Here is a 113694-nt window from a genome sequence, read left to right on the forward strand (position 1 = left end):
AGCAATAATATTAAACTGAAAAATTAAAAGCAATAATGTTAAAGCTATAAGTCCATAGATATATATTTAAAATTAATCAATAAAAGTTTATTAATAATATATCGCAACAGAGGAATTTGTACGGTGTAATGCCGTAGTATACCTAGTAAATTTATTAATTGTGAGGCGCAGTATTACATTTAGTCTTAGTGTATAAAATTTTAACTTATTTTTATTTTTATTTTAATTGGACCGAGAAGTCGTTAAACTAATAATCACATGGATCAAGGTAATTGGTCCGTGATGACCTTAAACTATTAGTCACGAGATTTAAGGATAAATGAAGATCCGAAAGATACTAAATTGAATGAAATCAAGTGATCTGAGGTGTCAAGTGATTAATTTGTTGATCACTACGTTAATATTATAAATCATAATTCAGGAGTTCATGATGATCAAATGGATACAAAATTAAGATAATGGAAATACTTTAAAACAATGGAAATACTTTAATAATTTAAATCCATGAATCGAAATTATGAATTTAGTTACACAAAAACAAACATAAAAGGGCGTGAAGATCACCTTTTGGAAAGGACAGAGAGAGAGAGAGAGAAAATTGGACGAATTTTGTTATGAATTATTTATTTTATTATTTAATGTTATTAAACCAAGCATATTATTGTATTTATTTATATTATTAATAAAGAGTCATTTTGTTAATACCTGAGGTGGCAAACATAATTTTCTATGGGCTCAGGTGTTACAAGTGGTGCATGCTCCGAGAAAGGAAAAGTGATCATCCTCACATGATCACTACAGGTTATAAGTATAGGATCTCTGAGAAAAGAAAATGATCACCCCCACGTGATCATTAGAAGTTACAAATAAAGGATCGACGAAGTTAAGGAATTATAAAATTAAAAGTTCTAAGTCTTGGTTAAAAAAGAATTTAAGGTGTATTAACGTTAAATTTTAATAAAATAAAGTTAAATATTTTAAAGGATACGTGAAAATAATGGTTACCAAGGTAAAAGGTATTAATTTGGGTGAGTATGACCATAAATGTATAAAGAGATAATGTTAAAAATTAAATTTTTGATCTAACTTGACCACCGGCTGATAAGTCAATGAAAAATTATTATTATAATAATTTTCATACATATGAACCAAATATGTATGGTAGTAATTGATTATCAAGGGAAATGCGAGGCTAATCAAGTTAGAAGGGGTTTTAATAGAATATTGTAAATAAGTTCCATGAATTAAGGATTAAAAATAATTTTTATAAATAATTGAGGTTAAGTTAAGGATAAAAAGTGTACCCAAAAACCGACACTATAAATACGATGGTAGGGTAATTCTGTGTGAACTCAATTGAGGTTTTCTGTGTGATCAATTGAGAATAATTCTGTGTGAACTCAATTGAGGTTTTCTGTGTGATCAATTGAGAATAGTTCTGTGTGAGCTTTTTCTGTGTGAACTCAATTGAGGTATTCTGTGTGATCAATTGAGAATAGTTCTGTGTGAACTTCCAAAAACAATTCTGTGTGAGGGTACCCAAGAAAAATCATGATTAACGTTAACAAAAATTAAAATAATATTTGCTGGACAAATATATAAAAGTTAAGGATGAATTAAAAATAATAAAAATAGGAAGATTGACAAAAATCACATGACCAAGGAAAAATATAAATATAGGAGGGAGATTTGGATCTCCCACTTATTATTTCAAAATATAACAAAATAACGATAATAATAAAATAATAATAATTATAACAAGAAATTAAAATGATTGTACATAAAATCAATTTAACTGAAGAAGAATTGGGAAAATATGTGTATAAAAGGAGTTAAATTAAAGATACATAATGAAATTAATGAAATCAAATATGGAATCACATTCCAACTTTAGGTTGGGAATTTCAAGGAAAATGTAAATTTATTTGTACAAACCTGTAAACTACCATACTCAGTAATGAACAAGTGAGGTAAAGGCAAGCCCAGTATAGGTCAAATAAAATATAAAAGAAGGATAAAAAGTAAAAGACGTGAAAATTTTTAGAGAATTTTATTAAAAATGGAATGGTACCATGTTTGGAACGCTGAATATATAAACCATAAACAAGAACATGACCTAGGAGTGATAGAACCAGAGGAATGTTTAGCATGTGAAATATGTAACCCAATAGAAAGAGAAGTATCAGCGGCATTCAAGAAATTTTGGGATGCTTTGTTTAAATTCGAGGATACAATACTAATGTACAATAATGTAACACATAAAGAATTATTGAATTTATTAAGTATGGACAATAGAGAAAGGGAGGATACAATACATAAGGGAAAATGTAGGAATATAGTAGATAGAATAATTGAATCAATAAGGTACAGACAACAACCAAAAATGAAGGAAAAAGGATTGAGAATAATAATTGTAGTAATTGTAAGGGATTGTATTGAAGGAAACTTGGAAAATGAAATATTTGATCGATTAATAGGATGCCCAGAAATAATGAAACATGGATACATTTTAGAAGATTGGGATGTTGAAAATAGGTTTCAAAAATTTTGGGATTGGTATAACACGATATTGGAAAATGAAATGAAAGCAATACATGTTAAGAAGTTAGCAATGAAGTTATTCAGGGATCTATTATATGAAGAAACAGAAGATCTGTTGAGGAAAGAAGAGGTAATTGAATTATTACTCCAGATAGAATATCAAAATAGATGTGAGGTAGACACGCAAGAAGGAGGTGATGCATGGGTAAGATATGTATCAAAAGTAAGACAAAGATTTATTGATACCAAACAATTTACAAGGGAACCTGAGGACCCAGAAAGTGCTAGTCCTGAAAGTTATGAATTAGAGGACAGTGATGGTAGTATACATTATGAAATAAAAATAGAGGATGATGTCGAATGGACAGTAGAATCATTAAAAAGAAAAATTGAAGAAATGGGTGGAAGGTTCACCGACAAAGATATACAAAGGATGTGGGACCTAAGGATAAGGATAGAATTGATATTAACAGAGGACTTTTTAGGTACATTTTTCGAATTAATGAGACTAAGTGATGAAAAATTAAAAGATGAAATAAATGAATGGTTAACAAAAGAAACATTAATATGTGGAAATTGTAGGAATAGAAAGTTACCTGATATGATAGCAGACATTGGACAATGTAAAAATTGTGAACAAAAAGAATTATTAGAATTAAAGGATGACTTAGAAAAACTAGGATACGAATTAAATGTGTCAGAAATAGAGAGAATAAGAAAATTCAGGATAAGCAATAGTATAATATTAACAACGGAATTTATGGAAAAATATTTTCAGGAAATTGATACGAATGACAAAGAATTAAGGACAAAATTATATGAATGGATAAATGAAAATACCACATTTTGTGATGAATGTGGAATAAGATGGATGAACAATAAATTTGACGAAGGAAAAACCAAGTGTAGGGATTGTGAGAATGACGAAAATGAAATTGATATCAGGGTCAAAAGATTAAAACAAATATGTGATGATAATAAAATAGAAATAACTGATGGAGAGTTATTAAGGTTAATCAGTATGGGATATACTGATGGAGAAATATTGGATCAAGAATTTATTGAAATATTCCAAGGAAATAAAAATGATTTGGAGAAAAATTTAAGGCGGATATTAGATAAATTTCTAAAACAGCAAGCTGGAATTGGGGATAGTGAAAGCAGTGGAAATGAATCTGATAACGAAAAATCTGATGGATCTGAAAAAGAATCAGATGGATCTGAAAAAAATAGAGAAATTTTAAATCCAAATGATACCGATAGCAATGAAAATTTTGAAGAACCTTATGAAGAAAACATTATAAATAGACCCGGTTTTGACTCAAGTGAAAGTTCAGAATCAAATTCTGAGGATAAAAGTGAAATATCTGATTATAATATAGAAAATTTATTTGAAACACCTTTAACACCACCGATACCACCAATCCCACCAATAGTACCAATAATTATGGGAGCAACAAGAGCTGAAGTAAGGGAAGATGTTAGAGCGGCTTTACTAGCAACAACAGGACATGATATAGGAGGTAATTGGGCTGGATTAATCGCAGCCAACCCATTAGCAAATGCAATTGAGGATGCAGGAAACGCAGCTGGAGGAATAATTAGTTTGCCACACTTTTATGGAAAAGAAGAAGAAGATGTTAATGATTGGGTAAGACAATTTGAAACAGCATTCACTGCCATAGGAAAAGCAGCAGGAGTAAATGGAGCTAGACAAGCAGCAATGGCAGCTACCTGTTTGAAAGGTGCAGCAGCACAATGGTATAATGAAAAGAAGGAAGCAAATAATGGACATTTAGTAAATTGGGCAGACAATGATGATGATAATGATTTGAAACATAGAGTTAAACAAAGATTTACCAGAGAGGATGTTAGAAAAAGGAAAATGTTAGAATTAAGGAAAATAACACAAGGAGTAAATGAAAATGTTGAGGCATATACGATAAGGTTTAGACAAATATTAAGGATAGCTACCAGAGGCCATGCATTAGATGATGAATTACAAGTGGATAATTATATCGAAGGATTAACACCAACATTGGGATATCAAGTCAGAAGACAAAACCCAGCAAATCTAAATGATGCGGTGAATACAGCAAGAAGAGAGGAGGAAGCTACTAATGAATTAATAAGAAAGACACGTGGTATATCAGTTAGTACCCAAAGAAAAGGAATCGATATACAAGATGACAAGCCAAAGAATATATTTGAAAAACCATTGGAGAAAAATTATGAGGATGACCTTGCCGACATGTTTAAAAAATTAGAGGTAAAACTAGTAAATCAACTTGGAGGGCAAAAGAGACCACCAAACAATAACAATAGACAAGGACCACCACCTCGAGCATGTTATAATTGTAAACAACCAGGACATTATGCAAATGAATGTAGGGTAAATAATGGTCAAAGAAACTATGGAAGACCAAATAATCAAAATTATAATAGAAGATCAAATAACTATAATGGAAGACCAAATAACTATAACAGACCACCAAACCACCAAAACAATAATCGAGGATTCAATGTAGTGGAATATGATAATTATAATGATCAATATGACCAATATGATTATGATAGTCAGGATTATCAGGATAATTATGATCAAGGATATAGTTATGACGACCCGTATTATCAAGATAATGATGTAACATTTAACCATGTTGATCAAGACTTTTATATTGGTGAAAGACAAACGAGAAGTAACATAAAAAATAGGTCAAGTAATCGAGATATAGATATGGAAATTGACCAAGAACAAGCACGAAGAAGGAATAATAAATATGCAAGCCAAGAGGAAAGGGCAGCAGCATTACCAAAAAGAGGATTCACTGATGAAAGTCTGAGGAAAGCACAAGAAGCAAGGAGAAATAATAATACATGTGGAAATTGTGGACAAAGAGGTCACTATGCAAAACAATGTAAAAATGAACGTGTTGAAGGTATCCATAGGACAAGCGCATTTCAGAGGAACACACCAGAATATAACGTATTAGAGGATATGAAAAATACCAGAGCAAATGCAACCTTTTCACAAATTATAAACATAAGTCCAGAGCAAAGAAAAATATATCATGAAGGAATGAGAAGGTATCCACAAACAGATTGACTACAAGAATCAATGAACAACATTGAAGCAGAACACTTAACTGCATTAAGGGGTAAATTAATAATAAACCAAGAATTAAAGGACGTAATGTTTGATACAGGAGCAGCAGTAAGTGTAATAACTAGTCAGATAATGGATGAAATGGACCTAAAAATTGAGGAACCAAGTACAGTAAGATGTGTGATGATAAATGAGGATAAATTAGCATCTAGGGGTACCACGACAATATACATACAATTTGGGGATAAGGAGATACCCATTAAGGTTGAAGTAATTGATTCAGGAAAAAACGAAATTGTGTTAGGAAATGGAGTATTAGATATGTTTAAGGCGAATATAGATTACACGGATAAAACAATAATAATTAGAATGAATGATGAAACTATGGATATACCAGTGAAATACACACAAAGGACCATTAAAGGGTTTGAAGAAACATTTGATGAAGAGGAAATATTAGAAGAATTATACCAGGATGAATTGTATAACATATATGAAGATGACCATGAAGGTCAGGAAGATGAAAATTTTAAAGTATAAGTCTTGGTCAGAATGATACTGAAGAGACGATAAAGAAGCACAAAAGTGACCATGAAAAATTTACTGAAAAATTTAAAGTAGGGGACATAACCAATGAACAAAAAGGTAAATTAAAGGTATTAGTAGAAAAATATAAGGATATATTTGAGTATGATGGTGAAAAATATAATAGGACAAACCTAGTAAAACATGAAATCAGATTAAAAGGGGGTACTGAACCAATAGCCCAAAAGAGGTACAAAGAAAATGATGAAAAAGGTAAATTCATCAGAAAAGAGGTTGACGAGATGTTAAAATTGGGAAAAATTAGAGAATCCAGAAGTCCATGGTCTTCACCAGTGACTTTAGCAGGAAAAAAGTCTGGAAATTATAGGTTTTGCATCGACTATAGAAAATTAAATAAAGTTACAATAACAGATGCATATCCATTACCAAGGATTGATGAACAATTAGAAAGGATAAGTTCAGGAAGATGGTTTACTAGTCTAGATTTAGCATCAGGGTTTAATCAGATAGAAATGGCTGAGGAAGATATTGAGAAAACAGCATTTATATGCTCAGCAGGATTATATGAATATAATGTCATGCCATTTGGGTTAACAAATGCGCCTGCAAGTTTTCAAAGGTTAATGGATAAAGTATTAAAGGAGTACCTAAATGAATTTGTGATAGTATACATTGATGATATAATGATATATTCGGAAAATTTTGAAGACCACCTAAAACACATAAAGTTAGTGTTAGAAAAATTAAAGGAAGCCAGTTTAATACTAAAGTTAAAGAAATGTATATTTGGAAAAACAGAAATAGAATTTTTAGGACATGTAGTTGGTAAAAATGGATTAAAACCAAGTCCAGGAAAGGTTGAAAAGATACAAAAATTAACAGCACCTATAAATATAAAAGGTGTAAGGTCAATATTGGGGTTATGTACGTATTATAGAAAATTTATTAAAGATTTTTCAAAAATAGTAAAACCAATAACATCTTTATTGAGAAAAGATGAAAAGTTTGAATGGGGCATCAAACAACATGAAGCATTAGAAATATTAAAAAGGAAATTAACCGAAGAACCGGTGTTAAGACAACCAGATTGGTTAAGGAAATTTATATTAATTACAGATGCTTCAGGAATAGGATTAGGGGCAGTGTTAGCTCAAAAAGATGATAAAGGTCAAGAATACGTAATAGAATATGCCAGTAAAAGTTTAAACAGGACAGAACAAAGATGGCCAATAACCGAACAAGAATGTTATGCAATTGTATGGGGAATACAACATTTCCATAAATACTTGATCAATAGAAAATTTGAGGTAGTAACAGACCATGCAGCTTTAAAGGGATTAATGACTGCAAAAGTACCAAAAGGAAAGAGATCAAGATGGGTCATGGAATTGGAACAGTATGATTTTGAAATAACCCATAGACCAGGAAAAGAAAATAAAAACGCAGATGCCTTATCAAGAATAATATAAATAGATGGGTAAAAGAGTTACTTTTCAAAAATAAAAATGGAACAAGTGGTAAGAAATACAAATCATAAAATAAAGGATATAATCGAAAATTTAGAAGGTATAACAAAGGAATTAAACAGGATAAATTATAACTATAAATTCAAAGCCAAAAATTTTGAAGATAGTGAAGAAAGACCATTAATATTGGAAACTCAAGGGGAAATATTACAAATAGAGGTGATATTAAGTAAAGTAAACAAGCTAAAATTATCAGAATTATGTAAAAATGGGACCTAAAATAATAATCATATGTGGAGTTGATGGTACTGGAAAAACATTCATTGTAAATAAACTTATAAAAGAATTTGAAAAAGTAGGACAAAGTGTGAGGTTTAACACCTTTAAAAGGAAAAGAGAGGACAATGATAAGTATAAATTACCAAAGAAAGGTATAGAATGGGAATTCAGGAAGGAAGTTGTTGAACAAATCAACAGGAGAATGGAAGAACATGATAATGAGGATTGGTTAATATTAGATAAAAGTCCCTATAGTGAGTACTTTTATCAACAAACACCATCATTCGACAGAGGATACATAACAAGATATGAGAACCACCTATTAGAAAAGGAAGTATTTAGGAACAAAAGGATAATTGATGAATCAATAGTGATATTTTTAGAAAATGAAAAATGTTGGGAAAATTACAAAGGTAGAGAATATTCGAAAAAGGATCAAGGACATAAAACATCATATCCATTATTAGATGAAGAAAGATATATGGAGATGGTGAAATCATTTAAAGAATGTCAAGATATTTACAAAGGAGAAAAATATGCTAATATTAAAATATCAAATAATGACACAGATTGGGAAAGAGTATATAATAAAATAATAGAATTAGATGGAGATAAACCACCAATAGAGGTTAAAAATGTTGAGATTAAGGATAACATCAGGGTAACTGATGGTAAAAAGCATATTGAGAAAAATGGTAAAAACATCAGAATAATAGAAGATTTTGAAAAGATGGGAGCACTATATTTAGCTCACAGTCATGAATTATCGGCACATATGGGAATCAAAAGTACTTATGATAATTTAAAAGATAAATATTATTGGGAAAATATGCTGAATGACGTTGAAAGATATGTAAGGACATGTGATGAATGTCAAAGAAGAGGAAAACCACAAGGGAAAAATGAATTACACCCAATTAAAGTAGTAGAACCATGGTATCAAATCGGGATTGACTTTGTTGGACCATTGAACACAACAACAAATGGTAATAAATACATCATAGTTGCAATGGATTATTTTACAAAATGGCCAGAAGCCAAAGCAGTAAAAGAAGCAACTGCCAAAGAAGTATCAAAATTTATTTATGAAGACATCATTTGTAGACATGGATGTCCAATGAAAATATTGAGTGATAGAGGAAGTCATTTCAATAATGAAATGATTAAGGAATTAATGGAAAAATTTAAAATTAAATGGAATTTTTCTACAAGTTATCATCCAGAGACAAACGGACTTGTTGAAAGATTCAACCGAACATTAGGTCAAGCATTAGCAAAATTATCAACCAAAGATGATTGGGATCAAAGGATAGCACCCATATTATTTGCTTACCGAAATAAAAAGCATAGTTCAACGAGAATTCGACCATTTTATTTAACATACGGAAGAAATGTACGGACAATAATGGATGAAAATATCAAAGAAATTAACCTAAACGATAGAATAGTTGGATTATTAGAAGAACTACCAAAAATCCGACATGAAGCCAAAGAACAAATACTGAAATCTCAAACAAAACAAAAAGAGTATCATGACAGAAAAATAAGCAAAGAACACACCTTTGGAATTGGAGATAAAATACTACTCTATGATAAAGCCAAAGCACAACAACTATCGGGAAAATTAGAATCAAAATGGTTGGGACCATTTTACATTCATGAAATACTACCGAATGGAGCTTATAGAATTAAAAATATTAAAGGTGTCATCAAGAAGATACCTGTAAATGGAGAATTATTAAAGACTTACCATACACCGATGAGTAAATGATAACTATCATCAATGGACTTAGAAAAATAAAGATAATTTATAATCATGTGAAATAAAATCACATGACATAAAAAGAATTTTCGAAAATAGGAAAAACTAATGAAAATTTCCTAAGAAAGACCGAAGTGAAATCCGGTACAGGAAAACCGTAGACTTAACAAACACATGATAAACCGCAGATGTAGACGCAGCAAAAAGGAATATTTAAAACGCAACTGAGTCAAGTGACAATGCATGTTTGATTTAGTGGTATAATTCGCACCTACCACTTCGAGACACGAGTTCGATTCTTAGAATAAATTTAATGTGGGCATTAAATTTTTATGTGGGGGATAGTTGTAATGCCGTAGTATACCTAGTAAATTTATTAATTGTGAGGCGCAGTATTACATTTAGTCTTAGTGTATAAAATTTTAACTTATTTTTATTTTTATTTTAATTGGACCGAGAAGTCGTTAAACTAATAATCACATGGATCAAGGTAATTGGTCCGTGATGACCTTAAACTATTAGTCACGAGATTTAAGGATAAATGAAGATCCGAAAGATACTAAATTGAATGAAATCAAGTGATCTGAGGTGTCAAGTGATTAATTTGTTGATCACTACGTTAATATTATAAATCATAATTCAGGAGTTCATGATGATCAAATGGATACAAAATTAAGATAATGGAAATACTTTAAAACAATGGAAATACTTTAATAATTTAAATCCATGAATCGAAATTATGAATTTAGTTACACAAAAACAAACATAAAAGGGCGTGAAGATCACCTTTTGGAAAGGACAGAGAGAGAGAGAGAAAATTGGACGAATTTTGTTATGAATTATTTATTTTATTATTTAATGTTATTAAACCAAGCATATTATTGTATTTATTTATATTATTAATAAAGAGTCATTTTGTTAATACCTGAGGTGGCAAACATAATTTTCTATGGGCTCAGGTGTTACAATGGCAAATTGACGAAGAACTCAAACGAATCAATGATGTATTAGGAGTAAAAGTAGGAACCAAAAAGGAATTTGCATGTGCGGATCGATACTGGATTCCATGTTATTTCCATATTCAGAGTTTTACAATTTACAAATAAAATTTTTACAGGGTTAAAACATTATAATATCGGGCAATATCGGGCCGATAATGTTACTATATTTTTTGTTTTTTGTGATCTCACAACATACGTGTTTTTACTAAAATTGGAAATTCCGATGATTATTATATTTCGGACTATATTTTTTCCGATGCATTACGTTATTAAATTGTAAAGATTATAATCTCCAATTGAAAGAGATTAAGAATTTTTCGAAGACCTTTTTTCAAAATTAATTAATATACATACAATTAGTGCTCCGCACGAGCCAGTCCAGCTCGAGCCGGCTCGCGAGCTAGGTATATCGAGCTGAGCTGAGCCGCGGCTCGTAATAAATTTGGCTCGGCTCATTCAAGCCGAGCTTTGATACAGCTCATTCGAGCTGGCTCGCGAGTTATGAGCTGGCTCGCGAGCTCCAGAACTTTTTTCTTTATTATTGCCGGCGTCACGTGATTTTTAATTTTGGCCGGAATTAAGTGATCGACATAGAAATTTCCTTTTTTGGAATCCTGTGCAACGTATTTCCCCATTTTTGATAAGAAATAAAATTGCCTTTTTTGGATTGTGTAACGTTACTCAGGTGTTCAAAAAAGGAAATTTCCGTGTCGATTACTTAATTCCGGCCAAAATTAAAAAAATTACGAGAAATATGCAGAATTTGATAAAAGCTTGGCTCGGCTCGAGCCAAGCCACCTTAAAACTCGGCTCGGCTCGGCTCGAGGTTGGCTCGACATGAGCCAAGCTCGAAAATTCTAATCGAGCCGAGCCGGCTCGAATTTTGGCTCAGCTCGGCTCGAGCCGGCTCGTGCGGAGCTTTACATACAATAATTAGAATTATATGGTAGCGAATAGACCAGTATAAATTTATTATGTAATCCTGATGGTCATTTTATTAAAGTATTTCTCAATTTTACCTAGTAATCTTAGATATGTTAGAATTGGTTTGAAAGATCAATATCTTGACAATCTTGAATTACTTTTAATCAATTCTAAATTATTGGAAGGATTATTTACTGAATACATTAATTAGAGTTGCTCTGAAAGCTTTATATAAAAGATTGTCGTTGTATTTGTATTTTGGGATTATAAATGATAGTGTTTTAATTTAAATAATATAAATGAAATGAAAATTGGGATTAAAAAATATATAAATTAAGGTATAATTAAAAAAAAAATTCAAAATCGTAACTTTAATGAAGGTTATTAATTATTTTTAATTTATTGTAACTTTTAACACTTAAATAGATGTTAACCCTTCATTTATGAATTATTTTTTTAAGTATATGATAACCAGAAAATTTATAAAAAAATTTTTTTTTATTATTTATGTATTTTTGATTACAGTCAAACCTTTATATAACGATATGTCGGGACATATATGAAATTTTTAGAAAATATCGTTATATCAAAGTTATACCGATATTTATATGTCCTCACATATAGTGGGAAAATAAAATTTTATCGGTATATCAAGTTTTTAATAGTATATCGGTATATCGAATATCGGTATATCGAGGTTAGACTGTATAAAGGATTTTTTATGAATTTACAATAATTTTTACTGGAAATTACTATTGAACGTAATTATCATATTTTTAAGAAATAACCAAAAATTCAAAAGCAAAATATCCAATTACAGTATATCAGTTATACGCCTAAATATTCAATTTACACTCACAGAGAAAAAAATGCTTATAATATTAAAACTTTAAACTAGCCAGTACTTTATCACCAGTACCCACGCCACGTTATACTAGGAAGGTATGATGGTAGAGGAATTGGTATGAAAATTTAATATGAAAATATTAATTTGTGGATCGGCAATTTACGTTAGAGGTAGTGCATTGTTTGATCGTAGGTCTAATGCAGATTGTTAGGCAAACGTATACAATTGGTCAATTTATTGAAAAAAAAGTGGCTTCACAATTATCACAAGAAAATGATAATCAAAAGAGAAATCCATCACACTATTTTACCAATTTTTTTTAAAATCAGCCCAATGAAATCAATTTCCAGATGACATAAATTATTTCAGATAATGATATCTTATTACTTCCTTATAGAGATATATGAAAATTTTATTTCATGTAGCACCGGATGATATGCTTGATAGTTTGTGTTTATATGAAAAATAATGACATCATTGTAGATCTTGAAATTAGCGATAATCATTGTTAAGATAAAAAATTTCAAATAAATATTTTTTGTCAAAGTTTTATCATCCATAGTAAATAATATTTAATTTATAAGACCTTATACAATTCCTATTTTACAAGTTGAATTCTAGAAAATTTGACGAGAATAGACAAAAATTTGACAAAAGTTCTCGGTTGTACAGCATATTTCTCAAGAAAAATCATGAAAGATTTTTTTTTTTAAATAAAAAATATCATACGTATACTTTACATGATACTTGTCTTGTTCTAATGATTTTACAAATCATTTATTTCGTATATGAACAAGTAACTATGACCTCGAAATTATTCGATTGAATTATAACTGCCGTGCTTTAATAGAGAAAAGAATTTTATAATCCGAAACCATTAGCATGAATGATAAGAGGACATAAAAGAACGTAATAAATACACAGTATAAACAAGAAAATAATATGGCAAATACACTACCCAGGTAAACCAAATTTTTATTAATTATTCAAAAATGTACTGTACTTCCTGTATATAATAATCAGAGTCGAAATTTTGAGTTGTTAGTCAATAATTAATGATTCCAAAGATTAAGAGGAGCTCAATGATCATTTATTGGGCATAATTAATCCAGAATTTACTCCAGATTATTTGGTTATAAAATTGAAATTAAATGATATGAGATAAAATACCAATATAAAAAAAAGGCTTCTAATTAACTATCACAGATTTCATAAAATTTTTTAGACGTATGAGATCCACAAAATCACAATTTGAATTGTATTCATTTCCTGCCTCATCTGTAATTCCTAATCTATTGATCCATTTTGAGCATTGTTAAGATGTGATGATTTCGGTATTAAAATTAATTTTTTAGTAGTCATACGAGCATTTAATTTGAATCGTTGTTATCGAGATTCAAAAAATATTTTAATAGGTTTTTATAATACATTTGGTAAAGTTTTTACAAGATAACACTTTGAAAAATTTTCAAAATTAAATTATAAATTAAATTATAGAATTTAATAAATGGAATACAATGTTGTAAACTAGATCCTATCCGCCTAAAAATATTGGATACGTTATCGGATTTGGGATCGGAACACTTAATATTTCTTTTACGAAGTATAATGCCATTGGAAACGTAATCAATAAAATGGTCTAAAAATTATCGGTAACTTGCACATGATAAATTTCAGATTCGATTGAAATTATTACATTTATTATATTTAAAATCACGGGATAAGTTATTTTAGATTTCCTTAAATTGTTATTGTTTCTATTTCTGGATAATACCATGAACCTGGATATTATTCACAATCCATCGTCACACGCAGTAATGGCACTAATTATAATGGTTTTATTTCAAAAGTTTGTAATTCAATATAAAGAGAAGAATAATTACAAAATGCAGTAATTTTTATATCTGTACTAATTTATAAGCACTAAGGTAATGGATATCAATAAATGTCCTACAGTATATACTGATAAGATTCATAGGTCTAGTATAAGCTTAAAAAATTAATTTAATCATTACAACTTTTTTTCCATAAGAATTTTTTTTTTTAAGTCATTATAATTATACTTCGCCATAGTGTATTTGAAATTTTGTATTTATAAACTAATAACCTTCCTATCACTGATAATAAAAAGGGATCTTAAATTAAACAACGGTTCCAAAGATCGTCCGTGACTTTTTATTGATAATTTTTACAGATAATATTTACTTAAATGAGTAGATAAAAAGTCTATTAAAAGTTAGAATCATATACAATAGTTTCCGTTATACAAACTAGATTCCGTGTGATATTACTGATCTTAAGGTGCATTTAAAAAAATAAAAATAAAATAAAATACTTTAAAATAACCAAAATCGACAACTGCAAATATATTTATTCTATAATTTGAAATATTTCATATTCTTCCACAGAAAATAAACCAGAAAGTTTAGTAGATTCTCTAATTTTTTTTTCGTAAGCCACCTTACAGCATTTACCACCGTATCCATAAAGAACAAGATCGATACCAAATGATGGACCAAAGCCATAATTATTATACGTAGCATGTCCTTCATTTTCCACGCGACTTAAAATATAATTTTGCAAGTCGTCCCTATTCTTAAAAGAGAATATAAAACTATCTTTAGTAGTGGCATAAGAACCATCAGATTTCCATTCAATTGGATTATATCCACCAAAAATTTCTTCACTATGTTTCACTTTAATTATTGTCACAGTGCGAGATTGATTATCACAGATTTCATAAAATTTTTTAGTTGCAAATCCATCCCGAGTTCCACGAAGTAACAATTTGAAGTTGTACGTATTTTTTATCTCATCCGAATTTTCTAATCTATCGATCCATTTTGAGATTAATTCAGTATGTTGAATTGTAATGATATTAGAATCAATATTAATTTTCTAGTAGTAATACGAGGTTTTGATTTTTTACTTGATTGGATACTGGGCTTCAAAAAATATTTTAATAAATCTTTATATAACTCTTTTGGTAAAATTTTTTTATAGGGTAACACTTTGTCTGAAAATTCTTTAGAAGTTAAATTATAGAATCTAATATGTGGAACGCAATGTTGTAAACTATTTTTCAAAGCATTAAAATCTTCTTTTGAAAAGTTTGTAGGATCAGAAGGAAGTTCTGGATTTTGTGCAAGTCCCCATCCAAGTACATCTTCCCATATTTGAATTTCATTCATTTGAAGAATATCACTTTGAATAAGTGAAACTAAAAGTTTTTCCGAAATTGAAGAAAAATTTGGAGATTTAAATATCTTAACTGGTTCTTTCGACGTTAAATCAGTACAAAATTTTTGAAGTTCCAAGAAAGAATCGTTCTCAAAACTTGTTTTATATATCAAATCAAAATTTTGTTCCATCCAATTTGCCTTATTTTCAACCAAAAAGGATTGTAAATAAGTGATTAATTCTTGGAGACCAAGTTCACTTCCAGCAACTAAGATTTTAATTATATCCGAAGTATCATATTCCTCTGAAGAAATTTTTCCACCATAAATATATCTAAAATAAAAAGTGTAAATTTTTTAAATTTTTTTTTTAAAAAAATACTTTATTATATAAAATCATTTTTGTAATTAAAATTCAATTATTTTCTTAATTCTTACCTTAATATTATTTGAAAAATTTTAGGTAAAATATTTGGTAATTTTATATGTACCAAAGTTCCATCATGTTTCTTTTTATTGGTTGACAAAATTCTTCTTAAACAATTAGAACGATAATGTAAGATAACCATGTGAGCACGAAATATTTTTATATAAGGGTCTCCACCAACTTCAATAGTAACATCATAATATTCTTCATCATTTAAAATATCAAGTAAATTTTGTGACAATTTCGTTAAAAAATTATTATTATTCATGATTTAATAAAATTTAAAAAAGAAATTGAAAAGGATAAGGATTAGCAATTTTTTTGAATTGTTAGCCTTATATAATTGCTGCTGCAACTTGTTGATCTGAAACAAACGTACAGGATAGTTTGTGTTACTCAAGGAAATACCAAAAATATATGAGTATCTCAATATAATTTTATTCTTTCCATTAAGATAAAAAATTTCAAATAAATATCTTTTGCCAAAGTTTTATCATCCATAACAAATATTATTATTCAGTCGATTATGATTTTAATGGCCGATATTTTTATGAACATCCAATATTGAAATAGTTATTAGTAGAATTAATTTCTATTGGTCACCGCAGTATTCCTAATGACCGAACTATAACTCAGTTATTGGATAGAGGATATCAATCGTAGACCGATATCTCTTTTCCCTCATCAAGACCCCGAAATATATATACAGATGTAAGGTGGCGGCCAAAAAATTTACTATTAGAAGTACGCATTTTTTCAGGGCCGTAATTATGTTAATTTTGGTTAGAATCCAAAAAAGGTAATACCTTTCCACCAGGAATTACCTATATAAGGAAAGATTTTCATGATTTTTTGTTGCTAATTGTATGCAAACTTGGACCTAACCTTTTTATGTATATTTCGAGGTCCTCCAATAACTATTTAATATTTAATTGCCGATCCGCATGTGATCGATAGAATTTACAAAATGCGGCGTTATATTAATTAATAAAAAAAATGCTGTTTGAAATCTCTGTTTCCCCAAGAAACAACAACGTCAAATACATACATAACACCAAAAAAACTTGTTGTGACTAGTCAGAACTTCATTATTATGGTCATATTTATATGACTTGTTTATTATTTTTTAAGGAAAAAATTCAAGATAACTATCGAAAAAAATTTGTACAAAAAATTACATATATAATATTGTTAACTATATTACATAAATTTTGAGAAATTTAAGTATTTGTGCAATATTGAATACCCTGATATTTATCTATCACATGCTTGATGTTTTATCTGTCCGTAGCAATGGAAGGACCTCTTTTTGGATATATACAAATTGGGCTGACTAATATAGGCTTTTATCTGTTACTGGCCTCCTTTTATATTATTTTCTTATCACGTGATATAAGTATATAATGTTGTCTAAAAATATGTACCTAATATCTGTCATAAGTCATAACCTTTATTAGTTATTATATAAGAAATAGATGCACTAATAAATTGAATATTTCAAATAATGGATAATAATAAATTTAAATCTTGTAATGTTCATTAAAGACTGTATAATTTGGATATCAAAAAAATGTAATGTTTTTTTGAATAAAAATATCAGCTAGTTTTCTAATAATTCAGGTCAATGTAGCAGCTTATGATGATTATAATTACAACTAAAAAAGAATACTATGGCTTTATAATCACTTTGAAAATTACATCTATTTATATAGATTTATGAATTTCTTATAATAATTAATAAATAACAATTTATTTTCTAAAATCTCATATATAGGTAAATAACTATTTATATATACAAAAACTCAATAAATTAATTTTTGCAAATTCATTTGTTAAAACTATTTAGTATTACATTGTTGGCATTTACAGGTAATCATTACAATTATTATATAAATGCTTGCATCCACTATATAATTCAACTCCATTTTTAAAACCACTTTGTAAATTTATGCTGCTTATTGAAGCAAACAAAAGGGTTTAACTGAATTCTTATCTATTTCTTTCTTATCTATATATATATTAGCCAAAATATCCATTGCACGCTCATCACCATTTTCTGCTGCTTCTTGATACCAATAAAAGGCTACTTCAAAATCCCTTCTTGTTCCTTTTCCATCATAATAACAATTGGCTAAATTAAACATTGCATCTTTAAACCCATTTTCCGCTGCTTTTTGATACCAATAAAAGGCCTTTTCTAAATTTTTTTCTACTTCTTTTCCAATCCTATATTTATTAGCTAAATTAAACATTGTTTCTTTAACACCATTTTTTACTTCTATTTTATACAAAATGAAGGCATTTCTTAAATTCTTTTCTGTATCTTCTCTACTATAATACCAATTGGCTAAATTATTCATTGCTTCTTTAATACCATTTTCTGCTGCTTTTTTGTACAAATGAAAGACTTCTTCTAAATTCTTTTCTGTCTTTTCTTCATTTTCATAACATATGGTTTGTTGCATTTTGATACAAACAAAAGGTTTTTTCTAAATTTTTTTCTGTTCCTTCTTCATTATAAAACATACTCATTGCTTTAATATGATCTTTTTCTGCTGCTTTTTGATACCAATAGAAGGCTTTTTCTAAATTCTTTTCTATTCCTTTTCCATTTTTATAAAATATGGCTAAATTATTCATTGCTATAATATGATCTTTTTCTGCTGCTTTTTGATACCAAAAAAAGGCTTTTTTTAAATTCATTTCTGTTCCTTTTCCATTTTCATAACTATTGGCTAATTCATTCATTGCATATTCAAACCCATTTTCCGCTGCTTTTTGATACCAATAAAAGGCTTTTTCTAAATTCTTTTTTGTTCCTTCTCCAATTTCATAAAATATGGCTAATTTGTATATTGCAACTTCATGACCATTTTCCGCTGCTTTTTGATACCAATAAAAGGCTTTTTCTAAATTCTCTTTTGTTCCATGTCCAATTTCATAAAATATTGCTAAATTAAACATTGCATCAGTAAACCCATTTTCTGCTGCTTTTTGATACCAATAAAAGGCTTTTTCTAAATTCTCTTTTGTTCCATGTCCAATTTCATAAAATATTGCTAAATTAAACATTGCATCAGTAAACCCATTTTCTGCTGCTTTTTGATACCAATAAAAGGCTTTTTCTAAATTCTTTTCTATTCCTTTTCCATTTTTATAAAATATGGCTAAATTGTTCATTGCTTTAATATGATCTTTTTTTGCTGCTTTTTGATACCAAAAAAAGGCCTTTTCTAAATTCTTTTCTGTTTTTTCTCCATTTTCATAACATATGGCTAAATTATTCATTGCATCGGTGAAATCATTTTCTGCTGCTTTTTGATACCAATAAAAGGCTTTATCTAAATTTTTTTCTGTTCCTTCTCCATTATAATACATACTGGCTAGATTAAACATTGCTTTAATATGATCTTTTTCTGCCGCATTTTGATACCAATAAAAGGCTTTTTCTGAATTCTTTTCTGTTACTTTTCCATTTTCATAACTATTAGCTAAATTATACATTGCTTCTTTAACACCATTTTCTGCTGCTTTTTGATACCAATAAAGGGCTTTTTCTAAATTATTTTCTGTTCCTTCTCCATTATAATACATACTGGCTAGATTAAACATTGCTTTAATATAATCTTTTTCCGCTGTTTTTTGATGCCAATAAAAGGCTTTTTCTAAATTCTTTTCCATTTCTCCTCCATTTTCATAGCATATTGCTAAATTAAACATCGCTTTAATATGATCTTCTTCTGCTGCTTTTTGAAACCAGTAAAAGGCTTTTTCTAAATTCTTTTCTGTTTCTTTTCCATTTTTATAACTATTGGCTAAATTAAACATTGCTTTGATATGATCATTTTCTGCTGCTTTTTGATACCAATAAAAGGCTTTTTCTAAATTCTTTTCTGTTCCTTTTCCATTTTCATAACATATAGCTAAATTAAACATTGCATATTTATCACTGTTTTCTGCTGCTTTTTGATACCAATAAAAGCTTTTTCTAAATTATTTTCTGTTCCTTTTCCTTTTTCATAACAAATGGCTAAACTATTCATTGCCTCTTTGACACCATTTTCTGTTGCTTTTTGATACAATTGAAAGGCTTTTTTTGAATTCTTTTCTGTTTCTTTCAGATTTCTATAGCATATGGTTAAATTAAGCATTGCATCTTTATTGCCATTTTCTACTGCTTTTTGAAACCAATAGAGGGCTTTTTCTAAATTCTTTTCTGTTCCTTCTCCATTTATATAACATATGGCTAAACTATTCATTGACTCTTTATCACCACTTTCTGCTGCTTTTTGATACCAATAAAAGGCTTTTTCTAAATTAATTTCTGTTCCTTTTCCATTCCTATATTTATTGGCCAAATTAAACATTGCTTCTTTAACACCATTTTCTACTGCTTTTTGATACAAAATAAAGGCTTTTTTTAAATTCTTTTCTGTTCCTTCTCCATTATAATATCTATTGGCTAAATTATTCATTGCTTCTTTAATACCATTTTCTGCTGCTTTTTGATACAAATGAAAGGCTTTTTTTAAATTCTTTTCTGTTCCTTTTCCATTATAATACCAACTAGCTAAGTTGAACATTGCTTCTTTAACACCATTTTCTGCTGCTTTTTGATAACAATAAAAGGCTTGTTCTAAATCTTTTTTTGTTCCTTCTTCATTTTCATAACATATGGCTAAATTAAACATTGCTTCTTTAACACCATTTTCTGCTGCTTTTTGATACAAATGAAAGGCTTTTTCTAAATTAATTTCTGTTCCTTTTCCATTTTTATAACATATGGCTAAATTAAATATAGCTTCTTTAATACCATTTTCCGCTGCTTTTTGATACAAATGAAAGGCTTTTTCTAAATTCTTTTCTATTCCCTCTCCATTATAATACCTATTGGCTAAATTAAACATTGCTTCTTTAACACAATTTTCTGCTGCTTTTTGATACCAATAAAAGGCTTTCCTAAATCCTTTTCCATCCCTTTTCCATTTTCATAACATATAGCTAAATTAAACATTGCTTCCTTAACACCATTTTCTGCTTCTTTTTGATACCAATAAAAGGCTTTTTTCAAATTTTTTATTGTTCCTTCTCCATTTCTATAACATATGGCTAAATTAAACATTGCATCTTCATTACCGTTTTCTGCTGCTTTTTGATACCAATGAAAAACTTTTTCTAAATTCCTTTTTGTACCTTTTCCATTTTCATAACATATGGCTAAATTAAACATTGCTTTAATATGATTTTTTTCTGCTGCTTTTTGAAACCAATGAAAGGCTTTTTCTAAATTCTTTTCTGTTCCTTCTCCATTATAATAGCATATGGCCAATTTATTCATTGCTTTTTCATAACCATTTTCTGCTGCTTTTTGATACCAGTGAAAAGCTTTTTCTAAATTCTTTTCTGTTCCTTCTCCATTGTAATACCTTTTGGCTAGATTAAACATTGCTTCAATATGATTTTTTTCTGCTGCATTTTGATATAAATAAAATGCTTTTTCTAAATTCTTTTTTGCTCCTTCCTCATCTCTATATTTATTGGCTAAATTAAACATTGCTACTTTATCACCATTTTCGGTTAATTTTTCCAAAGAACTAATACATTCTTTACACCATAATTCTTCAATAAAAGGTTTATTACAATATAAACAATTTTCGTTGTTTATTGTATCAGTATCTTTGTTTGAGATATTTAAATTACTCAAATTAGTTTCCATTTAGTTATTTTAGAAATTTATTTTACCTAAAAAAATTTATTATTTTTTTTTTTGGATAAGTTTTTTTTTTATTCGGTACTGTCATTGAATGGGTTACTAAAAAGGAATATTTTAACCAAAAGTCGATGTTAGGATTTTTTTTTCGGGCCATATTTTTTCCGGTGCACTGATCTGCGTTGAGTTATGTACTAAAAAAAATTTAGTTTAATTTTTTTAAAAGTTTAAGATTATAAGTAACAATTTTATTAGCATTTTCTCAAATAAAATTTGGATAAATGAGTATTAATTTAATATTTTCACAAATAAAACTTTTAAAATATTTATAAGTGTACAGAAATCATTATTTTTAAATTAATTATTTCGCTTTGATTTCTGGTTATTATGTGATGATTCAATAGTAATTTTCTTCATTCTTGGAAATTTGACGTTACATAAAATAATAAATGATTATTATAAATTAAAATCATGTTATACACATATAGCATTAAAAAAAAAAAAATTTAAGGACATCATATACTTAAAATTTAATAATGGCTAAATATATAAAAACTTTTTAAAAATAAAGGTGTTGAAAATATATAAAAACTAATTAAAAATAAATGTAAAATATATAATAACTTTTTAAAAATAAAATGTTAAAAAATCAATAGGAAATTATTATAAACTTCAAGTTCAGAACAAACAAATTCTAATTTCTCATACCGGTCCATGCGCCATCACTGTAATTCTAATTTTGTATTATATATTATTTGATTTTCATTTATAAGTATGTTTCATTATTTCTTGTCTAACATTAATAAAGAAATGCGTTGCAATTTAAAAAAAGAAGAGTCGATTATTATTTTCGGGATATATTTTTTCCGATGCATTGATCTGCACTATTGATTAATCGATGAGATTTCTAATTTTAGTTAAAACATACTTTTCAGTAACTCATTATAGATTTGTTCCGGACATCACAATTCATGTTTGTTGATTTGAAGGGTGCAGATCTTACTAAAAAATTTTTATTTTTTTATCGGTAATAATTTTTATTTTATTTTAATGGTTTAGAAGCTTCTGACTTAAAAAAAAATTTTAAGATTGATCAAAAAAAAAAATCGATCACATGATTTTAAATCAAGTCAATAAAATACATAAAATATTTGCAATCGATGAATGGGGACTCAAAATTTTGGAACAATATATCAGACAATAGTTACGCTTTTTCTACTTAGTAAGAAACAAATATACTTTCACGTTGGAAAGAATAAAACATGAGCCAATTAATTTAAATATCAGCTTCGAATTAGCCTGTTTCGATAACGTAAAAATAAAGATCATTTAATAATAGTTAGTCACAATTCACAAATCACAATACAATACTTTCAATCATTATTGACTGAATTAAAATACACTGGTCATATGTAGAGTTAAATTAAATAATGATTTGACATCATCCTGATTTTCGTAATTATGATGCCTAAAACATAAGTTATTTACACTTCGATTTTATGGAAACTACTTAGACTAGTTATTTTAACTGAAAAGGCACAAAATATAATATTTAGTATAGTACTTTCGCATTTTCTAAAGAATCTAGAGATATTTTGATAAACAAGAGATCAATCTTTTTGCTGAAATTTATCAGACGCTTTCATTTAATTATAGAGACATTTAGATCTACAACTTTTAGACGAAATTCATATCTATGATGATTGATGAAAAATGAATTATTAAGATTATTTATTAATAATAATGCAGATTTTATTTCACTTTTTATTCTATTTGATTATAAATATCAAATAAACTTTATTTCATGAAATAATCAATGCTTTTAAATCTTAAATTCTTTTCTTGTCGTAATGATAATTGAGCAAATTGATTAAATTATTCAACTGGGTTATCGGAATAATTAGATTAATTGAAATTAAATAGTATCCGTATTGGTGAATATCATAAATATGGTATTAGTTAAAAAAAACTGCTACTATCCAAAACCTATATTTATTATCTTTTAATTGGACATTTTGTTTTACATTTTGTAAATACATGAACCTTTACAATAATTCGTCATTTCGTTAAAAATGTTTTATAATGATATTTTTAAAATTACTTATTTTCTTTATTTATTCGAATAAAAATTTTGTAATTTAATTATCATGTACCTTATCTTCCTTTTTATTGTTTATTAAAATTCATTCGCAAAGACAAAGATGATGTGAAAAATTTTTACATTCGATTGAAATTTGATAATTTTGGAAAAAACTAAACAAGTTTATTATGGTAATGATGAATTTGATAAGTTTTAGATTCGAGAGTTGAGTGAACTTTAAATAAGAAACACTTTGAAATTCTTTAAAATGATAATTTTAAAATTTTTGATTATAATATCATTATTATTGTAGAATTACACATTTATCAACTGTTCACTCTATTATCCGCACTTAACATATATGGTGCGGAAGAAAATAATCAAATTCATATCCCGCCCATGCATCATTATTGTGAAGCATGAACTATAATTGTTAATACGTTACATAAAATAGGCTGGTGGTCACGTTTGCGATAAATAAATAAGGGCGTCAGTTTTATCTTTTTTTTAAAAAAAAAAATGGAGTGGTTCATCAAAAATCCCTCTATCATCTCTTTTTGTCTTGGTGTGAAACGGGAGGTGGCGGACGGAGAAAAAAAGGAAATAAAATTTTTTTTGAAGAACCAATTATTTTGGAGAGCGGTTGCAACATCAGTTGATCAGCGGACAGTGGGCGTAACAATCAACAAACGGAATTTTATTTAGCCATCACGAAACGTCGAAACGTCAAGACGTGTGAAACGAGGGTTGCTCTCGTCGAATGAGCGTATCACCCACCTGCGGATGCTCTAGTCCATGGAGCCTGGATTTAGTCTTTGGGGAGGATTCCGTCCTTGGGTATAAATTAGTATAGATAATTAAATAATTGATGGCGTAGTCTGGTGCATAGAGTAAATTAGAGCGTGTTTATTTATAGTGGTTTAGATTAGGTTAGTTATAGAGTTATCGTTAATATAGTTAACCAATATCTCTATGTATATTAAAAAATTATGTACCTGTTCGTGTTTCATAATTAATAAAATGTGTTGCTAATTATAAAAAAAAAATGTTGGTATATTTGTGATGGATATTTTCATTAAAAGAACATGGTCGCCACTAATTAACTATTTCTTCAAGAATTTAAAAGATTATTTAATTTGTACAGATTTAATGGCTAAATCACCCGAAAATATATTTAAATCATTTGATTTTACTTCACTTCCTGAAAAATCTTTGGTTTCACTTATTAAAAGATATGATTTACAAATGAAAGAAATTAAAATTTGGGAACACGTATTAAAAATGGGGAATTATAAAAATCCTATACTTCTTCTGGATCCTACAACTTGGTCAGATGATGATTTTAAAATAATAGAATGCAACATTGTATTCTAATATTGAACCAAGTAATTATATTTTTCTTCCTAGATATAGAAATATGATGGAATAATTGATTCAAAATTGTTAATTTAAATATTGTTTCTCTAATTTCAAGAAATTAATGAATTATGATAAAAAAAAAAATCAAAACATATACTTTTAAATATCGTATCTCATTTATTAGGGATTCAATAGGATTCTGAGAGTTTTGTAAACATTTTAAAGTAAAAATTTTTACTTGGATATCTTACAAAGTTTCCAGAATTATAAATCATTCTTTTCCTAAATCGCCTTCCTATCCTTACCCAAAATGTTTTCCTAACTATACCTTAAGCTGGTACTGCAAGAAAATTTCATGCTTAATATAGATCACGTTCTGGACGGATGAACGCATGGTTGAAGTCTACGTAATAGTTAATAGTCGTAATACAGTATATATGCAGATCATTGATCACGTGCCCGGCCGGCCATTGAATGCCGCTTTTGGTAATAAAAAAAATTCATGATGTCAATTTTTTTTTTATTAAAACTAACCATAGAAAAATAATTGCTTTGTAAAAAATTATCCCAACTTAAGAAATAATTTTTTCACTACAATAAATAAAACTAAATAATGAAAAAATCATCTTTTTTCAAAAATAAATTTTGATTTAAACAGAGTATGTAAACTAAAAATCAGCTACAATCAAACCAAATAACCAAATGCAATGTATTGCATTCTCAAAAAGGAAAATTGTGTTCATATGATCATATTTCGGACATTTATTCTTATTAGACAAATAATGAACCTGTGAGACATAATTTCACTACTATCATATGATCATGCGTATATGATTGTCTCACGATTGTCTCATGATTTAGTCTCATGACATTGTCTCATGATTGTCTCATGATTGTCTCATAACGAATGGATGAACGATTCCTGATCTTCCCGATAAACATCCGTGAATATTAAATTCACTCACATCTCCTTCCCTTTTTACTTTTAAATTTTTTTTTCTTAAAAAAAAAAATTTTTCTTTAAACTTAATATTTCTCATCCATTACCCTTTTTTAAAAAATATATTATTTTGTTTTTTTTTAACTACCCGCTATCTCCTTTTTTTTTAAAAAAAAAAACGTATTTGATTTTTTCTCGAAGCTTTTTCTTTTAAAAAACTTCTTTATATTCACCATTTTATTTTATTTTTTATTTTGTAGACCCACGTCTACTTTTGGTTAAATTATTCTCTTTTAATAACTTTATTCATTAAATATTAAAAAAAATTTGTTTTTTTTCAAGTAAAATAAATAACCAAATGGAAGCCAAAATTAGTGAATTAAATATTTCAGATAAAGATACTGATACAGTAAACATCATAAATTGTTCGTATTGCAATAAAACTTTTACTGAAGAATTATATTGCAAAGAATGTATTAATTCTTTTGAAAAATTAGCAAAAAATGGTGATATTAAAGCAATGCTTAATTTAGCCATATGTTATAGAAATGGAGATAAAACAGAAAATAATTTAGAAAAAGCCTTTTATTGGTATCAAAAAGCAGCAGAAAATGATGATAAAGAAGCAATGTTTTATTTAGCCAATACATATAGAAATGGAGAAGGGACAGAAAGGAATTTAGAAAAAGCCTTTTATTGGTATCAAAAAGCAGCAGAAAATGGTGTAAAAGCAGCAATGTTTTATTTAGCCAGGTGCTACAATTATGGAGTTGGAACAGATAGGAATTTAGTAAAATCCTTTAATTGGTATCAAAAAGCAGAAGAAAATGGTGTTAAAGAGGCAATGTATTATTTAGCCTTATGTTATGGAAATGGAGAAGGGACACAAAAACATTTAATAAAAGCCTTTAATGGGTATCAAAAAGCAGCAGAAGATGGTGTTAAAGAAGCAATGTATTATTTAGCCACATGTTATAGAAAAGGAGAAGGGACACAAAAGAATTTAGAAAAAGCCTTTTATTGGTATCAAAAAGCAGCAGAAAATGGTGTTAAAGTGGCAATGTGTAGTTTAGCCATATGCTATGAAAATGGAGAAGGAACAGAAAAGAATTTAAAAAAGGCCTTTTATTGGTATCAAATAGCGGCAGAAAATGGATATGCAAATGCAATGTTTAATTTAGCCAATTCATATAGAAATGGAGATGGAACAGTAAAGAATTTAGAAAAAGCCTTATATTGGTATCAAAAATCAGCTGAAAATGGTAATGAATTAGCAATGCTTAATTTACTTACTTATTATCATGAATATGGAGTAAAAACAGAAGGGGATTTAGAAAAATCTTTTAATTTGATTCAAAATGCAGCAGAAAATGGTAATGAAGAAGCAATGTTTGATTTAGCCATATGTTATGAAAATGGAAAAGGAATAGACAAGAATTTAGTAAAAGCCTTTCATTGGTATCAAAAATTAGCAGAAAAAGGTAATAATGCGAATGCAATGTTTAATTTAGCCATATGTTATGAAAATGGAAAAGGAATAGAAAAGAATTTAAAAGAAGCCTTTCATTGGTATCAAAAATCAGCAGAAAAAGAAGATGGTAATGTGGATGCAATGTTTAATTTAGCCAACTATTATCATGAAAATGGATTAGGAATAGATAGGGATTTAGAAAAAGCCTTTGATTGGTGTCAAAAAGCAGCAAAAAGAGGTCATAAACAAGCAATGTTTAATTTAGCCACATGTTATGAAAATGGAGAAGGAACAAAAAAGGATTTAAAAGAAGCCTTTGATTGGTACCAAAAAGCAGTAAAAGATGATGATAAACAAGCAATGTTTAAATTAGCCGCATGTTATGAAAATGGAGAAGGAACAGAAAAGGATTTAGAAAAAGCCTTTTATTGGTGTCATAAAGTAATAGAAACTATTAATGAAGAAGCAATGTTTTATTTAGCCAATGAAAATGGAGAAGGAACAGAAAAGGATTTAAAAAAAGCCTTTTATTGGTGTCATAAAGCAACAGAAACTGTTAATGAAGAAGCAATGCATTATTTAGCCAATAAATATAGAAATGGTGAAGGAACAGAAAAGAATTTAGAAAAAGCCTTTTATTGGTATCAAAAAGCAGCAGAAAATGGTAATACAAAAGCAATGAATGATTTAGCCATATGTTATAGAAATGGAATAGGGATAGAAAAGGATTTAGAAAAAGGCTTTTATTGGTATCAAAAAGCAGCAGAAAATGGTAATACAAAAGCAATGAATGATTTAGCCATATGTTATAGAAATGGAGTAGGAATAGAAAAGGATTTAGAAAAAGGCTTTTATTGGTATCAAAAAGCAGCAGAAAATGGTTTAACTGATTCAATGCATAATTTAGCCATGTGTTATGAAGATGGAGAAGGAACAGAAAAGGATTCGGAAAATGCCTTTCATTGGTATCAAAAAGCAGCAGAAAATGATAATGAATTAGCAATGTATAATTTAGCCATACATTATGAATATGGAGTAGGAACAGAAATGAATCCAGAAAAAGCCTTTCAATGGTATCAAAAAGCAGCAGAAAATGGTCATGAAGTTGCAATGTTCAAATTAGCTATATATTATGAAAATGGAATAGCAATAGAAAAAAAATTAGAAAAAGCCTTTTATTGGCATCAAAAAGCAACTGAAAGTAACAAAGTAAATTTTAAAAATGAAGTTGAATTATGCAATGAATGTGAACAACATATTGATTACCAGTGGTGCCAACAATGTAATGCTAAACGATTTCAACAAGGTTTTTCAAAGTGGACTAGTAATAATAAATTTATTGATAAATTTATTCAAGAAGCACAACTTAATGCCAAAAGCAGTTATGAATTTTTGGAGTGGATACCTTATAATAAATTGTTAAGCATTAATTATTATGATAAAGGAGGATTTAGTGAAATTCATAAAGCTATCTGGTCAGATGGGCCTGTCTTTAGTTGGAATTTTGATAAACAGCAGTGGAATAGACAAACAAATCATGAGGTTATTCTTAAAATGCTTAATAATTCATCAGATGAATTAGATGAATTTCTGAATGAGGTATAGTATTTATATTTAATGGTAAATTTTATTTTCCTTTGCAATAATTTAATAATTTTTTTTATAATATTGATTATATAGTGGAAGTATCATTATAATTGTCAGAAAAAATCATTTTCAAAATTTGTTCAATTCTTTGGAATTACCCAAGATCCAAATACTTCAAAATATATGATAGTAATGAGTTATGCAAAAAAAGGAAGTTTTAGAAAATGTTTATATGATATAATTAAATTTAAGTGGCAAGACAAGTTACAATTATTGAAAAAAATTATATTAGGACTTGAAGTAATCCATGAATCAAAATTAACTCATGGTGATTTTCATGATGGTAATATTTTAATGTCAGAAAATTACAATGAGATATTTATTATTGATTTAGGATTATGTAAACCTATAAATAGTAATTTACAAGATTCTGACAATGTAGTTACAGAACATTGTGGAGTTGTACCTTATATGGCGCCTGAAATATTAAGAAATAAACCCTATACACCAGCAAGTGATATTTATAGTTTCTCAATGATAATGTGGGAATTTACATCAGGTATTCCTCCATTTAATGGTGAAGCATATGATGAACTTACCTCGAAAATTTGTCAAGGGGATCGTCCTAAAATTGATGAAAATACTCCACAATGTTATATAGATTTAATGAAAAAATGTTGGGATTCAGATCCTTCCAGTAGACCTAATATAAAAATGCTCAACAATATTATATCTAAATGGGTTGTATGTATTAATGATTATTATATATTGAATAGGGATGGAAATCGTATCTTTGAAGTACCTAATATTGATAAGAAATTAAAAAATGATATGCTTGAATTTGTAAAAGCAGACAAAGCTTTAACACAAGCAGAAGCAAATTTAACACAAGAAGAAGCAAATTTAACTCAGGAAGCAAATTTAACTCAGGAAGCAAATTTAACTCAGGAAGCAAATTTAACTCAAGAAAAAATACATTCACAAGCATATTCTACAAGTTTTACAAATTCTATAAAGCATGAAACTTATATTCAAGAAGAGTCTCAGGAGATTAATCATATTTAAGATTAAATAATTCTGTTATTTATTCTTTATTTATTGAATTATTTATCAGTTATTATATAAAAAATATTTATATTGTCAGTGTACTTTTACATACAGTTTTTATAATAAAGTAAAAAAGAATTGAACATTACCATTTTGCAATTTGTTAAGTAAATTAAGTTTAATATCCAAATCCATCATATTTCAAATTACTAATATCATTACTTTAGAATGATATTATAATCGTTATTTCTTGTAACTAAATTATAATATCTAAAGTATCATTATAAAATTTATTTATTGAAGCTATTCCCAAATGGGACAGGTCAACTCGGATGACCTGTTGGGTTGACCTGAATATTTCGTGTGGGTCAATAAACTTATTGATCCGATAACGGGTCAGGTAAATTTTAATCTGATCCATTTGACCCATTGACCCTTTCATTAAAAACGTCAAACCTGACATTTTTTCATTAAAAAAAAATAAAAAATAGTTTTTTTTTGATTAAAAAATGTCAAACTCGACGCCTTTCAATTAAAAAAATGAAAAATAAAATAAAATATTTTTTAATTAATGACATTTTTTCACTAAAAGAATAAAAAAATAAACATTTTTTAATGAAAAAACGTCAAACTCGATGTTGTTTTATTAGAAAAAAAATAAGAAAATCCTTTTTTTTAATTAAAAATATTAAACCTGACTTTTTTCGTTTAAAAAAATAAAACATTTTTTTCAATTAAAAACGTAAAGCCTGACATTTTTTCACAAAAAAAATAAGAAAACATTTTTTTTTTCAATTAAAAACGTCAAACCTGACATTTTCTGTTAAAAAAAAAATTTTTTTTTAATTAAAAAAATCGAACTTGCATTCCTGAACCTGATGAATTCAAAAGTAGAATCATAAAAACTTTGCTTTTTTGATTAGATGAAAAGAATAGTTCCTTGATAATTGTTAATCATAGTGAATTTATTTTATTGTGCAAAATAATTTTATTTGTCCCAAATTCTTCATAAGAAACGTACCATAAACCTAAAAATGGGATGCTTGCTCAACATATATTAATTGATGATCATTTCTAAAACTATTGCAAACTATTTTCTATAGGAACTTCTAAAATCCATTTACCACCTTTTATTCTTTACTAGCCATCCTATCCTGCCATTCTTAACGCATTTTATTCTTGAAATATTTATTAAGACAAAAATTTAATGGTTTAACGGGTGATACAATTGTTAAAACACAAGTAAATCTATTTTAATCATCCAATAGTACCAACCTAAATAGTTTTAGCATTTTGCACCTTCTTTTTTCAACAATTCTGTTTTTAAAGAAAGATCTATAGGTGTCCAATTTTTGTTTTTTGATGAATAGAAAGATTATAATGGGCCATAAATGATCAAGTTAACCTTGAGAGCAATAAAAGTATTTTTACGAATATATTTGTAATAATATACATCATCTTTTGTTGAATCATAAAATGGAATTCCATCTTGACGTGAAATGTTTTCTACCAGTAGTCCAGTACCAATATGACAACAAGCTGATTACAAGATCGTTTAAAAAATATTACCATCAAAGTAGAACAAGTAGTGGAACAAGAGAGAGTATATCGATGTTAAATCAATCCAGTTCACTTAAAAATACAATTTATAAAAATTATAATGGATTACACAACTTAAGCATTTTGAATATAACTCGATTACCTTTAACACTTTTATTTAATAAGCTGACCATTGTGTCCTCTTTAATAAATATAAAGTAAGTGACAAACTGATGGGTTCAAAGCATAGGAATTTCAATTCTTACTTTGATTTTCTTGTTTCACTAATATGTTTCCATTTTTGTAATCAAAGTTTATTCATCATCATCAGCCTAAGATACAATATACATCAAGTTTTTAACACTAAGTGCACGGTGTGACCATTTGGATGTTGATTTTTTTGATAAAAATTTAAACTATTATGTTAATAAAAAAAATTTATTTTATATAGCTAAAGTACGCAACAAAAGTATGCAGCAATTCATTTATAAGTTTATTGAAAATATTAAAAAAAAAAATTCCAGACTATAATGATAAAATAATTTAACCTTAGATTTCAACTAAATTTTTCCCTCTTTCACAATTAGAAAGTAATTTATGAACTTTTAAACTCAAAGTTTATTTAAAAATCAATATTATTAAGTTGATGATATTGCTGCCCGAAAATTAATGATTTTAAATTGAAATTTTCAAATGTCAAAAAGATCTACTTAGCCCCAAACTTTCGGTTAAAAGTAAATCCAAACTTAATCAAACTACTTGGTGATGATTTAGTTAATATTTTAAATAAATTCTTATATTGGAGACCTCTTTCAACCTTAATAACTAACTCAAAAAATGTTGACAATTAATTAATAACCTTTCAAATTCAATAAGAACATAATCTTTAACACTGGTCAAAGTGGCATGATGTGATGATGTTTATGGCTCAGAAATAGCTGATAAATTTTGTTATCCCGATTGCAATTAAGAAATCTCCACTAAATTTGATTTATAGATTGAAACGGTAATATTTATTGTAAATTTTATGATTTTAAATTTAATTTACAAATTTATAATGTGGAAATTCCGAATAAATTATTGTTAAATTTAATATCTACGTATACTGCACATATAATAAAATTTAATTAAATTATGATAATTAATTTACAATGCATAAATTTCAAGTAAATTTTGAAATTTCAATTAAATGCAAGTTGATGAAGCGTAAAAATTATCTATTATACGAATAGAATTATTATTTTGTGCTTAATAAAATATATACAGGAATTATAATCATTCTACTAACCTTATAAGCATTAGTAACTTTATTTGGCCGCTCTAGAACATGTATTTCGGAAAACTGGTTTTAAGTTTGATTTTCGTTTTTTAGTAGTCTTTGGAGCAGGTTTTGGTGGTTTCACTAATTCCTGATCACGCTGATCATTTGCGTTTCTATCAACTTGCTTGGATAATGATTGATCACATGTATTATTTAGTTCGATATCAAGTCTTGTAGAACTTGCTAATAATGCTTCTTCAGAAACTGTCATTATCTACAAAAATAAAACTGAGTTTAATAATTAAAAAATTAACTTAACTTGAATCTATTTTAACTGACCTGATTATTATTGTCCAACAAGGAATACTGCTCAGAATTTGTAACTTTATTATTGAAATTATTCAATGATCTTGTTAAATCACTTTCAAAGCCCTCTAAAAAAGCAATTATTATTAATAAATTTTAATTAAACAGTTAAATTATACAGTTAAATTATAAATTTACCTGTTACTGAATCAACATTCATTTGAGTAGACTTCGCTATATCTTGATTTATGGTTTCATATTCTGAATCTGAGTCTACTGCATTATAAATACCAGTATTTAGATTGTATGATTTCTTAATAGCCCAACGCGGAAAATTTGATGATATTGGGCAGGCTGGAATGAATGATACTAGTTGACGAAATTTATCTTTATTTGGAGATACTGGTATATGTTGATTAGGAGTTGTTATTCCACTAACAGAACCTTTGTGTAACTTTGCTTGACGTTGTTGTTCAACCTTAACTTTAGCATCAATAATATCACGCACTTTAATAGTCTAATGCAGTTAAAAAAGTTATAATATTTATAATTTTTAAAATATTTTAATATAAAGTATCATAATTACCTCATTACTACATCAAGGGATGAAAGGAACATAATTTCTTCTGAAATTTCATCATTAGCTTTATCTTTAATTGTGGCTTTGTCTTCACTAATTTCAAGTGATATTAATTCTCGTGCAAATAGTGCTTAATTTCTTTAATTGGATGTCCTAATATTTTCACATCAAATGTATCAATAACACTATTTCGAGCATTAAATTTCTATAAAATTAAAATAGAGATTATTAATATTGCAAAAATGAACATTTTATATGATTGTATATGATAGTTTATTTTATATTAACATACCTTTAATGTTCTATTGTTACGGCGGTTATTAATTTTTATAGCCTTTGATTTTTCTGGTGAAGATTTGAAGACATTACGTCTTGTTCCAAAATAAGTGTTACATATCTGTCTAATCATCTCTTCCGACAATATTTCATTTTTTTCTACAAAACAAATTCGATATGAGGGAATATTTTTGATTTTTTTAGAATATTTTAATTAGTGTAAGAAGTTTTTTTATTAAGTTGAAGTTTTCTAAAAGAATATGATGAGAATAGATTTTTTTATTGTTCATTCTTGCATTCCGGAAAAAAGTCATTTTTTTTAATAAAAAATTGGTTTTCATTTGATATTTAATAAAAAGATCTAAATTTTTTTATTTCAGTTTTTTTTTTCGATAATTTCGATAATAAAATAAAGGAGGTTGCAATTTAAACATGGGAAAAAAATCTATTTTGGAAATTTTTTTTTTAGAAGCACGATTTATTTATTATTTTTATTTATTATTTCAGCTTCATCATCTGAAATTTTGCTGAATATGTGTTAAAAATTTTTTTTTATTATTTCATGATTTATGAAAATATATAAAAGCCATCGATTCACAGTATATCCGAAAAATTCCGTATATTTGTAATATTTTTAATAAGGTTTAAAATTTTTTTCATTTAATTTGTAATTTAAAAAAATTCAATGAATCATAAGGAGGGTGGGCGCTAATACTCTTATATTTAGGTTCATTATTCTTATTCCGAAATCCAATAATCTAAATCTAAGATATTAAAAATTCGTGGGCAAAGTTTTCATGTTGATCACATTACAAATTGTTTTGATGATCGAGTTTATGAGTCACTTTATTTATAAAAAATATAAAAAAATTGGAATACAATATTTTAAAGAGTACTACAGATTACCAAATAGGAAAAAGTTTATTGTCTAATTTTTACTCTACGATAATCTGTTTATTTTTATTTTATAATACCTTCTTCGTTATTATAGAAAAATGGCTAGTTATTTATTAAACATGTAATTTCTCATATGGACCGAAAAAAATTATGACTTCTACTTTTGATTAAAATATTAATATTCCTTTTTAGTAACTCATTCATTTCATATTAAATAAAAAAAAACTTTCGTCTAAAAAAAAAAAATTGTTTAAAAGAAAATAAAAATAAAATTTATTTCTGGTAAAATAAATTCCTAAAATAATTAAATGGAAACTAAATTGAGTAATTTAAATACCCCAGACAAAGATACTAATACATTAATCAACAAAAATTGTTTATATTGCAATAGATCTACTAAAGAATTATTGTGTAAAGAATGTATTATTTCTTTTGGCAAATTAGCCGAAAATGGTGATGAAGTAGCAATGTTTATATTAGCCAATAGCTATTATTTTGGGAAGGAACAGAAAAGAATTTAGAAAAAGCCTTTCATTGGTATAAAAAAGCAGCAGAAAATGGTAATGAAAGTGCAATGTTTAATTTAGCCACATTTTATGAAAATGGAGAAGGAATAGAAAAGAATTTAGAAAAGGCCTTTTATTGGTATCAAGAAGCAGCAGAAAATGGTAATGAAAAGGCAATGTATGATTTAGCCATGTGTTATTGTAATGGTGAAGGAACAGAAAAGAATTTAGAAAAGGCCTTTTATTGGCGTCAAAAAGTAGTAGAAAGAAATAAAGTAAATCCTAACAATGATGTTGGATTATGTAATGAATATAAACAACCATATACTGATTACCAGTGGTGTCAACAATGTAATACTAAATGTTTTCAGCAAGATTTTTTAAAGTGGACTAGTAAAAATGAATCAAGGAGCACAACTAAATGCTAAAAATAGTTATGAAATTTTAGAGTGGATACCTTATAATAAATTGTCAAATATTAATTACCATGATAAAGGAGGATTTAGTGAAATTCATAAAGCTATCTGGTCAGATGGGCCTATTTATAGTTGGAATATTGACAAAGAACAATGGGATAGACAAACAGATTATGAGGTCATTCTTAAAACACTTAATAATTCATCAAGTTTAAATAGCAAATTTCTGGATGAGGTAAAGTACTTATATTCAATTGTACATTTTTTTTCTTTTGCAAAAATTTAATAATTATTTATCATTTATATAGTGGAAATATCATTATAATTGTCTGAAAAAGTCATTTTCAAAATTTATTCAATTTTTTGGATTTACCCAAGATCCATATAATTTAAATTATATAATAATAATGAGTTATGCAAAAAAAGGAAATGTGAGAAAATGTTTGCCTAATATAGTTAAATTTAAGTGGCAAGAAAGGCTACAATTATTGGAAAAAATTATATTAGGGCTTAAAGTAATCCATGAATCAAATTTAACTCATGGTGATTTTCATGATGGTAATATTTTAATGTCAGATAATTACAATGAGTTATTAATAATTGATTTAGGATTATGTAAACCTATGAGTGATTTACAAGATTCTGATAATAAAGTTAATGAAATTTATGGAGCTTTATCTTATATGGCGCCTGAAATATTAAGAAGAAATCCCTATACTCAAGCAAGTGATATTTATAGTTTTTCAATGTTAATGTGGGAATTTACATCAGGTATTCCTCCACTTAATAATAAAGCACATGATCTTGATCTTATCTTGGATATTTGTAATCAAGAAAAACGTCCTGAAATTATAAAAAATATTCCAAAATGTTATATAGATTTAATGAAAAAATGTTGGGATGTAAATCCTTCAAATAGACCAACCGTAGTGATGCTTGAAAATATTCTATCTGGATGGGTTAAATGTACTAATGCATATTATAAGTTTAACAGGGATGGTGATTATAAATTTGAAGTACCTGATATTGATAATCAATTAAAAAATGATATGTTTGAATTTGTAGAAGCAAACAAAGCATTAGGACGAGGATAAATAAGCACTTCTGATATATACATCATCCACAAGCATATTATACAAGTCGCAAACTTACTGAAATTGTAGTTAAAGAAGATTCTGAGTGTTTGGAATGTATAGTTGAAAATTGATGATAATTATATTATTTATTCTTTATTTGTTTGATTATTTATCGGTTATTATATAGAAGCTGTACTTACTAGTTAATTCTATTACATTTTTGCAACAGAGTAAAAAGAATTAAATATTATTAAATCTAAGTATACAGTAAATTTATTGAAACAATGTTTATTTATATTTTATTTTAATTTGCATTTTGTTTAGAAAATTTAAGTTTAATATACAAATCCATACTTCAAAATTTACTAGTATTATTATTAGGGATGCCAAAAGTTCGGTTATAACCGATCATAACCGGTTTTTACCGGTTCGGTTATCGGTTCGGTTTCAGTCCAAGACCGACCGGTTAACCGTCAGTTTTATATATAAAAAAAACCGATCAAAAAACCGATCGGTTAATTGTAAATTTTAATATATTCCGGAAAAAAAAATGATTTTGTTTATTGAGAATACCATTAAAAACTATTGTTTTAGTGTTTTTATGTATAATATTCTCATTTTTGAAATTATCGAATTTACGCGTTGATCACGTGATTTTTCGTTTCTCTGAAAAAATCACAACATCGGCGTTATTGTTGTAAATAATTACATAAATTCAAAGAATATTATTCAAAAAGTTATAATTGATACTTTATGGCATTATTTTATTCGATTTTGCGGTATTTTTGTAATCGGTTTTGTAGTTCAGTTTTATCGGTCGGTTTTGCGGTCGGTTCGGTTTTGGTTGAAAACTGCAGTTTTAAAACCGAAACCGAACCGAACCGACCGTTGGCATCCCTAATTATTATCTTTGAGAAAATTATCCTAACTTAATATTATTAGTACTTATTGAAGTTGTATCATTAATGCTAGTCATTCTAAAACAACTTAGATTTCTATGATTCCTTTTCTAATTGAGATTGATATTGTAGACAAAGAAGTTGATAGTGAATTAATGACGTATAGATAAAGCTTTTATGTGATTTCTAAATTCCTAGTTTTCTAAAAATAAATCAAATAATATAATTATTGGCTAAATTATAATATCATGCATTTTTATAAAATTGTTATATATTTAATATTGTATAATATGTATAATATTTTTAAAATAAGGTAAAAATTACTAGAATTTTTAAGTATTTTGGATATGTTCCATGCATAATAGTGATCTTACGTAAGAAATATAAAATTTAACACCTGGTATCTTAACAATAAATTTTGTTGGCGAGTATACAAGTATACTTAGTTGAATATCAAAGAAAAAGAGAAAAAGCGTACATTTTAAAAACAAATATACATCATGCTATTTGCTTTCAACAATATTATATGAACTAATTAAAAAAGAAAAGCTTCTTTGTTAAACTTAATAAAATAATTAATAAGAAATTGACAAAGAACCCAACTGAATTTTTTATTCAATGAACTTAACATAAACTGCAAAATTTGAATTACAAATATATGGATAGATTTTGGTTCATAAGAAATTTTGTTTAATATCTAACTACCCTTTATAAGATTATGTAAATAAAACTAGACACTTTAGAGATTTTGATGTATGATTCTTATACCTTGACATTCGGAGTCCTGTCTTTGAGGTCACTGCTTGCATACCTTAAGGGGATGGTCCTGTCTTGGTAGTCACTCTACGACACCACTAAGGGTATGGTATAAAAAAAATGTTATACTTAGAATAGACGTGTATAAAGTATAAACGTACTAATTATGCAAGAGAATTGGGAACTCTTTCCATCGATCAAATTCTCAGGACTAAAAAATAGACGGAGGAGTGCAAAAGTTCTATTATAAAGTTATTTTTCTGCATTTCTGACATCATCAACTGTTTATTCCTCCTTTAGGAACCTTTTGATATGGGTTTTTTCCATAAGTTATAAAGAATTTAGAGAATTTTTACCAAAAAATTGTTTCGGACCGGGTTTGAAAGAAAAATATACCTAAAAAGCTAGCGTGAGCATAGGTTTTTCTATAAACAAGTTTGGAAAGTGCAATACAGAGAAAGAACTGCAAAAATGACTTTTCTTTTGGTTTGTTTTGTTATTCTTTACCTAGTCTCTTGTGGTCTTAAGTTCTCTTGGGATTTCAAATCGCTTCGTCTTTTTTGGTAGCACAGAATTATGTTATTGCACATTACCGGAATCAAAAATTGGCAATTTGCGATCTTCAAAGGAACGAATAAAATTTGTGGATAAAGAGGTGACGTGGATGCCGACTAGGATCATAATGGTTCGTTAGTTGAGTCTGAGATAAATAAATGTAGACGAGTTTTTCTTGTTTGAAGAAATACCATAAAGATAAATACTTGACTGTGATCCATAATGGAATTGAGTTGTTCTTTGGATTGGTGACTAGTAGATGATCCATGTCTTTGTACGCGAAGATTTCTGGATTTTGGATCTGGGAAAGAAGTTTAGATACGTGGATGGATGTTGATTCACGATAATGTTTTCAGAGAAGATTTAAAGACTGGGATTCTCATCCTCAATTTTTTGGTGTATGAAAATAACACTATGAAAGTATTCATATATAGTACGAAGTCGCAGTGATTCAGTAGTAAAAATTTGTATTGAAATTGTTATCTATAATAAAATTGCTCATTATTTAGAATTACCTCAAAACCTTAACGTGATACACAAATATTTAACGTGAATAACTGTAAAGTCAATGACTGCACAAATTTAGTTTTATAACTGCGACATATTTAATACGTCCTCTAACTCCCCCTGAATATGACCTTAAAATAGAATTATCTTTGTTAACCAACATCTTTGTGCTTCATATTTTTATAATTTAGAGATTTTAGAGTTCGAGTTTACAAAGTATTGAATTATAACTTTTTATTACATAATGGTATGACCAGTCTTTCTTCGTCGGGGTTTTCTGTGATTTCAGCAGTACGTGGCTTAAAAATGCTTGTTTGTTAATATTGTTTGATGTCGGAGTGATTTCAGTGATTTCAATCCGTGACAGATTATCTACGGGCTAGATCACATCTCTAGTTATTATGAGATCAGATATTGTAATATCGTTGACAGATCTAGATTATAACTGTATTAAATAAATTTGTTATACTGTTGCCTCTGCAAATTTTTCCATATAACTTATGATTAATAAGTAATAGACTTTCAGTAAGCTTTTTTATTGTCCGTAACGTAAGCGTAGGACACTTCCAAACTGGGGAATATTAAATTCTAGGATCTTGTGTAAATATCGAAATGTCATTTTTTGTTATGTATATCACGCGTGTTTACCGAAAAAATAAGTTCAACTCGTGTACTTGAAGGTTAAATAAATTAATGTATACATACGATAAAAACTTTATACTAAAACCATTGCCAAATTATATATCAAAAATAAATTTATTTTATTTTAATCAATAACAATAATCAAAGCTAGATGTAATTATTTAATAATATAGGGTATTAACTATATTATGAGCCACAATCATAACATTATTAGTCATCATTAAGCTAATTCATATCACTAGTTTTGGTGGTTTTAGATTAAATATCTTTATAAATTAATTGATGCAATAAATGTGACTCATAGATAATCTTGATTTTTTTTTATGAATCATAATAAGTTATCTATTTTATTATTAGTCACTATGTATTCAAGGGGTTTTTACATATATATATATACCCTTAAACTTCCTCATAAAAAATCAAATTTCTAATATCAAACCAAATTTTTCTAAAACTACTATTTTTTCAAATATCAAACATATCAAACCAAATTTTTCTAAATTTCAATTCAAATTTCAAATTTCAAATTTTTTAAACTGTAATTCAAAATGTCATATCACTTGTGCCCAAATATTATTGATACTATTTTAAAGGAAATTCCTATCAACAAATGTTACAATCCTCCTCAACCTATTGAAACATTCCAATATTTACCATTGCTTACTGGATTCTTCTACATTCTTTTTATCATTCTCCTCATAAATACAAATATTCTCACCAACATAATTGTCCTAATTCTTCGTTTGTTAAAATTCATGTGTGCTACAATTATTTTCCTCCCTTCTCTCCCCTCATATCTCTTTAATATATTTCATTCTTTTAAACATTTATTATTATCTATATTATTACCATTTCTTCTTTATCTATTATCTACATTATCATCAATTCTCCTTCATTTTCTTTACCTTCTTAATTGGATGATTTATATTCTCCTTTTTTCTTATTCTTTACTTTATAAAATTATCCATTTAGTAAATACTATTCTACTTTCAATCCCCCAGTAGTTTAGTCATCTTTTTCTTTCTTATTTTTTCTCAATTCATATATTTTTCAAAATTATCTTATATTATGTAGCTAGGTCCATTGCTTACCAAATATAGCATGGAGACATAATCTTTACCCTTTGGTCAACTTGGGATTACTTGACCATTCTTAGATAGATAATTTTTACAAGGGGATCGTTTGCATCGCCCTTAATTGGTGTCAGAGAGATCCTTTGTCTTGTAAAAATTTACCCTTTCTTGATCATTTGACCATTCTTAGATAGATAAATTTTACAAGGGGATCGTTTGCATCGCCCTTAATTGGTGTCAGAGAGATCCTTTGTCTTGTAAACATTTATCTTTCTTATGATCATTTGATCTATCTCATGTGATTTTCTTCTTCACATGTGATATCCTTTATTTCATTCCTTTGTTGAGTTCTTTCCTTAATAACTTATCAACTCAACAAAATCCATCACCGTTGGTTCCACAATTTCTGTGTCCAAGTTCAATTCTTGGAGGTGATTTTCTTTAGTTTATCTTCTTTTTTTTCAATTTTCTTTCTTCTTTTGTAGGAGTTCCAGACGAAATTATAAACTAGACTTTGGGTAGAAAATATTTTATTATTTGTTTTTTTAGTAGTATTTTTAACATTACTTATTTTTCTTTTTCTTGTAGGGATTACTGAGACGAACTGGACTCAACAATGATGGTATTTTCAGTTTCTTCGTGCGGTAATGTTAAGTGTTTGAAAATCTAATGACAGAGTTGAAGTCCTGCCAACACTCCCATCAATTTATTATCCAATTAAAGCCACGGGAGAATACATAACAGATAGACAAGATAACTACGATATACATTATGTTGAGATTCTGCAATGCCATGTTAGTGAAAATATTCTTGAACCTGATAGCAAAGTATTATCACCAAATCGAGAATTTATCTTACTTGGTTAAATAACTAAAATAAATATTTTTATAATAATTGTATTGTAAAATTGTATTTTATTGGTTTTTTGTTCATGTTAGCAGAATACGCTTAATTAAATAATACAATATTTATTATTAATAAATTTTTTTCATAAGGATTTATATACTTAATAATGTCGACTATTTTAACGTTCAAATAAAAGAAAAGGTAAGCAAAACAGGTACAATCGGTGCCAATTTTGACTGTGATATGACTACCTGAAAGACTGTCCAAAGATTAACCGAAGAAAATTTTATCAAGAGTGAGTAATAAATTAAATTATTTTATATTTTATCACTTTTGATATTAATGAAACATCCTTTTTCTTTTTTAGACTTGAATCTAGTTGTTGATGGTGAGAATAATCTAATTAAGGAAGTAAAACAAGTAATTACTGAATTCGTCTAAAAATCCCTCTACAAGAAATTTTATTATTTGAATTCATTTCAAAATCTGATTATTGTTTTTTAATAAAATATTTTTTATCAAAAACTTGAAATATGTCGAAGAAAAACCTAAAAAATCAACTAACGATCAATTTACAATTCTCTTTTTAATTGACAAAAATACTTAGGGTAATCCCTACTACCTTTACCTCCATAACTTTTGAATGACTTTTTTCTGTCGTAGAAAATCATATACAGAGAAAAGAAATTTTATTGAATTCTGGTTTATTGGGAAAAATGATAATTTCTAAAGTATAATATGTAAAGCTATGGATCATATAATGTAGATTGAGATGTAGAAAAGTATGATCACAGATGAAATTTTTTCTGAATATGAATTGAAGGGTTAATGAAAAATATTTTTTTATTGCTTTATGTTTTATTTACTATAATAATTTGTTAATTAATAAAACTATAAATTTTAAATAAAATAAATTTGGCATAAATTTTAATAATAATTCATTTAGACTTAGATCGTTGACAATTAAATTCAGGAATTCTTTAATGATACGAAACAGCAGAAAAATTTATGATATGAGTAGTTCTTTTTATAGTGATTATTTAGTTTTTGATTATTTTGTATGTAATTTACTTTTACTTATTAATGATAAGTGTAAATTTATTCTATTATATATATATAAACATTAAAAAAGAATATATATATGTGTGTAACATGGGTACTAGCCTGGTTTAAAACAGAAGCAAACATAACAGCAATTTTTCAATTTTTTAACAAAATATTTTAAAATATGATCATATTTTTATTTAATAATTGATTACAATTTATTCCTGATTATCATCATTTATTATTTTCAATTTTTGCCTCAATCCTTGCTAATCTTTCTCCAAAGTTTCCATAACGACTTTCAATATTATTGAATTTCTAAATTGAGACATAATATTAGCAATTTCTTAAAAAAAAAAAAAATATAATTATCAATTTTTATACTCACTTCATTAAATCTCTTCTCAACTTCATCATTCTTTTTCTCAACTCTATCAATTCGTTTGTCAAGTCCATTGATCTTCTAAATTAAGACAAAATTAAGACGAAAGATGTTAATTAATTTCCATCCATTTTTATTTGTCTAATATGTAGATTATTTTAGAATGACAAACTGAAACAGAATAATTAATTGTTTGCCTACTTCATTAACTGAAATTAAATTTGACTTGATCACATAATCCATAGCATAAAGAGTACCTCCCACAACACTTCCTAATCCAGTGGAGGCAATGCTGACAATCTTGATCTCTTTGGAGTATTTACTTAAGATTTTAGTAACAGGACTGCCTAATATGTATAAAGTTTCAGTTCACATTCCCAATTTCCAGTAAAGAAATAAAAACAGTTTTTTTTTTAAAGCCAATTTCTGTAAGTACTCTTACTTTTTTCAACTAAAGATGAAAGCCTTTGAGCAATTTTAGATAAATGAGGAACAGACATTGTAATTAAAATGAATTGTAAATAAGAAATATTAATTAATAAAATAATGAAATATATTTAATGTATAGTTCTTATTTAAGACTAAAAAAATAATTATAAAAAAAATATTTATCAAAAATAATTTTTAGAGATTATAATAATAATTCAATATTTGGTAACAGTTAATTATCTCAAAATACCTTTTCATTAAAAAAAAAAATTATCATGAGTCATTATGAGTCATTGCAATAAATAATCTTATGCAAAATTTTTTTGTTGTCATACATCACGTTCAACTACCCCTTACTTTTAAACATTCATATCTAAACCCTAATCCTTTAGCCCCTATTACCTACCTAACCTATTACAATTTATAATGACCTCATTCCTTACTAAGAGTCTCCTGTGCTGTTGGAATAAAAATGGTAGTCAGTTAAATCTATACAAGATAGGCAGTGTCAGGACGTTAATCTCAAATAAGGAACTGCTGAAATTTTATTATCAGGCGAGAATTATGGATATTCATATTATACTCATGAATGTAGAAATGAGATTCAAATATACTGATCATTTTTAGCACCTTAAATATTATGTGGGTTTGAACTATTTTTTACATATAACGAATTTTAAGTACGAATGTCCATCTGAGATTCAAATATCTAAAATTATATTCAAATTTACTTCATCTTTTAGAGTAAATATAATACACGTGATTTACAGTTAAATGGTGGTTACCTTCCAGTCCAGTTTGCACATAAATGATACCATATAATACCATACTTGCTTTGCTTATTTAATGTCAATAATATGATTGAAGCCTCACAAGATATGATAGGTCAGTTATAAATGACATAATTTTTATGAGTTTGAACGTTGTAGAATTGTACATGGCACTTTATGATTAATTGGAATGATAAAGACAAGATTTTCAAAATGTTATTTAATAAGAATTTGCAAAAAAATCATTTACTAATACTTAATAACTTATGTTCTGTATATAAACAATTGATCTAAATTGTCATAATTCATAAATCTGGTCAGCGTTAATTTGCATTATCTCATGATCAATTTCACATTTCAAAGAAAGCAAAATTTAAAAATTTGAAACAGTGAGAAAGGGCAACTAATTATGAAATTAAAACGAGTACATTTGGTTATATAAAGAAATTGATTATTTTATATTTTTGTTGAAAAGAAAATATGTATATAAGTGATATAACGTGTACAAATATACTAGGAAAATAAATGGTAACCATTAAAGTCCGTTACGTTTATTTACTCGGGATCTTTTTTTTATTACAAAAAAAATTGATTACGAAAAATAGCAAATTATCAGTGTTACAAAAAAAGGTGATATAATCAAAAAAAGGAAGATGCAGGGGTGAACAAGGATGACGTAGGTGAATGAGAAGGGAGGAATAATACATGGGTTAACTATTAAATCGTCTAGACGTCTAGTCGTCTAGTGCATAACAATAGAATGTCTTTCGCTACGCTCTGGACAATATTTTTTTGTTTGTAATTTACTCTTACTGCTTGTACATTTTGTACATTACAGATTTACAGTATCTATTTTATTATTTCACCAAATTTTGAGGAAATTATTTGTGAATATTTAATACAACTATTTTACTGAAGCTATTACTATGAATTTAAAATACATTAAGAGGATTAGAATTAGCTACTATGAACTTTATTGGGGCAAAGTGTATTCGGGTAACATATTTATTATGTGATCTTCATTTATTCATTTACTACTCTGTAAATATAACGTTAATCTTTAAAGAATATTTTGTCAAACAAAAATTCCAAAAAAAAAATAAGAAATAAAGGTAACATTAAAATAAAATGACTAGAAATATTGTATTTTACAAAAAAAAAATTTCGCCCTAAATTGTCAAAAATATTTTTGTAAAGTATTCCATTGAATATACGAGAAAAAAGAATCCTTATATGTTAAAATATATAGCACTCGTCATTTTTAGGAGACGGTAAATTCTGTCATGCATTATGAATGATTTACTTTTATAATTTTAAGATCATAAAATTTTCATTTACTTTTTGAAAAATACTGTATACTTCGTATACATTCGAGTTATTATGAAATATGTGATATTAATATTGGCGACATTTTCTTTTACTTTCTTGGCCACGTGAAATTATTGTGACTATACTATGAACCAATTGGTGCAAAGAAAACATATTCAGAAGCTAAGATATTTTGGGTAAAATGATTTTTTATAATAACATACAATAGGTTAAGAAATTTGCATTTTACGCCGGAGGTAATTTCCCTTTCATTCGCCACAAACTTTTAAATTATAAAACATGCAAATCCGATTAGTGAAATTAGTAAATCACTTTCAAAAGATTTACCTTGTGCATTGAACGTGTAATGACGCACAGACTTATATCTTTCAAACTTTCCTTTTTTTGGAAATGATAGGCACGAGAACTGTGTTTATTTGATGTCATAATTCAATTTTTTTTTTTGTTTATTCACATATTTCACAACAGAATGCAGAATGTTAGAATAATAAATTGTAATTTTTCTATTGTTTGTAACAATTAATTGAAACAATAATAAATGTACTGTACGACAAATTTTTTCGAGCTGAAAAAAATTATTTTTGTGGAACGGCTATCAGCACGAGTACTTGCAGAATATTTACTATTACTGTAAAATTTTATTTGTATGTACTGTATTTGTATTTTTTTTATTTAAAGAAGCTGAACATATTTTTTCGTTCTAAACTAGCAATACAGCCTTTTTTTTTAAAAAAAAAAAAAGCTTATTTTCTTATATTTAGTATACAAATAATTGAAATTAACTTTTTATAAAGTTGAATCTCGTGATTGAGACAAACATAAAAAGTCGCTTTGTTTGTTTCCTATTTTAGAATAAAACCTCTTTTAGGAAATTCTTGAAAATCGGAGATAAAGCTTCTTTTTTCCCCTAAAATAATTAAAAATAATTACGTCAGGTATGAAATAATTCACTTTCAACATTATTATTATAGCCCATGACTATGATGACTATGACGGAATTTCATAGTAGGAATCGCTGCGGTAAGATTTATCGTCATTATTATAAATACACTATTTTTTTAATCATTTATCAAAAAATTAATTATTGAACTTTCAAAAAAAATAATTTTATAAAATGTCAGAAACTTTTAGTAGTGCATCTTCCAGTAATTACGCAAAAGCACCACCTTCTTCCAAAACAATAAACCATTACCAAATCGCAATTAGTCTAGATGGAAGATTTGTTGTCACATTTGATACGGGTTATATTTCTTTCCCTTTATTTATTTATTTATTTGAACTCATTTGAAACGTTGCTCACATTAAATTTTTTTTTCTTGTCTCATAAATTAGTAAATCTCTTAATTAAAGTATTAAAAAATACTGATTATAGACCATTTGTAATCTCCAAGGACAATGAAAACGAGACTTCTTCAGAAGACAAGCCCAACGTGTCCAATGAAATCACTGAAAAGATCGCTTGTTTTAAAATCAATAATAATTTAACTATTGATCAGCTTTACGAATCTGAATCTGATAGTAAAATCGAAACAAAAATTAATACCTCTTCCATTGATAAAAATGACATATATAAATGGTCCATTGATTTGTCAAATCTACAAAAATATCCAAGTGGCGAATACTTTATTTTTATAGCAGTATCTCGAATAGAGGATAAAATATCTCGAATGGATGAAGTATCTCAAACAGATATTAAAGTATCTCAAACAGATGATAAAGTATCTCAAACAGATGATAAAGAATCTCAAACAGATGATAAAGAATCTCAAACAGATGATAAAGAATCTCAAACAGATAATAAAATATCTCGAACAGATGATAAAGTATCTCGAACAGATGTTAACAACAAAATTAATTATAAGAAAAAAAATGTGGAAAAGTACGACTTTAATTTAAATTGTCATACCGTGAACATGGCTCAAAACACGACAGTACCTCTTAATCTTAAAAAAGGAACAGTCATTTATCGTCTTAAATTAAATGTCAAACCAAAAGACAAAAATAAAAAAAAAGATTTTGAAAATTCAATTTACAATATTGATTATAATTATAATCTGACTTATTATCATTGTGAATGTGTTTCGGGAATACCAAGATTCATAGAAGATTTGGAATCAGATTTTAATGATGATGAATTTAATGAAATTTTAAAAAAATTTCTCGTATTAAGTTTTGATGGGATATATAATTTTGAATATATTAAAGGAGTTGCTATAGAATTTACTTTAACTGAAAAATTTGAATATCCTAAAAGTATCAAACTTGAATTAGATAAAACTCCAAGTTTTCCGATTTGCATGGAAAAACTTATAACCAGTCTTTACGATAAATATTTATTGGTTGAGCATTATAAAAATGGAGTACAGGCACTTGAAGGTAAAAATTATAACGCAAATTTTCTAATAAAACGAATAATAATTTTTTTTTTTTATTGTAGTATATGATCTGATAAAAATGAAACATGTAACTATGGCGAAAAGAACAGAAAACAGGGACAAACATTTAAGAAAGTATAATAAATATACTTTTTCAGTTAGTAAGCAGAAATTACAATTCTGTTTTACTCGAGGATTACATTCCATTAAGTGAGTGATCATTCGATGTCACATCCGTCACATCATATTATTTCATACTAAAAAATTTATTTTTTTTTTCAATTTTTTATTAGGTTGCATTTTATAGAGAATGGTTTGGAATTTTCGGCGAAAAATTTTCATGGAGAATTAGACAAAATACATTCATTAGAATTTATCGAGAATGATGAAAAGTTACTTATAGTCGGTGAGAAAATTGGAGAAGAAAAAATGAAGGTTCTCATTTGGGACATATATAATACTTGCAAAATTACTCCAATATTGTTAGATAAATCACTCACAATAGAAGATTTTAACTTAAATTGGACAAGAACTTCAGGAAATATTTTGCAAATAAATGATAAGGGTGAAGTTACGTCATTCTTAAAAATAATTGATACTAAAATAAAAAATCAACGAAAAAGTCATGTAAAAATAAATGGTACAACAACATTAGATAAAATTAAAATGGAGAATTATGGAAATAAAGAAAATTCTTCACCTAATCATACTTATTACTTTGATAAAAGTACAAAAGATTTCGATCCAATAGTTAAGTCAAAAGAGCCATGGATAACGGGCAGCTGTGAAAGAAATTCATTCTGTCTTCGTGATAATGAGAATGAAACTTTACAACTTATAGTTGGTAGGTCGACTGTGCAAATTTGGCATCGATTCAAATTAGGATCAGATCCAATTTATGAAGGTAAACTTCCTAATGAAGGAGAACCATTTCTCGAATTTATTTGGGCAAACGGAATTCCCGTGGATCAAGAAAAACATGAAAATAGATTGCAAATTGAAAATATTATATTTGGACTTGATTATTTTTACTTGAAAGTAAATTGGTGCGAAAGTGGCACATTGAAGAAAAAAATAATTGAATGGCAAGATATTAATAAAAATTTGAATGGGGTAAGATATGCGTGTGAAGCACTGGAACATCTCAACAAACGTGCAAAAGAACTAATAAATTATTTTAGTAAGCACTGCGTAAGTTATTTCTAATTAAAAGATATTAATTAAGATGTTATTGTCATGATTGCTATTATTTTTTTAAAAAAAAAAAAATTTTTCTTTTAGTACGAGGAGATGGTTGTATATATTAATAATATAATCTGGAGATTCATTGATCACAAACCTGATGAATATAGATTGCTGGATGTTCGACATAATGTCATGAGAAGTTTAATTCTTGGTGATAGTGATCATTTGATTAAGTTTATTCTATTTGGAAACGAGGAAAGTGATGATGATAATATGAGACATATACATATACCAAGGAGTTTTGAAAGTAGTAATGATAAATCCAAACCTATGAAAACGGTACTAACTAATGATCTAGAATGGGCAATTCTCCACTGTAGAGGTAATGTTATTTATAAACGCGTTTGTTGGTGCTGTATTAAGAATACTTAGAAAGTCTATATGTTTATTTTATAGGGCGCGAACTCAAAGACACAATTATTGTTGCGTATCTTCTGGAATATTATTCGAGACACGCAAAAGAATCTGCTGGTTGGATGTGCACAGTTTCTAAGGCTCTTCCTTTACTATACAAATATCATTATGGTGTGTTTCTAATGTTATATTTTTACACTTATAATAAATATATTTGTGAATCTTACGCTTTTTATATATAGATGATTATGCTAGAAAATTGTTTCGCAAGGAATGCTTTGCGAATCAAGGCCACCTTTCAGCACAAGATCCCTATGATATTATTCCAAAGAGCTGTCAATCAAGACATTTTCAGGACAAAACATTTGTGGCATTCAGGCCCGAAGACACATTGAAATCAGATAAAGAATCATGGATTCAGCAAGTCCCTTGCAAAAGAATCTTTGATAAGGTTTCTTGTTGGTTCTACAAAACTCATTATCAAAAACCACCTATAGCTTTACGTGTTGTGCCTCTTCCAGAGTTTACTGTTACTCCTAATGAAATTAAAAAAGATAATAGAAAATCTGCGGATTATGGTATTGGGAAAATTATAACGAATATTTTTTTGTTTATATTCATCCCTCGACTTTACAAAGTTGGTAAATCCGATAATCACTTACTAAGCCCGTTTGCAAAAGTCATTAAATACGAAAATGATGATGATATGTACGATAATCCAGCTACAGAAGCGATTATCGACTTTCGTTGGAGAAAAGCAAGAGCTTTCTTTATACTTCTTTTTCTTAGATTTATAATCTATGCTATTGGTTTTGGGGTTGTTAGTTGGGCGTATTTAATTCATGAAATTGTAGGAGGAAAATTCCAAGTTTGTTTATTAACGCTAATTGTATTATTTTATTATTTAGCGTTATATTTAATGATAACAGAAGTCATACAATTAGCTCATTATAGAATGAGATATTTTACCAATATTTATAACTATTTCGATTGTCTATCGATTATACTTCCAACAGTTGTAATGACTATCATGCTTACTCATTTTCAATTTTCTGATGGATTTGGAAGTGTTAAAGTAGTCGAAAGAGGATTAGTTGTTGGAATAACTTTCTCAATTTTTTTACTTTGGATTGAATTTGTAAGTCTTTAAAATGTCATCTTTTTTTAATTATCAAAACATTTACTAATATCTTATCTGATTTAGATCCTATATCTCCGATTGATATCATGCAAGTACAAATAATGTTATATATCATATATTTTATTTATCAGATTTTAATTTATTATTATTATTATTATCTTTAGATATGTCGATTTACATATATTATATTATAATCATTATAAAAAATGTATTTCCGTTCATTTTATTCATGATTTTGCTAATCATTGCGTTCGCACACACAATGTTATGATCGTATCCAAGTTTTCATTTCTTATATATAAAAAAGTACTTTTTTTAAAAAAATTTAACTTATTATTATTATAATTATTATTTATAGGTTAGTCTTACTTAAAAATCCGGAGATAATTAAGATCAATGATAATACATTTAGTGGGAACGCTATAAGCACTACAACAAATGAAAGATTTAATATTGATATTAAATCCGATTTTGATCCACGTAACACTAATGACAACCCATTTTACGAATTTCTAACATCAATGAAAGCTACATATCTTGGTAACTGGATACAAAGTGATGTATTTGACTTTTGGGCTATTGATGTATTAAGTTTAATTGCGAGTATCTTCCTTATAACTATTTTACAAAATATGTTTATCACTTTAATGAGGTAAGAGAGATCTATATATACAAGTATATATAAAAGTATTACACACAATACATTTTTATACTAAAAAAAAAAAAAATTATTCTTCATAATTTTTCAGTGGTATATATGAACAAGCAGCGACAAAAGGAAGACAAGCTTTATTAAGATATAGAGCAAACCAAATAGCTGATTATGAAGCATTACATCATATTCACTTGCGACCTCATGAACCGGATCCGAAATATATTTATTATATTGGAAGATCAAAAAATTTTGAAGAATGGCAAGAAAGTAGAAAAGATCAAGATACAATTTATAAAGGTTTTGAAAATAAATTTAAAACAAATAATCTTAGGAAATTTGTCGATGATAAATTTTTAATTTGGAAATATGATGATGATAGTAAGATGTAAAAAAGATGGTTATATAAATTTATAAACATTTAGTATTATATTAATTATTAAACCAGAAATTTACTGTAGTAATAACCGATTTTATTATAAAAATTAACAATTTATAAATATTCTTCACATAAACTAATTCTTCTAAATTAAATAAATAAATTTGTTCATTTACTATCGATGTAGCACATACTAAGCTTTTTATCAAAATGATGTTTTACATCACAATATTATAACGTGTAAGTTATAGTTATATTGCGTTGTTTATTTAAGTACATATAGGTTAAATAAATAAGTTAAAAGATTGGTAAGAATATAAAAAAGTATACATACAATATATATAGAAGGTTTTTTAAAAATATATAGTCAATATATGACATACATAAAATGACAAGATCATATATAAATAATAAGTATCATCAGCACTAGTAGAAGATTAATCAATTTCTTTCAAAGGATACGGATTTTTAAAGAGATTGGCTTTCAATCCTTCATTAGGAAGTATTGATCTGACATAATCGAATGTTTTCCCTGCTATGCAAGCATAATGCAAGTCTCGTGGATCAAATCGAGGAGTTTTGATTAACTTCCTATATGTATGTTTAAGTTGTCTTTTCTCACTTTCCGTACGACAATTAATAAAGCCATAATCTACATTCACGGAAGGTACGAGACGTGCGGATTCGCTTAGCGCATATTGCTTGAGGTCGTAAACACTTTTATTTGGTTGATTATGCCCACGAACTTCTATCTTGTTTTCTGATAACCAATTACAATTATTACTGCTACAATATTTCCTTAATAAATCCAATATTGTTCCAGATAAGTAAGCATCATGGAATTCATCGACCTTACAGTCCTCTTGAATAATTAGTTCCTTATACAAATCAGCCAACCGTCTTTCTTCTATCTCTCCTAAATGATCACTACCAAATTTACAAGAACAAAACCCAAAGTCAATCCAATTTTGTTGATCAATCCCCGGAATATGATCACTGAGTATAGTTATATAGAACAAGCAAACAATACGTTTTGTTTCTGGAAGAGATTTGATGGGAACTGTTAGATCATGCTCGGAAAGATATGGTTTAACCATTGCATGAAGCTTATTCGCTATTTCTTTATTAGATTTTTCGCCCTCGTATTTTCGTAGACCCTGCAACACATGTTCATTTTTTAAGAACCATTGATAGTATCCGCTAGTGGTGTTCGAATCTTCAAAAGCCTTTTTGATGTGAAATGGCAAATTTCCACTTTTCCACCATGAATGGAGCTGAGAAGCACTGCATTCTATATACTTTATAAGACCACCATACAAGCCTAAAAGCATTGATTCTTCCTCAGGATATACGCAATTGCAAAAGCCGTATTCATATCGCACCGCGTAGTTCGTGGGAAGTGTATCACTAAAAACATCCTTAACAAGAATTTCCGCAGACCTTGAAGGACAATCTCGTACATGATTAGGATAGTCTTCTTTTTGGCACGATTTACTACAGTAATACTTAGTATGACATCTCGAACAACGTTGAGTTGTAGGTTTTTCACATATACTGCATTTCATTTTTTTTTACAATATTCGAGACGAAAAAAAGAATGATGTATTTACCAACAATTTCGTAAAAAATGTCAATATAAATATATAAATATTGACTGATACATGTAACACAATTAAGCCCCATGACGGTCCGAAATTTTATCTAAATATAGTTTAAACTCGTACAAGTACGTTCCGTCAGAATGTCGCACAAGTTATCGTATGATAATAATGATACTCAATATATAAACATTAAAATCATTGAAACATGCTTACATTATTATTTAATTTTCTTTGTACACAGTGGTCTAACCTTATCAGCGATGTGTTTTTTTTAAGAAATGTAAAAATTAGTACGAAAACGTTAATAAGATTTTTTTAAATTAATTAATGATCATGGTTTAAACTCGAACCAAAACTGAAATGGTTTATCTTTTGAGCGATGGTTTTATTTCAAATGTTCAATCCAGTAAACCGAACTGAACTATAATAAAATCTTTTGATGAAAATTCGATTCAATATCAATTAATTATGATGAAAATAATTGGTAACGTAATAAATTTACTGTAAAAAGTTTTTTTATTTTATTTAAACAAATTCTATAAATTTTTTGTTCCATTTTTAATTGTAAATAAATTTATTAATAAATATTGATTATGTTTTAATTTTGAGTGTAAATGATTTATGTAAAATTTAATATTAAATTTATTTAATTATACAGTATAAAAGCAACAAATCAAAGGAAATTGATAAATTTTTTTAGTTTGGTTTATTTCGAGAAAAAAGTTGTGCTTCAACTGAATCGTGATTCACTGATTCAAAGTGTGAACAAATTGAGTGTGAATTAGTTCAGTTCGAAAATCAGTTTAATAAATTATGACCGTCCATGGTCATATATCAACTTTTATAAACATAATATATTTATGGAGTATCACTAAGGTCAAAGTCGATAATCGCTTATCTATTATTATCATTATTGGGATGATCTATAATCCTCTGATGTGTTTAGATCTAGAATTGTCGATGCGAGTAGCGAATCATAAAAAACCCTCAAAATCAATTTAAAATTAAAAATTAAAAAAATATGCGTACGTAACAAAAATAAACAAATTTATAATTAGATCTTACATTTTAAACTTTTAAGTAATGTTACATCATTTGTTTTTTTGTGATTCACGATTTTTTAAATTGAAAGAAAATACGTGGGAAAAAAATATAGCAAAGTGTACAAAAGTGATCAAACATAAAAAAGTCATGTCAGTTCTTACTAATGAAGGAATTGAAAGTATAACATACTAAAGAAATAATAATAAAAAGATGGTAACTGTAGATGATAGTTGATATTTTCATCTTATTCTTTATTTATATTGTTACTGCCAACGTTTTAATAAAAATGATCCAAAATATAGACAATATTTATCATAATCATTTCTACTCATAAAAATATGACCATTAATCACTTTCTTCTCTAAATTAATCTTTCAAATCGCAACCGTGATGGAGATTGGATCGATTGGGTCCGTGCAGTTGGCGCAACGTGCATTGTTTTAAATGATATGCGCGATATTTCATAACGGCGCTTACAAGCTATGATTTTATTTTATTTATAAGAATGCATATGGCTTCATGAATTTTTATAGCGCTTGTTCATTATAACTTCTAGCAGTACTCTTAATGACAAAATTTAGTACACTACACATATAATCTAATTTTTTTTTTATATTAGTTATTTTATGGTTTTTTATGTATTATCATCTTAAATATTACACAAATTATTATATATAAATTTCTTTGATTTTTGCAAAGAATATCATTTTTGCGCCCCCATCATTAGTGTTATAAAAGCGTAAATTGTAATTGGACAAATTTGATTCACAAGTGAGATATCATGTTATTTATTTAATGATTGGTTAGAATAAAAAATACACATAAATATTCAATTTCTTAAAAGGCAAATATATATATATATATGAAACGGTGCAAATACAAATAACAAATACATAAAATATAATCAGTTGGTTGATCAAATATCTTTCAAAGGATACGGATTTTTAAAGAGCTCGGCTTTCAATACTTCATCAGGAAGAATGGATTTGACATAATCAAATATTTTTCCTGCTAAGCAAGCTTCATGTAAATCCCGTGGATCAAATCGAGGAGTTTTGATTAACTTCCTATACATATGTTTAAATTGCCTTTTCTCATCTTCCGTACGACAATTTATAAAGCCATAATCTACATACACAGGAGGCACGAGACGTGCAGATTCACTCAACGCATACTGCTTGAGATCGTAAACACTTTTATTTGGTTGATGGTATCCACGAACTTCTATCTTGTTTTCTGATAGCCAATTGCAATCATTACTGCTACAATTTCTCCTTAACAAATTCAATATTGTTCCAGATAAGTAAGCATCATGGAATTCATCGACCTTACAGCCTTTTTGAACGATTAGATCTTCATAAAAACTAGCCAACCGATTTTCTTCCGTCAATCTTAAGTAATCATTGTAATCATCACCAGATTTACAGGAGCAAAACCCAAAGTCAATCCAATTTTGTTCTTCAATCTTTACAATATATCCACAGAGTATTGTCACATAGAATGCAAAAACATTACGTTTTGATTCTGGAAGAGATTTGATGGGAATTGTTTGATCATGCTCGGAAAGATATGGTTTAACCATTCCATAAACCTTATCCGCTATTTCTTTATCAGATTTTTCGCCCTCGTATTTTCGTAGACCATGTAACACATGTTCATTTTTTAAGAACCATTGATAGTATGCGTTGATGAAGTTCGCATCTTCAAAAGTCTTTTTAATGTGAAATGCCAAATTCCCACTTTCCCACCATGAATGGAGCTGAGATTTACTGCAATTTAAATACTTTATAAGGCCCTGATACAAGCCTAAAAGCTTTGATAGTTCCCCGGGATGCATGCAGTTGTAAAAGCCGTATTCATATCGCACTGCGTTGTCAATAGGAATCAAATCTTTATAAACATAATCAACAAGAATATTCACAGACTTTGAAGGACACTCTTGTACATGATTAGAATAGTCCTTTTTTTGGCACGATTTACTACAGTAATACTTAGTATGACATCTCGAACAACGTTGAATTGTAGATTTTTCACATATACTGCATTTCATTTTACAATATTCGGGACGAAGAAAGAATGATGTATTTATTAACAATTTTATAAAAATGTTATTATCAATATACTGATACATGTAACACAGTTTCGTCTGAAATTGATGATCTTTTAATCTAAATATAGTATTAAACTCGTACAAGTATGTTCCGGTCAGAATGTCGCACTGATTATCATATGATAACTAGTTTGGTTCAGCTATCACTGAGTGAACTAAACTATGGTTAGTTAGTTCAGGACCCAGAAATATATATACAGGGGTAGGGTACACAGATGCGTCGCCATCATAGTGGAGTAAAGTTTTGATTTGTGTACAATTTTAGAATTTTTCATCTATAGTTAGGTCATCAAGATTGCGTATTTTTTATCAAAATTTTTATATGTAAAAAAATTAGTTTGCGTATTTTTGGCCTAAATTTGGCTAATTTTATATATAATATATTTACTGTATGTACTTATTTAATTAACCGCATTGTAATATTTAGTATTAATTGAAAGAAATTTCTAAGGGTTAAAAAGTGAAATTTTAGATAAATATTATTAAAAAAATGGTAAATTCTATTTTTTCACATTAGTACTTGGTTTTAAATAATATAGAAGCCATGATAAAATAATTAATTACTCAATGTCTGAAATTTTATTTGCGTATTTTTGCAGGATTTTCAATATCAGGTGTCAATTATGCGTACTACTCATATAAAAAGTCTCTGCGTACAGCTCATAGTAAAAAAATTTTTCGCCACCTGACCCCTATATATATATTTCTGGGTCCTGTTAGTTCAAATATTCTGTTCAGTGATGTCAATTTCAACTAACTAATTTATAATAAATGGAAGTGAATTGAAACATAACTTTAGATTTCATTTTTTTAAATCATATTTATTGAAAAGTATATATTAACCGGATTGCCAGAAATACGTTTTAATTTTGATGAGCGTAAATAGTAGATTTATTTAACAAATCAAATCCAGACTGCTGATGAATTCGGTTCAGTTCGAAAAAAAAGTTTGAACTGAATCAGGTTCATCTGGTTCGATTCATGAACTGCGCTGTTTCATACTGAATAAATTTCATATCCTTCTATCTACTAAAATACTATTAGTGTATGGGGTACTATACCAGACCACTATGTTACGCTAAAACGTAACTAAAATTGAATGAATACCTAATAACACAGCTGCAGACCGAAAAATTAACCTAAACTAATGTGTTAGTACCTATCAATTTATAGCTATTTGTGGTTTTTTTTTTGACTAATTTCACATTTTTTGTAGTTTTTATATCTTTAACTTACAAATCTAAAAGAATTTTAAATACTACAACTAAATTAACCAAAATTCTATCCATTTACCATGAATTAAAATTTTCTTATTTCTCTTTCTAGTTGTATATTTATAAATTGAAGTCGTTTTTTTTTTACAATAACATTCACTTAAAAGATCTTTTAAAAGCATGTCAAGCTCCCCCATGAAAATGACCTCTTGTTAGTATATAAACGAATTATTAAAAATTTTTGTAAAAGGAAATAATCTGACATGGAAGTAAACTTTGGCTATCTTTGACAAATCGCGCCTTTATCTTTCCTTTTTCCGAAATATATGAAAATTTATCCCTAAATGTGTGATTAAATAAATCCGATTGTGATGTAATGTGTATTTTAAAATCTTTTATAGTGAACATCATATACTTTTTTTTAAAAAAAAAAAAATTTTCGTCAAAAATTATATTCTTTTTTGAAAATGATCGGCATAACGTTCATATTTAGAGTCATTAATTTTTTTTTTTAAACTCTTATGAAGCGCGTGAATATTAAAGAATAAATTATTTACTACAAATCAATTTATCTATATATTACAAAGCAACGTGTTGCTATGCTATCCTATTATACGAGGCACAAAATATATTAAAGATCGATCGCGCTCTTGTGTAACAGACTGAGATTACCCGGTTTTCTTTACTACAATATTATACATTTTCCCCCCCTATTACACCAAAAAATCTTATAGTGAATAAAATATAGATTAGGGATGCTGAATGATGAAACAACGAAAGAAGTTAGATGAATATACGAATCAAGAAGAGGTGGTACAGACAGATAATTAGTGAGTTTAGACTTTAGACAAGTAAACAAAAGGAGAGAAATAATCACGTGATAGAAGATATTAAGAAGAAAAATTTAGACAGACAAAAATTTATAGTTATGGGACAATCGTTGAAAGTAATGTATTAGGAAACAAAAAGACCGACGAAAGAAGAATTAAAAGAGTACGGTGAATAAATACAGTTTGTTCGATAAGGCTTCCCGAAAATGAGGAAGAAAAAACGTGCTAAGACTGGTAAAGATAAGCAGAATTTTAAAGAAAATATATAAATGTAGGTTTGTATATAGTTATTAGCCATCAGATATATGTTTATTTTCTGAATAAATAATAAAAAAAATCAAAAATCCTATTGAAACCTAGTTTAACTAAAGATGTGAAGAAAATTCCAGAAAAGTATATTATCTGTTATAATTAGAATTGTAATACTAAAAATATTTTCGTACAATATTGATAACAGTAATACAATAATAAAATGAAAATTTTTGTGTCTGAAATATTAATTTTTATTTACTTGTTGTAAAATTCCACTATTTATCAAATCCACTAAATTATAAGTATTCATAGTAATTTTTAGATTAGTATTGTTAGGATTAATAACTTTTTTTATTTAGTTATATATTTAATTTTTTTTTTTTATGGGAAACTGAAAGAAACCGGAACGATTTTGATAGAAATCATTTTATATAAAATATTAAAAATCAACTAGTAACGGTTTTTAACTTAGCTCTAAATTTATGTTTACTTTTTATTATCTTTTACAAATTGAACTTTTTCGGTTCCTATATAAATTTATTTTTCGAAAATAGAAAGAAATGCAACATTAAACTTCTACATTTTAAAATTTCCGATGTTGAAAGTCATTTTAATTGAAAATATCATAACAGCACCAAATATGTTTAATTATAAAAGAATGTATATAGAATAAAATAGGTAAAAATTTTAACTATCATTATTTTAGGGCAGTGTGTTTACTATTGTGTAAATTTTTATAAAAATAAATACTGTAAACTAATGATCTAAAATTTTAAAATTTGAATGAGAAAAGTTTATTAAAAAACTTATTTTGAAGTCTTTTTAATTTATTTTTTGCTGACTCATATCCTTGTTTGGCAGATTTTTCATACCAATAAATCGCTTTATCTATATCTTTTGCAATTCCATTTCCTTTTTCATACATTAAAGCAAGATTATATTGTGCTAAATCATGTCCTAAATTTGCAGCATTTTGATATAATTCAAATGCTTTTTGTTTATCAATTTTAGTTCCAATACCATTATTATAACAATATCCCAACATCATTAATCCTATTATATGTCCTTCTTCAGCTGATTGTTTAAACAATTCAAAAGCTTTATTATAATCTTTTTCAACACCAATTCCATTTTTATATAAAATACCAAGATTATACACTGCACCTATATTTCCATTATTTGCAGCTTTTTCACTATATTCAAAAGCTAATTTTTTATTTTTTATAGTTCCATATCCATAAAAATAACACTCACCAACAAAATTTTGTGCTAATGTATGATTTTTTTCTGATGCATTAATAAACAAATTAAATGCTTTATCATCATTTTTACTTGTTATAATTCCATAAAAATTAAAATATCCAAGAATAAAAATAGAATTTGAACTATTTTGATTATTTAATAACCAATTATAAAATTCTTGTGAATTTAAATTATGATTATTAAAATATTCAATAACTTGCTGCTTTAATAATTTCAAACTGATTCCTTTATTTTCTAATTTATAAATAAAATCATTTATTTCATCAACTATAATGTTAAAATCTTTTTCAGTTGAAAGATTTTCTTGTTCACTTGATATTGCCATAGAATCAATTTCTTTAGTATTCATTTTATCAAAATTTTGAATAAGTTGAGATAAATCTCCTTGTAATTCTGAACTATTAGTACTTAAAGAAGTCTCATTAAGTTCTTGTTCATTTGATATTTCATGATTTTCTACTATTACATCTGATTTTGTAATTATTGCCTTTAGCCAATCAACTACTTGATATATAGTTGGACGATTATCTGGTTCCCCATCCCAACATTCTAAAACCAAACATAATTTAGAATTAATAATATTTAGAATATAAAATTTAAAAATTAAAATATTACTCACCGGTATAAATTTTAATATATTCTTCAGGAGTATCAGGAACAACAGTTTCTCTAAGACCTTGTAAAATTTCCACAGCTAAACCAACATCATATTCTTCATCCTCAACATAAAAAGGAGGCTGCCCACTAGATATTTCCCAAAATAATACGCCTATACTATAAATATCACTTTTTTCATTTAATGAGAACATTTGTGTTGATTGATTATTATTGTCTCTTCGTCTACTAAAGCTTTTTGGATCGACATAAGGAATCACACCAAATAATTTAGATTGAAGATTAGATGATGTTCCAATTCTTTTAGATAATCCAAAATCTGCTAATTTGATTGTGTTATTACGGACTAGTATATTACAGGAGTGCTATTAAAGAAAAATATAAATATATTTAAATTTTTTTTTTAAAATTAATAATACAAATACATTACCAAATCACGATGCACTATTTTTTCATTATGTAAGCATGATACGGCACAAGATAACTGGTATGCCATATTATATTTGTCATCCCAAGTAAGATTGTTAAAATTTTTCTTTAAATAACTTCGAAGAGTACCACCGTCGGCGTATTCTAATACTAACCGATAATTATTATGATTTTCTAATGAATAAAAGAAGTAATTACTAAATAAACTTTTGTAAAATTTTGCGATTAAAAGAATATTATATTTATCAAATGTGATGTTAATAATACCTAACTCAAGTTTTGTTATTCCATAGCAACTAATAATGTTATCATGGAAATCAACTTTACGTTGAATTTTTAACTGAATAAAAAAATAAAATATTTGAAATAAATATATTAGATAAAAATACATCGACGAAAAAAAATGTATTATACTGCATTAAAATACCTCACGAACGATTTCTTTCATGGTGAAGTTATTAAGACTAATAAACGATTTTAATGCAACTAGTTTTCCTGAATTTTTCCAATTTGCACGATATACGTTTCCGAAACCTCCAGTACCAATATGTTGAATATTATTAAATCCTTCATATTCATAAAATTTTAAATGTTCTTTATCAACAGCTTCTTCAATCCAATTAACCCATTCATTTGTATTATTTGTATTTTCGGTATCTTGCATTTTGATATTATCGAACGTATTAAAGTTAAAAAAAAATGAGAAGCAACAATTGTTAAAGTTTTATTGTGTATGCCTATTATATAAATTTTTTTTCTCCGAATAGTCGCACAACGTACAGCGTGATTTTTAGTATTACCAAACAAAAAAGTCAATCAGTTACCTCAGCCATGGTACCGCAGTACCGCAGTAATTTACGTAAGAAAATTTTTTTTCTATAAAAAAATAAATCTGTTAAGAGATTATCAAAAAAAAAAAATTTATGATTTTTTTTTTAACTTTAGTCTTACATACGAAATAGTTAAGTCTGTTAGACTTGAAATCAATTTTATTTTTAACGCCTTAGATGGTCAGATGACTCTCAAACTTCCATTCGAAGATAACGAAGATAAACTCCCTAGTCCTGAAGGCATATTGAAAAATACTATAATTTGTATTATTATTTTCAATTAAAAGTATTATAAGTCACATAATTATTTTTGGTTCTATTATTAGAATATATACTTTTACGTTATTTGAATAAAATTGAATAAATGATTCCTATCACAATCATTCCAACAACATATTTGAAATTTTTTTTTTAAAATGTTTTATTATAAGATGAAAGAAAGAGTATTCTGATTTATCAAAAGTATCATTACATAGTTTACATTTATATTGTTGTTTAGAATTATATAAATATAATAAAAACGTTGCCTTTTTTAAAAAAAAATTTAGAGGTTTTTTTTTCATTTCTTTCATATTGAGAAAGTTTCAATCCAAATTAGAAAATTTTCAATCGATTGACGGTAGTGATAAAATTCAGTAAAGAAAGAATTTCGAGTTTTAGTAAATAAATTTCTTTTAAATTATTAACATCAACACTATTTTTCATTTTAAACAAATTATGAAAACAAATTTTTAATTCCGCTAGATTAATAAGAATCGAAATTGTTTGAATAATTAAAGCGCAATTACAAAGTTCAAGAATTCTTAAAGAATTAGAATAATAAGAATTATCGTGTTTAAATTTATTTTCTCTCAAATTTTTTGTGAGAGAAATAAATAGCACTTACATTATATTAACATTGTAATTTATCTTCGAAACTGAATTTCTGCTGCTTTTTGACACCAATGAAAGGCTTTTGACTATATTTTCCACACAAAATTTAAACTTGTTATAGCCGAAACATTTTATATTTTCTAACGGTCATGTGACTATATTAATTCAGCCAATTTTAATTCTGGCCAGCGCTATAAATTTGAATATTTATATCTAACGGATTCAAAAAAAATCATTATGCCAAATAATCTTAAATTAAAAATAATATTACTTTTTTAATCTAATTTATACTCTACTTTTGCCAAAATTTGATTTATCATCTTTTATGAATCACTTACATAATACTTAATAATAAAACTAACGCTGAACGATTAAAAATTAAATTTTATTTAATTGGAAAATAAGTGAACAAAGTTATATCAGGAATGTAGTTATATTAAACTTCTACAAATTTAAATTACTGATATAGTAAATATTTCAATTTAAAAAATATACAATGATAGTATATACAGAACATGTTCAATTATAAAGACATACTATATTAACCATAATTATATAAGAGCAAAAAATATTTTATTATAAATTATCGATCTATTTTTTGATTTCTCAACTGCGCCATTAAATCCTTGTTATATATAAATGAATTAATTAAATTAATTTCTTATAAATAATTACAACCAGTTTATTTATAATCACTTTTTATATAAGTTGAAAAAATAGAACATCAATTAAATTACTTTCCAAAAATTTGGAAACTATTAAATTTAGAATTATTATGTTATAAAGCTAAGAGCATTAACATTGAATAATAGTAAAGATGAATTAAAATAAAGTAATGCAATAAAAATATGGCAACGTTCTTCAGAAACAAGGGCAGAAACATCAACTAAAAGATTATAACGTAATTAAAGAAATTATTTAGTAAAATTAAGAGTGAAAAATAAAAATAAGAAATATTAAAATATCTTGATATCTGCTTAAAATTAACTATGAATCATGTGGCAATATGTCGAACGGTTTGGTCTTATACATAGCGAAATTTAATATAATGGAACCATCCGTTCCATTAGTTAAATTTGTCAAAAAATCCATTATATCGAGAAATCCATTGTATCGAGGGTAGTATGATTTGTAGTTCATTACTTAAATATATTCATTCATGTAACATTCATTTATTATGCAGCCAAATAGGATAATGTCGTTATTAACATACTGATATTTTTAGATAAATTATTATCTTTGATATTTTTGACGCATTACGTCATTTAGATTTAATTTTTGTAAAATACCTATTGTTTACTATGCTTTTTATATGGTACATGATCTTGAACGTTTGCATAATAACACATTTATTGGGTATGGTGCTTCACAGTTTGGTGATATTTCAACCCCCTTACCAGAACCCCGAGCAATATATAAATAGGTAACAAGAGATCAGCACTCATTTACTATTGACTTTTACGATTTGGAATTGCATGATTCCGCCTGAAACTATCCAAAAAAGGATGGATCTACACATTATTTTGGTTCATTACCCATCTACTATTAAATAACTCTCATATAATATGAGATTGTATTGCACATTGTACTGTACACGCAATCATCCGAATAAAGAAGGATGGCTAGGTGTTGCCAGACATATCATTGAAATAATGAAATTTTTCGTACATTGCAGCGACGTTATTCATGCTATTTTATCTAAATAAAACGAATAATATTGAATATTCGGTATAAAATATCCTCGTTCTCGTTTAATTCGCAACTATTAACAAAAATAATGCCCGTCAAATTATCGGACAACTACGATCTATCAAAGCATGTTATAATTCTTACTGGTGCAACTGATGGTAATTATTTTTCTTAAAATTTTAAAAATTATATCAATACTTTAAAAAGTTTTAATAATTATTGATGAATTATAACTGAAGGCATCGGTAAAGAGATGGCAAAGATTTTATTTGGATTTAATCCAAAACGTTTGATCTTACCCGCTCGTAATAAAGAAAAAGGAAATAAATTATTAGAATATCTTAAATCTTTTAAAGGACATACAGATAATGTTGAAATTTGGGAAATGGATTTAGCAGATTTACAAAGTGTAAAAACTTTTGCTAATAAATTCATTAATGAAGTTGGAGAATTACATATGTTAATTAATAATGCAGGTAAATAAGATTTATTTACAATATTTTACGGATAAAAAAACCCCATCACGTGACTTCGAACGAAAATAATACCTTTTTTATTTTAATCACGTCGTTTGACATTTGTATGATATTAATATTAATATTCTTTCAGGTATAGAAACTAAAAGACAAATCCTTAAAACGAAGGATAACTTGGAATTACAATTTCAGGTAATCTTTCTTTACGAGTCATTTATATAATATAACCGAATTTTAACGATTATACATTTATTTTTTAGGTCAACCATTTATCACAATTTTTGCTTACCATATTATTATTGGATACGATGAAGAAATCAGTCTCTACTGAATTACCCGGAAAAATTGTACTTACTAGCTCGAGAGCAAACGATTTCGGAGAAATTGATTTTGATAATTTAAATCTTGAAAAAGGTGCTTACTGGAACCCTCTTAAGGGTTATGCAAATACAAAGTTAATGGTAAGATTTCCAATTAAAATTTATTTGTTGAATCTTTATTTAATAATCAATATTAATAGCTTTTACTAATTATATATACTTGTTTGTTAAAACAAGAATATTCTTATTTGTAAAGAATTAGGTCGTATGCTTCAAAACGATCGTAAGTATTAAAAGAAGAAAACAATTTATTATAAACATATGAAAGAAAATTTAATCGATAATTTTATTTTTTAAATATGCAGATATTACAACATATTCGCATCATCCTGGTGTAATTTTAACAAACATAGCCCATTTGAATACCGGTTTTTCCATCTCAACTTTTATCATAAATACACTTTCGAGACTAAACGGAATAACAGCCGAGCAAGGTGCTACCAATGTTCTATATCCTGAGTTTTCTCTTGAAAATAAAGAAACGGGAAAATATTTTGATGAAGGCATTGAACAAGAACCAAATAAAATAGCAGATGATCAAGAAATCGCAAAGAAACTATGGAGTGTCTCTGAACAAATGTTAAAAGAACGTGGAATGATTTGAAACTTTAATCTTTAAAATTCTTTAAATTTTTATTTATTTCTTACTATGATTTCTTTGTGTATACAGTATAAATATATATATCACCAAATTTTAAAATTTTTATCTCTTATTTGTACATGTTAAAAGCAATTTATTGAATAAAATGACTTTTTTATTTTTATAAATTTTTTGTCATAAAAATTTTTATTTAAAAATAGTAACGTTACTTCCTGTAACTGAAAATTTCGTAGTTTGTTAATTAAGTTACAGTCACCATTATTATTAAGCTAAAGTGAAAATAAATACTAATTGCTTAATTAAAACGGTTATGGGTCTAAATCGCGACGGGTCAAATTTGTCCTACTGAATACTTCTAATGATTCCGAATGTATAATATATTATTATGCTTCATATGATTTAAAAACTTTTTCATACCCAAATAAACTTTCTGAGACGGCTGATCAGCTATTGACATCACTACTTTTGTGCGGAATTTAGATTAGTTGGAATTTGAAATGGAAGGATATAAGTTTTTCGAGAAAAAAATGATGGCGCAGTAAAATGATAAAATTAGAATTGTCTTTTAATAATAATTTGATTATATTTTTAACTATTTAAAATATAAATTTATTACCAAATTGAACTTTTATTATTCTATAAATAAATCATTGTTAAAATAAGAAATTTAATTAATTTAATTGTAAAGTTTATAATCACGAGTCACAACTCATTTTTTTTGAACAAAAAAAAATTTTTTTTTTTTTACGAAATTTATTTATTTATCTTATTTATTTTTCGTTAAAACCTAATTTTCACTAACGAACTTTCAATTTAGATATTTTTTTTTTTGAATTTAAGTCGATTCTCTAAAATTTTGAACATTGTACCGCACATAAAATGATTTAACTCAATTTCGTATTATAAAAACTTAAACAACAAAGTCTTGTATCACCACCAAAAAATTATTACGATTGATGTAATTTACTACTTATCTATAATTTAAGTATTTCCGTATTATATGAAAGTGCATGATCATTTTCATCAATCGTAATATTAAAAGTTCAAAATTAACACTGATGTTATAACGCTTGGGTTTGTCTTAGAAGATAATGCAATTATATCTGAACAATTTATCATCAACCCTGTATTTTCCTAAATAATATCAAGATAATTCACTAAAAAGATACATAAAAAAAGAATGAATTATTTGTTTAGTAAAAGTATCAGCTACAATATCTTTTGAAATTGGAGATCAACGGAACTTATCAGACTATCATACCGAGTTATTACAAATCAAAGAAAAGCAGCAAGCTTCTAGAAGACTGTGAGCAATAGCAAAATCATGATGTATTAGTGCGGTTGATGGAGATAAACTTTTAGATGTTAAGATGCAAGATATTCAGGAACAATTAAAACATGTTACAAAAGAAGACACACAACCTTACAATAAGTGAGTTGAAGTTTCACTGAGTTATTGAGCATTAAGCGTGCTTGTAATAGGGTTCTTTCGATAAGTTCCTTGAAAGAAGTTGCCAAACAGTTACGATAATAAGATTGAGAATTGATAAAAAAATCAAGATGAATAAAGTGATGCAAACTCATTGCTTTTTTAAGCGTAAAAGTAAATGAATCCTTATTTGAATTTTGACAATTCTGGAACGCCAAACTTGATAACATTATCACTTTCGCGTGTCAGTGAATAACGCCAGGATGGTTACAAAAAAAATTGTAAATCTGGATGTTTTACATGAGACGTCAGACGTCTGAGACGCGATTTTTAAGTTTACAAGTTTGTTTTATTTTAATAATATATTATTTTTACGTTTAAAAATGGTTTGTTTATTTAAAATAAATAATTATTAAACACATAGTTCTATATTGGGCCGGTGACCTACAGTACCACAGTATGACTAAAAATCATATAAGCGGTATAAGCGGACTTTGATCAGCTAAAATATTATCAGACTAATCGGGACTATTAATTATGAGTCATCTCTTTTGTCTCATGATTTTGATTATGACATAATTGACTAACAAATTTATATAAAAAGCCCCTCCAGAAATTTTTCTCTCTCTTTCTCTTCACTCTTGTCAATAAACTTATTTATTTCACAGTATTTTATCCCTTCCTTTTTAAAAAGTTCTTAATAAAATTTTTTTATTTTATTTTAACTTAAATTTTTACTTTTGTTTTGTTGTTAATACGTCCTTCTGTCTCTCTCTCACACATTTCAGGGAAGACTTATGATCTAAAGCTTAGGGTGGGCTTCAAAGCCTAATAAACAAAGACGTCACATACACCTAAGAAAGGGACGAAGTGTCAAAATTTTTGATGATATTTTCAGCAAAGCTAATAGTAAATATTTATTACTTTATTATTTTTATACTTGAAACTTTATTACAAATATTGAAAAAAAAATCTTTTTTTATTATAGAGTGATAGGATATAATGAAGATGAAGGTGTACATATTTTCTTAGAGAAGTTCTTGAAAAAGAATGTGTATCAAGTATTAAAAACGCGAAATTTTTTTTTTTGATGTTTATACTTTATATTTGTTATCTGATTTCTTATTATTGAATTGTATTCAATTATTTATCAATTACAGCATTATTTTGTATTGAAATACTGGACAACAGATAAAAATTCTCTGAATGGAGCAATACTGATTTTCTAGATGAGTGTAAATGGCTTATTAAGAGACTTTAAAAGAGGTGTGTATTTTTTTATTTGCAAAGTGGGTAACTTCCTAAGCTAAAATTAGAACAGATAACTCATTGAGTCGGGGAGTTCACAAATTTTACTTAGGAGGGTACTGGATTTATTTGTTTGGGTTGGGTAAGAGTGAGCAAAGTAGGTAATTCCTATGAAATTACCTGCTTTTTTATTTTATTTTATTTTATTTTATTTTTATTTTTATTTTTTTATTCCCTTTTTTTCTTTTTTTTATTTTTTTTTATTTCTCTTGTTCACTTGATAACCAACTCAAGCAAATAACATCCTACTTCGTTATTGATAAAGTCTGCTAATTCTAAAGGAGGAATTGGCTATGACTTCTTTACCATTAAATAAAAATTTAGCACACTATTAATAATTTTTTCATTCTTATAATAGGTAAATGCAGAGATTTATAATCACTGGTAAAATGAAGAAATTTCCTAGAGGAATTCTTGAAAAAGAGTACATATCAAGTATTAAAAATGTGAAAAATTTTTACTTTATATTTGTTATCTGATTTCTTATTATTGAATTGTATTCAATTATTTATCAATTACAGCAATTTTGTATTGAAATACTGGATAACAGATGAAAATTCTTTGAATGGAGCATTACTGATTTTCTAGATGAGTGTAAATGGCTTATTAAGAGACTTTAAAAGAGGTGTGTATTTTTTTATTTGCAAAGTGGGTAACTTCCTAAGCTAAAATTAGAACGGATAACTCATTGGAGTCGGGGAGTTCACAAATTTTACTTAGGAGGGTACTGGATTTATTTGTTTGGGTTGGGTAAGGGTGAGCAAAGTAGGTAATTCCTATGAAATTACCTGCTTTTTTATTTTATTTTATTTTATTTTTATTTTTATTTTTTTATTCCCTTTTTTTCTTTTTTTCTTTTATTTTTTTTTATTTCTCTTGTTCACTTGATAACCAACTCAAGCAAATAACATCCTACTTTGTTATTGATAAAGTCTGCTAATTCTAAAGGAGGAATTGGCTATGTCTTCTTTACCATTAAATAAAAATTTAGCACACTATTAATAATTTTTTCATTCTTATAATAGGTAAATGCAGAGATTTACAATCACTGGTAAAATGAAGAAATTTCCTAGAGGAATTCTTGAAAAAGAGTACATATCAAGTATTAAAAATGTGAAAATTTTTTACTTTATATTTGTTATCTGATTTCTTATTATTGAATTGTATTCAATTATTTATCAATTACAGCAATTTTGTATTGAAATACTGGACAACAGATGAAAATTCTTTGAATGGAGCATTACTGATTTTCTAGATGAGTGTAAATGGCTTATTAAGAGACTTTAAAAGAGGTGTGTATTTTTTTATTTGCAAAGTGGGTAACTTTCTAAGCTAAAATTAGAACGGATAACTCATTGAGTCGGGGAGTTCACAAATTTTACTTAGGAGGGTACTGGATTTATTTGTTTGGGTTGGGTAAGGGTGAGCAAAGTAGGTAATTCCTATGAAATTACCTGCTTTTTTATTTTATTTTATTTTATTTTTATTTTTATTTTTTTATTCCCTTTTTTTCTTTTTTTCTTTTATTTTTTTTATTTCTATTGTTCACTTGATAACCAACTCAAGCAAATAACATCCTACTTTGTTATTGATAAAGTCTGCTAATTCTAAAGGAGGAATTGGCTATGTCTTCTTTACCATTAAATAAAAATTTAGCACACTATTAATAATTTTTTCATTCTTATAATAGGTAAATGTAGAGATTTACAATCACTGGTAAAATGAGAAATTTCCTAAAGGAATTCTTGAAAAAGAGTGCATATCAAGTATTAAAAATGTGAAAAATTTTTACTTTATATTTGTTATCTGATTTCTTATTATTGAATTGTATTCAATTATTTATCAATTACAGCAATTTTGTATTGAAATACTGGACAACAGATGAAAATTCTTTGAATGGAGCATTACTGATTTTCTAGATGAGTGTAAATGGCTTATTAAGAGACTTTAAAAGAGGTGTGTATTTTTTTATTTGCAAAGTGGGTAACTTTCTAAGCTAAAATTAGAACGGATAACTCATTGAGTCGGGGAGTTCACAAATTTTACTTAGGAGGGTACTGGATTTATTTGTTTGGGTTGGGTAAGGGTGAGCAAAGTAGGTAATTCCTATGAAATTACCTGCTTTTTTATTTTATTTTATTTTATTTTTATTTTTATTTTTTTATTCCCTTTTTTTCTTTTTTTCTTTATTTTTTTTTATTTCTATTGTTCACTTGATAACCAACTCAAGCAAATAACATCCTACTTTGTTATTGATAAAGTCTGCTAATTCTAAAGGAGGAATTGGCTATGTCTTCTTTACCATTAAATAGAAATTTAGCACACTATTAATAATTTTTTCTTTCTCATAATAGGTAAATGCAGAGATTTACAATCACTGGTAGAATGAAGAAATTTCTTAAAGGAGTTTTTGAAAAAGAGTGTGTATTAAATCTTAAAAATGTAAAATTTTTTTTTTTTTAATGTATACTTTATATTTGTTATCTGACTTCTTATTATTGGATTGTATTTGTTCCTTCTTATGATTGCCAAGGTACACTACTCAAATACATTTGTTAGAAGAAGATGAACATAAGTTTGGTAAGGAATAAGGCAATAAAAAGAAATATTACATTTAAAATCTTTTTCAAAGTTCATAGCTGTATTTTTTTAGTATAACTGTTTAAAATATTAATAATATTTAAATATGATTTTTTATTGATTAAATACATTTATTTTATAAATTCAATTTTAGGAGAGTTTGGATTCAATTTTTCCTAGACTTTTTCTGCATTATAAAGATTAATTTTTTTTTTTGTAACAAATTTTTATTTAAAAATATATATAAATTTTCCATATAATGCAAATGTATTTGTAACTAATAAGTTTCAAAAAAATATAATAGCGTAATAAAATCACACATATTATTTTTGCGTCATCTGATGCACATCAGCTGTCAGATGACGCAATCACGCAAATCGCTTAAAAAATTATTTGTAAAACTCTATTTTGCCTTTATTATTTGAGAACATATGTAGTAATGGATAATTTTTAAAAAAATTACAGGATTTATTATTATTTACAAGGAAAATAAAGCAAGCTGAGGATTTGGATCGACAAAAGTATTATTTTTCTGAGACGCAGGAGAAAGTTTTGCAAAAAGTTACCAAAAAGTCTGTATTAGTATTTAATGAATATACAGAACATAAAGAAAAAATGGAAACTTTTTTTACCAAAAAAGAAATTCCAAAGAAATATATCACATAGATTATCGTAAATAGCTAAAATTTGCATTATAATGAAATTTCATGCAATTATATGCAAAGTTATGAAAGAAGAAATTGAAAATCAGAGATGATTTTCCGTTCTATAAAAAAAATCCTCAATATATTCTTATATGGGAGTTAATGGAGCTTTTATGAAAAGAAAAATGAAACATAAAAGACTTAAAATAATATCCTTGCGTTAAATCTTTCTCCTTTCTTTAACATTAATAAAATATCAAAATATTTATAATTATATACGTATAAATACTGATAAAATGACATATCATTTCGAAACTGAAGTAACCAAAGCGCTCGAAAAACTGAAACAGATTATAATGTTATCATTTATGCTGGAAAAAAACATGATTCTAAGAAATTTCATGCTCATTCTAATATCTTACAATGTAGATCCAAATATTTCGATAATATAATTTCTGATAAAAATATTGAGAAAAAAGATGAATAATATGTAATTTATAAACCAAACATTTCTCCTCAAGTTTATGACGTTATTCTTAAGTAAGTTATTTTAAATAAAATACAATTTTTACAAATATATTTCATTTATTTACAATTTTTTTTTTTTAGATATCTTTATGCTGATTATATTGATATCACAGACAAAATTGGAACTGAACTTTTAAATATTATAATCGCTTCAGATGAATTAAATTTAGAAAATTTAACTAGGTTTACTAAAGATTATATCGTTGAACATTGCCAATTAACAAAATGATCCGGTTGGAGCTCTTCAAACTGTTTTTTATTGTGAATCTCTCATTAATTTACGAGATCTTTGTTTGAAAACAATTTGTATTGAACCAGAAAATTTAATAAATTCACTCAACTATCCGGTCAATTATTGGAAATCATTTTAAAACGTGAAGATTTAAATATAGAAGAAAATGAAAATTTGGGAAATATGATAGTTAAATGGGATTGGCACAAGAACATAATTTTAGTAGAGATGTATCTCAATGGAATCAAAATGATATTATGACCTTTAAAAGGATTATTTGCAGGGTTTATTCCTTTAATTAGATTTTATGATATATCTCCTAAGGTTTATATGATCAAAATTAAACCTTATGAAGAAATTTTATCAAAGGAATATAGAAATGATCTTTTGAATTATTACATGATCCCTGAATACAAACCAAACCTTAATAATTTAGCATCAAGATATTTAAAAGATATTAATTCCGTGATAATTGATCAAAGACATGTTACAAATTGGATTGATAGAAATGAGGAAAGAAAATTTAGTCTCTATAAATTTAATCTTTTATATAGAGCTAGTAGAGATGGTAATACGGCCACAGAATTTTATAAAAAAAATGTGATAATAGGGGGGCTACTATAATTGTATTAAAAATTAAAAATTCTGAAGGAATAATTGGAGGATATAATCCACTTGAATTGAATTCAACAAATGGTTCTTCTAAACGCACGAAAGGTAGTTTTCTATTCTCATTTACAAATAAAAAGAACGTCCAAACGGCAAAAGTAAGTTATAGTAATGGTAATAAATACTCTATAGTTTGTTATCCATATTTCGGTCCAATTTGGTTATAATAACTTATATTTACATAATGATGGTACTTAGACAAGTTATCCTGATGATAATCCATGTTCTTATCCCAAACTTGATGGTACCCAATAGGAACCTTTGATGTGGATGATTTTGAAGTTTTTCAGGTTATAAAGAAAATTAAAAAAATTAAATTTAAAATTAATATTTTGGACGAAAAAAAATATATTAAATTAGGATTTTTTTTTATCGCTACCGATTGATATTATGGTTTCCTGAATGCTCATTTTACTGAAATCAATTTTCCGATTAGCCATTTCCAGACCGGATCATTTCTTGAAGCTCCAATATCTTGAACTTTACTGGAATAAATGATATATATAAAAATTTCCTTTTTTAGAATATATTTAGTTAAATCACAATGACAGAAAAATAAATAATATTTCCCATAATTTTTAGGCTTCTTTTTAACCCATTCCATTTTTTACCAAAAGATTATTTGATTACAAAATTTAAAATAAAAATAACTGATAACATTAATTTTCAAACAAATATTTAAATATATGATAAATTGATAATAAAAATAATGATACAATATGTAACTATATATACTGTACGTAAACTTTTTTTGCGTAAGTATCATAAAAGAAAAATTCATCTGAACGGTCACAGTACAATTTTAATATTCTACCGACATGAAATTAACCGACGCCATTTTGCTGACTTCCATTTTACCGACATGTAAAATCACCCGACTTGTCATTTCAACCAAAAATTTAGAATATATAGAAAGTAAGTAACGGAAATTGGCTAAGTAAGTAACGTAAAGTCACATGATTTATTACGTTACTCCCCTTAATATAAGGCACGTAACGTAAAGTGAAATTTTTTTTATCTTACGTTACGTATCTTATATGGTTCACGTGACAACGTAAGTGATTTTTTGTGGCACATCACGATCAGCCTATTTGTTTGTTTACATTTTACATAACTCCCTCGTTTTTTTCTTTTAATGTCAAAATGTCAAACAAAATCTTATAAAAAGATAGAAAGTCAAAGACAATTAAGTTTGAACAATTATTTAGGTATAAAATTTGTTTATTAAACTGCCTGTCATATATTAACTGTTTTATTTTTTGGTTATTTTGTATACAAAAAATTTAGAGTATAGTTTTGATATCTTTGTTAAAGTTAATTGTCTTTTGGAGATAAGTAAAGCTGTTTAATAGGTATGGTACTATTGGATTACTCAAAGATCTATTTTTACTGGGTTTGGCTTTCATATTTGTGGAGTTGTAATTATTTTCATAATAATATTAGGACGCGTTACGCGTAACGCGTTTATTTACTGTATTTTAATTTATAAATAATAAAGACATTAATTAAAGCTTATCTGTTATGTTTTTATTTGTTTTATGTTTATTAATAAATTATTAAAATAAATAATTTTTATAATTTTAAAAGTATAAAATCAATTTTCTTTTATATTTAAAGGCATAAGAAAATCAACTCTAATAGTATGAAAAATTCTTTTTTAAAATAAATTTTTTACCAAGATAAATATGCAAAAATTGATAATATAAATCACGTGGTGCTAGATATGGTGAGACAGGTGAGTAACGTAAGGTAAAAAAATTTTATCTTACGTTCCGTGCCTTAATTAAGGGGAGTAACCTAAATCAACCTAAATTAGTAACTTTACGTTACTCACTTAGCCAATTTCCGTTACTTACTTACTACCTACCGAAAAATTTATTAGCTGCGCCTCACTCCTTACTGCGCCTTAATTTTCAAATTATTTCAAGTGCCGAAGTTCAACAAATTGATTAACAAAATGCAAGATTTTAAAAGCACAAATCTAATTATTCCTTTGTAATCTTTCTCTATTTTTTTTTTCAAATATTACGGTTAGAAATTTTAGAAACAAAAAAATTTATTTCATTGAAAATATTTCTTGCTTAATGCTGTAAGGCAAAATTTCATAATCGTTGACAAAATAGGGATTCGTTTAAAATGGGTGAATACGCATCTGATCTACTACGCAATAATTATTGCTGGTGCATAAAATTCTTGAAGCAATAATTCCTTAATCCTTGTTTACAGTTATTATTTTTTTTTTCTGATTCAATCTTGATATAATATAAACGTGACTATTACTACTATTTCAACATTTCTCTTTTAAACAAATACTTATTTCTTCTTATATTAATTAAGTTATTTTACTTTATTAATTTGGGTAAAATGAAATTTATTTCATGTTCAGTACAACTTTAGTACAAATTTTATTTGTTAATATTATCCTTGTTAAAATTACATACTTTAATTCATTTTTATTGATTTAAATTTTAACATTAATGTATTGAATAATTTGCAATAATAAAAAATATGCATTTCAGTAGAATAAATTTGCTAAATTATAAGTAATATTTTACATGTATTTATTTAACATAAATAAAATAAGCTATAAATACATTAAATATCTTACTTGTTGTAAGTTATGAAAAAAATATTATTTCCATTGGTTTCCGAAATGATTATTATTATTGTTGACTTTTTTCCTTTCCCTGAAGTCTCCTTTTCCTAGAGTCTTCTTTAATTCTATCTTTAAATGATAAAAGAAAATTTTGTTATTAATCCTAATCTCAAAATATGCCAGTTACCTCAACAATGATACGATTAATCAGTCGTAGAATCATTATTTAGCAAATAATATCACATTAAAAAGCCCAATTTTTGATTTTTAATTGCAAGTTTTGTTTAGTTAAAATTATAATTAACATTAGTTCCATGTAAAAGGTTCCCACCTTAAAAATTTATTGATTTATTTATATATGTTCATTATCTTATATTTACTCGATTTATTAATTAAAAAAAAATTCTTAAAACTAAAAGTTTAGAGCGTAATAAATTTAGCAATTGTAATCATTCCGAATAAGAATGAAAAAAATGATAGTATTAACGCAGAATCTTCAATGAGATAAAATTAATACAATTGAATAAATACAGTAAATACAGTTTAGTTTTACTTCATTGCACAATAATTGCATGATTATGTGACTGAGATAACTGGAATGAAATTTGATGAAAATCCAATATAAATCTCTTAAAATTCTTAGTAAGTAAATTGTAAAATCAAATATTCCCTAATATTAATTCAATTAAAAATCATTTTGTTATCTGTAACAGTATATAAAAGAATTTCCATTTTTATGTTGGTATAATTAGGAGTTCATTTTTGTTTTGTAACTGAACGAGTCAGTGTCAAATAATTTGTGATATAAAATCATGTTTATAGTGGGAATATTAGGTCAATTAAAACCAAAAACTAGTTTAAGCTAATCTCACTCTAAATTTTGATCCCGATTAATAAAAAAAAAATTTATTCAACTATTTATCAAAACTTAAATATCACATCATAAAATTTTAATTTTATAACTTAAAAAATTATTAATTAACTGTCAATATTTATTGATTGGAATAAATTATTATTATTATTTTTTTTTTGTTAGTAACGCGCTTTTCTTTATTATAAATTTAAACTGTAGATAGTACAAAATAAATTCAAGAACAAGCAGCAATTGCTATCTACTAACTCCATCAGTGTGCAATGATGGATGCGATGAAAACTCATCACTAAATGCCAAAGGAAAGCTAATCAATAAGACTATCTACTAATAACTAACTACTAACGTCTACCTCTACTTTGTGTACCTATAAAATGTCTACCTCTACCTTTATCTTTTCTACGATAGGTTCTCCATTCTCCACTTCGTTTTCATCATTCCCTACCTTAATCCTACCACCTTGTTTATATTAATATCTTATATTTAAACTTTTGGGCATGATCTATTGATTTATGTTACATCAATTTCTTTTTTTTCAAAATACATGGGCGAAAATGTAGCAAAATGAAAGAAAGTTAGGGTATTAGACAATTCGTATTAATAAAAGGAATTGAAAATAAAACATAATAATGGTAATAATTATAAAAAGATATATGACATAAGTAGTTAAGATTTAAAAGATCAAATTTTTATAAATGAAATCCTTGGATGGATTAAAAGAGAAAATACAATTTAATCGTCATTTATATGTAAAGTAATTGAAGATGATAGTTATTTAACATTTTCATTTTATTTTTTTTATTTACATTATTACTACAAAATGTATAATTAATAAAAAAATGCAAACAAATGATCCAAAATATGGATAATATAGACAATATTTCCATTTAAGCCGAATTTCCTATTCATAAAAATACGAACGGTAAGCATTTTCTTCTTTCGAAGTAAATCTATATTCCTTAAAGTCGCAACTGATAAAAAAAACATGAACTTTTATGATGCTAATTCATTATAACTTCTAGTAGTACTCTTAATGGAAAAACTGCACTACCAATAAAATCTAATCGAAGCTAATATTATGCTTATATTGGATTACGTAAAATTTATAATAATTAATATTTATCGCCTTGAATATAATGCAAGATATCAATTATAAATTCTTCCTAATTCAATGGTTTCTATAAAAATATTACATAAAAAGTGTTATTTAAAGAATATCATTTACAGCGGTCTTCGTCCCTAAGCATAATATATTGTATATTATTGTCTTATAATGTGTAAATTGTAATTTTTGATTCGCAAGTGCGCAAAGTGATATAATGTTATTTATTTAAGAATGTAAAAAAAAAATGTACATAATAGAATTTAATATCTTAAATGTTATATATATATATATTCGGTGCGGCGCAAATACAAATAATAAAAGGATAAAGTATAATCAGTTTTTTGATCAAATATCTTCCAAAGGATACGGATTTTTAAAGAGCTCGGCTTTCAATACTTCATCAGGAAGAATGGATTTGACATAATCAAATATTTTTCCTGCTAAGCAGGCTTCATGTAAATCCCGTGGATCAAATCGAGGAGTTTTAATTAATTTCCTATAAATATGCTTAAGTTGACTTTTCTCATCCTCCGTACTACAATTCATAAAGCCATAATCTACATCTACAGAAGGTTGAAGTTCTGCAGATTCACTTAACGCATATTGTTTGAGGTAATAGACACTCTTTGTTGATTGATTGTATCCACGAATCTCAATCTTGTTTTCTGATAGCCAATTGCAATTGTCACTACTACATTTTCTCTTTAACAAATCAACTATTGATCCAGATAAGTAAGCATCATGGAATTCATCGATCTTACAGCCCTTCTGAATAATAAGTTCCTGATACAAATCAGCCAACCGTCTTTCTTTTGACTTTCTTAAGGAATCATTACTAGATTTACAAGAGCAAAACCCAAGATCAATCCAATCGATATCTTCAATAATTGGAATACGACCACTGAGAATAGTTATATAGAACGCGTAAACATTACGCTTTGATTCTGGAATAGACTTAAGGGGAACTTTTACATCATCTAAGGAAAGATAGGGTATAAGCAATTCGAGATACTTTTCTGTTAAAGATTTATCAGATTTTTCGCCCTCGTATTTACGTAGGCCCTGCAACACATTTTCATTTTTTAAGAACCACTTGTAATAATCACTAGTGTAACCCGCATCATCATAAGCCTTTTTGATGTTTTGTGCTAAAGTGTCACTTTTCCACCATGAATGGAGCTGAGAGGCACTGCAACCTATAATCTTTATAAGGCCAATATACAAGCCCATAAGTTTTGATTCATCCCCAGAACGCACGCAGTTGCAAAAACCGTATTCATATCGCACCGCCTTTTTCGTGGGAATTAAATCGTCCAAAACATTTTTAATAAGAATGTCTGCAGACCTTGAAGGACAAACGAGCACATGATTGGAGTAGTCTTTCTTTTGACATGATGTACCACAGTAATACTTGGCTTGACATCTCGAACAACGTTGATTTGTAGGTTTTTTACATACACTACATTCCATTTTACAGGATTCAAAACTTGAAAAAAAAGATTGGTAAAATGTTAATATATATGTCGATACAATTGATTTTCATCTGAAATTGATAATCTAATCCAACCTATCGTTTATCCAAAGCTTGGTAAACGTTATTTCAGACTTTTAGTAGCTCCGAAGTAGATGTAAAAAAAATTATGGAAATATTTTTTTTTTTAGGGTCGATACTTTATGTGAAAATTAATCGTCGCACAAGATATCGTACGATACGATACGCAATTATTGCATCATATATTCCTTAATAAGGATAAATAACATGCTAATTTTCATTGACCGCAGTGAACTAAACCATATCTTTCCGTTAAATGATCCATAAATTCCCATATATCAAGATTTTTATCAACGTGTTAGTATAAAAAAATACCGGTTACTCGGCACAAATAACCATTAAAAACGAATTATCTTACAATGTTTACTTGAATGATTTCACGTGATTTTACGTTTCAACAATCTCCTTTTTTTGTTGATTCATCTTTTTTTAAATTGTTTTCAACATCACAATAAACCTCCCATTATTTAATTATTTTACTATGGTATTTTGAAGTACTCCGAATTTTAATGAAGAAGAACTTTTCCTTTTACATATAAAAGTCATCAGTTAATGGGTTTCTCAGAAATTTTAGGTTGGTACAGTACATATGACCTCTGCTGTAGAAACGAATTAATTAAATATTTTTATTTTAAAATTTTATTTTTAGTCGATTTATTCTACTTTGATTAATGAAAAAACTAAATATTTAACAGGAAATGGCTTTGTATTTAATAAAAAGGGTTTAAAATTTAATAAAATGATTTGGAATTTAACAAAAAATGTTAGCATTTAACAAAAGTGGCTTAGTGTTTAACAAAAAAAGAAATCTAATATTTAACAAAATGGCTTTAACATATACAGTATAAGATGCAATATCTTTAGTCCAATGATTAATTAATTACAGATTTATTTAAGAATACCAGTAGGATGGATAATACTTGCAAATAATTAAATATATAAAGAAAAGGGTTTTGTTTTTTTATCGCACCTACAACATGTCACATGGGTCACGCCACCAAATTTTATTGGTGGAAATTTTGTGCCACATTTTGCGTCATAGTCAAAATGATTTTTTTTTTGGCGTTTTTAGTGATAGTTTTTTAGTTTTTTTTGATTTGAAAGCCCAAATACCTTTTCTTCTTTTTTTTAGAAACATTTGAAGGTTGGTAAGTAGTTTCTTTCTTTAGTTTGTTTTGAGTTTTTATTTTTTTTGATTTGGGAACATCACTTATGTTCCTTTTCTTACTTTTTTTATTTAGATATACTTTGTAAGTAGGTATAAGTGCTTTTATGTTTTTATTGATTTAGGAATGCTACTAACATTTTTTCTTTTTACTTTTTTGTAAAGATAGACCATATCCAAGGACAAAGAACGTGAAAATCAAGAACAAAAAGATAAACACAAAAATCAATAACAGTATCAAAGGGTAAATTACATTCCAACGTTCAAGAACATGAAAAGCAAGAAAAAATAACACAAATTACTTACCATTCTGAAGTCCAAAGCCGGAGTTTTGATCCAGAAATATCCCTAAAAAAAGGAAGAAAAAGGAACGTTAGTAGCGTTCCCTAAATTAAAGAACAATACAAAAACGCGAAAAAAGCCAAATACTCACCCTTCCGAAGTCCAAAGCTGAAGTTTTGATCCGAAAACGTCCTAAAAAAAAGAAGAAAAAGGTACATTAGCAGCGTTCCTAATCAAAATAAAAAATAAAAAATAAAATACTCAAATTTCGAAACTTAGAAACGTCCAAGAAAAGGAACGTTAATAGCGTTCCTAACTCTAAGAACAATAAAATAAAAGAAAATAAAAAAACCACCAAATATGTACCATTCCGATTTCCGAAGTTTAAAGCCGAAAGTTCGTTCCTAAAAAAAAGAATATTAAAAATAGATAAATCGCGTCACGTTATGCGCCGCAAAACGTGACACAAAATTTCCACCAATAAAATCCAAGTGCATTTTTTTTCTTTTTGATCATAACTTAACCATGAAAATTCTTTAAATCATTTTCTTTGAAATCCTTTTTTATTAATTTTCGCTTTTGTTTCTCTTTTTTGATATACAAGATTTTGAAATTTTCTTTTTTTTTTAGAACTCTTTTGAGAATTTTTTTCGTCTGTTTCGTCTATTTCTTCTGAAATAAATTATTTTTATCGCTTTCAGATAAAGATTTATCCTTTTATTTATTTTTACTATTATTTACATTTAGCATTAATGGGTTTATAATAACGAAGAAGTATCATTTTTATTTTCGTTAATTTTGATAAAATTGCATGTATAATGATATTGTCGTAGAAAATTATTTTTAAAAATAATTTACCTCAAAATTTTTCTCGGCAAAAAAATCCGATTAATGCTAGTGAAAATAGGTTCATACTACCACTAAAATGGTACTAGTCCGAGCACTATATGTAATAAATGTGGTTGGTGATTCAATCCTTTCCTTTTTTAGCACACAGGTAAAAATGCTGGAATCATACATATGGAATAGGTCGTCCACATTATCGTTATTGCCGATCATTTTGCCGATCATTTCAATTATCGATTCGATATTATCTCATAAAAAAAAATACGATTATTGGGCTATTTTTCTTGCAAATTCCACTATGTATAATAAAACCAAAATTTTTATTTAACCATGTTCATGTAAAATTGATTGAGAAATGAAGTTTTGAAAATTTATTATATTTATTACATAAATTATAACAATACAATTGAAGTATTTATTTAATGATAACTTCTCGGTTATTAAAAATTATTCTTGGTTATTTTAGTCATTAATTCTTGAATACCTAAATAATCATATTGTAGAAGTATCAAATTTTCGCCCAAAAGCATCTGTGGCTCTTCAAAGTCCGATTAGGAAATGATCGGCGTATATATTATTAATTATTGAAAATTTCGGCCTAAAGCTAACTTTGAAACCACGTTTTATTTTGCCACAAAATTTTTATACTAAATTAATAATATATTAAACTATTAAATAAAATAATTTAAAATAATTTTTTAAAATATTTATGGCCTATAATAAAGTTTCAAAATTAGCGTGATATCACATATATTATGATCGGCAAATGACCGACATGCGATATAAGGTATGTCCGCCCCGTTACATATGGTTGAAAGGTTGAAATATATTTATGTAAAATAAAGTGATTAAAAATTTTTCATAATAAGAAATCAATTTCCAAAAATGTATCTAGAATATATCCAAAAGTGACCTCATAGAAAGTTCCAAGATAAAAATCCCCGAATAAAGTTTTATTGCTCCAGAAAAAAATTCATTTCTATATTGCTCCCCTACTAAAAAGTATATATATTAATTTTACTGTATAATGAGTCAAGATACGATTATCACAATTGAAGAAGTTCCGCCGCACAATGGAAAGCCGATAACTAAAATTGCAATTTCTCCACAGTCAAAATACGTCGTAACATATAGTCAGGAAGATAAATCCTTTGTTGGATGGTGTAGTAAAAATACCCGAAAGGAAGATTCTACTGCCAAATTTATTAATATACATTCGCTTATCGGATTGCTTTTTGGTAATAAAGACGACCAAGATCATAAAGATGATGATAATAATGATTATTCGGGACGGCTTATTGTTGACAATAAAGTCAAACAATATAATTTAGATTTATATGTTTCGGATTATAAGATCTCTGATGATAAGATTATAATTTATGAGGATAATGATGAATTAGGTCAGTTATTATTATTATTCTTCAAAAATGTATGCCGTAATTTAAGAGTTTTAATTTGTTGATAAGAAAAATTTTTCCTTTTCTGTAGCAATTATCTACGATACGAAAAATGAAAAGCAAATTCTTCTCAATTCAAGTTTAAATACTGATTATAAATATAAATTTAACTTCCCATGCTACAAGTTTACAAACTTTCTTACAAATGGAGATTTAGCTACTTACAATATTATTGAAAGTAAAGGATCTAAGAATCCAACGATAAGCAGAAAACCAGTTCTGTTAATTTATTCTTTGAATACTAAAGATAATATCTGGGAATGCAAATATACATACGAATTCGACAATATGAATGAAATAGAAATTAGTTGTGGTGGAATAACCAATGACAGGTTATGGACGTTATCAAAAAATACCATATTTATATTAGATTTATTAACATTCCAATATCGGAAGATTCCGTTAGAGATAAAAGTATGTATATATTGTGTCACTTTAATACCAATATTATTATTACTTCAATATAATATTTATTTTTTTAACTTTTTTTATGATTATAGGAAAAAGTAATAGATACTAAAATGATAGAATTGAAATTTTTCAAATCTTTAATGGTTATAAGTATTAAAGGCATACATTATATTTATTCTGATAGAATGGATTTTCCAATTAAAATTATCGAGGGATCAAATTTGGAAAATTCAATCAAATACAATAACTTGATAAAATCTTTTCTTGAAACTAATGATAACCCTAATTTTAGACTTAATGACCAAAATGCTTTCGGAATATTTTACGAAAAACCATGGATGGTTAATATGAAAAAGTTCGACTTGGAAGCTTATATAATTAATGACAACTATATTGATTCGGAAGAAATTAGCGATATTAAAGATTCAATCAATGAAAACATCTTTTACAATATAGGAAAACAATTTACTACAACACAAAATGAAAATGAGTTTATAAAAAAGTACATTATACCAAATTTAGTAAACTCAAATGAAAATCAAAATGAATATCATATGAGATTAACAAACAAAAGTGGTGAATTTATTTTAGAAGCTTTTATTAATAATTCATCTCAAAATAGACCTTTGGCTTCATATAACATTAGGGGCCCTAACTGGAAACATATAGTAGTTAATCGTACTAATATTTTATATAATGATACAGAGTTACATATATACACTTTCAACATAGAATTTAAAAAGATCGAATTGAAACTTTGTTATAACCTTGAATTCCTTAAATATGCAATTAAGCTTTATAATAGCAATAAACCAGATGCTTTAGAAATTGATGAAATCAAAGAAATAGCTCAACCTGCAACTAATGAATTAAAAAAGCAATGGATTCTTTATGCAACAAACCAAAAGTATTTTCTAGCGTATTATGGGGAGAACCTCTTAAAATCAGCAATAAAACAACATAATATAGAGTTAATAGAATTGATCTATAACAAAATACTTGAACATTTCAAAGAAAATCCGAATAATAATATTCACTTATTATCACTGTTATGTAAGAATATGCCATATTTAAATCAATATTATTCTGGATTTTTATCAAAATATTATAATGAAATGAATTTGTTTGCAGATTCTTCAAATTCAAGCATGACATATAATAACCTTCAGCATCTTTATTCTTATCATAATGAATTAAAAATATCTAATAATACATTCATATATTACTTTCTTCGTAAATTTAGATCATATAACTGGAATTTTCTTTATCCATTACGAATATTTTCAAAATTTTTTAAATCACGAATATATTTACTAGTATTATTTTTTAGTGTTATAAGGTTCTCTTTCACTTTTACTCATGATACCGATATTAGACTATACTGCACACTAGATGTTATCACTATTATTATTCTATCCTTCATGAAATATTGGAAATCACGTCCACTATTAGTACTTCTGTTATATACTGTCATTATAGCACTTTCTTTTCGTAATCATGGAATTATTATAATTTTATTCTTCAGGAAATATTGGAAATCACAGACACAATTAATTTTCATGATATGTATTGCTTTCATTGTCAATCCCAAATTAGCAAATATTATGATTGTAATGAATATATTCGCAAGAAAATATCCTAAAGCACCTTTTATATATATTGTCGGCATTCTTGGCTTAATTATATATGTCGCCATTCATAGTTATAATGAAATTTTTACGATTATTCCAGTTTTTATATTTGCATACTTCATAAAATATTTTGAATCATTTAAATTTCAATTAGCACTTCTAATATTATTAATTAATGGTTATGCTCTTTATTTATTATCATATTTTTCAATTTTAAAGACAAATATTTTATTTGGTTTATTCGAAGTCCCATTTGTATTTGGAATATCAATATCCGTCATACTCTTTATTATTTGCGCATTTTTTATCAAATTTGTCTTTAATGAACGACAAACTAGACCAAAACTTACATTTTTAGTTCCATTCCCCGGTTATATGACATATCCAAAAGATTATAATTTTTTTGAAGAATTATTTATCAAACCTCAATCAAGTCCTTTTACAAAAACACAAAATAATGATCTTTATAAAACTTGGAATGGTGAAGCCATTATTAATTTTAAATGGAGAGTATTTGGTAGATATTATTATGCAGGAATCTGGATTTTATTTATAATTTATCTAGCATGTTTTACATTAGCATCAATTCCTTATGATATTTTTAATGATGAAAATAGAAAAAAACTTTTCTTTTTATCAATTATTCTTGGATTTATTCACTTATTATTTGAAGTTCGTCAATTTATTTGGAGCCCAATTAAATGGATATTTGATATATGGAATTTGTTTGGTAATTAAATTTTTTTTAATAATGTTTTTTTTTTTTAAATAACTTATTAATAATTAATTTATATATAGATCTTAGTGCATATCTTGTACCTGTTTTAACTTCTATATACTGGATTAATAGTTATATAAATGAAGAAAGCACAGACTATACAAATGCTATTTCAGTTTCATGCCTTTTGCTTGATATAAAATTTTTACTTTTCTTTAGAGCTTTTGAATCTTTTGGAATTTATTTTGCTATTATAATAGGAGTTGCTAAAAGAATTATTTCTTTTCTTTTTATTATACTTATCATTTTATTTGGTTTTGCGCATGCATTTTTTATATTGTTAAAACCAAAATCTGAATATGACCGAGATTTGAATGATTTAAATAACCCTTGGTCACTTACAAAAAAATATCATCAAGTAACAGAAGATACCAATATTGATGAAACTGCAATCTTGATTGAAGAACCAAGCAGTAACACCAATTTATTTACTAATTACCCTAATTCACTTCTTTCTATGTATTTATTTCTTACAGGTAATGTTTTAAAAAGCAAAATAATTAATTAATCTACTATTATTAACAATATTTATAATTTATAATTTAATAATAGGAGACAGAAACTCTTTATCAGCGTGGTCACCAAATGATAATCCATTAATGATATTATTGATGATAATATTTTCATTTGTTATTGTTTTGTACCTTATGAATTTATTCATCGGATTATTGAATATGGCTATTGAGGCAGATAATAATCGAGCGTCTTATTTAGCACAAAAAGTATTGGTTAGTAATGATTGTAATTAATTTTTTAAGTTTACAATTGATTCTGAAATTTAACTTGGTTTTTTGTAATTTTTTTTTTTTTTATAGATTCTTAGAGAAATTGAATTATTTTATTTATTTCCGAATCAAAGACGTTGGAAAACTTGGTTCCCTGATATTATGTAATTATTTTCTTTCTATTTATATTAAATATTATTCAAATATATTAAAATTCTTTTTTTTTATTTTGCAGTTATTATTATGCGGACGTTGACAAAGTCGTCAAAGTTAATGAAAAACAAGGACTTTTTCAAATGAAAGAAATAACTTTTAAGACAACCTTTGGTAAAGATAGATTAGACTTAGAATTGGGGAAAATATGAAACTTTTTATCTCAGAATTTATATATTAGAATTGATGAATTATAAAAAAAATTTTGTTATTTTATCTCATAAACATAAAAAATTAACACTTGACATGTGTTAATGTGTTAAACTATTAAAAATTTAATAAAGTATTTACAAAATGAGACCTACTTGTATATCATCATTATTATTATCAGAAAACAGATTTACTGTATCTTCTTGACTAACTTTAATATACCATATCTGACCAAATCCTTAGTAGTTAGTACACTCGACAAAAGACTCGTTTTCTCGAGTATTTTCTTCACTGAAAGATCCACTTAGAGATTGGAACCGGAATTAAAAAATAAATCTGGTTTTAACTTATAATATATCTGGTTCTTTCGAGTCCTTCGAATTTAAATCTGGTTTTATTCGATTTTTTCGGTTATCCAGATATGATAAATCCAGTTTCCTTCGTTCCATCTGGATTTATTATATCCTGTTTTCTTTCGATATTCAGATTTAAATTCGAATCGAAGGAAACCAGATTTAAATCTGAATATCGAATACCGGATCTACCACCTTCTTGATTATTTTCATTAATATGCCATCCGAAACTATATTATATTTTATTACGCCATATTTATTATTACAGTTATACAGTATACGAAAACAATCCTTTATCTTTATTATCTACAGAAGCACAGATCGCTGTAGTGATTGTATAATTGTATCTACTCACGCTCTTCACAACCATAATAAAAGATCGACAATAGAAAATATCTTAAATCTAACAAGTTTACTTATCTTACATGTACTAGTCACATAAAGTTTTACTTGTGTTTTTTTCTTTGCAGCAAAGAAACATTATTTCGGTAATCCAACATTCATGCAGGAAAGCTTGGGATGGTGTACATAATGTACTCCCGATTTAACTCGCTCCTTATAGTCTAACTATATTAAAATCTTGTATTACACATACGTCTTAAATTATTTGTACTATCTGGAATAGGTTAAAATAATAATTAAGAACAATTAAAGGATATAAAACAATGATATTTTAAGATGGTAAAACTTGAGAATGGAGCGTGCACAGTTTTGGAGTCGGCTCACGGTTCCCAGCTCGGTTCGGTTCAAACCGACTTGAATCACTTTGTTTCACGTGACGTTACACGAATTTCCAAAAAGGAAATTTTGTTCCCTGAAAAATTATGTTGTACTGTATTCCAAAAAAGGAAATTCCCGTGCTGATCATTTAATTCTGGCTGGAATTAAGAATTTATTAATTTGCTAATTATAGACTTTAGCTAACTCTAGCCGTTCCTTAAATTAATAATAAAATAAATCATAAAATTATTTTAAATAATTGCTATTATTATTAATTTGATATTATTATTATTAATTTTATTTATTATTATTTAAGTATTGCGAATTTTGGAAATTGCGCATAGTAAATTATAGTGGACAATACTGAAGTGGAAACTAACAAATAAGAATGCGAAAAACAAAAAAAACTTACCAAAGTTTGAGTCACTTGAGTCGGCTTGAGTCGCTGTAGTTGGTTTGAGTCGCTTGAGTCGGTTCGAGTCGCTCAAGTCGGTTCGAGTCGGTTTAGACTGAGCCGTTCCAAGTCAGTTTAACCGCTCTATTGAGCTGGAGCTGAACCGATGAGTGGCTTCCCATCTCTAAATATCGATCTCTGGAGCGAGCCGACAAAGTAAAATAAATTCTATTACCGATTCTTCCAGCTCTAGTGAAGGATGAAGATGACGAAGAGGAAAGGAATAACAAAGTGAATCAAGTAAAGAAAAAAGATAATAAATTTTTAGTTAAAACCTTTTATTTTAAAAATATTACTTAAGAGTACAAACGTGTTTTGAAAGTCAAGATTCAAGTAAAGTTCATAATACTCTGTGGTACAAGGATGGTTTGTTTATTTACAAGACATGTAATGCCGCATAACGGTCTTTTTTTTTACAAGGAGAGAAGTGCCATATATTGATTAAGCCTTTATTTTTTATTTTTATTTTTTTAAGAACACTAAAATTAAAATTGAAAAGCACTACAGTCAAATCAGTTCATGCATAACATAACAAATAAATAATTTTATAACATGATTTTACAATAACAGAAATTAATGTACACTCTCACTCGCTTTCATGTCATTCATGTTGTCAGTTGGCTTCATTTCATCAGTCATCATTAGTTTTCATTCCATCATTTGTTTTCGTGTTGTCAGTTTTTTTCATTTCATCATTCGTCTTAATGTTATCATTCGTTTTTATTTCATCACTCATTTTCATTTCATCATTCATTTTCATTTCATCACTCGTTTTCATGTCATTAGTCATTTTTCTTTCATCACTCGTTTTTATTTTGTCATTCATTTTAATGTCATCATTCATTTTAATGTCATCGTTCGTTTTAATGTCATCGTTCGTTTTTATGTCATCAATCGTTTTAGTATCATCACTAGTTGCAGCCGATATACCCATATTCAAGTCATCACTAGTTTGTCCATATGGATGATCATCAGCAGTAGCTTGAATTCTCGTCACCAAGTCATCACTAGTTTGTCCGTATGGATGGTCATCAACAGTAACTGGTACGCTCGTCATCAAATCATCACTAGTTTGTCCGTATGGATGATCATCAACAGTGATTGGATTAGTTTGTCTATATGAACTACTATCAGCAGCTGTCGATACATTCGTAATTGTAGTTTGCCCGTATGGATAATTATTAGCAGTAACCGGTGCTACATTCGTCATGACAACGCTGTATGGATGATTACTAGCAGTAGCCGGTACTACATTCGTCATGCCCACAACGTATGGATGATATACAACAGGCTGTCTGTATGGAGCAGCAGCAGCAGCAGCATCTTCTTTACTTTTTCTTCTCTGTGCATAAGTGTAAACTACTATAGCAAAGTAAATCTGCGTTTACATTAAATAAAATAATAATTATTAATATTTCTTAATTTGAATAGAATAATTTACCAAAAAAAAAAAAAAAAATAGACATATATATTATTTTTAATATGTACCGATAAAAGGGATGCAAAAATGGAAATAGCAATGGATACTGGCAGAAAATCACATTTGTAAAAAAGACATGATGAATCAGATACTTCAATGATAGTAACTATGAAATTACTTAAAATATCATGAAGTGTAGAGAGAATAACTATGCCAGAATATATTCTCAAATTTTTATAAGTATTCTAAAATAAAATTTAAATAGAATTAATAGAATATTTAATTTATCGAATAACATTAATATTTTTACTTATTTCATTACATACTGCACAAGTCAATACGTATAGTCCAAACGCTGCTCCAAGTGTTGTTAATGCATAAAGAACAATCTGTATCACTATTTTGTTAAAAAAAAAAAAAAAAAAAAATCATTTAATACCTTTTATTTTTTTTTATAAAAAATAAAGGGATGATACTTTTAAAAAGAGATTTACCTGTTCTAATTAAAATTGCACATGAATAAATTCCATAACACTTTATTTTTGAAAATATTTTGTTAAAGACGTTCACATACTTTATTAAACCTTGAAAGAATTTAAAAACATACAAGCCATAATAATGTTATAATCAGAACTCCAGCTTTTAGTGGAATACAACAGCAACAATTATTCAGTCTTGCTATAAACATCCTAATTATTTTGTGAAAAAATGATTTTAAAGGACAAACAAACAACCCAACTTACATTATTTATAAGAATGGAGAATTGGCTTGTAGATCTTGCGGAGTTTCCAGAAGTGCAAAATTGCAAATACATATGCGATAAGCCAAATTTAAATGAACGTCAAGTTTAATGAGTATAATAAAATTGTGTATAAAAAATCAGAGCTTTTGTTTCCAGTTGTTTTTGAACGTAAGATCAGCATATTCCAATTTTAAGTAATTAGCTTGGAGAAAAAAGTAGAAAAAAGTAGAAAAAAGTCCGTACAATATCTAACTTTAATTGTGGTATTATCTTAATTAATTTGATAAACATACTAACCAAGAAAGCTGTACAATTTATACTAAGTCAGCTTCTTTATTTGAACGTAATAGTCACAATATAAATGTAGATCATAATCAAATATGATAATGAAAATAAATTAGAATAATGATTAATTTAGTAAATTTAGTTAAGTATAATATGTTACGTAATAACTATCATTTGACTTTTTTTTCTTATTTTATTTATTTATTATTTTGTTATTTAATTAAAATAAAGGATGCACATATACCATTGGTTTTTTTTTATTAATTATAGTTACTAATATTTTTCTTTTTAAGGCTTATTAAAATAAAACAATAATTTCGGAATAATTACAGTATTAATTAGTACTTATTAATAAATTGATTTTAAAAATAAATCCATAAAATTAGAAATAGGAATAATAAGGCGACACAAAAAAAAATTGGTTCTCATATCACGGACGGGTCACCTGAGTGGAAAAATTCATCAACCAATAAAAATGCTCCACAACATATCAGATCTTTGTGACAGATTATTTGGCGCGGTAATTTTAAAAAATCACAAAATCTACCTTTCCTTTTAATTTAAAATTTTTAAACTTGCATTTTGGGTATATTTTCGCCTGCTCTGAGTTTACTTAGAGTTTTGATGACAATTTTATAAATATCGTCTTTGTCGATTGTTTAAAAAAAAAAAGGTTTGTTAAATTACTTTTTTTGATTAAATGTGATAAAGAACATACAATTCATGTCATAATTATTAGTAAATATATATAAAAAATAAATAAAGTAATATAATGTATAAGAATTTTAAAAAATATTGCATTATATAATTGTTAGATAAAATTTATAAAAAATACATAATATTATCTAATCTATATATCAAATAAAATTTATATTTAAACTATTATGAAATTTATTAAATAAAAAAATGATTATCTTTATAAAAGTTTTCAATGTTGTATACAAATAAAAAATACTTTAAAAAAAAGATCATACGTAAATTTTTTTTTTTTAGTTTAAAAAAAAATCAAGGAGAAATCACTTTCACCCTAACAAATTCAGCAATAGTAAGTTCAATGCTGCACTTATCCTGTAACGTAACCCATAAAATTGAATTGATGATCATCTTTCGTAGATCACCTGCGTTTATTATCTAATTATTTAAATAAATGAAAGAATATTATTATTTAAAAAATAAATAAATTTTTATTTTAAACAATTGATTAAAAGTTTATGAATTATTTCCAAAATATTATCATGAGGAGGTTCCTTTGATAAGAGTAAATTGTCCTATAAATCTAAATACTGAAATACATCACCAGACGTAAAATCTAAAATCCATTTTGGAACCGAAGGATTTCCTCTTTTATGATAAAATTATTGCTGTCTCGTTCAATAGAATGAATTACACAATACAAATTAGGGTGAATTTTGCTAGTATGGTACTCATTAAAAAGCTCTGTATTTTTTTTTTAATAGATTTTTTATTTAATTTATGGCGCAGTTAATCGTATACAAATTTTACATTTTTTTTTAAATTCTAAATATTTTGATGCAATAATATCATTTATATAACAATTTTTATATGATATTTAGTAATTTTTATTATCAATCAATTATTAATAAATAATTACTACCGTCAAATTTTTTTTTTAATTGCCGAACCGCATGTGATGGGATGAAAATTGTTATAATCGGTGCGGGCTACGAATAATATTTTATTTTAGTGATGCAAAAAACACACTTTGTATCTGGTAACCTTATGGCTACAGGTGACCTGGACGCTTCAAAAAACATTATATTATAATTCAAAAATTTTTATTATCTTATTTGCTGTTTAGCAATACAGTATATGCAATATACGTATATAAAATATAAGATAGTTAAGCAAGAGTTAAAATCGAAAATTAAAATGAGATGTCCCATTTGCTTCAAAGCTCACTGCTTAAATGAATACAAAAAGAAAACAATAAAAAGGAATAAAAGAGCAATGTTAAGAACATTTCTCGTTGAATAAATAGAATGAATAAAAAAACCCTTACTCATGTAAGTCCGGTGCATCTCAGCCGACATTCCTATAAATAAAAATAAATATAACGCTTCTAATCAAACAAACATCATGAAAATTTCGTAAGTCCGAACCATTTTGGCTGGAATTTTTACAAAATAGAAGTAGCAAATAGAAATGTTAGGAACGCTCTCCATTAAATAAACATAAAAAAAAATCTCTTCCTCTTTCTCTTCTCATTACTTGTAAGTCCTTCGTCTTGGCCTGCATTTCCTACAAAATAAAAGTAAACAGAAACGTTAGAAATGTTTCTTATCAAATAAACCTATCCTTTCCTTACCAATTACGGCATGACCCGTAAGTCCGTCCAGTCTTAAAAACAATTCGAAGTAGTGTCCATAATGTTTCAATTAAAAAAAGTTACAGTATAAATGAAATTAGAAAAAGTACGTTAGCAACGTTCTCAAAGCCTAAAAGAATCAGAAACAAAAAATAGAACATACCCAAAATATCATTATACGTACTCTTAGTAATAGATGTATCACGTTTAATGAAGTCATTAAATTATGATCTACATAGTGCCGCTTCATGTAATCACATGATGATCACTATATCCCGAGATTTTCATCTTTTTTGCTTTACATGACGGTAAATAATGGTAAAAAAATCAAGATTAATTATTATTTTTAGGAAAAAATATTATGTATTATTTTCAAAATAATTGATTTAACTCAGATGACTTTTTTAAAAGAAAAAGAAAACAATATCCTATAGTAAAAAAGAAAACAATATTCAATTGATCATCAATTATTATGTTTATCATTTTTACCATTTTATTACGTACCCAGTCGTACCATGTCCATCATTTTCACGTCCATGGGAAAAACTGAATGCATAAAGCTTGAAGCTTGAAACTTGAAGCTTGAAACATATTAAACATATTCTAAACTTAAAAAATAAACGTAAGCTTAGGTTTGAGCATAAGCTTAAGCATATATAATGTTATAAAAATGCAAGAAAATAACTGTGAAATTCAAATGATTTGCTGTTAATTTGACTTCATAGTCAAATCCTTCGTAATACTGTCAAACAGTTTAACTTTACAGTCAAACTCTTTACAAACAGTTTGACGAAATTAAAGTAATTCTAATAAAAGAAATTCTGTTTTTTTGGAATTCCCAAAAAGGAGGTATATTCCTTTTTAGGAAAATTATTTTTAAAATTCAAGATTTGCATTTAGATAAACACTTTGCTTTTACTGCCAAATTCTTTGCAATTTATACAAAATAGTTTATATTTAACGCCAAATACTTTTGTACTTCAAATTCAAATCAGCCCCAATAAGAAAAGTCTAAACCATATATAGGCATCACAATAACCATATGTTTGAATTTCATGATCGTCAAATTAAGGTTATTGCACAAACTTTTCGCCATTCTTTTTTTTCTTCAAGCTAAATAGATCAAAAATGACATTCAAAACCGTCTTTATTACTTTAAGTAAACTTGTAGAGCAGCCAAAATTACGTCTACTACACAATTTTTGAAATCCATATGTTAAGAATGTTAATGAAAAAAATTATTTTTTTTTTGATACATTTGTTGCGCTATACAACATATAACCTGTCACAGATTCCAGAGAGGGTTTGCCATACACTACATACTTTGTTTCCAAAAAAAACATGAGTACATGTTATTATCAGATAATCAGATTCCCGAAAAGGTTTACTATACACTTGATTCATCGTTCCCATATACTACATGTTAATGTATCACCTTTCTGAGTAGAAAAGACTGTTTTGTCATAAGATTCGAACACTCCACTTTTTGGGGGAAGTGAAAAGTTCACAATCTTATCTTTTTTAAGATTTCATTCGCACTTATTCATATAACCATTTATGATAAAAATAATTATGTGATGTGGAAGTGGCGATGAAACTCTGAAATTCTATAAAATGTCGACCTTTTCTTTCTGTCAAAGTCTTCATCGAAAATCAATTAATTCATTATGGGAAAAATCTTTGGTCAATTCATCGGCGGGGTCATTATTGCCTTGCAATTATTAATGATAGTTTACTTGGTCATCATTATAGATAAATCTTCATTGCCAGAGCGCGGGCAAGAAATTTCAAATCTTACTAACTTACCAATATGGATTAATGTTCCCTGTCCAAGCCTGCAACCTGAGGTCAAAAGGACTTGGTTGGAATATGTCTCAGCTTTTTTCACCGGCGTGGCAAGCTTGGCATGTATACAACGTATAAGAAAAGTAAATAAAAAGAATAGAACAAATATACCCACATGGGACACTGTCGTCGACGCCGTCAATAGATCTATCACCTCTAGCAAACCTATCGACCGGTCTATGTTCGACATTATTATTACCGTTTACGTCACCATCACATTTTTTGCTCTGGCTGTAGGATTGGTCTTTAGTGTAGGAAAATTGTGGGCAATTTTCGGAATATTTCATAATGTTATGGAAGTTTTCATCGTATCCGCGTTATTGCGTATGACAAGAGTCAATTACGTTATCTTGATCACATTGATTTATTCAGTGGTTTCCACAGGGGCCTTTAGTCAGTTGCCCTGGTATTGGGATGCGATGTTTTTCAAATTTCAAGGCAAGTTCTTTTTTTTATACCTTTCAACCACTCATATCTCTAACAATCAATCTTATTTCTTGTAACAGGTTTGATTCTGGATTTTATGATACCAGTCCTCTTCTCCATTGTGGCATATCAAAATCATGTTCAATCAGACGAAGAGAGCCAGCCACTTATTGATACGAACTCGACTAACTCCCGTCTAAAGGGCCTAGGATACTTGGTCTTTGCCGCTTTTGTTCATCTCATTGGAAATATATCTGATGTAGTTGGCAATGATTCCAGTATATCGTATGTATTTTTTGCGAGAGTGATTTATTTTATTTCTTGCCTAAAATTTTTTAAATTTTTCTTTTATAACATCCTTTAGGATTACTGTTTTTAATTTGTCATATTTTGTCGCCTTTCCGATATACGCCTATTACGTGTATAAAGATAAAACAGATAAAGATAATTCTGTGAAACCCATTCAAGCTAATATAACTGTTTTTGACTTTGTCCTGTTATTCTTGTGGGGTACTACTGCTAGTGGCATTAGCACTTTGATTGGAATAAAAGAGCTTAGGTGTACATAAATTGTAATACTCGAATCTTATAACGAAATTTATCCCAGTTGATCGCGTGATTACCATTAATGTAAAGTAAATATCTGCATATTGCGTATGAAGCATATGTATTAAAGTATATAGTGTCCATGTAATTTGTACAGTGGCTTAGTTCACGTTGAATATAAAAATAAAAATAAAAATAAAATCATATAACGATTATATAAATTATTTATATAAATAAAGAACACAAGAAACCAAGTGAAAGTTTAAAAAGTAAAAATACAGTTTTCAAGTGTCATTTTTTTTAAAAATTTCATCTGATTCAGATGTATAGAGCGGTGACGTTAAGAGGCAGTACGCTATTTGAATTTAGATAGTTTTACATTGTTTCTTTATTTTTATTCTTAATCTAAACCTTCTGCTCACCGACCCATAAATACATTTAATTTAAAAATTAAACTAGTAACCAAAGAACTGTTACTAAAAAAGATCACTTTTTCATGCGGGTGGAGGTGCATCGGATGATAAAAGTTTTTCCTGGAATCATTAGTGTTTTCTCTAAGCGTTGAAGGAAGGTGTGACTGACTGCTCATCGAATCATATTGTTGCACAATCCCCGACACATCACCCGGCACATTCTAATCACGAGGTGATCCGCAAATTTTGCTGATATCTTCGAATATTTGAATACGTATTCCACACATCATTATAAAATTATAAAAAAACACTTAATGTGTATGTTGCTAAATTAGTATTCACAGCTCATTTAATCATTTTCCATATAAGCGAATATTTCACTCGGTACGCAATTTTATAAAAAATAATCTAATGATTAGAGTGATCAGAAAGTTCGAACGCTTATAAATGAACGAAAAATTCGGCCTAAGGGTGGATAGCATCTTCTGGTAAGAAGTTGCGGATACGATTAACCAACAATTTTTATCGCTTTTTAGTGGGAATAGTGAGGATTTACTATGTAAGTATAGGGATGGCGTAATCAAAATATATTTTGTTTTATTTACAGACAACCTATGCTTATCTTAATGGAACCGGACGAAAAAAAGTTTTAGTAGGGAAGATATACTGTATTATGAAGAATTCTCCGAATTTTGTAAAAGGCCAGGTAATATGCTACAAACTGCCAGTACCATTAAAATTTTTCAAAAGAATATGATGGTATGGCAGAAAAAAAGCAACCCACTTTCTCGTATATGGTGCTTTTTGTATGATCAAAAAAGAGGAATACGGTGGGATTTTTTTTATTGCTACTAATCCCTATGAAAAAAAATCATCCAATTTTTGTACAATATTTGTTCAAGTCCGTGTGGAAATTGTACAATTATTGCAGATTTTTGGATAAAAATAGTTATGAAGTTTTTCAAAGCATATTAAAAGTATGCAATTTTTGTACAACTTAAATTTAGGATATAGAAAATGTTCAATTTTTGTGTGATTTTTATACAACTTAAATTTAGGATACAGAAAACATTCAATTTTTGTACAATAAAAATTGTGATTATTGTACAACTTGAAAATAGACTTAAATTTAGGATACAGAAAGCAATTTTTGGGTAATCCTATTATACTACTTTCCATCTTACCTGTATGGTTACATTTGACCACTTTTAGGGTCGAATAGACCACTTTTAACCATTACAAATAGATTTTCCTAAGTAAAGTGATTTATGCAGTAAGGTTACACAAAATTCAACCGCATATTTGCTTATAAACGGGCATCTTCTGAAATTTTTGTATCATCTTGTAACTAAAAAAAAGTCAAAAACTTTTTATTAGGTTACACAATTAGTTCTGACCGGAATTATAATTTGGCCAGAATTATGCGGTAAAAATCAACTCTTAAAATTATATATGTTAGTCACGTGATCTGATCGTCAAAATAAATATGATGACGCGTAATGTTTTTGTTTGTTTTTTTAACCTTTTAACTTTTCTTCAACTTTCTTTTAAAATATCAGGTAAAAAAAACTTGTGTTCTTTATCTTTTTATTTTCCTAACTTTTTACATTTTAATGTTACTAACTTGCTTTCTTCACTAACTTCATACTTTTTTTTATTACTAATACTAATAATTTACTTTTTAACACTACTAATTTGCTTTCTTCACTAACTTCATACTTTTTTATTACTAACACTAATAATTTACTTTTTAACACTACTAATTTGCTTTCTTCACTAACTTCATACTTTTTTATTTAATACTAATAATTTACTTACACTAATAATTTACTTTCTTCTTTGATACTACTAATTTACTTTCATGTTATTAACATACTTTATTTTATTTTATTTTCTTACAAATTTTTATATTTATGATTATATCAAATTTAGTATTTTATTTATGAAATATTGTGTATATTTTTTATATTTTACGTCAATAAAAAAAATTCATAATTTCACTTTATAAATTGCCTGTTATTACTGTAAAATTTAACCTATAATTCCTAAAATATGGCCTAAAATTTGGCTCAAAAATCACACAATAATTGTATAAATTCAGGTCAAAAATAGGATAATTATTGAATAAATTACCATGCAATAATTGTGTGATTTATTGCAATTTTTAGCACAATTATTGTATGGTCAAATATACAGAAATCGTAGTGAATTTAATTGAATGATTTTTCAACAAAAATCACACAGACTTTTTTCATAGGGTAAGAGAAAATCTGTATTCTAGTTTTTTTACATGTATTGAAAAATATCCACTAGATAGACCAAAGGAAGAAACATTGCTGTATATCAATAATAATAGATAAATGCATTTGTATTATAATAAAAAAAAAGCACAAATATATTTACAACTGCGCCAGCTAAGTGCTCCCTTAATAAGGCACTGAATTTTTTTACTTTACGTTACTCCCTTATATATGTCTCGTGAGTCGTGATCTGTTTGTTATCTGTACAACAGAAAATATTGAATAATTACGTAACATTTATTAAAAAAAAAAAATTTCATTTTTTTTTCTTAAGAAATACTTTACAAATCAATTATTTTATATAAATTATTATTTTATCACATTTAAAAACTAGTGTTTTTACACTTTATTACAATAAAATCAATTTCAATAAGCCTAAAAACAAACATTATTTTTAATGAAATGGTTTTAATACGTGTAAAAAAATACTAATTGCTCTAAGGGCTGTAATTTATATATAAAAGTATTAAGATTGTTATGAATATTTAGAGTTGTTTTAATAAAAATTAATACTTAAGTGGTTCCATACCCATTTCATTCTACAAAAGCACTGAAATCGCGCTGTAAAATTGCATATACCCCATAAACACGTGTGGTAAAACATGTGATCTTCTTTTGATGCTGCGGTTCAATAAATTTTTATTTAATGAATATATTATTCTTTTCGTAAGTAGATGATTTATTTTCTTTTTTTCCTTTTAGTATGATCTTAAATTATAATATTTTATTTTTACATTATCTTCAGTAAATCGTAGCACAAATAGGGATGCCAACGGTCGGTTCGGTTCGGTTTCAGTTTTAAAACCGTGGTTTTCAACCAAAACCGAACTGACCGCATAACCGACCGGTAAAACCGAACCGTAAAACCGGTACAAAACCGAATTTTAAATTTTATTGATTTATTAATAATTCGTTAATAAACAATATCATTAAACTTATTAAAAGTTTTTTATTAATGATTTTTACAAAAAAAAATAACTAAATAATTGTCAATAAACCAATAAAAAAAATACTAATAAATGTTAATAAATGAATAATGCTAATAATGTTTAAATTTAGTAAATTTTTGCTGGAAAATATTGAAACTCCTTATATATAATTAATATATTTAAATTCATTATACTAAATTAAAATATTTAAGTTATTCAATTCCTTCAATCATCCAACTTCTTAAACACAAACATGCCCTAGTTGTATCCTCATCCAACCTATTTCTTTTTTTACTTACCACATTACCAGCCAAAGAAAATAATTGTTCACAGGGTACTGAAGAAGCTTGTACAGATAAATAACTCTGGGCCATTTTTGATAATATAGGGTATTCTGTTGAATGAGCATGCCACCATGATAATGGTTCTATATCAAAACTTGCATCTGCTGATTCCCAGTATTTTAACAATTCATCAGTATTTGAATTTCTTTGTTGACGTACAGATGATAAACGTTGAACAAATATAGATGCATTATTATTAGATGGCAAATTACTTAAAGCTGAATCTGGAAAATTATTACGAATGGGTTCAAGAATCTCATTGATTTCCAAGTTTTTGTATGCAATTGTTTTGTACCTTGGGTCAAAAAATGCTGGAACATGAGTCATTTTATCAATGTGAGCCCAATATTCTTGAATTTTATTACGGATTGCCAAAAGAACTTCACCAAGAGAATAGTTATGACCTCTATTTTCATTAAGATCAACAAGTAAACCTAAAAGTACTACTCTTGCATATGCTATTGTTGGATATGTTTGTGTGGAAAGTTCGGCTGTAGCAATATGAAATTGTGATAATAAATTAACCAGATGCTAAAATTAAAACTTGTAATTAATAATTAAATATAAAATAATAATTTAATAATTATTATAAAAATTAACACTTACTTCAATTTTTTCCCATTCCCTTTCATTAAGCCAAATATCCTGAAGTGGTTGATGTCGAGATTTTATTATTAATAAGTCATCCTTAAGAATTAATGCACGTTCAGCCATAAGGAATACAGAATTCCATCTGGTTTTAACATCCAAAATTGGATGCTTAAATGTATGATTAGCAGCAATTGCTAATCTTTCTAATTCCTCAAGATATAATTGGGTTCTCCTAACACGTTTTACTATTTTTCTTAACTTCTTAATTAAATTTTCTACATGTTTTAATCCTGCATTTACTGCAAGATTTAATATATGACATATACAATGAGAATGAATAAAATCTAATGCAGGTGTTTGAATGTCAAAATCATTTTTTAACAATCTACAAGCCACAACCATATTACTTCCATTATCAGTAGTAATGGATATAATTTTTTGTTTGAGATCAAAATCTACTAAAAGTTTATTGAGAATTTCATAAATTGCATTTCCAGTATGAGAACCAGTTATTCGCAAAACTTCAAGTGTAAAATGCTTCAACTTCCATTCATTAGTAATAAAATGAATTGTAACTCCAATAAATGCTTCATTTTTAATACTTGACCATATATCAGTTGTAATTGAGCAACGACCTGGAATATCTTTAACAAAATCAACAATATGTTCACGCCTAGATTTAAATTCAGACATTATTTCATTTTTTAATGTAGTACGACCTGGACATCTAAATTTTGGATTTAATTTTTGTATAAATTCATTGAAATAAACACTATCAACAAGAGAAAATGGTAGCATGTCAATTACTATCCATTTAATAAGAAGTTTAACGAATTCAGCATTTTTTTCTTTATCATAAAAGGAAGTAATGTTGCCCTTAAATTTAAGAGTTGTTTGGTTGGCTTCTCTATGAATATGTTTGTGATATTTTTTAATGTGATTTCGCAATGTTGTTGTAGAACTTTTTGCTGAAAAAAATTTATTACAAATCTTACATTTAGGTTTTTCTGGATCTGTTACTTTATCTATATGCTCCCATACATCAGATGGCGTTCTATTACTTTGGTTTTCATCATCTTCATTTTCCTCATCATCAAGTTCCTGCTGATTTGTATTATCATCATCTAAAATCATATCATTTCTGTGCATTTCTAAACTATACGCTGAGTGTTGAGAGGAACTCCCAAAAGAATATTCACTCTCATCTTCTGAAGTATAGTTTGAGTCAACATCAAAATTATCCATTAATTTTAAAATCAATTATTTAGGCAAAAAAAATTAATAAATAGATACTTTGATGATTTGTTAAAAAAAGAATAAAAATATTTTAATAAATTTTTTTTTTTTTAAGCGCACTTTACAAAAAAACATTTGCATATGAAAATAAGCCAATAAACTAATTTTAGTAATGGTGCAGTGATTTACAGCTTATATAATTTCCGCAGAATAATAAAAACAAGTTATTTAATATCATATGTATCAAATTTGTAATTGATCGTCATTTAATAATCAATTAGCAGTATCGGTTTTTTGATCGGTTTTTTTATATATAAAACTGTCGGTTAACCGGTCAGTTTTAGACTGGAACCGAACCATAACCGAACCGGTAAAAACCGGTTATGATCGGTCATAACCGAACTTTTGGCATCCCTAAGCACAAATTAATAATAACTAATTATTTTCAATTTCAAACGTGATCGTAATCTACTTAAATGTTTACCGCGTGATATAAACAGTCCAATAGCTAAGTATAAAAACGTTTGACTGCCTAAACGAAGTTCTTTTCCACAATCAATTTGAAAATAGGCTCAAAATAAATACTAAATATCATAACAGGCTAAAGATTTCTGAAAATTTTTATATCTAAATATTGGCTAAAAGTAGAAGTTATACTATTAATCATGTCAATGTATGAAATATTACAAAATAAATGTGACTTACGCACATATGTATTTAATATTGAAATCTATATTACTTTCATACTTGTCGTTAATACATTTAATTTTATTACACTTTACAACAATTTAGATTACTTAATTATAATAGATAACTAAATTTTAATTGCTTAAATGATCTTACGCCTATACTACAGAAAAAAAAATTGTTTTTGAAATTTGAAACATAACAGTATTTAAAATTTATTTTGATTGAGTTTGTTTGGATTACAAATATTTTAATAACAAAAAGAAAAAACTTTACTTGATTTGTTTTTCTGATCAATTTAAATTTTTGTAGCGTCAAGGAAGCCTTTTGTCAATAACATATAATTAAACAAACATAACCTTAACATACATAGTTTAAATCATTTAAAATAGTTTTTGTTTAACATATTGTATAAAATATAATATAGTAACAAGTATTTCATCATTAGCACTTTAAATTTCAAATTAAATTATAAATAATTTTAATAATACTTCTTTAATCAGAAACTAGTCAAAATATAAATAAAATACAATTGGTCGATTTGCATCAGCTGATCGTTGACGTAATGCTAGTAATGCTGGCCGAAACACTTAAGGCATTATAATATTGGACAATCAATATCGGGCTGATCGGCGCACAAATTTTGCTAAAGAACCGTTGATTATATTATTTTTCGGGCTCCGATGCATTGATCTGCATTATGATTGTTTATGTTCCAAATTGTAATGTTGGACAAGAAATAATAAATCATCCTTTATTTACCAATTATGAATTTTTTGAAACCCTTTTTTCCAAAATTAATTAATTAGAATTACGTGGTAGAAAATGAACTGGTATAATTTAGATGAACGATATGAACGATCAAAATTGTTCTGAACTTCAAGTTCTTAATATAAATCTCATATATCTTGTTTCTTTTCTACAGAAAATCATTAAGAAAACTATTGGAAGTATTTAAAAAATTGGGCGGATTCTATGTACTATAATATATCATTATATAATCCTGGTCATTTTATTAAAGTATTTCCTAATCTTACTTAGATATGTTAGAATTATTTTGAAAGATCAATATCTTGACAATCTTGAATTACTTTTAATCAATTGTAAATTATTAGAAGGATTGTATATTTATAAAATTCTGCCTTATTTACTGAATACATTAATTAGAGTTGCTCTGATAACTTTATATAATATATTGCAATTTTAAAATAACTAAATTGTATTGGTTCTCTAATCATTGGAATTTGGAAGGGTCGAAAACGTTGTATTTGTATTCTAGGATTCTAAATGATATTGTTTATAATTTAAATGAAATGAAAATTGTGTAAATTAAGGTATAATTAAAAAATTTCAAAATTGTAACTTTAATGAAGGTTTTAAGTGTTAATATTAATTATTTTTGTTAATTTATTGCAACTTCTAACGCTTATTTTTTATTTTTTAAAAAATAGATATTAACTCTTCATACATGAATTATTTTTTTTTTAAGTATATAATAGCCATAAAAAGTATTTTTTTTTACTATTTATGTATTTTTGATTATAAAGAATTTTATGAATTTACAATAACTTTTACTATTGAACGTAATTATCATATTTTTCAAGGAATAACCAGAAATTCCAAAACAAAATATCTAATTACAGTATATCAATTGTACACTTAAATATTCAATTTACACTCATTTGTCAAAATGTTGATAAAAGTGCTATAAAATGCTTATAATATTAAAACTTTAAATTTGTTTATTTTTGTTTTATATTTATACCTATTTTCTTTTTTATGGAAAAATGATTGACATGGAATTTTTCAACGCAGATCAGTGTATCGGAAATAATATGGACCGAAAGAAATTGTGACTTCTACTTTTGGTTAAAATATTCCTTTCTAGTAACTCATTCATTTCATATTGAATAATAAAAAAAGCTTTTGTCTAAAAAAAAAAATTGTTTAAAAGAAAATAAAAAATTAATAAAATTTATTTCTAGTAAAATAAATTCTTAAATGGAAACTAAATTTGAATAATTTAAATACCTCAGACAAAGATACAAATACATTAATCAACAAAAATTGTTTATACTGTAATAAGCCTTCTACTGAAGAATTATTGTGTAAAGAATGTATTATTTCTCTGGATAAATTAGCAGATAATGGTAATAAAGAAGCAATGTTTGATTTAGCTGATTTCTATTATATTGGAAAAGGAACAGAAAAGAATTTAGAAAAATCCTTTCATTGGTATCAAAAAGCAGCAGAAAATGATCATGAAGAAGCAATGCTTAATTTATTCATATGTTATGAAAATGGAGAAGGAACAGAAAAGGATTCAGAAAAAGCCTTTTATTGGTATAAAAAAGCAGCAGAAAATGGTGATGAAATAGCAATGCTTAATTTATTCATATTTTATAAAAATGGAGAAGGAACAGAAAAGAATTTAGAAAATCCTTTCATTGGTGTCAAAAAGCAGCAGAAAATGGTGTTAAATATGCAATGCTTAATTTATCCAGTAACTATGATAATGGAGAAGGAACAAAAAAGAATTTAGAAAAAGCATTTTATTGGTATCAAAAAGTGGCAGAAAATGGTGAAGAAAAGCAATGAATAATTTAGCCATATGTTATGAAAATGGAGAAGGAACAGAAAAGAATTTAGAAATTATTGGTAGCGGAAAATGGTGATAAAGAGGCAATTAATAATTTAGTAGCCATCTGTTATGAAAATGGAGAAGGAACAGAAAAAGATTTAGAAAAAGCCTTCTATTTGTATCAAAAAGCAGCAGAAGATGATCATATTGAAGCAATGATTAATTTAGCCAATATTTATGAAAATGGAAAAGGAATGGAAAAGGATTTTGAAAAGGCTTTTTATTGGTATCAAAAGGCAGTAGAAAGTAATAAAGTGAATCCTAAAAATGAAGTCAAATTCTGTAACGAATACAAGAATTTATTGATAAATTTATTCAAAAAGCACAATTAAATGCTAAAAATAGTCATGAAATTTTAGAGTGGATACCTTATAATAAATCGTCAAATATTAATTATTATGATAAAGGAGGATTTAGTGAAATTTATAAAGCTTTCTGGTCAGATGGGCCTATTTATAGTTGGAATATTGACAAAAAACAATGGATAGACAAACATACTATGAGGTTATTCTTAAAAAACTTAATAATTCATCAAACTTAAATAGCAAATTTTTGGATAAGGTATGGTATTTATATTTAGTTGTATATTTTATTTCTTTTTCAAAAATTTAATATTTTTTTATTATTTATATAGTGGAAATATCATTATAATTGTCAGAAAAAGTCATTTTCAAAATTTATTCAATTCTTTGGAATTACCCATGAACTCCCATACAATGATATTTTAATAAGTTCTAACGGAAAGAGTCATATATTACAGTATTATTAAAAATAATATATTACTGAAATCTGTAAAAGATAGATTAGAACTCTAATCTAAATTATTTATAAGTGTAAATAATTGTATACTTGCAATTCTTCAGTAAATTCTCTAAGATTACTTCGCTGATTGTTTTGTATAATCACTAATAAAAAAATCCTTTGCCTTCAAACGATGTATTTTTATGTAATAAAAATTCTTACTAAGTACATCAAATAATCCACCACTGGCGTTTACTGGTCGGCTTGCTAGTCGACTTTATTGGTGGTATATAAGAATGCATTTCATATTCAATAGAAGAAAAACTATCAATTGCTTCCTTATTAATTTAAAAAATTTAAATAAATAAAAAATCAATAAATAAAAACAAATATAATATAATTAATTAATAATTTACCGTTGTTGAATGTCGAATGTCGATGAATAAGTTTCTTTAAATAATGCTTTGCAATATACAGTATCTTACCACTAAATTTTATTTGTAAATTTCTAAAAATCCAATAGGTAAATTCAAAACAATTAATATATTTGATAAAACCCTATTTTTCACATGTTTGCAAATGAATTAGAATTATCTGATAAGTAATCAAAGAGAATTTAATGAAATAATGGATAATCTCTTTATAGCAGATATGCATGGCTTTACCATTGTATAATCTAATTAGAATTTTATACTCTTTCTAGAAATAGCATTATATTTTATAAAATTTATACTTTTCTAAAATTTAAATAAAATAATAAAGTCTTAATTTGATAAAAATTTGAATTTATTTATAATTCAGGATTGCGGCATCCATGCTGAATCTGAATTGACGTAACCGTAATTATTTTTACGGAAACAATGTAATTTGGTGTAATGTATTTTGACAGACATATTCATTACAATAAATGGGATTCAACTGACAGTCCATTCCCTTATCCTTATAGTAGCAAAGAAAAATAAACATTATTAATGTTTCTTATTCTTTATTATATTCTTCATTGGACTTAATGTCTTTTCATTATCATTATTCACATTCTGAGCCCTTCCTTCTTTAGATTGGACAACAGGTTTATATCCAGTTTGTTCATTTTTCACTTTTTTAGATAGTGATTTAGTTTTTCTATGGAATCCTTTGAATATTTTTGGTTATTGATTTTGGTGTAGTAAATATAAATATCTTAGAGTTTTCTGAAGGGGATATTCTGTCACATCCCTTTACATCAGTAAACAAAGTATCTACTATTAATATCTTAATTTAGGGCTTTATATGGGTCAGAAAATGAGTATCACTTACTTTATAACCTTAGACTAATTTCCTCCAGTAAGTTTTTAGTCCTTCACCTTGCCATTCTTTTTCCTACATATTATAAGAAAGTTAGAGAGATGTTAGCATATGCAACTTTTTTTTATTTAGTGATAAAGTAAGGCATATAGTTAACTCACCAAAACCAAGAGTCCTTTGTGCCTGAATTAAGAACACTTGGAGTGGGCACCAGTATTAAAACCCGGTAATCCTCCTGAGTCAACTGGAGTGAACTAGAAGTTCCCTCCCTTTGCAAAATAAAAAAAAGAGTACTTTTATTTTTACTATTGTTTAATATGGCTTCTGCTTCTTTAAGATCAATATTTTGAAGTCATATCCTTTCTCCGAAAATAATAAAGGTATAATCATTTCATGGTTGCTTTCTAAGAATCCACAGTACAACTAATTCTTTCAATATATAAGAAACTATTACTAGAAAGTTTAAAGAAGTTTTCATGTTATAGAACTTACCATCATAACCAACATATGAATTAGAGGTTTCTTCATAAATAATCCTTAGAAATACATTTAAAACTACCTCTGCAAGCAAGGATTCTTATATCGGATTTATCAATACCCTATAGAATTATTTTTTAAAAAAAATAAATAAAATTTCTTTACTGAAACTTGCGAAATCGGGACTGTGTAGTAGCTATGTAGCTGCTATATATATTAAAAAAAGTAGTAGGCGTATCGCTATTTTATGTTTAACGTAGGGTATCCATATGGAGCGAATATAGTTTAAGTGTAACCTATGTAATGCAAAAATGTAGTTTAGTTAATGTAATAATATTGCAAAAATGTAGTTTAAGTGTAGCCTATGTAATGCAAAAATGTAGTTTAGTTAATGTAATAATATTGCAAAAATGTAGTTTAAATGTAGCTTATGTAATGCAAAAATGTAGTTTAGTTAATGTAATAATATTGCAAAAATGTAGTTTAAATGTAGCTTATGTAATGCAAAAATGTAGTTTAGTTAATGTAATAATATTGCAAAAATGTAGTTTAAATGTAGCTTATGTAATGCAAAAATGTAGTTTAGTTAATGTAATAATATTGCAAAAATGTAGTTTAAGTGTAGCTTATGTAATGCAAAAATGTAGTTTAGTTAATGTAATAATATTGCAAAAATATAGTTTATTTAATGCAAAAATATTGTTTAGTTAATGTAAAAATATTGCAAAAATGTAGTTTATTTAATGCAAAAATATTGTTTATTTAAAGTAATATTACAGTTTACTCAAAGTTATAATACAGTTTCATTGTATTAATTATCTAAATCTATATTAAATCTATATTAAATCTATATTAAATATATTTTGTATCGATATTAATCTATGCTTCTAAAGTTTTGAATTCCTTTTTTCGAAACTATACTTGGATTTTGGTTTCCAAGCTGGAGCCAAAAAAAAAAGGAAAAAAATTAAAAAAAAACTTAAGTTTCGAATTCCTTTATTCGAAACTTACCTATCTCACGCGAGCGTCTAACTAAGAGTTGATTTCACCAAGACCCGTGTCTAAGCCGCCTAAAAAAAGGAAAAAAAAAGAAATTAGCAACCATTTTAAAAGACAAAATAAAGATGGAATAAAACAAAAAAACAATACTCCCACCGAAGTCCTGCGTCCAAAGAATTAAAAACCGTCTAAAAAGAAAAAAAAATCAGTTAGAAAATGTTTGTCAAAATAAAAATCAAGAAAAAAATGACAAACTTACTGAAATGAGAGACCATATGAACCGTCTAAAAGAAGAAAAAATCGAAGAAACATTAGTAAATGTTTCTCAAAGAATAGTTCAAAAAATAAACCTCTACCCCTCCGAATTATCACGCTGAGATCCCCCAATTCCCTCTGTCATCAATTTACAGAGTTGCCACATCGAACGGGCATTCTCATGGTCGAACGAACGAATAAACGAACGAACGATCAATTAAACGAACAAGCAATTGATCAGCGACATAATTAACAAACAACATAATCAACGAACAACATACAACAATATATAACAACAACATTCTTGGTTTATAAAATAAATAGCGTTAGTAATATAAAACGTTAAACGATATAAAATAAAATTTAACTTCTCTAAATTTTCCCCAAATTATATCCACTTTTACCTTTAATTTCAAACTTCGATAGCTCTCGCTACGAATTATTACTTTTCAAAAACATATATTTAATTCATCTTAAAATTTTCATTTGTTTAATTAAAATTAATTAAGCGAACATTAATTAAAGTTTAGGGCGAACCTATTACCTTTAATTAACATTAAACTTCATTAACAAATAATTAAATGAAACTTATATTTTATTTGAGTTCTGTGGATGAGAACTAAGGAATTACCTTGAACTCCGTTCTCTATATATACAATTTTTATGCTACTTTCTATTCTATCTATATACTATCTTTTATGTTCTTTTTACATATTATCTTTGAACTATCTTTCTAATATACTATCTATATTTTAAATACGCTATCTTTTAATATGCTATCTTTTTATATTATCTTTTACATTATTTTGTGTTCTTTAATCTTTCTGACATTATTTTATATATTCTTTTAATTCGCTTTATGTGTTTTACTTATAATCTATCTTTTGTGGCTTATAATTATTCTTTCTTATCGTTCTTATTGTTAAAGATTGCTAAGCCGCAATTGATCGACTCTATTTACCCTATTGGTTCCTTGTCAATCATTCAATAAATATTACATCATGTAGATCATTACTCTTCCTAAATGTTTATCCTTTTCGGCTAATTATTTATCCATCTACGCCAATCCACGATTAATTTGTTCGTTCTTAATATTTAATAATTACATTTGGTGGTTGAATTTTATCATCTTTTCGTGCTTGATATTCGACCGTTTACATTATCCCCCTCTTCGCTATTTGTGACCTCACAAATAACTTTGATAGAATCGAACTCGTGTCTTATCCATAATAATTTCAATCGAATCGAACTCGGGTCTTATCGAATACCTCTTTTCCTTTAATCACTATTTTTGGTGTAAATCTCCCTCGATCATAAAATTTCTTTAACCATTCTCCGTTTTGTGGTGTTTTTAGTATTCTTCCGTCCAATTCTTTGAGTTTGTACGCTCCATTTCCAAATTCTTCGTGAATTAAATATGGTCCTTTCCATTTGTTCTGTAATTTTCCAGACCATTGTTTCTCTCTCCATGCTTCATATAATAATACTTTCTCTCCTATTTCGAATTTAGGTTTTCTAATTCCTCTTTTATCGTGTTGTTGTTTCTGTTTTTCTTGAGCTTCTTCCACATTTTCTTTTATTTTTCTTCTTATTACTGGTAGCTCCTCAATTAATATCTTTACTCTGTCAGCTAATGTTATTTTATTTTCGTCTTTATTTAATGGTAGTCTCGCTCCCCTTCCGTATGTTGCATAAAAAGGTTTAATTCTTGTTGATGATTGCTTCTTCGTCCTATATGCAAATAATACGGATGGTATATGTTTATCCCAATTTTCTTCTCCTAATTTGGCTAATCCTTCGCATAAAGTTTTATTGAATCTTTCGACTAAACCATTTGTTTGTGGCCTATATGGTGTACTTAATCTATGATTTATCCCACATCTTTCTACTAATTCTTCCATCATTTTATTGTTAAAGTGAGTCCCTCTATCACTAATTATTTTCTTCGGACACCCATGCCTACAAATTATGTCCCTCCAAATAAATTCTACTACCTCTTTAGCCGTAGCTTCTTTTAGTGGTGCGGCCTCGGGCCATTTTGTAAAATAATCCATTGCTACTACAATGTACTTATTTCCCTTTTCTGTCTCTTTTAATGGTCCAACTATATCTATCCCAATCATCTCGAATGGTTCATTTATCTTTATTGACGTTAATTCGTTCTTTCCTCTTGGTTTTCCTCTCATTTGACAATTCCAACATGTCTTTACATATTCTTCTACATCTTCCTTCATATTTTTCCACCAATAATTTTCTTTTATCCTATCTAATGTCGCTTCTATCCCAAAATGTCCTGATAATTCATTATCATGCATCATATACATTAATCCTTCGTATTCAAAATCCCTGATTACTCTAAATTTGTTTTGTCCTTTCACTCTATATAAAATTCCCTCTTTCAATTCGTACTTATTCTCTTTTTCGATATTGTCTATTATACTCTTGTAATTATTCTCTTCCATAATATTTCTTTAATTGATTCTACCTCTAAATTTGTTATTTTCGTTATGTGTTCTATATTTTTAGTCCTGTGCTCTTCTCCATTTCTCCACCTCTTTAAATACTTTTCTCCAGCTACTATTGTCATTTTTAACTTTTACTCGATTGTATCTTTTGGTATCTTTATACACACTCTGATTTTCTTCAAACATTTTAACCATGTCCAAATATTCATCCTTCTTTAATGTTGGATATGATGATCTTTCCATTTTCTTTGTTTCTCTTCCGATGTAATTTTTCCAACATACATCGCTATCTTTTTCTAGAAATATCACTATTGATTTATCTATCGTTTCTTTCAATCTGAATATTTCTTTTTCCATCTCATGATTTCCATGTGGAGTAATTAATCCTCTGTCGAAACTTTTCGTCTTTTGATAATAATATTCACAATATGGTGATTTGTCTAAAATTATTATATCTGTATCTTCATCATATTCTAACATTCTTCTGTTTATTTGTTCTACTACTTCTTTTCTAAATTTCCATTCCGTCTCCATCTTTGATTCATAAAATTCATCTTTGTCTTTTCTTCTTCTTTTATAAGTATTGAATCTTACTTTTAATCCTTGTTTTTCCCATTCTTTAATTAGATTTTGCACTATACTTGTTTTTCCTAATCCGTCTACTCCATCGATTATTACTATTTCTGGTTGGTCCTCTACTATCTTTAATAACCTACTTAATGCGTCGGCGTTCGTATTTTCTTTTCCCGACCTATGTATTACTTCAAAATTATATTGCTGTAATTCCATTACCCATCTCGCTCTTTTTCCTTTTGGTATCTTTGCATTCATTAATCCCTTTAATGCACTGTGATCTGTTATTACTTTAAATTTTCTATCGATTAAATATTTATGGAAATGTTGAATTCCCCAAACTATTCCTAAACATTCCAATTCTGTTATTGGATAATTTTCTTCTGCTGGTAATAAACTTCTACTTGCGTATGCTATTACTACTTCTTTTCCTTTTTCATCTTTTTGACTTAATACTGCACCTAATCCTTTTCCTGATGCATCTGTTATTAATAAAAATTCTTTCTTCCAATCTGGATGTCGTAATATTGGATATTGTATCAACTTTTCTTTCAATTTTTCAAACGCTTCTTGTTGTTCTTTTCCCCAAATAAAAGGTATTCCCTTCTTTCTCAAATCACTTATTGGTCTTGCTATCTTTGAAAAATTTTTCACAAATTTTCTGTAATATGAACAAAGTCCTAAAAATGATCTTATTTCTTTCACTGTTGTTGGTGCCTTCATTTCTTTTATCTTTTCTATCTTTTTATCGTCTG

The 113694-nt window shown here is 27.0% G+C and overlaps 18 protein-coding genes across 18 annotated transcripts; 8 read left to right on the top strand and 10 right to left on the bottom strand.

The window, feature by feature from the left end:
• Positions 1–7698: 7698 nt before the first annotated feature.
• On the top strand, positions 7699–7938 carry OCT59_027326 (uncharacterized protein; the record flags this gene model as incomplete). The annotated part of the gene is made up of 1 exon (XM_066136878.1): positions 7699–7938. The coding sequence occupies one exon, from the start codon at positions 7699–7701 to the stop codon at positions 7936–7938; it is 240 nt and encodes a 79-aa protein (XP_065993319.1).
• Positions 7939–14842: 6904 nt separating this feature from the next.
• Positions 14843–16346, bottom strand: OCT59_027327 (uncharacterized protein; the record flags this gene model as incomplete). The annotated part of the gene is made up of 3 exons (XM_066136879.1): positions 14843–15370; positions 15535–15985; positions 16090–16346. 3 exons carry the CDS (start codon positions 16344–16346, stop codon positions 14843–14845), a joined length of 1236 nt encoding a protein of 411 aa, XP_065993320.1.
• Positions 16347–18033: 1687 nt separating this feature from the next.
• OCT59_027328 (uncharacterized protein) lies at positions 18034–20769 on the bottom strand (the record flags this gene model as incomplete). The annotated part of the gene is made up of 3 exons (XM_066136880.1): positions 18034–18512; positions 18607–19977; positions 20052–20769. 3 exons carry the CDS (start codon positions 20767–20769, stop codon positions 18034–18036), a joined length of 2568 nt encoding a protein of 855 aa, XP_065993321.1.
• Positions 20770–20972: 203 nt separating this feature from the next.
• Positions 20973–21794, bottom strand: OCT59_027329 (uncharacterized protein; the record flags this gene model as incomplete). The annotated part of the gene is made up of 1 exon (XM_066136881.1): positions 20973–21794. The coding sequence occupies one exon, from the start codon at positions 21792–21794 to the stop codon at positions 20973–20975; it is 822 nt and encodes a 273-aa protein (XP_065993322.1).
• A 3223-nt stretch (positions 21795–25017) lies between these two features.
• On the top strand, positions 25018–25242 carry OCT59_027330 (uncharacterized protein; the record flags this gene model as incomplete). The annotated part of the gene is made up of 1 exon (XM_025328252.2): positions 25018–25242. One exon carries the CDS (start codon positions 25018–25020, stop codon positions 25240–25242), a length of 225 nt encoding a protein of 74 aa, XP_025167404.2.
• A 1283-nt stretch (positions 25243–26525) lies between these two features.
• On the top strand, positions 26526–30290 carry OCT59_027331 (uncharacterized protein; the record flags this gene model as incomplete). Its single annotated transcript, XM_066136882.1, has 4 exons — positions 26526–28944; positions 29212–29237; positions 29319–29568; positions 29887–30290. The coding sequence occupies 4 exons, from the start codon at positions 26526–26528 to the stop codon at positions 30288–30290; spliced, it is 3099 nt and encodes a 1032-aa protein (XP_065993323.1).
• Positions 30291–33118: 2828 nt separating this feature from the next.
• Positions 33119–34367, bottom strand: OCT59_027332 (uncharacterized protein; the record flags this gene model as incomplete). Its single annotated transcript, XM_025330861.2, has 4 exons — positions 33119–33346; positions 33412–33506; positions 33577–33895; positions 34251–34367. 4 exons carry the CDS (start codon positions 34365–34367, stop codon positions 33119–33121), a joined length of 759 nt encoding a protein of 252 aa, XP_025167406.1.
• A 1338-nt stretch (positions 34368–35705) lies between these two features.
• Positions 35706–37147, top strand: OCT59_027333 (uncharacterized protein; the record flags this gene model as incomplete). Its single annotated transcript, XM_066136883.1, has 2 exons — positions 35706–35988; positions 36933–37147. The coding sequence occupies 2 exons, from the start codon at positions 35706–35708 to the stop codon at positions 37145–37147; spliced, it is 498 nt and encodes a 165-aa protein (XP_065993324.1).
• Positions 37148–43685: 6538 nt separating this feature from the next.
• Positions 43686–44333, bottom strand: OCT59_027334 (uncharacterized protein; the record flags this gene model as incomplete). Its single annotated transcript, XM_025330863.2, has 4 exons — positions 43686–43769; positions 43840–43914; positions 44035–44180; positions 44276–44333. 4 exons carry the CDS (start codon positions 44331–44333, stop codon positions 43686–43688), a joined length of 363 nt encoding a protein of 120 aa, XP_025167408.1.
• Positions 44334–47475: 3142 nt separating this feature from the next.
• OCT59_027335 (uncharacterized protein) lies at positions 47476–52695 on the top strand (the record flags this gene model as incomplete). Its single annotated transcript, XM_025321990.2, has 11 exons — positions 47476–47602; positions 47694–48737; positions 48799–48946; positions 49030–49927; positions 50018–50303; positions 50378–50506; positions 50578–51473; positions 51540–51564; positions 51641–51740; positions 51835–52128; positions 52226–52695. The coding sequence occupies 11 exons, from the start codon at positions 47476–47478 to the stop codon at positions 52518–52520; spliced, it is 4242 nt and encodes a 1413-aa protein (XP_025167410.2). The 3' UTR covers positions 52521–52695.
• On the bottom strand, positions 52561–54120 carry OCT59_027336 (uncharacterized protein). The gene has a single exon (XM_025309618.2). The coding sequence runs from the start codon at positions 54070–54072 to the stop codon at positions 52945–52947; it is 1128 nt and encodes a 375-aa protein (XP_025167411.2). The 5' UTR covers positions 54073–54120; the 3' UTR covers positions 52561–52944.
• A 1787-nt stretch (positions 54121–55907) lies between these two features.
• On the bottom strand, positions 55908–57219 carry OCT59_027337 (uncharacterized protein). Its single transcript, XM_025321991.2, has one exon. It carries the CDS (start codon positions 57200–57202, stop codon positions 56069–56071), a length of 1134 nt encoding a protein of 377 aa, XP_025167412.1. The 5' UTR covers positions 57203–57219; the 3' UTR covers positions 55908–56068.
• Positions 57220–60330: 3111 nt separating this feature from the next.
• On the bottom strand, positions 60331–62529 carry OCT59_027338 (uncharacterized protein; the record flags this gene model as incomplete). Its single annotated transcript, XM_025332776.2, has 5 exons — positions 60331–61370; positions 61441–61801; positions 61867–62039; positions 62133–62205; positions 62293–62529. The coding sequence occupies 5 exons, from the start codon at positions 62527–62529 to the stop codon at positions 60331–60333; spliced, it is 1884 nt and encodes a 627-aa protein (XP_025167413.2).
• Positions 62530–65345: 2816 nt separating this feature from the next.
• On the top strand, positions 65346–66861 carry OCT59_027339 (uncharacterized protein; the record flags this gene model as incomplete). The annotated part of the gene is made up of 6 exons (XM_025321992.2): positions 65346–65415; positions 65497–65733; positions 65867–65925; positions 65994–66194; positions 66291–66336; positions 66419–66861. The coding sequence occupies 6 exons, from the start codon at positions 65346–65348 to the stop codon at positions 66715–66717; spliced, it is 912 nt and encodes a 303-aa protein (XP_025167414.1). The 3' UTR covers positions 66718–66861.
• An 11998-nt stretch (positions 66862–78859) lies between these two features.
• OCT59_027340 (uncharacterized protein) lies at positions 78860–80324 on the bottom strand. Its single transcript, XM_025321994.2, has 2 exons — positions 80244–80324; positions 78860–80162 (listed from the first exon to the last, which is right to left on the bottom strand). Exon 2 carries the CDS (start codon positions 80144–80146, stop codon positions 79022–79024), a length of 1125 nt encoding a protein of 374 aa, XP_025167417.1. The 5' UTR covers positions 80147–80162; positions 80244–80324; the 3' UTR covers positions 78860–79021.
• Positions 80325–89155: 8831 nt separating this feature from the next.
• OCT59_027341 (uncharacterized protein) lies at positions 89156–91521 on the bottom strand (the record flags this gene model as incomplete). Its single annotated transcript, XM_066136885.1, has 7 exons — positions 89156–89175; positions 89372–89404; positions 90344–90791; positions 90902–91078; positions 91160–91230; positions 91328–91367; positions 91441–91521. The coding sequence occupies 7 exons, from the start codon at positions 91519–91521 to the stop codon at positions 89156–89158; spliced, it is 870 nt and encodes a 289-aa protein (XP_065993325.1).
• Positions 91522–95832: 4311 nt separating this feature from the next.
• Positions 95833–97242, top strand: OCT59_027342 (uncharacterized protein). Its single transcript, XM_025321997.2, has 3 exons — positions 95833–96470; positions 96539–96743; positions 96823–97242. Exons 1-3 carry the CDS (start codon positions 95855–95857, stop codon positions 97025–97027), a joined length of 1026 nt encoding a protein of 341 aa, XP_025167420.2. The 5' UTR covers positions 95833–95854; the 3' UTR covers positions 97028–97242.
• An 8426-nt stretch (positions 97243–105668) lies between these two features.
• OCT59_027343 (uncharacterized protein) lies at positions 105669–106686 on the top strand (the record flags this gene model as incomplete). The annotated part of the gene is made up of 3 exons (XM_066136886.1): positions 105669–106007; positions 106154–106391; positions 106469–106686. The coding sequence occupies 3 exons, from the start codon at positions 105669–105671 to the stop codon at positions 106684–106686; spliced, it is 795 nt and encodes a 264-aa protein (XP_065993326.1).
• Between the last annotated feature and the right edge of the window lie 7008 nt (positions 106687–113694).

The sequence above is a fragment of the Rhizophagus irregularis genome, chromosome 7 (genome assembly GCF_026210795.1).
Source record: "Rhizophagus irregularis chromosome 7, complete sequence".
Classification (NCBI taxonomy): Eukaryota; Fungi; Glomeromycota; class Glomeromycetes; order Glomerales; family Glomeraceae; genus Rhizophagus; species Rhizophagus irregularis.

Bases quoted from the DNA above. Each gene is read 5' to 3' on its own strand.
- OCT59_027336 (XM_025309618.2), bottom strand. From the start codon at position 54,072: ATGAAATGCAGTATATGTGAAAAACCTACAACTCAACGTTGTTCGAGA.
- OCT59_027337 (XM_025321991.2), bottom strand. From the start codon at position 57,202: ATGAAATGCAGTATATGTGAAAAATCTACAATTCAACGTTGTTCGAGA.
- OCT59_027340 (XM_025321994.2), bottom strand. From the start codon at position 80,146: ATGGAATGTAGTGTATGTAAAAAACCTACAAATCAACGTTGTTCGAGA.
- OCT59_027342 (XM_025321997.2), top strand. From the start codon at position 95,855: ATGGGAAAAATCTTTGGTCAATTCATCGGCGGGGTCATTATTGCCTTG. The intron at 96,471-96,538 runs GCAAGTTCTTTT...TTCTTGTAACAG, and splicing joins GATGTTTTTCAAATTTCAAG to GTTTGATTCTGGATTTTATG. The intron at 96,744-96,822 runs GTATGTATTTTT...AACATCCTTTAG, and splicing joins GGCAATGATTCCAGTATATC to GATTACTGTTTTTAATTTGT.